At 41.7% G+C, this 144,179-nt stretch overlaps 1 protein-coding gene across 1 annotated transcript; it reads right to left on the bottom strand.

Annotated features, from left to right (window-relative positions):
- Positions 1 to 47,889: 47,889 nt before the first annotated feature.
- FER1L6 (fer-1 like family member 6) lies at positions 47,890 to 106,910 on the bottom strand. The gene is made up of 40 exons (XM_042036405.1): positions 106,832 to 106,910; positions 106,009 to 106,135; positions 105,339 to 105,393; positions 105,112 to 105,243; positions 104,364 to 104,426; positions 99,672 to 99,750; positions 98,012 to 98,168; positions 96,745 to 96,931; positions 94,947 to 95,139; positions 93,566 to 93,915; positions 90,804 to 90,912; positions 88,881 to 89,061; positions 85,791 to 85,911; positions 84,394 to 84,494; positions 83,639 to 83,729; positions 82,752 to 82,871; positions 81,536 to 81,688; positions 79,994 to 80,180; positions 79,314 to 79,438; positions 77,239 to 77,373; positions 76,548 to 76,697; positions 73,289 to 73,399; positions 72,461 to 72,622; positions 71,565 to 71,748; positions 71,192 to 71,388; positions 70,507 to 70,629; positions 70,336 to 70,375; positions 68,447 to 68,562; positions 67,189 to 67,320; positions 66,061 to 66,186; positions 64,890 to 65,017; positions 63,443 to 63,613; positions 62,122 to 62,282; positions 59,110 to 59,252; positions 58,453 to 58,541; positions 56,439 to 56,537; positions 54,437 to 54,678; positions 53,964 to 54,127; positions 52,672 to 52,772; positions 47,890 to 48,547 (listed from the first exon to the last, which is right to left on the bottom strand). Exons 1-40 carry the CDS (start codon positions 106,893 to 106,895, stop codon positions 48,361 to 48,363), a joined length of 5,556 nt encoding a protein of 1,851 aa, XP_041892339.1. The 5' UTR covers positions 106,896 to 106,910; the 3' UTR covers positions 47,890 to 48,360.
- Between the last annotated feature and the right edge of the window lie 37,269 nt (positions 106,911 to 144,179).

The raw sequence follows: 144,179 nt of genomic DNA, 5'->3' as shown, positions 1-144,179 counted from the left end.
GAGAGATCACTTTCAAAGCAACGTGGGGGTGTAAAGTGGACTTTGCCACTGCAACAAGTGAAGTGTTCCCTGAGCCAAAGTTATCCCAGCAGTTGCTGACTTTGCAAAATATTTTGGAACCAAAAAGGTGAAGCATACTAAATAAGTGCAGAATTTTCTTATTTAATTGAAAATTAAGTAGTTCTTGGATGATCTGGCAGTGCTAAATCCTAACGGTAATTCTTCTGGCCTGAAATGTTTCTTCCCCAGTTTAATCTAGGTCACAGAGAAAGCTAATTCAATATTGCAGCCATGAGTATTCTGCCTGGGTGGATTAATGGACTATACTGAGCTTCTACCTCTTCCCCCATGATACTGGGTCAAAGACCTTAGTCAGTAATTATTAATACTATTGGCCTACATTCCTGTCTACTTGTGTATATATATATATTCTGTAAAATTATTTTCTTCAGTTTTAGCCTGGTGAAAGGGGTTCTTTGATGTTTTCATTTACAAGCACACAGCTGGATCACAGGCCATCACATAGAACTGTGGCTCCTGGGCTGAACACAGCACTGCCTGTCTCCTCTGAATTTTAGCCTGATAGACAGCAAAGCATTCCCTCCATCCCAAGCTTTTAAAAGGCAGGCAGAGAGATCTGGGCCTTAAAATCTGGATGGCGGCTTTAACATCATTTAGATTTGCAGTCTTTGGGGCTGGCATAACATTAAGCCTGTTGGCCTAGGGAGAGCTGGGGAACTGGAAATGATTCAGGGCTGAGCACAAGCATAATCAATCAGTGAGGACTTCTCTCTCCTTTCCTTCCAGTATTGTTTTCCAGCACTATTCTTGCCTTTTTCCTGCAGAAGAAGGGACTGATCTGCTTTGTTTGCTGAAGCAGTTGTCAGAGTGTTCCAGGACATGAGCATTTCAAACAGCTACACTGGGTGGAATAGAGGATTCCTTGGGTTGGAACCAGGTCTTCAAAACAGCCACATAGCTAATACTAAATTTTCATTTTCATTAGTGCTATCACATCAAGTGGTCTGTAGGGAAAAAATGGCTAAACTTTACAGATACCATTTAGTAAAAATGAAGAAGGAGGTCAATTTATTAAGTAATGATCTTCATGACAATTCACCTTTTCACATACTGCAGTTTCAAAATGGAGAAGGCATGGGACAAATTTCCATGTTTCCTTGACTCTGACAATTATTTTCATTCTGAAAAGCCTACATGTACCATGAAGTTTTCAACAGGGGCTGGGGAGAAGCTAAACGTAGGAATTTGAATAATACTGGAGGTTTTAGCAGGATGCCAAATTGCTTGCTTTTTGGGTCGTTCACTTTGGAAGGTATTTACACTAGTTGTTCATGTATTTTGATGGACTGAACAACTAAATGGAGTCCTTGTGAAACAGAAATATAATCATGTTTAATTTGATGAGGAAACAGGTGCTTTCCAGCAGTCTTACTCCTTTCACCAAAGACATTGTTTAGATACATTGAAAGTATGTTGAAGTATATCATTCATGACTGTTCTCGCTCACAATTAGCTCCATAAGTAAATGCTCAAATATCTGTAAATGGGAAGATAATTTATCGTGAGCACAAAAGATCTATGAGGAGCTTTGATATCGTTCTTGTATGAAGGAATTACCATTATCAAAATACACATTTGGCTGCTACTGTTTAGGGCAGCTAAATTTTGACAATCTGGATGGAGAATTGATGCATTTTGCAATGTTACTCATAGTTTTCATCACCAGACAGAATCATGCTTTGTCTGCTCTCAGGGTTGCAGCCTAAACATCCTAACAAATACATTTTCTTGTAAACGGGACAGATTTTGGTCACTTGAAATACAGAGGGAAACACCTAACATAGCTTCTTCAGACTTTTTTGCTTTATCTTTATTTTTTATCTTGTTTTGTAGTGACCTTGGTAATAACAAGTAAGTTAGGAGACAGGATTTTTTAAGTCTTATTTCCAGTATGGCAAAGTTTGTAGAACTGCATTTCTGTCTGTCAGTGAGTTATTGCCACCCAATACTTCTCAAATCTGCCTGTTTCATCAGCTTTGACAAAGATAAGGAGCCTGAAATTTGGTTAAGTGCCAGTAAGTTTCAGAGACACAGAGAAGAGAAAAATCGGTCAGTTTCACCTTGGCAATAAAGTTCTCTGTGAGAGCTCCTTGGTTACATGCTTGGTTTGACTCACCAGCTTTCTGCAAGAGTGAGGACACAGGGCAGCATGAGTCTGCTGCCTAGGGCTTCTCTTCTGGTTGTTCTGGTTTTCTTTGCCCCTGGAGCAAACCAAAAAAATGATGTTTCTGTGGAGGGCTGTGAGCCCTCGGCACAGGAGCCCTCTGCACTCCAATGGAAAGAGGCCTGAGGGCCAAAAGAATCTCCCCAGAGATAAGCAATCTTCCTTGGGTCCCCCATGCCTTACTTCTTTATGGTAATAGCCTGTACCCAGCTGGGTAATTGGTTTCTACCCCACCCCCTGCCCTTCCCATAAAAAGCCCCTGTTCCTGCCCCGGGGGGTGTTTGTTTCTGGCCTCACCTTCACAGGGGCTGCTGGACAATTAAAGCTGCCTCTGTGGAATTGCCAAATGAGGCTCCTGTCTCTCTGTCCCCGAGTTCTCCTTGGGTGATTTCACAAAGAGCTGAATCACAAGAGCTGGAATCACTTGTAGCTGTGAAATTGCTACTCTTGCTAGAATCACTTGCTGAAATCACCTGCTGCTCAGGGAGGCCTGCCATTGCCCCTGGAAGAGCTGTTCTTTGCAGGATGTTCTCTCTAGGAAGGTCATGGCATACTGGTGCTGACCAGCATTGGACCTCCTGCAGTATGTTTCTATCTTGTATTCTGGATAGGCATGGCCAGGTTCAGAGAAGCAGTTCCTTTGTGCATGAAAGGTTCTGTTAAAGTAGGATACATCAAGCTTTTACAGCACCCAGTTAACAGGTAAGTTGCCCAAAAAGCAGGAAGTGATGTGCCAGAATAATTCCCTGTTAACAGAGGTTGATTTTGTTGACTATCCCAAGCTTTTATTGGTATCATTCTGCTTACAGACTGACAATTTAGTGTGACTGGAACAGCAACACGAGTGAGCTGGACTCATGGACATATCTGTGACAGCCCTGCCTCCCTGATAACAGATGTGGTCATCCTTAGTCTGTGAGATACTGTAGTACACTGAACACCCTCTTTTCTCCCCGTTCACCTTTCTAGGCCTTTCTTCCCTGAGCACAAGGGCCTCCCTTTACCCGAGGATGCTGTAAGCCCCAAAAAGGTCACAAACAACATGAAAGCAATCGAAAGGACCAAGAAATAGTGTTTACCTATTTCCAAAGTCGTACTTAATATCTCTTTTGTCCCTAAAGTTTGAGGCTGTCAGGTCTCTAAAATATGTCCATGCAAAGGAGTTTGGGTCCCACAGCTGCAGTTGTCATGATGGAATTCAGATGGATTAGGGTACCAGAGGTACCAGATTGGGTACTGGATTAGGGTACCAGAGGTCATGGCCCAACATGACTTGTAGCAAAGGAGCTCTGTGTTCCCTTGCTCCTTTGAAGTTTTTCTCCAAGAACTAAGGGAAATCAGAAAAAAGTCCTCTCTATTTCCCAGATCTGCATTGAAAAAGGGCAGCCTTTTTCTCCCTGGTTATTCTCAGCCTTATGTGCTCAGAGACAGAGCCCATAAATTTACAGAAAAAGCTCATGCTTTTTCCCTAGGAGAATAGGAAAGAAGGATCAAACAGATCTCCTCCTGGCACTGAATTCCCTCTCTTCTTTTCTGTAGTCTAAGTCAGCTGCTCTTCCAAATTTTCTATCGCAGTATCATGGCACAGTTGCTAAAGCAAAGCTCTGTTAAAGTGGTTGTGTTAGGTCTTGCCAGGGCACACAGCCCAGGTGGGGGGATCTGCAGGCATGTTACAAAGCTGAAGCATTTTGATTTCACTTACAATGCCATTCCAAGGGTGAGGTTAGCAAGATTATATTCCTTCCCTGCCCTCATCTTTCCTAAGGGGATGCGCAGCCCGCAATTAAGAGCCACCATAATTGCAACCCGTGCTCATCAGGTCTATGGATGTGCTGCAAATAATAGCACCAGCATGGGGAAGCTGCAAGTCAGCAAAGATGTTTCCAGGAAAATAAATTTCCCCTTGCTCTTCTGCCCTCTCAAACTATGCTCCCCAGAGCTTCTTTGAGTGGGATGGCAGAGCACTGGGGCAGCCAGCCGGGAGTGCTGTGAGCTCTGCAGCTCTCCTCTCTGCCAAAAACAAATCAGAAAACCTGCAGTGAGTTCAGGAGCTCAGAGCCAGCATGGAGAGCTGAAAGGACTTTGCAAAGCAGAGATTAATTTCTGGCAAAGGATGTTTGACATTCATGAGCTATTAAAGGTTTTGGATATAAAAAGCACTGGCCTGTTTTATTACGGGTGAGCCCAGCTAGCTGGGTTTCTTTGCCGTGGGAACTGAAATGCTGCTGCTTTCTGAATCCACAAGTCAGTTTTATAACTCTGCTCAACTGCCATTTCTTTGCTTCCACTCTTCACTGCATGTGCTTGGGTCAGAGCTGAATGACGTGACTGGCATTTGTTCCACATCTGGATCCTGTCACTAGAAATGAAGATATTTTTAGCCTGAGTTGAATCATTGCTATTCTTAGATTTTTGGCTGGAGCTTCTGCTGTATTCTCCCTTCTTCTCCATCTTCTATCTCCTGAAGGTTTTTGGTTTGTTTCTCCCAAAGCTCACTAATGAGGGTGTTGGGAATATATTGCTGCTAGTAGAGGAGGGAGTGTTAGGATTGCTCTGAATTTTAAAAGACTATAAGAATAATGTGCAAGTCTTTCTGTAAGAAAGCATAATCACTGCATTATTGGAGGGGGGGATGTTACTTTTAAAATCTGTCTCCAGATTTTGTCTTACAGGTAGGATCTTGTCTTGACTTGCTTGGACTAGGAAAAGCATAAAGGTAAGATACATATAGCTCCTGACCTCTTAAATGGCAAAAAATAAAACAAAGGAGAGATGAAATGACCAGAGATCCCTGAATGCATCAGCATCACCATGAAACCCAGCTCTTCTCAGCTGGGAGTGAGGTTGTCTTTGCCCTGTGTCTACAATTGTTCTTGCTCCCATTTTGCCCACCATTGTGCAACCTTCTGAGAGAGCTGGTGGTTTGAGATTGTGCTATAGGGGAAAACAAATGAACTGATAAAATCTTTTATTTCCCTTCTTTTATTAGAAGCAGATATCTTAAATTAATGCCAAAGCTGTCATTTAAAGTCAAGTGTCCTCTAAATTGTCCAATTTAGTTGGGGGGAGCTCATTTCATTGTAACTGGTTATAAAAATATGTAATAATGAAGTTGATAATAATAATGATATACACTGCTCAGGCATTAACAGGGCATGATTTCTCTTGAGTTATTGCCATGCCATGAAGCTACCAGCTGGGGTCCATCCCCAGGGCTTTAAGGCAGCCAAACACTAACAAGGAAGTAGGTGGGTGCTGTACTGAGATAGTTTTTAGTACAGAGGCACAACAGCTCCTTCCTTTTAGCAGCTCGGCTCAGTGGCTGTCTCTGAGCTGGTGGTTACTCAGGCAGGAAGGTGAGGAGGGAGTTCAGTCAACCCAGGCTTGCCACTTCCTCCTCCACAGGGCATTTGGGGACTGGTGGATGATTATACAGATCCCCATAACAAAGGGGTTGAGCAACATGGTGACCCTCAGAGCTGCCTCTTTCCTGCACTCTGTCCACCCATCAGGAGATATATCTGCCCTTACCAGGAGCTCTGAGCAGCTTGTATTAGCAGCTACAGCTGCAGGAATATCAACATACCCAGAAAAACATCTTCTTCCTCTAGCTTCCCCAAACAGTTTCTATTCAGCTGGGACGCAGTGGAGTTCAGTCCTTCCCTGTGCCTAGGATATGGTTTTCCACAAAACCCTCAGGACAGAAATGGGGAAAATATCCTTGCGGAAAACTTAATTCTTCTTCAAAAATTAGGAACCAAAGAGTTTGCTGAAGACAGAGAGATGTGCAAGTATGTTGGTCTATGTAGAACAAGAGTTTTCAGAGCATTATAAAGAAGACAGAACATTGACTATGAGAGATAGTCTCTCTTGGCCTCACAGGAGGCTATCTGGGAGCCCCTTATGCATCTGCAGGCTGTCTGTCAAGGCTGATTGTACAATCCAGCAGAAGTGCTTTGCTGTGCACTGGCTGTAACAGTCTATAGGGCTTTATTCTGCTTCTCACGAGCAGCTCTGTGGCTGCTGCCTCCAACTCAGTGTACCTCCATGCAAGGACTCCAGGTTGTGCTGGATGTGGGTCACTCAAACTTCAGCAGCACCCCAATACATCACCCAGCATCCACTCCTCTGAGCACAGGGTTATGGTCTCCCCTTGACTTGTAAACTGCTCAGATTGAAACTGTTGCTCATAGGGAAGCGATGAAAAATGGCACCCCAAAAGCAGTCTAAGATACCAGCCTTGCTTTTCAAAAGGCTGTTACAAGCAGAAAAAATGGTAGCACAAGAACAGATGTGTTACTGACAGTCACATGCTTTTGAATGTCTATGTTTGCAAAATTCAAGGGTGAGATTAACAAATTAACAAGGACATAGTTTTAAGCAGTGTGCCTGCATGTGTAGCTGTGTGTACATGCTTTGTTCGGGTTTCTAAAATGCAAAAGTAGCAGAAAAACCTTACAGGTTTTTGGGTTTATAACATGGCACATGCAAATACTTTTCTTCAATTCACATTTCTGCTTCTTTTGTTATCCTAAATGGACTTTTATTCCATTAAACTGTAATAGAAATCTATAATCCTACCAGCTACCTGGAGGAGAGAAGAAAGCATATTTGCTGCCATTCCTTATCAAATCCCAGTGGCAGAATATGGAAGTAGATTGTGTTTGTCAGCACAAACAGCAGTCCTTTCAAACAAACTCAGAAGGAGGACACAACAGTGAAACATGAAATTGCTTTCAAGGTAGGAAGAACAAGATGACAAACCAAAGTGTGCAGCTAGACATAATAATAGATTTGATGCTGTTGGGCCACCTGACATCAACCATTGCAATAACATAACAGTGCGTCGCTGCTTCTCTTACTGGCCACCCTGAAAGATAGATGTAGCTGTATCCTCCATAAGACAGTTATAGAAAAATAGATCACTTAATTGCATTTTAATGCATCTAAAATTATAAAGACCTGAGCTGCAGAAGGAAGGCTTCAGTTCCGTTTTTCTGTATTGGAGGTAATCAGATTTCTGTCTCTGAAGGTTTGCTGCCCATTTATGACCCTTACCAACTTGTCATGTCCTACCCCAATCAGCTGTAGTATTTTCATTTTTGAAGGTTTATGAAAGTTTGGAATTTTCAGCTGTTGTTTGTTTATTCAGCCACTTACACAAGAAAGCAGCTGGAGAGTTGAGAGAAGCCTGAGCGCATTTGGGACTGGGCTGTGACATGACAGATTTTAGTTGCTTACACACAAATGCATCATCTTAATGTGGGTCTTGGTTTGATAGAGCAGGGAAAGCAGGCTTCTCCCACAGCTGCAGCATGGAAATAAAAGGAGAGGCAGTTTCCATGTGGAGTTACTGCTAAGCTAACCCTGCACACAGCTGGAGAAAGCAGATTTAATACGTTCTCTCAAAAACTCAGTTTCCAAATAGAAGAACAACAGAAAAATTTCAGCTAGACTTGAACAGAATATACATCTTAATAGTGCAACTGCCTACTCCCTCTGTCCTCTCAGAGGACCCACTGAGAAAACAACAGACTTTTCTAAGTATTACATGTCTCAGTAAGAGAAGCCTTGGTTGGCCTTGGGTGGCCCCATTTCGGATCTCTGAACTCTCCTGTGATCTGATGACGATATTAAACATGAGCAGGGACACACCAGCTCCTGGTCCTTCTCTAGTCACACAGCAAGCCCTGGCTGGTGAACACAAGGGACCTTGAAAGGTCATCTGAGCCTCGATGCGATTATGTACCACCCGGCCTCATCATAGCTTGAAACCCCTCAGTGACGGGGCTCCACCACACGCCTGCAGAGGTTGTTACAGTGTGTCATCATTCTCACTGTAAAAAATGTCTTTGTTAGATCGAGAAGAAACTTCTTATTGTGCAAGTTGTACCTGCTGACCTCCTCTCTGTGTGCCTTTGTGAAGAGACTCCCATCCTCTTTGTAGCTTCCCTTTAAGTATTGAAATAGTCTGATGAGTCTCCCACTGAGCCTTCTCCAGGATGAAAAGAACTATTTCCCTCCACCTTCCCTCACAGGGCAGGTTCTCCAGCCCTCTGAATATCTCCGTGGCCCTCCTTTGGACCCTATCCAGTCTGTTCATGTCTTTTTTGAATTGTAGGAACCGGAACTGTAGAAATTATCTCCAAGCACAGGTTCATCTTTAACTGTTGTCCTTGTTTTTGTTGTTATCCCTGCATGACATTATCATCCATATGCAGCTTTTCGTACACAGACCACACAACAACTGCAAGTGAAGATGAGAATTTGAAAAAATGTCCACTTGAAGGAGTGTCTTGGTTTGAAAGACAGGTGTCTGCTAAGGAAGGCAGGAGCCTCCCTTGGAATGGAAAAATGTAACCCCCTGCCCTCTGAATTATCATAATTTTGAAATTACAGGGCTTTCAGGCAAAGATATGAGAAACAGGAATAACAGTTCTTTACTAGTATATATAACAAGGCAATAATACAGAAACACTGGCCTAAACTGCCAGAGTCAGGATATGACCTGACACCCTGCTGGGCAGGGTGGTGGCAGCAGTCCAGTTAAATGGTGGCTGCAGTCCTCTTGAGGTGATAGATGTGATTCTGTTGAAGCAGTGATCCTGTAGAAGGATCTGGTCTTCCTCTGATGGTCCAGTGGTGGCTATGTAGCTCTTGTCCTCTGGGAATCCAGTAGTAAGGGCTAACTGTGGTGTTCCAAACCTCAGATTATATCCAGGTAGGAAAGCTTGGTTCCTCCCCCTGGGCGGAGCATCTCACAATGGGATGATGTAATTTTATGAGTCAGGTAGTGAAGCTGGATGGCCCATTAACAAAAGATATCTCTCTGAAGGGAGTTATCAGGGATATGTCATGGAAGAGACAAAGAACACTGCCCCACCTGGTTTCAACAGATGGTGATAGAATACATACTTTTGGTTACATCTTACATTGTAACCTAAGACAAGGAGTTTTCAAAGTTTGCAGAATATGGGAAATATTCAGTACATAATCCCTCAGAAAGTTTAGGTGAAAGGTTATTATTCTTAGCTGTGAAATGACACTTCAGAATTAGGGCTGTAATGGCTGCAATTTTAATCTTAATGTGTAGCACTGAAAGATGCACATAAACATTTGCTTATAGTGAGTGTCAAGTAGTAACTTCTGAAGCAGCTTCAGGGCGGTCTTGATAATGCTTAAAAATACACTTGTCTCCACTGCAAAATAAGAAGTGTGAGTTACTTGTGACAAAGCAGGAGAGAGCGCAGAAATGCAGTTTGAACTTCTCATATAGCTTAATTATAAGCATCTTTTCCATAAGAAATTAGGATTTGACAGTGTTCCTGAGAAGATATTTTTAACTGATGAGTCTTGAATGTAGTGACAAAGATCCTGTTTACTATAAAAGGGCAGAATCATGCACTTAATGAAAATACATGAGTTTGCAAAAGGTAATTTCTTTCCTCCAGTCAGTTCCATAATATTTTTACTACTGCAGCATCTTGTTGTAAAGCATTTCAGTAAGGTTGAATGTCAGGTTCAGTGCATGTCTCTTTCTCTAACACTTAATTTGGTGTTTTAGTGCTGAGACTTTCCCTAATTAAAAGTTATTTACATGGCATAGAAAGATTGTTCACCAGATTTTTTTTTAATAGATAAATTAATTCAATCACTTGCAAATTTGGCAATCAGTTGTCATGCAAACTGAGATGATCCTTAGACTACAAATTCACCACTTTGCATTCTAACTCTTCTCTGGCTTTCCCTAGCTCTTTTAATCATGAGGTTATGCAGACAACCCTCTTGTGCTTGTGCCTCTGCCTCTTTCTTATTTTAGACTTTGCATTCTTTTTTCCCAGTATTCTCTTGAAATCTGGTTTCAAAGTGCCATGGTGCTGCCGGAGTTACCGATGCAGCAAATAAACACCAAGTGAGGTTTACTTCAGCAATACAGGCTGATTAAACATGTATACCTCTGATAAATCAATATGTGGAATAGTGTGTGTGGGTCAGGTTACCCTGTCTCCCAAAGAATAGAGTACAACTTGAAACAGAACTGACAAAGGCAACAAGGACGATCACGCTGCCTTAGGATGAAGAAAGGCTTTAAAAGGGACTTCAGTCTGGAATGAAAACAAGAGAGTGGATGTAACAAAAGAGAAAAGGAAAGTATTCATTTCTTCTCACAATCCATGCCACAGGTAGAGCTTAGTTAAATGCCTAGGTCATAGGTTTATATGAGAGAAGAGAACACACTGTTTGATAGGAAGTGCAACTTCACAGCTGGGCTTCTTAAAGGAGCTCAAAAGTAGAAACAGGCTCTGAAAGGGAATAGATAAACTCACACCGTAATGAACTATCAGCAGGTATTAGACACAGTTACCTGTGTGAAGCTTCTGTCTAAGACATCATCAAAGCACTGTTTAAAAACATTAAAATTATTTCCAGATGGTTAATTTGGATTTGCTCCACTCTGGCCCTGAAGACTGAACACCCATCAGCAGTGGGAGTGCTTGGGGTGTTCCAGGAGCACAACTCAGATTCATTTCAACTGAAAGAAGCTCAGATCCTGTCCAGCAACACTTGGGGACACAGACTGAAGCAGAATAAGACAATCAAGAAATTGTTTTCTGAAGTGCTTAGATGTGAACTGCAACACACATGACGGCTCACCATTATACAGTTATGGATAAAGCACTTCAGTGATTCACTTTCTTTGGAAGGGGAGGATGGAAGAAAAATTATCTCCCCACATTAGTATTCAGATGACATAAATACATGAAGTGCATTAAGTGCACCTAATTATAGGAAATGGCCTAAGCATATAGTAACACTCTGGAGCACCCACAGAGGTGTTCACGATGACCATGTGGAAAATGGCCTTTGAGTGAAAAATGACTTTCCCTCTCATGGGTGGAAAATGGGTTTGGCTTTTAAGGCTGTCACCAAATTTTCAAATTTTGTACCTGCAGGGACCTGTTTTCATGGTATATGTCTTTCTTTCTTCCTCATCCAACAGCAGAGATTTTAAGGGTGACATACAAGTAGTCACTGATTAACAATTGACTGAGGATTAGGTCCAGGCTTTTAAATTCCCTTCTTTTAAAACAACACAGCACATGAAACCTTCCTTGCTTTGATATACCAGAAAAGGAGAAAGAAAACAAAGGAATGTTGAAATTCTGAAATTTGATCCTCTTTAATGTGAAGATATTGCTGCTGTTCACAGTTAGTTTACCCTACAAGTTCTTGGAGCATATAAAAAAAGTGTTTGAATTTTAAAATTCAGAATATATGTAGGAAAACGTGTTTTCCTCAGTTGACTGGCTCCTAATGGCACAGTGACAATGTAGGAAAAAAGCTAGACATTTCTCCAGCCTTGTGAGTTCTGTTTTTCTGGGTTTTTGTCTGGGCTGCAGTGACATCTATTAGTTGATGAACAGTTATTTCTCTCTGAGCATCACTCTTTTTCTAGAGAGGGTAAATCTCATGGTTTGAGATGTCAAGAATCTGTTGATTCTTATGGTGTTGAACCTTATGACGTTGCTCCTGGTTTCCAGTTGGTGTTATTGAGGAAATTTTATTTCTTGTGTATTTATAATAATTTCACCCTTCTTTCTGTTTTTAAAAGTCTCTCCTCCATGACAGTGTGGCAAATTGAAAATACAGCCAGAATAAAATGTACAGGCTCAAGCAGCAGAAAGCAAGCAAAAAGATGTTAAAATATTTATTTGAAGTCTTGAAAGGATTATATCAGTGGCTGATTTTTTTGGCCGGAACAAAGATTTTTTAAATGCAGCCATTCACTTCCACCTCACCTGGGAATGTTCTTGGCAACATGCATTTCTAAGAAACATGAATTCTTACAGGAGTCTCACTGGATTTGCTCTTAATTTGCTGATCAGTTAACATGAAAATGATAAGTAGGTAGCAAGCTAATATTCTTCAGTTGATTACTTCACATAATTTTACATTATATTGATAGTGTTTCTATAGAAATGTTAGGAGGTGGGCACAACATATGAACAGCTAGACTAAAAATAATCAGAGAAAACAATCTTACGGTTCAGAATTATAATTTGAGCACCTGGCTTGGTGTAATAAAATGGTAAATAAAACCAAACAAGAACAGATCACAAGGCAGACTTGCAAGACTCCAGTCTGCTTCTTAGTAAGCAATCAGTCAAAAAAGCATATTAAAGATTGCTGATGAGAAGCAGTATTCAAAAGAAAAACTGGTTTGCCCAAATTATTTCTGTTTTGTATTTTCAACAAAACTAATCACAAATGTTATTGTAGCCAGGAAGGAGGGAGAGCATCAGGATTAATTTCATGGGGACAGAGCTGTTTAGATCCACAGGTCATGTCAGTTCACTTCAGTCTCTGGGAGTCAGTAAATCTGTTTAGTTTTTCCAGCTTTTTCACAGAGGCAGATCAAGTCTAAGCTTGGCACATATCCCAGCTGAACTCTGAAATAGCTCCTTCAAAGGACCAGGTACTTCTAGAGGTTCTTATTAATTTGTTTTATGAGCACTGCTAGGGAAACTATTCTCACTGCTATTTTGCAGGTGGGTGGCAGTCCCATAGGCAGGGAAGGACTCAGACACACAATCCAGTCACTGTTTCAGCAGATCCATGGTCCTTTTTCTTACTTTGGAGACTGTGGCAAATGTGATTCAGTTTGATTTTCTTTGATCCTGACTCAAATACTAACCTGTTTGGAACTGTTTCACCAGAATAGCTATCTTGCAAAGATGTTTCATTATACATAATGAAACTAAGGCAAAATTGTTCAGCAGCCTATTAATGCTGGAAAGAATTCTTCAGGTAAATTCAGCAACTGGTCAGAAACTGGAGATAGACAGTGGTACTTCCAGTGCACGAAGCTACCAGCAACTAAGAGCCAGCACCAGTCCATGCGAGGTGTCAGGGCTCACTAACCACAACAGTAATGCTCTTTTCAGTCTGCCTGGTAGGTCACCAGTGGAACAACAACAAATATTTTTGCAAGCCCTGTTCTGCACCTTTTGGTAGTACTGCTAGATGGAAAAGCCCAGAGGTAAAAGCCCAGCCTTGCAGGAGTTTCAGTGTTCTTGGGGGTCTTGCAGACATCAGTGAAAGCTGTGTGCCTTAGATCCTTGAAAATGTGGGTCCTGGCTTTTTGCACCAAGAATCTATAGTTTCAGTTGAATTAAATTAAAAAGACACATCTGATTATATCCCATCGTTTCTGTGTCTGTTTCCCCATCTGTACAAGGCATACACACCTTTTAATGACTTTTTTGGTTGTGAAGTCCCCTGTCTAAGTCAGGTAGATTGATTCCACCACTGGAGAGATGGAGGGATGAATCCAGTGCTGCCCCTTGGATCATCCATCCTCCATTCTCATCCCACAGGCATGTTCAGAAGTCCAGATGAGAAATAAGGCTAGGAAAAACAGGACATGTTTCAAAGGCTCATTGGGTGATTGACGGAACTGCTTTGCCTAAACAATCCATTCAGAAGAGTTGGTTGTTTTCTGAGTCGTGATGGCTGCTGAGATGTATAAAGAACTTCAGACTATTAATTACTGAAGAATCATTCAACCTGAGAATTGAAGTTCCCATACGAGAGACAGCAAAGAGAAAATAATAAAGGAGCAGCATGTCCCCAGTTGGTACACGTGTTTGAAAGGAAGATGTGAATGGGTTTTATATTAAGAGTAATCCAAAATTTCCATCACTTCATGTTTGATCAGAGGGACTGCTCCAGCTCTTGACAATTTGATTCTTTTGTCATCTGAGTACATTCAGCCCTACAAATACACAAAATTGGCCCTAACAGAGGCAACATACAGAGTGACCCTGTCTTTCTACCATTTTGGCTTTATGTAGGAGAAAGAGCCTTTTTCTAAACTGTCAGCATGGTATTGTAATTCTTTGTCTGAATAAATCCTCTGCTGGATATTCAACATTTCTAAGAAGGAGCTGAGGGAAATAATTTTCCATGATTAAAGGTTTCTGAGATGTTTTTGAGCATCCACTCCCACAGTTACTGCAGTGTAACTCATCAGGCAGACTGTAAACAAAGACTTAATTGTTGTTGACTAACTCAAAGTTTTTTGAACATCCACATGGGATGAACTTTTCCCATGCTGAAAAAGTGACTGTAAAAACCATCAAAAAGGAGGCAATCCCATCATTCAAAATCTGCTGTATATAATTCATCCATGTAAAACCATGCTTAGTGCCTCTGCCAATGAATCCAACAGCCTCCTCCCACCCTGCACCTCTGACCTGAAGCACAGGCATACTTTTGAGCTCTGATAAACATTTCTATGTATCTGTGTCTAAAATACTACAAGGATTGACTATGAAGGTTCATGGGACAGTTTTATCTGTCTCAGTAAGAGTTTTTTGGGAACCTTAATGTCTATAAGTCTTTTGTTCTTGCTAGTATAGGATAGCTGGGAATGTAGTGTACCCACCACAGACCATTAATTTAAAAAGTTTCTCCTGGACAGAACCCAATACAATTTTTTAAAATAAAGCAATAACATTGTTAAAATCGTCATTCCATGTGCCATTTCATAGCAGCTATAAAACATAGTGCTAAAGTTTAAAACTGTTTAGTGTTTCACATTTCTTGAGAAATGTATATCATCACCTCCTAGGTCGATAAAACTCTAATCCTTGTTGTTCGATGGGTTGTGGGTTGCTATAAACCTTTCATTTCCTGATAGTCTACAACTGGATGTTGCCATGATTTATGTAATGTGGATAAAATGCAAGAAGAAGGGATGTAATATTAGTATATTTAAATTCATTTACCTTTTTTTTCCACTCATATTTTTATCCCTGGTAAATTGTATCTAATAGTCCAAAACAATGCTCTCACTGTGTTGGTTTGAGTCCTGAACAGACAAATGATAACAAAGTGGCTGAAGACATTAGAAAAAGCCAAAGAGGAACTATGTATCAAAAGTAAGTGCAAAATCTTCAGTTTGTTTTCAGTTATTATTCAGAAAGATGTCCGAATTGATTGACTAGTTCTACCTCCCATCTTCTGGTGGCTGCTTTCACATATCCCTAGTTCCTGACTTGGATGGTCATATTTGACACAGACTGAGCTCCTTATTCCTTGTGCTTGAAGTAAAACTTAAAAAATAAATGTTATGATTCAAATATCAGACAGAATGCAAATTAAAAGGATAGTTTTTTCTAGATGTGATAGCTTTAAAGACACTGTTTGTGCATCTGGTTCTTGGGGTTTTTTGGGGTTTTTTTTGATAGCTATTGGGATTAGCATTCAAGAAAGATGGTCCCAAAGAGCTAATATGGAAACCGTTCAGATGAGAGCTCTTTATCCAGAGACCGGTTTGTCCAGTGCTTAAAAGTTCTGACCAATTTTTCATGCTATGGAGAATTCATCTTGCTACCTAGAGAAAAGACCAGAACTGCAGAGACCACTGCTGGTAGTGCCAAATCCTCTCCTCCCAGTCTTGGGGCAGCTCTGGGCTGCTGCTGCAGACAGCCCATGGGGTGAGACTGTCACTGAAGCTGCTCTGCAGTCCTGTCTGTGATCCCAGGTCCTGCTGCATCCCAGCTGAGGAGGACTCATAAACAGGCAGAGAGCAGGAATGCATCAGGGCCTGGGAAGACGCTTGCTCCATTTTTTTGTAACTGAAATTTTGGCAGAGGAAGAGTTTTGTGTCAGTTTACAGCCTGGTTTGTTTCCAAAGTGAAATCTAACCCCCTTCACAATGATGAAACCACCTATTTGTCCAAAGGCTCTATGGGATATTTTTGTATAAATGCCAGCCTCTCAGTGAAATAAGGCAGGGCACCAGCAATAAGAGGGACTGCAAAGCCCCCACAAATTATGACAATAAGGAGGGGATTTGCTCCTAACACTAGCACGGCACACATGAGATCAGTGCAGCCCTTTTTAAAGCCTGTGGAAGGACAAAGGTTTGTGGAAGAATGGTTTCTTGGGCAGCCTGGGGCAACACAACCAATAGAGACTGGGGGTCCAAGGGACCAGGTGGAAACTCATCAAAATTGCACCCCTTCTGCTCCCACCACACAGCACAGAGGGAAAAACCTCAGCACCAAAAAATCTGATCTATCAAATTGCTTGCTGCTGGAGGCATTGCTAATATGGGCCATGAAATGGCCTTAAATGTCTTTATTTTTAAAAGCACATCAATTCCCAGCTGTATGTAAGACTGAATGACCATAATGATTTTAGTACCTTCTTAGTACCTTCTTTCGCCATCTGTAAACCAAAAATAGTAATGCTAAGCCTAACAACAGATGTGGTGAGGCTAAATTAACTTCTCTCTCTCATCAAAGGATACAGTTTAGGACCACTGCCTTTGATAATGCTATCCTCATACTCCTCACTAGATTTATCCCACTGGCTGTTTTATCTGATATCTTTGAATTGTAGGTGTTAGATAGAAAATAAATGGAAAAATATTTTCGGGCTGAAGAGTAAAGCCATTATAAATTTTGCCAACCATTTCATAAACAAGAAAGTGATAAACCCCCTAAAGATTATTTTAAAAAACAATAACAAAAGCCAATGGGATTATTTTCACTTGCCATCTGGTTTTTATTCTTTAAATGCACAAATATTAAATCCAGGAAAGACTGTTAAATAATTCATTATGATAGTCTGAATGGAAGGAGCTTGGACTTCCTCCTTTGGACTCCTGGTTGAAACCTAACAGCATGTGTTTGAGTAAAACAAGCCTTCCAGAAACACATCTTGTTCGGCTGAGCTTTCCAGAGAGGCAGAAGAGTCTGAGATCCACACAAAGGTTTAGAATGGGAACAGCTTACAAGTAAATATGAGATTTTTTCATTGCCAAATATGACCCACCTCAGCATTAGGGACCTTCAGAAAAATACATTGTGAAGCCACAAGAGTTGGCAGCTAGAGGAATTTTAAATGATGGATGCTCACTTCTTGTGTTGCTTTTGAACCATTAAGCTGATGTTTGCACCTTTAGTTTCATGAAGACTTTCTGCTTTTGCTCCTGACCATTCACACAAATGCTCTCTCTGACAGAGAGTGTACAACCCAGACATCATGCTTGGAGAAACACTCAGAATTCATTCCCCACCAATTTCTAGCCCTGTATCAAAGCAGGTTGATTTTATTTTTTCCCTATTTTATGAAAATAACTGTCTTCAACATGGGATGTATATGACAGATGAATAAAACAGGTTAGAGACCATATATGAGAGATACATCCTAACAGAAATTAAAAATGCACCCATAAATTTTCTAACTTGCCCTGTGACATGCTGCTACAGATGAGAAGATAATAGGCCATGACTCTTCTGCCTCATTCCCATCTCTGGTACAGCTGCAGTGTAAGGGCAGTGGGACCATCTAGCTTGCAAAAAGTGCTTTCCCACAGAAAGACTCCCCTCAAATCAGAGGTCCCCTGATTTGGAGGTAAGGTCTCCTGATTTAGAGGCAAGGTCATTCTTCTGTTTCTAATTGTCAACTCTGGTCTAATTTTCAGAGTGTTAACAGGGCATCACTTTACGGTTTGCTGATTGAAGATAGCTATGCGAGCAGGACATCTTCTTGAGCTATTGCATGGCAGGCCCTGCTCCAGCACTTAAAAGTGGAGAAGGCAGGAAGTACCTACACATTTTCTCCCTCTGGATTGGATGACTGCATGACTTTGGTGTCAGATTTTGGGCATGGACCACTATGGCACATGACAGATATTAGGCCCCATGCAAACAGAATGAAAAGACAGCACTGGATGGAGAGGGCATTGTTAATACTGTCTTATTTTACTCTTTGTGGTCAGTGCTGCAGGCTGCAAACATATCTGTGTGAGAAACTCACTTCAGCTGCTGGTTAAACCACATTTTCTTGTTATTTTCATATTTAGTGGTCTGGCTTAGACCACACACATATTACAAAGTGTGTTACGACATGCGGCTGTTGCTGCTGATTGATCTTTGGTTTACCAATGCCACAAAATTTCTCCACATATCTCCACTACTCCACACCCCAAATCCTCCATATTGTTGCACATATATATATTACTATATATGGGACTATTAGTCCCATAAACCTAAATTTCCTAAACCCATGTTTCCAACACCCAACTTCCTTCAGCTGATATCAACTTCCTTCAGCTATAGTGTGGGAGAACAAGCTGAAGGCCTATTCTCACTGGGAAATGAAATCTCATTTTTCAAGTTCACAGTCCCGTGCTTCCTCCACATCCTGCAAGGACAGGAATGGCTCTTTTTTTTCAAATGTATAGATTTGTCTCTGGCCATGCCATCCATTGAGGCTCCACATGGCCCTGCAGTCAATCATAACCTGTGCTAGAAGTGGATTTTTAAATGGGTCTTCTATGTTAAGCTGTATAATTGATAATATGATGATGAGACAGAAAAAAAAAGGAAAATAAATGTAAGTCTGTTTAGAAATCTATGTTCCTTTTGAACATAGATTAGAAATTAGACTTTGCCTAATTTTCTGAATGCAGAGTAAATTATTTCTGTGTGTAGATACAGAAAAGAATTGCCACACAAATGATTGTCGTAAGTGAAGCTTAGATTTTTCAGACTGACTGACTGGCTTAGATAGTAACTGAACAGTGGAGATGGAACAAGTTACCTCTGGTATGTCGAACTGTCCAAGTTACTGCACTATGAAGTAAAGCCCCAAAGGGGAGGTAGTAGGTCAAAATACAGTGGAAGACAATACAGACCAACTTTAATCACCAGATAAAAAAAGCTTGTCCCATTACTTTCTGAGTGGTAAGACACAGTTATTAATAGCCAAATTTACTAAGATTTGTCAAAATCACTTTGGATGCTCATAGAACATTCTTGCATCTCAATCTCTTTCTTAGTCAATGAAGACAGACTGTGGGGAATAATTCTGCTTATTTAAACACCATTGTAAACAGAAACAAACTGAATGTTAAATCTTTCTAGTCTACTTTGCAGACTTCTGTGGGTGTCTAGATGATGCAGTCCAGGAGGAGACATGGAAGACATTCTTCTACAGAGAAGCCAGTACTTAGTCAGAAGAATCCTGCCTGTTAATCCTCCCTGTTAAAGCTCCTTAACACACTTTTTATCTGGACCTTGAGTTGCTTAGGATCATTTCAGATCATCCAATCCACAGAAATAAGAAAAGTTTGAGTGATTTTTCAAATACCTGTCCAAAGACTGGAGACATGAACACAGGTGTGCACCAGAAATCCCACACCCTCAAAATTCCAGAGTTAAGTCTGTAAAACTATTACCACAAATTCATGCTGATTTTCATCAGTACCATTTATTATGTTGGAAAGTACTTAGAGGATAAAAGTAATTTACTAGTAATCATGCTCTGAAATGGAATTAAATTACTTGAGAACTTTAAAACTTTTCTTTAAATTGAACTCTTCTTCCAGATTATGCACATTACTTTTCCTTTTGAAAACATGCACAACAACATAGCCCTGACTTAAATGCACAGACAATACAGTCCCACACATGGGCTGTGCATTTTCTTGTGCAAATGCAGTCTGGTCTTGCAACAACTGAATGTGAATGAAAAGATCTATTAACTGGTGTGCAGGACCATGATCATGGGTACCTGTGAATGTGATTTTTGATTTTTCCCTACCACTATCACTCAGCTTCTAAGACTTGCAGGACATAACTACACCAATTTTTCCACGGTAGAAGTTCCAGTCAATTGGTGTGAATTAGTGTCTCCTTGTCTTTCTGGCAAGGAAAGACATCCCTTTCATTAAAGGAATAATGTGGCAAGAAAGCAGACTACACATTGGGGTTTAGGTTTTTGAATTATGTCAGGAGCATTCACACAGTCTGAACACACCGTGGTAAATCATCCTTGCTTTCCCCTCACAACCTGTGTATGGAAGAGACAGGTATTTAAAAGATTTGAGGAAACTGTTATAATCAAATGATTGAATAGAGAGGATTTCCCCATCCTCTTTTCCCCCATGCTGCTCCTTCTGTCTCTGGGACTGTGAGAGCTGGCAAACACTAGCCCCTTCCTTGCCCAGGCAGCATGTTTCAGAGAGGCTCCTGATATTTGCATGTTTCAGGAGGTTCCATCTGACATGGGAAAAAAGGACTTAAGCAACTGACATCAATGGAGGATGGAGTACCACAGAACTTGCCTGTTTGTGCCCCTCCTGCTGCTCCCATTGGATTCAGCCTGTGCATTCCTCTCAGTGCTGGGCAAGCAGAAAGCAGTGTATGTCCAAATGTCCTTGAACATTTCCCAACACATTGCACAATCCTTGTGTCAGTGTGAGCTGGGAGGTACGTGACCTCCACATGTCTTGCGAGAACATTTGATACTGCCCACACTCCCTCACTGGCATAGTAAGTGCTGGCAATTTGTGATCAAAGAGTACTTTGAGCTTCCTGGGAGCAGTGGGGCGAGGTGGAATGCCAAGGGGGATGTTCTTCTCCACCCACCCTGGTGCAGACCCAAGGGAACCACACAGCTGTTGTGTGACAGCCTCCAGAAAATCCTTTGAGGACAGGGAAGTCCAGTCACAGATGCTGGGCCATTGTTCATTGGCCTCTAAGAAAACCCAAATCAAACAATTATACAGTAAATATATGTCATCTTCGAGATGGAGATGTGCAGGCTCTGGGACTGGGTTTAGCTTGCCATGAAGACAAGGATGTCCTCTGCCTTTGTGAAGCCAAGACCCTTGTACGCAAATTGGAGGCATTAGAGTTTTTTCCAAAATACATTAGGTTTTAATATGCAAAACATAAACCATGTCTCAGATGATGAAATGGGTTGAGCAGCTGGTAAGAAAGTCCTCTCTTGAGGACTATTAAAGCAGGATTTAGATATTTAGATACATAAAGGCCATTGAGTAAAGGCCAACAAAAACTCATCCCCTGACAAGCTGCTGTTTAATTCTGCTACAATTTTTGTCTCTCTGGGCCATGCTCCTGGACTCTGAGCAGTGCCCATGCACTGAACACTGGGGACATGGTGTCTCATTTTACTGCTGCAAAGTCAGAGTGATTTGGTGCTAAAATTACTCGTGTTGCGGGGTGATTGTGGACCTACACCAGCAACTGGACCCTGCAGGAGCATGGGACCAGGCCATGTGCATTCTGGGGACACTGTTTGACAGTGGCTGAATACGAGCCAGCGTGTGCCCAGGTGGCCAAGAAGGCCAATGGCATCCTGACTTGTATCAGAAACAGTGTGGCCAGCAGGACCAAGGCAGTGATTGTCCCCTGTCCTTGGCACTGGTGAGGTGACACCTCAAATTCTGTGTTTAATTCTGGGCCCCTCACTATAAGGAGGACATTGAGGTGCTGGAGCATGTCCAAAAAGGGCAACAAAGCTGGACAATAGTCTGGAGAAGTCTGATGAGGAGCAGCTGAGGGATCTGTGGTTATTTAGCCTGAAGAAAAGGAGGCTCAAGGTTAGGTTAATGTTAGGTTAATGTTTGTATTCAATGATCTTAAAGGTCTTTTCCAACCTAAATGATTCTATCGTCTCAGAGTTGAATCGGGACAGAAAGTATTATTATCAATCAAATTCCTGTCTTTAGGTGTATTCTTGCTTTTTCACAGGGGGACAGGCTTCTATATCTAATGGTATGGAATTGTGCAGGACAAATTTCATGATAAAGGATCTCTTTTGCCCTCATAATTGCCTAAAAGACTAAACTATCAGTAGGGTAGAGGAATTTTCCTTTAAGCAGAGACTGAGCAGTAATGAGAGACTGAAAAGGATTTGAATGCCGTAGTGAACATTAAGTTCCTTCTTCTGTTCTTTATTTAGATTATAGGCAAGCATGTAGCCAGATAGACAGTTAAAGATACCAAAATCATAGAGTTTGGGGAAATTAAGTATTAGGGCTTGGCTTGACCTGAACTCATATGAAAAACTTCCTTTCAACATTTATTATTGTCTTGACCACTGGGATTAGGCTGTACTAAGCACTGAGGAAAAAAAACCCCAAGCCCAACAACACAAAACTAAACAAAATCCCTGCTGGTATGAATTTACCATCTGGATACAAGTGACATTGAGCACAGACCACATACAGGGTCTTTCATGCCTGTGTTCAGAGCTGAGGTTTTGGTCCTAACCGATCTACCCTCAGATTTTCACCTGGATTCCCAAAGCTATTGTTTCTCACCACATTTGTAGAATCATAGGAAAATTCAGTGGCAGGGTTCTTGATTCTCAAAAGTGGCCCACAGATATATGGTTGCATGGGATACATTAGAAAGGAATTACATTAAAACCAGATTTAAAATGTCTTGAACAAAATAGGAGGTAGTGTTTCGTAAGAGATATGTACACTGCAATCGTGCACAGCACTTGAAATCTCATTACGCTCCACGTTTTGTGTGCTGTGTGAGGAGATCTGCAGCAGAGCATGGTGTCCTGTCCTGGCTGAGTGCTCAGCCTGATCCTGACTGACTGAACCCTCACTCGTTCAGAGGAAACATGCATAATGACTGAGAAAAAGCAAATTACTAAAAAATTTCAGAAGAGAAACAACTCAGTTGTTGACTTGTGCTAAAAATACTTGCATGGTTAACACATAGGACTGTGAGATCCTGGGTCATGCATGTGCCTCACAGGGCCTAGAGTCATGCGAGTGAATGAGCAGTAATTCTCAAATGACCTTTTTCCAGTGTGTTAGGGGAGTATGGCTGGAGGTATAAATCACTGTGAAAGCTACCATCATTTGCAAGCTAACACACTGAACAGCTGTGGTTTTTTCCACTATTAAGTCAAGTGCAATTACAACCTACAGTAATCAAATGTGAAGATAATGTTTAAAATAAGAACAGCATTAGGAAGTGGAAAAAAAATAGGAAGCAGAAAAACCCAGTGTGCTCTGTAGCCTGGAGGAAGGCAGAAAGAACTGGGACATATTTCTGCATTTTGTTCCCTTATGTCAGTCAGTTCCACACAGCACATACTGTGGAGGAACCGGACGAACAGACATAAAATAGCAACAAGACCACAACGTACGAGGAAACGTAATCCAGAGCCCAGAGCAGGGCAGAACTGGGAGGTGTGACTGGGAGGGGTGTCAGCGGCTGTGGCAATTCCTTACAGAGAGGAATTCAGCCAGTTTAAAAATAGAAGTTGTCAGGCAAAACAGAAAGTCCTGGATACAAGCAGGTGGCTGCAGCAGATTTTTGTGTGAAATGATAAGGTGGAGGAAAATTACCATCTTCATCCAACCTTTCTGTTTCTTGAAATTGAGAAGAAGCCAGGAAAGCTCATGGAAATCTCTTGCCTTCCCACTGAGCACCCTTTTTCATAGAAAAATTAAGATAATGTGCAATATGAACTATTGCTGCTTCTCCAGTTAGTGTACTGATGTTCTCTTTGCTCCCACAGTTTGCAAGGTCACATAGAGGCCGGATACTCTTCCAAATGTAAGATGTAATTTACTGCCTGTGTCAAAGGTTTTTTTAGTTTCTCCAGGGCTCTGAAACACTCATCCTCATTCCTGCTAGCACTTGGAGACAGTTGCCTCTGGCAAGGAAGGAAGGGATCTATTCCTAAAGTAACCAGATTATGTCAGAAATGGGAACAGGCAGAAGCAGACAAACAACAGCCAGTGCAATCTATCAGTTATTCCCGTGGCTCTTAGCAAACAGCCTTGACACGCTGGGTGCAGGAATTTACCATCAGTGTAACCAAATAAAGCTCCATGCACTGCAAGAAGAACAAAGAATTTTCTTTGATTAGATGCTACATGTAAACCAATAAACATATCATCAAAGTACATGCTTTTGCAGATAATTTGTTTTAAAAAGAGTGGACATAGGTTTTTGTGACAAAAATACCTCTGCTGTACAGGGAAAGATACATTATTCCTAATTTTGGATGACTACAGTGCTTGTTTATCTATCTGAGCTCCTGACTGCCAATGGAAACAAAAATTAGGCAGTTTAAAATATGATTTATATAGTGTATTTTAGATATTCACTTTAGAGTGACATAATGGACAGTTGTAACCACTGTTAAGAAAAGCCAGATGAATGTCTCTGACATACTGTTCTCCACATCTGGTCACATGGGAAGGAGTAGTTTAATCTAACAGACCTTGGCCTGTGTAGACCAGCACTGCCCAGTAGCTATAACCTCCTGCCCAATGTGGATGGGCTGGTTTATTTAACCTACAATGTTTTACAGTCATCTGGGACAACCTCACTGGTCTGCTCAAGCTAGCAATGTGAGGATTATGTAACAGACCCATGCCTTTGGGGAGGCAATGTCTGAACCAGGTCTCTTTTCTGGACTGGTATTGTATCTTTGTATTTTCAGGGATGCCTGAACTCTCCACTTTTCATTCCCCAAACAGCAATACGGACTGCAAGAGCTGTACTTCAAAGTGTATCACCAGGAAGACAAGCAGTCTAGTCTTTTCCTGTTCCTTTTCCTGTTCCACTGGAAAAGGTATTGACAGCAGTATATCAGCCTACAAAGTTCTGAGGCATAGATAAGGTCCCCCCAAATCCTTTGGTTTTCAGCTGCACACCCTGATATACTCTGGTGTGTAGGTGACTAATTTCCACTTGGTTTCTTCTGTAGATCTATCCTGCTCTCTTTGTCTTTCTCCTGAAGCTTCTTGCCATTTCTTTTAGTTATTTTTTTCCACAAAATGTGTTCATTTTGCAAATTTATAACTGTTCAAGGGCAGTATGAAAGGCATGAAGTAGGCCTGAAATCAGAGTCTGGGTAGGACATTTCCAATTAATTTCCATCCTTTGAGTTCCTCAGAAATGGCAGGTTCCACCACTGGGAAACTCTAGCATTTCTGACCTTATATTCCAAATTGAAAAACCCCAAATCAACCAGGAAATCTGAAATCTTATACCAGTACAGGCATTTTCACCTGTGGCTGTGTGCTAAGGGATTAAGAGGGAAGTTTGAATTCTGCAAAACAAATATTTTTCAAAGGAAAAATGTTAGTTATGATATTATCAGCCACAGATAAATGAAGTCTATCTCTTTATTCAGATCTGACTTTCTTCACTAAATTCACTTGGCAGGATACTGGCTTAAGAGAGATTATTTTGCCAGCATGCTGTTGTGCAGCATTTTCCAATTTTGTTCAAATAGCTTTTCCCCAGATAGCCCATGGGTAGGTGGTATAAACAGTAGCATATATATTGTAATTACCTTTCCAATTTCAAAGAAAGTTCAAGTTTACTTGCTATTGCAATGTCTATCTGGCAAATGACTTCTAGTCATAATCTATGATGCTACCTTCTGTGTTTGTGCAATTAAAAAGACATGATCAATCTTAAAAATATCACGTTGTAATGCCACTAATGACCTTGTCTGCACATTCAGGGGATGAACACTTTGCCTGTATTCCTCTTATAGTAATGAAGTGTCTTTGTTCTTGTTACTGCCTTTTCTGTGGAAAAGGTAGGAAATGTTAAATACATCTCTGGCGTAAACCAATGCATCTTATAAAGACACAGATTTGATTAAGTGGTTTTGAAGCGGTTTTCTCCAACTGATAGAAAATATGGATACGAAGCCTCAAAAGTGCAGCACAGGATACAAAGGGAATTTGCTCAGTTCATCTGTTAGAGAGAGCAATATGTGTGCATATATTTCCATACTCAGAATGCAGAAGGGAGGGGGTGTTAGGATCCAGTTATTAAAATTGTTAGAGATATGCCTCTGCCCTGACTAAGATGCAAACGAGACCATGTGCCAAAGTCAATAGTATGGATTGTATTTAGCAGTAAATATGAGGTAGAGAGAGAGAAAGAAAGAGAAAAGGGGAGTGGGGGAAAGAGAGTGACAGAGAGATAGATTAAGTAGAAAATGTCACCACTCCATGGATCCCAACAGCATCCTGTTGATCCTCTTCTTCTGGTCTTCTTGGTGGTGGGTGTCCCACTAAACACAGAGTTTAGTGGATTAATGTATGTTCAGACTGGGTGGGAATACCCAGGTACCTCACCTTGTTGGGGGGAAGTTTGGAGCTGTCTCTTGCAAGACTCTGGATCTGTTGCATCATTTGGCATCACATGCAGCCTCTCTGGTGCCAGGCCTCAGGAATGAGTCTGGGGTGCTTTGGGTGTCTTTGATGGTTTATGACAACTCTTCAGCTGCCTATCACATAAATGTCCTCTGTGTATGTGGCCTTCCCATGGTGGGGGCTTTTACAACTGAGACAGTTTGTGTAAGGCAGGATGGGTGTTCACTCCCTCTGACCAGAGGTTACACCACACACCCAAAAACCCTCCTTCTCCTGCCTTGGTTGGGGGGGAGTGTGTGCAAACCTGGCCTCAGCAAATGAGTCTATGGGCTATGGCCTCTCCCAGTCCGAACCCGGCCAGGGCTGAGTATCAGGGCAGCTGCTGGCTTTGGCTTTCCTTGTGGATACATTCGTCTCCTTAGACCTGGGACAGCTTGACTCACAGTCCAGTTCCTATCAGGAGGCGTATCTGGGTGGGGAGTGGGCTTTGGTGGTTGCAGCTTCTTTAACGATGTTTAAGCCATTAACCATAACTTTTCAGTCTCTCACAGGGGGTTTTATATTGTGGGCAGTAGAACATGAGCTTCTTCAGTATCTTCTGGGTCCTATGTAGAACTAGCAGAGCACTGCCAAGCAAGCCAGTCCCATGGGGACTTCAGCCATCACCTCACTTCACCTCTGTCCTGGCCTTCTAATATTTCCTCTGTGAGCAACAGCTGTGTGTCAGGGTAAGCTCTGCTCAGGACGAAGATTGACTGGCATCCTCCTCCCACACCATTCTGGCAAAAGATCTTTGACCTCTGCTCCTCTTCCCTTCCTTTCTTTCCCAGTCTGCTTCCTGTAAATTCAGTTCTCAGGGGAAAAAATGTTGTTGTGACACCTGTAAGTGAAATGAATAATGGTAACTCCTTTTATCTGAGATTTTTGTGCTTCTGAAAACACTTCAGTGAAGTCTGTAAGTTGGCATCTCATTTTTTCTTTGGCTGAGGTCTCTGAGGCATAAGGGCAAAACAAGGACTGTAGGGCAGTATCTGTGCCGGCCTGTAGACACTGAAGACTAGGATAGGAATAGAATAGCATAGAATAGAACAGAATGGAAGAGAATATTTTGGTTGGAAGGGACCTACAAGGATCATCTAGTCCAACTGCCTAACCAATCCCAGGGCTGACCAAGTTAAAGCATTTTGTTAAGGGCATTATCCAAATGCCTCTTAAACACTGACAGGCTTGGGGCATTTACCACCTCTCCAGGAAGCCTGTTCCAATGTTTGGCCACCCTCTTGGTACAGAAATGCTTCCCAGTATCCAGTCTAAACCTCTCCTGGTGCAGCTTTGAACTATTCTCACATATCCTATCACTGGATCTCAGGGAGAAGAGTTCAGCCCTCTTCCCTTGCCCTCATCAGGAAGCTGCAGCAATGAGGTTGACACTCAGCTGCCACTTCTCCGAACCAGACAAGCCCAGAGTCTGTTGCCACTCCTCACAGGACATGTCACAGGATGTGCCTTCCAGCCTTTTCACCAGCTTTGTTGTCCTTCTCTGAACACACTCAAGCACCTTCACTTCCTTCTTAATTGTTGGGGCCAAGAACTGCACACAGTGCTCAGGGTGAGGCTGCACTAAGAGCCTCAGCAGTGGGATAATCACCTCTTTAGATATCTCCATTTGAACTCGACACCTTAGCTTCCCTTTCCAGTTAGCAGACAGAAGTAGTCTGAGTCATCATGCCTATGGTAGATAAGATGAACTGCAGCCATTCCTCTCCACTGATCAGAGGTAATGCAGTGATGACAAGCTTGGCAGCAGGTATCTGTGTTTTAGAAGCTGATGTAGAATGAGTGGCATTTTCTCCATTTTGATAAATGTCAGCATTCTCTGGCATTAGTTTTGATACACCATCAAGACTACCTGCTGCCCTGTGATGAATGTCATGTTCAGGCTCAGCTCCAAGGTAAGGATGAGACTGATGTTGCTTGGTCTGGGGTGTAACTTCTAGGTCTTGTCTTCAGCAAACTTTGTGACTGAAAAGTTCCACAAGGTAGTTGACTACAAAGGACATTTGCCAGCCATAACTTGTGTAAAAGAGTGAGAAAACAAGATGAAAGAACTGTTTTTGTGGTCTTGATATTACTCAGCATTAGAGAGCTTTAGAACCAGTTAGCCTTGATTAAGGAGGGTAAAAACCAGGAAAACAGAACAAGTGAACAAGAAATTTACTTTTTAGACTGTGGTAACTTTTGAAAACCCTGTCCTTCCTACTCATCACATTCCAGCGTACATCTCTTGAGAAACACAGTTTTTTCCAAGTGTGGGCCATTGCCTATCCCAGGTTAAAAAATGCCCTGTTCTGAATTACCACAGATTATATAATTTACTCATTGTTAGCTTCTTCACCAGAATGTTTTGGAAAACAGCATTTGTAGGACTGGCATTATGCAGAGCCAAGATCTCTAGGTAGTATGAAAATGTCATATTCCTTTTCACTTTATTTTCAGTTTTACGATCTTGCATGATAAACATAAAACAAATCACTTCTCACTCATTATATCTTCCAGTAAAGAAGACCCAAGCCATATCTCCAGGGTAAACAGTGTAAAAAGAGTCTCATAACATTGTGAGACACCTTGTCTTGGCACGGCCAGCTTTGGCTGAGAGAAATTACAGTCATCTCATCTTTGCCTGTACTGCCACTAGGATACGTATCTTCTTGAAGCAGTTACTCTCAAATCCCATTCGAGTCCCTTGTGATAGTCATAGTACCACAGAAACCATTTATCAATGCCCTAAAGGTCCATTTTGATTTATCTAGAGGAAACAGGGAGATAAAATATTATCATTTCTTCCTGATTAAAGAAATCCCACATCTCAGATTTAATTTTAATGGAGTGGGAGGAGGGGTATGTTTAAAGAATTATATCCATTTGGCTGAATTAATTATTGAGATTAAAAGCTCTGACATAATCAAGCAGGAAAGATGAAATCATACTGGGAAGCAAATACTGTATTTGGGAATCAAGACACTTATTTGCATATATGCCACAAGAGGAAAGTTAAGGACAGATGGCTTCTTGATCATCAATTCAGTTTTCATCTTGTCAAGTCTTACAGAGATGCCAGCTTTGCAGGCCAGGTCAAAAAACCCTAAACCAGTAAATTGAAGTGTAAAGAAGGATTATGTTTGGTTTTTATATCAATCTTGTGATTCTCTATGCAGGATAGAATCAGCTCCCCCTGAGCCATGTTGGGCCTGAACTCAGTTAATTGTGTAGGCACAATTTCTGTATATTCAATGTCATCTTCTTCATATGGGATCATATTTAAATTCCTATCTGAATGCCAAAACAAACAAACATACAAGCAAAAACCCAACAAAAAATGTTGAGAGGAAGTATAAAGCCAAGAGGAAAAGGATTTTTATGTCTTCCGTTCAGCCAAGTCTGAAAGCCATGGGCTGAGTGTTCCAGTGGACCAACATTATCTTATGTTGGGGTTTTAGGAGCTCTCCTGGGTTTTTTTTTCTGTTAAAGGAATTTCCCCCATATGTATTGCTAGGGGGACAAATTGCTGGGTAGTTAAGAAAAACAAAAGAGCTGGCTATGGGGTGGGGTGCATCTGGCTACTCTTTTGTTTCACCTGGGTGTGCGGACAGTTTCACCCTGATGTTTGGACGGAGAGGGAGGCTGTTCCGTTGGCTGCTTTTCCTTCTGCCAGAGAAACCCCAGGATCCCAAGCCCACCTTCCCTGCCCCACTGGGAGCTGGGCCGTGGCCACGCTGCCCCCACCGTTGCTTCGAGCCCTCACTACGTTGTAGCCGTGCTTGCCCTGCCTGCCCAGACCTCCGGGGGGTTCCCCGTTTGGATACATCTCATCTGCCACCCGGGATTTGTGCTCGTCCCTGCCATTCCAGCCTGCTGTTCCAGCCTGCTGTTCCTGAGGGTCCGGCCGGACACCAGGATCGGCTGCCCAGGGGTTTGTGAAGCCTTTGTCCCATCCCTTCCCGGGATCCCAGGGCACCGGTGCCGCGTGCTCCCCGAGCTCGCTCCGGAGCGCCCCCTGCAGCCGCGGGGGAACCATCGCACCTTCCCGGCTCACCGGGAGCCGCCAGCGCCCCTGCCGGCTGCGAGCGGAACTGCACCCGAGGGGAAAGGGCCCGACAGCCGAGAAGGCTGGGACTGGGTTTGTGATTGTTCGCTGTTACTGCCATAGTTATTGTTGTTTGTTTGACTGGTTATACACATATAGATATATAATAGTAAAGAACTGTTATTCCTATTTCCCACATCTTTGCCTAAAAGCCCCTTGATTTCAAACTTATAGTAACTCGGAGGGAAGGGGGGTCGCATCTGCCATTCCAAGGGAGGCGCCTGCCTTCCTTAGCAGACACCTGCCTTTCAAACCAAGACATCTTACAAGGCACATAAGCGTCTCTTAGCAGGAGTAGCTCAGATCTGATTGAACTGCTCTCTCATCTCACAGTGCTCATGAACTGTTTCAGCTGTATTACAGGATCATGCTTGCTCTTCGTAAAAACACAAGCAGAGCAAGCAGTTTAAGAGTTCAGGCTTTGCTTGTTGCCTAAAGGTGAGCTAGCTGATTGATTGAATGGATTTCTTTGTTATCTAGAGAGATGATTGCTCTAGACCTTACCTGCTGGCCACATGTGGAAGGAAAGACAGAGCATGATCCTGGAAGTAACTGAAATACCTGTACTGGCTATTTTCAGAAACAGGTTTCTGAAAAGATGGACATGCCTTAAAGTTCTGGGTACTGAGTTTAATCCTACTGAGGAGTCTTTGGGGAGACACGTGCTGACTTCAGTAGCAGCTGAATTGTGCCTAATTTCCCCAGTGAATTACAATGGAGTACCCAAATTAACTGCTGTCACATTTTATATATATATAGGGCTGTAATCATTTAAAAATGGACATGATAAGAATATGACGGAAAACAGAGATGTCCTGTGCTGTTATATTCACTTCCTGTGTGCCTGTACAGAGGGGAGATTGCCTAGACAAAGCAGTGTGTGTGGGCACAGTGGTCGGTCAGCACAGGAGTACGTGCCCACAAAGACAGAAAATCTCTGTCCTTGGAGATTTCCAAAACTCAGCTATGCAAGGTGCTGAGAATCCTGATCTAACTTTGAAGATATACATGCTTTGAGCAGGAAGCTGGACCAGATGATTTCCAGAGGACCCTTCCAAGATAAATGTACCCAAATCATGAGACTGTATAAAGCTGCTGAGAAGTTTGAAAATGCAGCAAGAATAGAACAAGCCTACTTGATGTTCTGAAAAAAAACAAAGAGTGGAAAGCTAAAAACCCCAAACTACAAGCCTACCATCATTCTTTCAAATTGTTTAATTGCCCATAATAATAACTTAAATCAGTCATCTTTTCCTCTCATTCTGTGTGCTAATGCTAGAGCAAAGTTTTCCCTTTTTGCAGCTCTACAGTTTCCTTTTTTCCTGTTGTGTCCCACCCTTACACATCTCTGTCGTATCTGTTCACTACCACAAGAAAACACACTGCAAGAAGTTGCATCTATTGCCATACTCTGCCATCTCTGAGTTTCATGAATTTGAATCCATGAAGTTTCACAGAGTGACACTTTCCTTTATACTCCAACCCAAATTCGTGAGGATATTTGGTGCCCTCCTACTCCTTTAGGCAAGGCAGACTGCCATGTAGGTGTTGTTAGATCTTCCACAGCTCAGCCCATCACCCCAGCCTCTCAGATGTTACATTTCTCTGCCACTGAGATTTTACAAATCCACTGACAGGGTCCTACAGTGCCTACCTAGGGTTAGAGACTCAAAAAATTGCAGGTAAGAGCCTCACACTGTGTTTGCCTTGAACAGAGAGCTTTATGAAATCCTGTTGGTACCTTCTGCTTGTTAATGGACCACCAGACAAAAGTCATAAAAGTTCTCTCTCCAGAAAGTATCATATATGGTTATATAAATGTATTGGGATGGAGGAACATCAGCAGAAAGGGGGAGTGGGAGTGGGACACTGAGAGTGTTGCACAGGAGACAGGACACCTAAGTAGGTGACCTGGAGGGAAACAGAGGATAAAGTCCTGTCTGGGACCTGTCTGTGGCTCATGACCCACCCATGTTCATAAATCCCCATCCCGTTTAGGAAAGATGTAGGTTCAAGGCTGAAACTTTCTAGGAGATGATTGGAAGGGCAAAGCTGACCACATTTAAATCTTTGAAGATTTGGTGATGTGTACACCCTCCACCTGGACTGCCTCTGTTCTGGCACAGGAGTGACCGGGCTGCTCATGGGCTGCAGCATGTCCATAGGGACAGCAGGGTGCTCAGAGCTGAGGAGCAGTGCCTGATCTCTATGCACCAGATCTCCACGATGGAGGTGCCAGCAGAAGGCACTCAGATATGCACAGAGTGGTCCCAGGGTGGCTGAGAAGTCTGTGCCCTGCAAATGTCTCCTTCTGTGCAGCACTTCTCATGAGCTGTTCTCCAAACACAGCCAGAGAACAGGAAAGCAGGTTTCATTTCACACTGATTTTTTAAAATGGCGATATATAAATATATTTAATTACATGACTGTGAAATAAATACATTATTTCAGCCAGGATAGTGGGGAAAAAAAAAACCCAACCAAATTCAGGTGGGAGCATGAATCAGATTATTTCCATCAAATTCCAAAACTTCTGTGCAGAGGAGATAGATGGAAACTCTACAAAGTACACATTTTCTACTCTAGTCCAGTGTGTAAAAGGGTTCAAATCTGCCTAGAGAGGACAGAAAAAAATAGGAATCATGTTGGATTTTCAAGTGAAAAAAATATTATAAGGTTTTATTTTCCACAGAGTAAAATTAAAAGCAAGGAGGAACAAGTCACAAACCTCCAAGTGGAACCAACTTTTGCTGGCATAGAGGGAGGCAGCTGACCCAAATCACCAGAAGGGCAGTGACACAGCTGGAACTGGACAGCGGACCTCCCACATGCACCTATTCTGCCTCCCATGTGGCTGTCCTTCATCAGTTCTTCTCCCTGGATCAAAAACATTTTATCTGGTTAATGACTTCTAGAGCACTTTTCGCCTGCCATATCACTTGTTCTGAATTATGTGTGAGGTATAGATGAGAAAATATGTGTATTGTGCCTCTGCACCAGCAAGGAAAGCTGCTTGTGCAGTCTTGCTTTCCACAATCCACATTTTCCAGACATACAACTTTCCCTTTTTCTCTCTGTTCCCTTCTTGAGAATTTCATTGCCTTTCAGCTAAACTTTTTGCTCATTTCCTTCCTCGTATCTTCAAAAGCAAGGAAAAGAAAAAAAAAAAAAGAGGTAGACATATTTAATAGCTGAATTTTCTGGCCGAAGAACACTGCAGCAAACTCAGAGTAAAAAGTAAATTTCACAAATTTCAGCTTTTTAATGAATGCCAGATAGAGCTCACTGAAAGAAATTAAGATGTAAGAATTTGGTGCTGTGAAGGAGGTTTTATTGGTATTCTGTCCTCCTGAATCATCAGCACTGTAAAATTATGAGCTCTTTTGTCCATAGTGACACATGAGGGATTAATTTGGTCTTTCTTGCTACTTTATAATGCTCTGGACAGCAGGTGTTACATGACTCAGACTGAAGCACAGTTTTGCTGAGCTATGGGCTCATTGCCTGTCTCAGAGGGGTGGCCCCTCAATGCACACCAGCAGGGAAGCACCACAACCTCCTCTTTTCCCACAGGCTCACAGGACACGGGCACAAAGATATCAGCATTGAAACTCCATCAAATGGGCTGTCAGAGGAGCAGGGAGGAAGATGAAGGAGGGAAAAGGCTAGCTCTAGAGTTGAGCATTTCTCCAAGCAGTGCCTGAGAAAACACAAGGACACTATTCTTATTTACGCCTATGGCATTTGTGGAATATGATTCATGCATTACACTGAGAATTGAGGTGTTGGGCTGGAGAGATGGGGCCAGTGCTCGAGTCCTGGTTCTGAGATAGTGTGTGCCACCAGGTCCCTTCATGGACCTCACTCAGTCATCTCCTAAGACTCTTCCATGGTGGGTCACTCCCAGGGCTTGCTTAATGCAATATCACTTTTTTTTAAAAAATCCCTTGTATCTAACCCTTTAAATCTGAATTAATATGTAGCTATATCCTTTTAATATCCACTTACAATTTCCCTCTAGAAAACATAACATCCATTTTACAACCAGTATATTAATTTCTTCCACTAGTAGAAACCAGTTTCTCTTACACATTTCCTCTGTTCCAGCCTTGGAATATTTTCATGCTGCATTGACACAGATAAAAAACCTGTAGCACTCTGTAGAAAATGTGGGAAAAAATTAATCTTATTAAATCAAAGAATACATTAAAACAGAAACAGACTTCCAAAAAGCTTCACTGGCTATGGTTAGTCAAGGTGCAACCTCTCACAGTGGAATGCTGGTATCATTCTATGGACTTTAATAGAAATAAAAGGAACTGAGTGAAATTTTAAATGGATTCAAAAATCTTTCACCAACGAATTTCTGATCCAGAATTGCTCTTAATTAAGTCCTTCATTTCTTTTCATTCACCACTCTCTGGATACCTGAATCACTTTTATTGCACCAGAAGAGGGATCATGAAATAATTTATAAAAATAATCAATCTTCTGCCCAGCCTGTCACAAGTAATCCGCTACTAACAGAAGTGGGAGGCTGAGTTTGCACTGGAGAGAGTCGTTGGGGGATACTGTAATGTGGTACATTTTTCATCTGATCTACAAAGTTCACTTAATAATTGCCATCTGACCTGAGGTCAAGATAAGACACAGAATTTAGGTGACATGCAAATAAGTCACGTCTGCCCCTTTCTTGGTCTTTGAGGTTCTGTCTGAGCAGAGGTTTTTTTTGTTACTGTCTCCTCTGCTCAGATTCTGCATGTAATAGTCCATAATGTTACTCTGCATATAATGATATGTTGGAGTAAAAAAGAAGTGTCCTGATACAATAACATATCTTCCACAATTCAGTGTATTGTGCACTCCCAAAGTATCTTTCAACTGGAAAGCTTTAAGAACAACTTTATAGATCCACTGGGATTAACAATGGAGAAAATAAACGGATTTCTTTCACCATTTTTTTCTTTCTCCATGGCTGGCTGCAGTACATGCCTAAGAAACAGGGACAACAGAGCAAGTGACTGGATCTGCCTGACTCCCCCACCTTTCTCCAAGCGATACAGCTTGGCAGGTTACACCAGACTAATTGTGACGGTGACTTTTGCAGTTAGACTACATGGCCCCTGAGGGTACCCTGCTGCCCTGTTCAGCAGGAATGAGGTCTCAGCTGATGCATTTGGGTACATTCAGAGTCAAAGACCCAGAAAAAATAGAAAGGTCTTGAAATATATGTTAGGTTTCTATTAGGGAGAAAGAAGTAATACCCCCTTCCACCCCAGGATGGGTAGAATAAGAAGCAATCAAGGAAATGTGAAAGATTTTACATATTGGAAAGCAGAAAACACTTTCTGTGAGAACAATAGATGTTCTACTACCTTCTCACCTGCTCTGAAGCAAGGATCCTTCTAATCCTACAATTTCCTCTATAATAAACACTTGTAAGTTTCCTCAATTGTAATTGCTTGAGATAAAATTTTCCAGCTTGGGAAATCTCCCTGGACCTGAGCTTTAGTCAAACTTTCAGCCCAAGCAACAACAAAATTTTATGTTCTACCACTTGTCTTGACTCCATTGCTAAGTTGGACTGGAAGGATTTGGTTTGGAAAAACTGCAGTCTTTGCTGTTCCCAGTCATCCAATCCAAACTGGAAAAATTACTTTAGAAAACCCCAAACCTCAATACATACCTGTGGTGGATGGTTAGGCTGTGGTACAAAGAACAGAGACAGTGTGCGGTAAGACAGTCCCTAGACCAGAGACTTCTGTTCAGATCACGGTGAGAAAAGAAGCCTGTCTCAGAATGCATTGTTCTCTTATGTTAATCTACCCCAGTTGGCTGTTGGCTGCTCTGCCTCCTTGCTACCTTATATGTTCCATGCCATAGAAAGTTTTCCACTCCAGGTTCCCCCCATTGGCCTTTGCCCCTCACCACTCCCCCAGAGCTTCCCCATGGGTCCCCATTCCCTAGTCCCGCCTTTGTACCGCCCCCGTACTTAAACCTAGACCCTCCATTGGTCTCAGTCTTTGCCTCTGGGATCCTTCACAGTGTGGAAGCAATAAACCACTCCTGTGGAAATCTATGCAAAGATCCTTCCAGCCTCTTTGCTGTCAACTTATATTACTGAAGCTATCCATGCGTTTGTGCGTGCACGTGTGTGTGAGTGGATATAGCTGATCCTGCTGAGTGCCTTCGCTTTGGAGACGCTTTTTAGAGATCGCTACACCTTGCACTCAGGCACAGAAGCTGCGGAGCTCGAGATAGCGATACATACCCAACAGAATTTGTATTTTGTGGTTATCAAATAGAAAAACTCTGCATTCAGAGAATTGAGCTCAAATAAGTGATGTTTGAGCAGGTGTTGAAGAAGTTCCTTTTACTGGTACTTTTGACAGTAGGTGTAACACTCACAAGGTCTTTAATGCCTCACATGTGGCTTTTTTTCCATTGTAAATGAAATGAAAAAGTGATGCAAGTGTGGCTACATCTCCAATAATTTGTATAGGACCTATCTCAGGCCCTTATCTCTGCTTAAACACTCTTCTTGACTTTGGAAACTGAGATGAAGCACAAGCCTTTCCCATCTATTTGATGTCAGCCTGCCAGGATCGCTAAATCAGCTGCTCCTGTTGCCAGAGTGCTGTACAAAGCTTCTGCACCTTCACCTGCCTGAGGGGAGATAGCCATTCAGATCCTGTCGGCCTTTCTGAACAGGATGTGCTCCCTGCTGCCATTCATGGAACCAGCATCCAGCTTCTGATCTGGTTTCATGATGAAATGGGCTTTTTTTCAATCAAACACCTACTTGCAACACAGTTTAATTCTTCAGCTATTATTAACTTTAATAATAGCAATTAGCAGATTGGAAGAGCCTACTTGACTTCTGAAGTCTCTGCAATGATTTTCCTGCTATCAAAGAACAGCAAAGTTCTGAACCCTGATAGAAATACAAGAAACATCTGTATCAGAACAGCTGTGGAAATATGACAATGATATCACCATTTGAACAGAAATAAACAGCTATCTCATATTGTGCAAAAGTGACTGATGGGAAAATGCTGTGATGATAGCAGAATCATGGTATTTTCCCTTGGTCAAATAGAGAGGTGAGATAATTCCCCCTTTCTTCATGTTATCTCAGATAGGTCACGCCCAAGCATTGGCTGAGATGAGGCAATGCAGTCTGTGTGAGGACAGAGAGATACTTGCTGGGGCAGTTGTGCTGGGCCTGGCAGTGATCTCACAGGATCAAAAGAGAAAAATACTCTGCAGGAGGAAAGACATGAGTGTTTTGGGGACTTCCTTGCATAAAACTTTTCATTCCCCTGTACAAGGGAGGCATGTGTCAAGAGCAGACAATGAGAGAAGGGTGCCTGGAGCTAGAAGCTGTCGCTCAGGTGCTGGAGAGGGACTTCTGTCTGGGAGCTGGCACTGGGGAAAACTGTCTAATGAGCTGCATTTGAAACTCTGCAAGAGGCACAGTGTCACTCATCCTGGGTGGCAGGTCCCAGTGGTACTGCCTGTGCACATCTCTAACTCCCCTGGTGCACAGGCTTCTCACTTTCCCAAGACTTCTCACAAGGCAAGGCAGGGGTGGCAACATGACGGATTTAGTTCAGCCAAGCCAAATTAAGGTAGCTGCACTTCAAGTAGGGGAAAAGATTACAGAAGAGAAAGGCAGAATAAATGAACCCAATCTCAGTTAAATGAACCCAACCTCAGATCCTACCTGTGTAGAAACATTCCTCCCTGGTAGTTGCTGAGATGCCCTGAGGCTTTTCTCATCTGAAGAGCAGAAAGAAGTTCAGGCATTGACACTCCTCTTCCTGCATGCTGCTTTCAGTGTTGAACCCTAAAAGGATTTGACCTCTGAGGTCTTAGCCCTGACCAAATACCTTCCACATCCCTCCTGTGGTGGCTGTGGCTGAGCTCTCTCTTGCTCTTTTTATCTGTGATGGGCCTCCTTCCCAGCTGCATTTGAATTCTGCTTGCTAGTTCTTCCCTGTGGTAGGAAGGCAGCCTTGGCTCAGATTATTGTTATATTGGACCATCTGGTCTAACAAAAGACAGGCTCCAAAAGACAGGCTTGGAGGGATAATGTGCAAATGTAACAGGACTTCTCTTGTCCTCCTAGGCAGCCCTTCAGTTCTAGAGTCTTCTTAGGCTGAAGCTTTCCTTCTGAATTCCTATGACTCACACTTTGTAAGACACATTTATTGTACAGACACCATGGGAAACCCACGGCCCTGCTGGACTTTATCTCTCTACAGGGACCTAGAGCTACATCACTAATGCAGAGGCTGGAGTTGTCCAAACTGCTCATTCCCACACCTGCCCACACACTGCTCACAGAGGACCTGCTGGGAAGTCAATATCTATTTATTTATTGTGCTGTGGGGTACAGAGGAAGCAGCTGAAAAGTTTTTCATTACCTTGGTCACTACCAGAAAGCAAACTTTTTCCTTGATTTAAATAACTATGAAGGCACACTTTCTGAGTGCCTAAAACTCTTTGAAGGGTTTTACCACCTCCCTGACTGTGACAGTGTGCTTTCCCCTCTCCCTTTTCCTGCTTATGCAATAGCCACCAGTGGTGGTCATGAAGGCCATGTCCAGCTTAGAAAGAACAACACAATAATTAAGGGCCATAAATCTTGTTCAACAGCTGAGGACTAGTTGAGCATGTGCCAACCCAGAATACAACTGGTGAGTAAATATGACTATGTCAATCATCCCACTCCATAAATAGCAGGCAGCCCAGGGTCCATTGGATTCTCCTGTAGGGCAGCAGGCTGCATGACACAATCTCCCCTTGTGTAGGGATGCCTCCCTAGGTTACTCTCGAGGCTGACAGATGCTTACATGCTAAACTTTGAAATCTTACCTAAGGGATATAAGGAATTGATTGTGCCTATATAACCCTCTAGACATAAGTGGTTGACTGAGTCTGGGACTAAACTTGGATCTGGCTGCACCTACATCTCCATCTCCTAACCACAAAGGTTTGATTGGTGGGTTTATTAAAATAGCTTGTTCTTGGTCAGTGCTGCTGTGCAATCTGAACTCAGGAGCTCTCTCTCCACTGTCACTCTGAATTCTCTTCTACGTACTGTTTGTTCCTTCTTCCAGCATTGAAATGCTCATGACTAGGAGGGTTCAATTCTGCAGCCACTGACTGCTATAAATGCTTCATGGCATCTCCTGCCCCATCTCAGTATGTCCCATAAGGTGTTATTTGCAGCCAGAGCTCATATCCAGGCTTGGATAAGCATCTTCAGATCTCCTGGAGAGGATGGGCTGGTGAGGTCCTCGCATCAGGTGCTGCAGGGGGGGATGGTGGTGTGAGCACAAGCAACTGACTGTGCTGCTTCTGCTCTGCCTCCCAGTGCCTGCACCACTTTACCCATGCAAACGGGGCATCTCATGGTGGCCCTGCCCTCATGTCTCCAAGGTGATGTCTCTCCATGCCAGCCACTGCTTCAGAACTGCACCCTGACAGCCTGGATGGGAGAAATTGATCCCCAGGGTTGCAGTCACGCTGCAGGAGTTTAGAGGAGCTTTTTTTTTTTTCCCCAGAGAGGTTTATTGTGGGCTTTTTTCCCGCCCCCCCCCCCCCCCCCCCCCCCCCCAGCCCTCATGTTGAGTTCTGCACTACAAAAGTCTGAAAATGTGAAATACTGAAGCTACTTACAGCTTTTTTATAATGGAGCATTCGATCACAGTGGCTCTCTCTTTGCTGTGTGCTCTGTTTCCTCCAACATACAAAACTGTGAGAAGCACATATATTTGATGAGAACCAACAGAGGTTTTTTCAAAGCTTTCAGCTGCAAAGTTGCTCTCAGTCTGCTGACTGTTTGAAATCTAGCAATCTCAAGCCCCACACACCAGAAACAACTCCCACTGTGTTCAGCAAGAGCAGTACTACTTTCGTATGTGATGCTTTGGCAGAGAGTCATTTCAGTTTAATATTTAAGCTGTGCTGGGGATGATTGACCACACAAAACATATTGTCTGCTAATTAGTTAATTGAGCATGAATGCTGTGGCATACCAATGTTTCAGGGGCTCTTTGATGATGGGTCTCATCATCAGAGCTTTGCAAGGTGTGAGCAGGATGCATTCCAGCTGCCCACAGTTCAGCAGATACCTTGCAAATGCCCACATGCCCCACTTTGTTTGCTTCCTTTTCAGTGAAGTATGTGGTAGCAAGTAAAACCAGCTCACAAGGGCTCTTGTATAAAAGACCTTAGTGCCCTGAGATGACAGGTGTTTTGATGGATTAAAAAATGGAGATCACAGTCAGGCACATTCAAAAATCAAGAGCCTGGTAAAAGCTCTGAGTTAATGTAATTATAAGCAGTGCAATCAAAGAGCTCTCACATATGAAGGACTTGCCAGTTGCCCCAGGTTAAAAGAACATTTTTTGTTGACAAATTCACCCTGCTCTCTCAAAAGCATGGAAAAAACCCCCATACTGCCTGTTTTTCTGATACAGGTATCATCATTTATTTAATTCAGTTACAAGAGAAACTACCAGTGGTTTTGAATCAACCATAGCCTTTGAAAAACTTGTAAAATACACTGAACTGCCTACAGACCCACAGAGCTGAGATGAGACCAGATCATGTAGGATTGAGCTATTGCTGTCAGACACTGACCCTGATCAGTGCTGAGGAGCCTCAGCATCGTCAGAGGCTGTCCTCAACCACACATCCCACAGGGCAGCCTGCTCCAGTTGATAAGCCTGCTCCTGTCGGTATCAAGCTGCTCTGAAACCTGGAGGTAGCAGGATCAGCTGTGAAATTTGGAGCTGGTTCCTCCTCTGTGCTTCTGTTGTGGGTTGGAATGTGCAGGAGCAGGGTTCCAGGTCTGGGTCTGATTTGTGCTGCCAACCCTGCTCGTAAAATGCATTTTCTTAAACTAAATTTCACTTTCTTTCCAAGCAGGCAAGTTTCCCAGTCCCAAGGACTGCAGAGATACGAACCACCTGATTTTATAGTTTAATTTACAGCCAATAACAGAAGAAAGTCAATAATACAGGCTCAGTAATCAACATGCTGTTGGCCTCACACGGAGCAATGATGAGCAGAGATAAACCAGGTATGTTCTGCTTTTCATTGCTGGAGGAGGAAGAGCTTGTTCCATCAGTATTTAAAATTAAAGAAGAACCCAAAATGTTGCTTACTTCCAAAGAGGGAATGACTTATGTGCTCTTGCAGTAGTGGGAACAGGTGGTACAGGGGAGAAGAAACAGGAGTTTTAGAAGGCCACTTGGCAATGGTGAGTGTTTAATTTTAGTAGTGAGTGAGAGCTGATTTGGAAACCTTGTCTTGTGATCAGGGACTGCAGGAAAAACCTTGTGCCCTTGAAGGATGCAGAGGAGAGGTCTGAAGGCAGGGAGTCACCCAAAGGTAATTAACAGGTAGAATTCATGCTCTGCTTGTCCTTCAGCCTCACTGTATGGGTTCAATTAACAAAGCAAGGCGTGATCAGCAGGGCTCGTTAAGTATTGCAGCCGTTACAAGTCCAGACTCAAACAGAGAGCTGATATTTCTCTCACAAGGTGTCAGTCCCCCAACCTGTCTGGGAGTCCTCAGGATGCTCATGGGGACTCATGAGGAACATCCTTTCAGGGTAGCAAAATGAATGGGAGTAAATTCAGAGTCAAACCTGTCACTTTTTTGTGAAGCTAATGAAATGTAAATGATTGCAGCAACCGGGGTTTAGTTTTGTGTGCAGCAAGATCATTTTCTTCCATGAATAAATCAGCATATCTGAATACTAACCAAGTGGAACAACCTTTCAGGCATCTATCAGACCTCTTTTATTCTGTGCCTAAAAAAAGTTTTGTGCGTGGCATAAGCAATGGACTATCTGGGGTCTGACACAGACTGAGATGCCACAGGGAATTTAATCAGCACCCCAGTGACCACAGGGGCAGGAGATCTACAGGTGCAATTTCCTTCTTTGGCTCTAATGGGAAGCCACCTTGGACAACCTAACATCTGCTAGGAAATAATTTGCCCAACGTAGTAATAAAAGGCTTTGGCAAGGAGGAGTTCAGCTACACAAGATCTCACACTCTGGAGTGTGTTTATGATACAGACCCCCAAAGATTGATGGAAGAACTCAGCTGCTGCTGGGTGGGCAGATGACTTTGATGGCTCACAGTCCAGCCAGAGACAGTAAAACCAAGTTCTCATTAGTCTCTGCTTCCCTATCCATAAATCCAGCTGACTTCTCAAACCACTGAATGGAAATGGAACCACTAAAGCTAATCTATAAAATTTCAGCCCCCAAACTAGAGATATTGTGTGGGAAAGTGAGGTTTTCAGAAATAAAGATGCTTTAGCTCTTGATCTGAGGGCCTGTGGGGGCTCTACAGTCACTGGAACATTAGAGGGTTGTAATAGGATTTGAACTACAAATATAGTTCTTCCCTAACTTTTCCTTTTTATCTCCCTGTACAATCTTTGGTTTTACAAACTAAAAATGTCTTGACCAAAAACCTGTGGAGACAGTCAAAAGCATTAAGCCTTTCTATCTTTCCTCTCCCCATCATAGATGCTACAGAAAAAGAAACAGATATGCTGACAAAGCATCCCAGCTCCGCTTTCCAGGCTGAAAAGTTTTTCCTGTCCAAAACTCCAACAACTGTTCCTGTTTTTACAGCACATGCGTTGACCCCACACTGCAGAGGTCTGTGGTGGGCGTGTCCTTCAAGGGCACATCTATCACCAGTGATAGATGTTGATCCAGGATCACATGGACAGCACTGGTTAAGGCAGATATTCAACTCTCTTAAGGTTCTATCATGGCCCTGGGAGGGAAAATCAGAATGCTTGGCTTTGAAACCTATCCTCCATATTGTCACATTTTAAATACCCAGTCCAATAGTGCTCCTCACAAATAGCTACTGCAGCTCCTTGTGCCAAGAACAGGAAGACCTGGCCGTGGTACTTCAAAATCCAGTGTCCAGAGCCATGAGCAAATCCACTTTGTGGTCATAGCTGCTGATGGAATATCTGTGTGAGCTGCATACCATCAGCATTCAGTCAAAGCAGAGCTTGGGACATGCGAACCATTTCCAAATAAAGATGATGAAGGGGAAGAAATGTGCTAACGGAGCAGAACAAATCCTCCTAAAGTGTTGCTCTTATTATCACTCTTTTCTTAATATATTGACTTTTCTGCACTGTATTCACCGCAGTTGTGTTCCAAGGCACTAAAATAGCCTTTGAAGCTGCTATAGTGTAGCACTTTTGCACAAGCTGTGTGCATCCATCTGCACTGTGGGTACCAGCTCCAGAGAGCTGTTGGTTGAAGGCAAAGCTGCTCTCTTGGGTGAAACTATTCACACACCAAAAGCAAGAGCATAATGATTGTGTCAAGAGGCTTTTGAAAAGTGTTTTGTTAAGTGCTTTGGTGAGGTTTTATTGCTATGGCTAATTAAAAGTTCATCACAAGCACTAAACACAGCCAATGTTTATTTGCTGTACAGTCATATTGACAGGCCAGTGCTTTGTCAGTATATTAGAACTGTGTGCTGGTTTCTGGAGAGGATTAACTATTGCTTATCTGTCAGGAAAAAGAAACATCACTAACAAATAAGTAAACAAACAAACAAATCCTTGTCTCTCATGTTGTATCAGCCTTTGCATTTGGCTCTTTTTCTAACATTTTTCTAAAATCTGGCATGTAAGTTGCAGTGCAAAGCTAATCAGTGTGTGCCAGCATGCTTTGGGCATGACAAACCTATCTGGATTTTCTGGTGCCTGAAATATGTCCCTTGGCCCAATGGGGGCTTGCAGCTGTAACCACTGCTCGTGGGTGCAAGGTGCCTTGATCCAGGATGAAGGGCTGAGAAGCAGAGCTTCCAAATATGGCTGCAGGACCATCTGCAGCCACTTAGGCTGCAAGTAGCAAAAGTGGGCGAGGGATTCCTCTGAGATGTGGTGTCCCAGAGTGGCTGACTGCCCTGGTTCAGGAACTGAGGGCACACAGAGACCCTTAATGGATGAGAACTTCAGAGAATGACAAAGAACTAAAGGAAAAGGAATCCACTGGAAGAAGGTTATGACAGTACAACTATACTGTTTGACTATCCCACCTAGCAGTGTAGACACCCGACAACTTTCTGGTCTGTATTCATTATATATTTTTATATATATTTCAGTATTTCCCAATCTCCAGTGATTCTCAGTTTTGCCCACTAGTGGATACCAAATTTCTGTACATCCCTGTCTTAAAAGACATTTGGGAAAGAAGTCTTACAGCACTTGTTGATATCACCTACAGGTCTGGCATGTTTTCAGTATTTGAATGCTGAGGGAAAATCAGGCTGCACATTTAAATTGAAGGTGGTTTCCCTCCTCTCTGTCAGTCTCCCCTTCACTCCAACTTCTGAGGCAGCAGTTGCCTGCAGTGCACTTGCAGCTTTTCAGTTGCTCCCTGGCAGGAGTCAGCTGCTTGGTAAAGAGCTACAGCCACCCCTGCAGCAAAAAGAGGCATTGCTGGGAGCAGTATTCTCTTGTGTTGGTGGGTCAAGCACAGCCCTTTTGAGGAGCTGCAATATGAAAAAGTTCTGAGCTGTGATGGGCAGGTAACTCCGAAAGAACAGCATGTTGGAATTAGCCAGTTAATGAACTATCAGTGTCATCACAGAGAGTTCAGCCAGGGCCACTCTTCGGTCAGAGGGAAGGAACATCCAGAGATCTTTCTGGCTTGTTCCTAATGAAGGCGGCCTCTGTTCCTGATGTGGAGTCCTGGAGCCACAGCAGAGGCATCCAGGAAGCAGACACAGAGTTTCTGCTAATCATTGTAGCTCTGATTAGTCTTCATAGCTGCTTACAGAAGTTCTTAAAAGAGAGGCTGTCTGGAACAGTTCTATAAATTAGCCTTTCTCCAACAGAAATACATGAAAATTTATTTGTTTGCTATTGAGACAGAGATTAATTAGAAAATGGAAGGAAGTGGCTGTCATATACCAAATGTCTGGGAGGCTGGAACCAGATCTTGGGTTGAGCTTTTCCCCAGTCACAAATAGCTGATAAAAAACATAACAACTAGTCTGGAAGGAGACTGCACTTTGGAGCTGATGGCAAGCAGGCTATTCAGCCAAGACAATAAAAATCCCTTTGGAGGGGGCAGCTGGCACACAGAGCAATGAGGAGCTCTGCCTGGCAACCAAACCCCCTTTCTGTGACTAATATGTGAAGAAAGCAAATTCTTATATCACCTTGTCAAGGGATTTCTTTCTTCCAAATATAAAAATCATTTTAACATAATGATTAGTCACTATGAGACCAATCTGCTGGGTCCAGTGCAGTTTGCAGGCTGGGAGCAAGGCACAGAATATTCTGCAGAAATCAGAACAGAGCAGACCACAGTCCAGTGCTTCACACAGTCCAAGGCAGCAAGAACAAGCAAGCAGAGTAAGGACAGATTAACACAACAGCTGCCATGCAGGATCAGGACCTCTGACCTGACACACTAGAAAAAATTCAGATGCATTGCCTTTTTGGCTGTCACAACATACTCCAGTTATCAATATTTATCTCTCATCTTTTGCACCAAAATAGTTTTATTTGCTCTCACTGGAGCTTTTAAATTTCATTTCCAAAACTCATGGTATGATGAGACATATTAGGAGAAACAGTATTATTTTTCTGTTTCATACAGGTTTAGTTGCAATATAGCACAAAATTTAAAATGTGGTTTCAGATGAATATGTCACACATGGTGTGTGAGCAGAGACTGCACCAGACAATGGCCTGGTGCAGAGGGATATGAGAGGAGGAGGGACTCCAGGGTGATCAGCACCTTTCCATATCACTTGCTTTAAGGCAGATTCAACCCTGTAATTGTGTTCTAATTTCTCGGTCATATTAAATACACTTTCTAAAGGAAAATAAACAGAAAAATTCATTCACTGTGGTCCTTTGCCACATGTCTAGTTGTAATCTACTCACATATCTGGATAATTTAGTTATATTTATTATATACTTAGAACATGAAATTTAGAAGAAAAACTGAGTAACAATTTGCCGGAAGGAGTGGGGATGGAATGCTTTCACCTGGCCTTATCCATCTGCCACTATCATCTGTGGAATGGGAAAGAGGCACTTTTAGAGCAAGTTGTCCCATCCAAAATAAGCCTCCAAAGTGCTCTTCAAAGTAAGGTATTGATACCTTGAGAGACCACCTAAAAACAGAGACTAGACAAGAATAAGGGAATAAAGGTAGGTATTTATTTGAAAGGCCTCCAGAGGTACCCCCTGGGGAGCCGGAGGCTACTGCCAAGATGGACCCCAAGATGGATGACAGGTCACGAGTTCTTCACATTTTTATAAGTTTGGTTCATTTGCATGCCAGCATAAATTCTCCAATAAAGCTCCAGTTAATGATGTAATTCCCCTCAGCTTGCCCTCCTTTCAGAAACTTTTGGTTTACATTTTGGGCCTAGGACAGTCTGAGTGTCCTTGGAGAGCAGGCCCAGAGAGGCTTTGTTATGTCTACCTAGCATTAGAGAGCAGAAATTAACAGGCTACAAGAAACTTCAGAGTTACACACTAGGCAGCACAGGATTTAAAAAATATGAAAGTTAAAACCTCCCTGTGGAAGTTTCACTGACATCTATTTTCCAGACTGATTCCAGACTAATTACTTTGTTGTAGGCCAGAGGGGAACACAGAGGCTCATTGCACAGTCATAACAGGCCAGGTACAAGCAGTACCAAACAAGCTTCCTTTGGAAATGGCCTCTGAGAATTATCAAGGTGCTGCTTTTCTATTCCTGCACCCTGAGCTTGGCAGAATTATCAGCATTTATAGAATCTCTTTGTCTTGCCTTTTGATACTTTAAAATGTGCAAAGGGTGCTCACACTTTGTATGAGTGGTGCATGGTGGAAAGCAGTTTCACAAAGGTTGTCTTTACAACAGGTCTGACTGTGGTCGACACTGGGGGAGGTTTGGATGGCTAAATTCAAATTCATAACCACTCATCTGAAGGCCAAGTGGGGTCATTGAGTTATCAAGCCTTGCCTTATGCCTGACACGGGTAGCAACATTTTATGTATTCTTAAGCAGGATGAGGATTTTCACAGTGACAACTGTGCAAGGTTTTTTCCCTTGTTTTCTTTAATACTCCATGGTTTGTTCCACTCTGCAGCCCTTCTCTTTTCCATTGCTCTTTGCCTTTGCTTTTCAAGCAGCAGGATTTTTCCTGTTCCCTGTTGTCTACAAGGATCATTTGTTACCACAATGCCCATGGATGAGTCTTCATCTTCCTGATCCCTCTCCTCCAGAGACCACCAGCACTGTCAAATTGCAGCTGGAAAAAGGTTCTTTCAGTCTCTGCTACTACATCCCTGTCACGGGCACTTAGCTCATTTATGAGTGTGTGAGATGTTTTTGTAGAACAGCATTTTTACCGAGAGGTGCAGGATAAATTCTACACAACACCAAATGAGACCATTTAACTTTAGACGTCTTTTAATAATACCTTTTATCTAAAAATATGGCATTATAAGGTTATTGAAAAACAGTTAAAATAATTAATTACAAAACTATGCAACGACTGTATTATACATTTATCTTTGTGTAAAGATTTGACCTTAATATTTAATCGCTCATCTGTAATAATAAATACTTGACTGAGAAATCAGTTTCTGCATTGCATTTAGGAATTTACTCTTAAATTCAGTTTTAGGTACACAGTGACACTTTCAATAATAATGTCAATAAAGCTGCAGCAGTAATGACGTACATTATTAATATACATCATTAATGTACATTAATGATAATGTACATTAGGGATGGGTCTTAATGAGTATTCAAAGAAGATGTTCAAATATTCTGAGAGCTCCCGTTTCTGGTGTGAATAGTTATTTTTCTTTTTCAAAAGAATGAGATGTTTCAGATTAATTAATTCTTTTTGCCTGACTTATTTTTAGTGGAAGTTTTCATATTTGATTGACTACAATGAGAGCCATGATCTACCCTCTTCCTATAACTATCCTTTCACTAATTGCACCTGGCAGTGTGTAGATGAAGAGAACCAGGAAGACAACGAGAATAAGCAGAATTATGCCAATGATGATGTACTTCTTGTAATTCCTCCAGATCAGGTGATACAAACACTTGAAAGGATTTACAAACCAAGAGAAGGACGTGTCTGGTCGGCTAAAGGGGAAGAAAGAAAAAGAAAATCTTTTGTTAAGGCAGATCCATCTCTTTCCAAAATGATCCCACTGCAAAATATATATTTGAGTCTAAAAAGGACCTTTAACTCCTGGGAACCCACTACAGAGATTAGAGGGAATGTCCACAAGTTTCACAAGCTGTTGGGTCACTTCCACCCATTCACGAACCCAAGCTCCACACACCCCTTGTAATGAAATTCCAGCTCACACATCATAAATACTTCCATTTATGTCATGATATAGGGTTTAAATTTGAAAACAAGATCATGATAAACCCTAAAGAAGAAATGCAGGCATCATGAACTTGAGTACAAAAGCTTTCTAATAATTTTAAGAAATTTAGCATCACAAAAGTGGTAATGAACTGCTACAAAAAAATCTGATTGCACAGTGATAGTCATGGTTCCAGAATAATCAGAGCCAGCTCAGATCTGGCATGTGGCCCAAAATGGTGTAGTTTTAGAAGGAAATTTAAAACAGGCCTCCTGAAAACAGGAAATGATGAAATGAAACCCAGATGGTTTGCTTGTGTACATAAAAAAGAGCCTCCTTCTGCCGGTGGAGAATATCTGTATCCCACAATCCAAGTTTTTCCAAATGTTGCCCCATGTGTTCTCCTCCACACCCAGAAGTTTTTTCACACTGTACAACAAAGCTGACTGCATACAGAGAGGAAAACAATGTTCTACTTAGGAAAAATGTTGGCCTGGTCTCTCCTCTGATTGGGTGGGCACTGTGCCTCTCACTCCAACAGCTCTACCCAAGGCAGCATCTGTCAGCTTTTTCGATGGGATGACCCAACGAACGCAGTGGTGTGGGGCAACATTAACACCTGAAAAACTGGGGCAGGTTGTCTTTCTTATCCAATGTCACCATAGTTGTGCAGATAGTGCAGCAATAAGGAAAATGAAATTAACTGAGGGTCACAAAAAGCTGTGGCCGTGTCTCACTCCGGAACGGTGTTTCAGGAATTTAAGCAATCTTAGTTATCTGATGAACTCAGCATTCAGGCAGTGGGAGTGAATGCCAATGTGACAGAAAGTCTGTAAATCCAAAAGGCCAACTGAAAATCTTTTAATGAAAGATTGAGCTTCATACTGAGGTAGAAATGACTGAGAAATAAATCATCAGATTAGCCCTCCAGGTTAAAAGGAATTATTAAAAAACTGGACACTCTGAAGAATAAAACTACTTGAGTAACAAGACCCTTAATCTGCATGTACCAACTGCTTGAGGACTTTTCATAACCCTTAAAGGCTGGGGAAAAAAAAAACCCCAGACTGTTGCTTATTTAATTTGTTTCCTTTGCAATGTAGGCAATAGAATTCATTATCAGTTATAGTAGTGCATTTATTGTAATAGACTGCATCCGGAAAGGCATCCTGTCTTGATCAGCAGAAATGAAGAGATGAATAACCTCACAGTGCTCTGGCCAGGAGGAAATTACACTCATTGAACCTTATTCTTCGTTTACATGTTTCTCTCTCTAGTTCACAGACATTTAATCTTTGTCCACCTTTGCTTTGGTACATTAGAGTCTGCTACTGTCTATAGCTCCTAGAAAATAATTTTTGTTTTGAAATTATTTTTTTTCTTAATTAGAAAGAAGAATTTTGCAAAACAATCAGAAAATTTGTCTGCTTCTCTGGGTGTTCCTATGTGATGAGGAAAAAACCAGAGTGAACCTGCAGTAGTGGCATAGAGACGTGGAAGTCTTGACAAAAAGATCCTTGAGATCCACGCCTTCCTGAAGAGGACTCATTTGAAGGGTAGAATCAATTACCTTTTATCTCCCAGCTGATTGTGACTACTCTGCATGTATGAACCACATATTGCATCACTTGGGGGTACTGAGCTTGATGCTCCGAGGCATCAAGCTGGTAAACTTTAATACCTTTAAACTTAAATGAAACTGGGGCTTGCAATGTCTTCAACTATTTATTTTCCTTCCAGTGAGTGAGTGTCTAGCTAAAATATTTTTTACTATTCACATGCTATATTGCTTTAGTAACCTTAGGATTTATTTTGTCTAACTTTAAAACCTAGGTGCTCAGTCTGGTCATTCATGGGCTGTCTGCATGGGGAGAGGAAGGACCTTCTGGAGGCCAAGTCATCTCTTTCCCCATCTCACATCTTAAGATATGTGTGGTAGGTAGATGGGATGACTCCCCCACCTGTACCACGAGCAGCTGCAAAAGGAGCCTGAATATTTTGCTTCTGAGATGGGTAGTGTCAAATGACACTAGCCCCACCCTACTTTTGCTTTAATTGAGGCATACATCTCAATTAAGAATAGAGTAGAACTAGAGCCATGTGTTGGCTGTGTATTCACACCACAAAAACCACTGATTACTCAGTGCAAGATTTGGAGGAAGACTCTGGTTTTGTGGCTTCTGGGTCAAAGCACCTCCAGGCTGTGCAGCAGAGAAGGGGCCACCAGGCTGGTGACAACCTTTTGGCCCAGCAGCACATTTGCAGATAAAATGCCCCTGAGCTGAAAACACTGGGAGCCCTAGTCAGCCATGGGTGCATGGGCTGGGTCTCAAAAAATGAGAATAAAATGAGACAGTGCCTTGTGCATCCTGTCAACAATCTTCTGGACATGTAGTCTTTCTACTACACTTGACACTCCCTCTTAAAACTCCCTAGGCTGATTGCTTTCCACTACATGTATTTCAGAGCTATCCCCACTCCTCTCTCCTCTGAAAAAAGTGCTTTAGTTTCCATTACTGGGTGTCTTTCAGGCAGACACCTGTCAGGCAAAGCTTATCCTGCCTTTGGGTAAAGGTGTTGAGTGAAGTGATTGACTAAAGTCTTTCCAAGGCTTGTTTTAAAAAATGCTCTGATACCTCTGACCTGACAATTCCTTTATGCTGCTTCCTCTTTTCTCATATTTATCCTGAGATATATCTCAGACCAACAAAATTAAACAGAATTACCATTATGACTAGCAATTGAATTTTAGAAATTTTGGTAGCAGGAAATATAGCATCAATTCCTCTCAATTTTTTTATCTAGCTCATTAAAAAAGTCCTCAAATGTTTTAGTAGAACAAAGCATTTGAGCCAAAACAGATTAAAAGTACTTTTTTTCTGAATGCAAAAAACTCAGCTGATATTTTTTTAATGTGACAAATACTGAAAGATAAACTGCTGTTTCTAGATCATTTGCCTTAGTTAAAACACTTAAAATGTCCTCATTAAAAAGTCTTATGATGAAAAATAAGTGTCTTCATTCTTTAAGTATGAAGAAAAATAAAATTAGAGACAGAATTTTGAAGTCATAGCCTTTGTGTGTCTAAAGAAGGGCAATGATGCCGGTGAAAGCTCTGGAGCACGAGTCTTGGGAGAAGCAGCTGAGGGAACTGGAGTTGTTTATCCTGGAGAAACAAAGGCTTATTGCTCTTTACAACCACCTGAAAGGAGGCTATAGCCAGGTGGGAATTGGTCTCTTCTCCCAAGTACAAATGACAGGATGAGAGGAAATGACCTTGAGTTGTTCCAAGGAGGGTTTAGACTGGATATTGGGAAAAATTTACTGACCAAAAGGACATTGAAACAGGCTTCCCAGGCAAGTGGTGGAGTCACCATTCCTGGAGGTATTTAAAAGACGTGTAGATGTCATGCTTGGAAACATGAGTCAGTGATGGACTTGGAAGTGCTGGATTAATGGTTGGACTCAATGATCTTAAAGATAATTTCCAACCTAAATTATTGTATTATTAATATAATAAATATAATCCATCTGATCTTTATAGGTGACCAAACTGAGATGTTAGCTGTATGTGTAAACTGTGATGATTTAAGATATTATCACATGCCACATCAGCTATGGAATGAGGTCATGTGTGAATTCTAGCTGAGGACAAATGTGCAGCTATGCAATTTATTTGGGCTTCCAGAGGAAGACATTTAAGCAAACCTGGAAGGTGCTGCCAGCAGGAGTGCCAGCCACCAGGCCATGCACAAGCTGGACAAATTACTTGCTGAAGGTTGCAGCATGAAAGAGAAGAATATCCAGGAGACCAGAGAGGACACCTGCCCTTCCCCATCTCCTGCTGAATGCCCCTGCCCTGGCATCTTTAATGAGTATGCTTCTACTCACTTGGGTTTTTCCAAGGGCTCGGGCTCCTTTCGAGCTTTGCCTACTGGATTCTTCTCGGCTTCTTCTGCTGTGACCAAGTGAAACTCAGCTTCTACCTTGCCCTGGATCAGAGAGAGAATAGTAAGCATCCAATCCTGGGTTATTATCATCACTAATTCACAGCAAATTCCTCTTGTTGAGAAATGATGGAACCAATTCAGGGCAAAGGAAATTGAGTAAGGAAAATAAGATAGTCTTTGCTGTTGAAGAGAAAGAACAAAGGAAAACCTATGCACAAATTCCTGACTTATGCTCAAGGACCATGAGGAAAGAGAGGTAAGATATTTTCTTCCATTAATATATTTTCTCCTTCCTAAATTATAACATAATTAATCTGAGAAGATGTCTTCTACCTATCACACATTCTGGCAGAGCTGAATGTCTGAGGTAGAAACTGTGTTGCTGACGTGGACCAGATGTAATCCATCTGCAGGGGGAAATTCAGCCAGTCACAAGTGCTGGGGCCATTGAGCTGTGGGTCTCAGCTCACAAAAGAAACATGGGATTCCAGTAACAATTAAGAGCAGATGAATCAAATCAGCTTTATAGAATCTGTGATGGATAAAAAACAGACAAATGGCTTTACATATATTTGTGATTTTCCTACCCTATACCTTTGTGGACGGTATTAATCTAAAGTGTTGATCTATGGCCACTAGGTGGGATTCAGCAGGAACAGGGATGAAAGAAGGTTGCCAATAAAAGGAGTAAAGGTGGAAGCAGGGAAGAGAGTGGACCGAGAGAAAGGGAATCAATTGTACTGGAGCTGAGAATATAAGTAAATCCAGCATTTAGAAGTGGAGTTCATTCACTAAATCCATGGAAAGTACACAGTCAGCTTCAAGCTGAAGAAGGCAATGAACTTGAAGATGGAACTTTTTATTAAAACATTCTTTTTGCTGGAATAGACACAAAAGTGAAAGAATTGTGAGGTTTAGGGAAACCCTTGGAGAATCAATAAATATCTAGAGACAGAGGGAGAAACCCCTGAAAAAGGACCAAAGCAGGTGAATTTCTAGAGGGCTATACTACTGGAAATGAGTTTGTAGCTCTTGGTTTGTGTCCCCCCATGGAACTGAATGCACCTAAAAAGACTCTTTAGTGCTCAGTTGCCTGGGTTTTTCTGAACCAAATACATGGAGAACTACTAACATTTGGAGGAGTCCTATGGATTGCCAGTGGTGGTTGTTCAAAATCCAAAATTAGCATATCGGTCCCAGAGAAAACCTGTTAATCTGTAGTGAGGTGCTTACTGTGAGCTCCCCAGCCTTGATGAAAGGCCACCAGCCTTTGATGCGCTTCTGCTGAAATATGGAGATCTTGTTTTCTTCACTTGCTGCCACAACTGTGCCTAGGTCACAGCTCTTGGCTGTCTTTGCTGCTCGAGGGAACCCATTCAGGTCCAATTCAAGAGTGCCTGGAGAAAGAAGTAATGTGACAACACTCAGGGACCAGAGAGACATAAAAACATTCAAGTAGCAGCTTCCAGATGAGATACACGGAGGAATGCAGCAGCCGGGCATTTCTCTGTACTGTCGGTCATTCATTTGTATTGCCCTGGCATTCTCATCTGATTCCTAATTATTGAATTGACAAGAAATGTGTAAGTTAGCACTGTGGTGCTTCAGAAAGAGAAAAGCAAAAGCTGGGGCTCAGACAGCACTTTTTGCATACCTCTGCAAAGCACTGGTGAGACGAAGTTCAGGCAGATCCATTGCATACTTACCCAAGAAATCATCTGAAGAGAGTCTTTCGAAATCCCACACCTGAAGCACCAGCTCAGCAGGTATTTTGCGTTCTGTCTTTTCTAAGGAAAATATGTTTTCTCTTTTAGTAACCACCATTTGTTTCTCTGCTGGGAGATAGTGGAACGGGAACACAAAGCGCCAGTTGAAGTTGCCCTCTCCTGTCAAGGAATTGTAATGTACATCTGTCTCCTGTTTGTCCTCTTCCAGGCCCTTTATCCACCTACAGCAGGCACACAGTGGAAAGCATCGGTGTCACCAGGGGATCTTGAATTGTAATCGTTGTTATTTGGTTACAGGCCTGACCATTTACTAATTCCTCCCTAACCAGTAAAGGCAACACACTGTTCAGGACTGTGACAGGCAGCAACAGCCCTGGGTCAGGCATCTTGGGACACAGGCTGCTGTAATGATCAGTGGTGATCAAAAGCTGAGAGTGAGGACATGGTTTTTATTTCAGTCAGACCCCAAAGTACCAGGTGGCCCTTTGCTATTGGCCAGGACACCTCTCTTCTTTGGGACAGGCAGTGGTGACAGCATCAGTCATTTATCCAGCACTAAATATCCTGTATTGATGTTTTGCCACACTAACAAATTCTGTGTAGGTGTCTCAAGACTGTTATCAGTGCTCAGTATTAGAGGCTAATTTTTTTTTTAGTTGCTGTTTGCAGGTATAAACATAGCGTTAGTATGGCTGGAGGAGTCTCTCGGGGTTTTTTGTGATTTCCTCTTGGTTTCTGCTACAGTATGCACAATATCAGATGTGCAGTGGTACAAAGGACAATGCTTTCTTAAACATAATTTTCTCATCTGAAGAGCTCCACTGAGGTAATGATCCAGCTAGGTATGTTTTAGTTCTGTAGATGATTTATCACAGCTTGAGTAAAGATTAGCATTTTTGAGCTGTATCCAAAGAGAGCTTTTCCCCTGCAAGCCCAGTGTTTCAAAAAGGAATTGTGAAAAATGGTAACAATCTGAAACATGGCACTGCCCCAAGTGCAAATCCATGGCTGCTGACAGATACAGTGCCACATGCACTGTTTGAACATAATGAGATTTGTGTCTTTATCATTAAGGCACAAAAGCAAAAAGTTTCCCACTCCTGGCTTCTCTGTCAGACTGCTCTGGCACTGATGGTGATGTTCTCATCACACAGCTCAGCACAAAGACTGGCTCCCTATTTAATTTCTCGAATTCGTGTTCTCAAAGCTACTCTGCTACTGCTCTGAACACACAATTCATATTGGCATATTAAACTTACTCTCTAGTAGTGGAAAAATGGCAAGAAATCTAAGACCAGTCTGGCACCTTAGATTTTCAGTACTTTGTACTACCACTTATACCGTAATTTCCTCCCAGCCTTCCCTAGTACCTGCATTCAAATCCTGCTCAGAAGCAGAAACTGCAAAGCGGTGTTCTAAAACAGGCAAGGAATTAAGAAATAACTGGCTACAATCTCAGGAAAGGAAGGAGATGGAGAGCAAAAAGTGCCCATGTGATGTTCTCCTCAGCAAGACCATGGTCATTCACCCACACACACTCCCCACATGAGGTTAGAAAATATTTCTAACAGAAAAAGCTTGGCAAACACCTGCTTTCTTATTTCTAATGAGGTTATGATGCTCCTTTCTCTGATTATGTCAAAACTCTCTGCATCTGTGTAAGCTCTTACAGTTCAAGTCCTGTACGTGTTTGATCTCTCTGTGCTAAACCGTGAGCTTGGTGCTTGTTTTGTGCCATCTCTGCCTGAGAAGGAACTAACAACTAGTGTCATTTTACAGTTACTCGATTTTCAGAGGAAATAAAACAGGAAAAAAGGGAGCAGTATCCAATATGGGTGAGTAATTTGGGCAGGCATTCAGAGCAAAGTGCCAAGGTCACTGAATAGTTTATCAAATATTCTCACAACCCTTTTTTTTTTTCTCTCTGATTTTTGAATGAAATATTCCATGTTATTTTGATGATGAGTGCTGAAGAACTTACCCTTTTACATAGATATCACTTGATTTTTGCCCTGTAAAGATATTTTCGTCTTCTAGAATTACATCCTCTGTATTCCAGATTATTACCCTCAGTTCATACCTGAAAAAGAAAGTAGGCCTGTGTGTAAAGCTCTGGTCAGGCACTAATGCAAACCTCTATCAAATCACGCTTTTATAAAGTGAGAAATACTGTATTTGTGCATCAGACTCAGGCCTCTTCTGTTTACAAGAGTCTAGTGATAGAGTGGGGATGTTGGTTCCTCTCAGCTTATGGAATATGATTGACAACAACAGGGTCACTGCCAGCTTTGGAGGGATGGAAAATTCCTTTCTTTTTATATGCCTGTTCATTTTCAACTCTTTTCACAAAAATAGTGCAGTGGAACAAGACAAAGTTGATCTGAAAAACTTTGTCAGAGCAGTCTCCAAAACAGTGATCAGCTTGCTAATAAAGAACAGAGCTGCCTGAGAAGTGCTTTTTAGAAGAAATGCCCAAAAACATTGCATTTTGTGCAATCTAGTGCATTAAAAGGGAAGAGAAGGACTGCTTGGAGATATTTGCATTTAAGCAGGTACAATCATCTTTAGAAACAACAGTAAAAGGAATTAAAGTTTCTCCATCCTTTCCACTCCCTATATGCAGACATTTATGGTGGCCATCCAAAGCTCTCAAAACTTGATGTGAAATACAGATATTGCGGGTGACATAAAAAATTAATGCTGAAAGATTTAGGTATTCCTTGAGTCATTGTATGAACTGCAAAATACATTAAAAAGACAAACAAACTATGTTTGATAACGCCAACATATGATTTCCCTGATATGACATATTTTGTCTTGGAAATAGCCTCAATCTCAGGGTGTGGAACAATTTGCTTCAGAACTTACCAGATACTCTACGTCACAGAGCTCTTAGGGAGCTCCATGAAAACCAAGCCTTTGCAATTGCCAAAGAAACTTGAATCTGCAATGCTTCCCCTTAGCCTTGTTCAATCAAAGATCATCAATAAGAAATATTTTCACGAAAATGCTTGAAGTTTTATAGACGCTGGAGCCTGTTTTGCTGCAGAAGATATGCATTTGTCAGCAAGATGTGTAACTTGTGTCTACATGTACTGGGTTTTTTCTCATAATTAATGTTTGACACTATTTTCCCCTGCTGTAGTAGACTATAAAAATGGCAGCAACAATTTTTTTTTATGGGCATGATTAATTTTAAATATTTTTGGATTGTAAAATGCTTGTTGTTAAGTAGTTTTATAGAAAGTTCTGGTCTGAAGGAAGTAATTGCTACATGGATTCTTGTTTGTTTGTCAAATAAAATAATGTAGGAATAGTACCTGATGATGTTTCAGAAGTTAAATTCTCAGGAAAGGTCTTGCTAAAATACAGGATGGGCTGAGAACTCTGTTTCTCATTTTTGTGTTTTCTTTACAATATTCAATTAGCTTGAAGAACTATGTGCAGTATTGCATGTAAAGCAGTATAAGTAAATGAGAGAAGGCTATTCCCAACAGAGATTTTCTATCTGTTGCTGCTTTATGTGTTTCTTGATCTTATCCTTGAACAAATTTCTGGAAATCCAATATGCATAATGCTATTGCAGCAGATGAAAGAGCTCAACTAGGGTCAAGTAAGTTATCTCAATGAAAGAGGTAGTGATGCTAGAATTACTTCTTGCAGCTCAAAAAGTAGATGATAACGTCAGAATTATTTGCCTCTAGCCACCTGCAATCTATTTACTGGGATAAAGGATAAAAAAGGATATCTTGGTAAGAGGTGTGTGATAGCTCTTGCTGAAAAAATCACCAACAGTTTTTTGAGTTGTTCAATGGAGGAAACCAAATTAGATGCTCCTGTTTGACTTGAAGCCATATGAACCTAAGAAAACTTTCCTCAGGACTGAAGAGGTTTGTTTTAGTAGTTTGTTTTCTTTTTATTTCCAGACACTTAAGAAAGACTTGATCTTTGAAGAGTTATTGCAACAGTGGTAGGAGGAAAGCACAGAGTATTACCCTTTGGGTTTTCTTGGTGAAATGTCCACAGGGGGTCCTGGCAGAGGCATATCATTAGGAAACATGTCAACCCACATCTGTACACGACCCTTGAAAACAAAGAGATAAACATCCCTGTAACAATTATTTTACAGAGGCTGTAAAAGGCCTAAATGTAGTTCTGACAGCCAAAATCACCACTTCCTCTACAACCACCAACCAGCTCAATATCCTGTAACTATGATTTAATCTAGGAACTTTCTATACAATATCTTTTTCATGCACATATTCTTTCAATCTTTCAGGTATTTGTTGAAGTTGAAATAGAGCTCAAACATTGTCAGCTTCAAGGTAAAATCCATGCAAAAATATTATGTGAGGAACAGAAAAAAAGAGAACCAAGGTCTAGATACAAGCAGAGGTTTTGTTAACTTAATAAAGCATTTAAAAGAATGAAAATTTGCAGTTACACCTTGTATGATTACTGTGTATTTGGGTAATTGGCTGTATACACACATGGGTAACAATTTCCAGGTTGATACTGTACAAAGTGTCGTGTTTGGTGCAACGCTGGGGTGCTGACTCTAAGTTTGCAGTTACAAATAGAAACCACAATAACTGGAGGAAATGAAAACTGCTCCTGGGTCTACCACCACCACCACCTCTGAGCTGCTCTACCTGTTCCATTCCTGGCTTATCCTTATGATAGAGAGGCCGAGTCTCAATGTGCTCTGGGACCAGTTTGTAGCCAGCTCCAGGGATTTCTTCCCAAGCATGTAAAACCTTTAAGGAGAGATGTTCATATGATTCGACTGGCTTCTCTATAGGAAAGAGTAAAACAAAAAGAACAATGAGAGCTGAATTTTAATATTATCAGTAATATTGAAACCCTTGGTAGTATGTTTCATTAGTTATTACAAGTACTCATTAAAAATTTGCTTGAGTTAAGAGGAAGGCTTTATGTATTCCAGCTAAATAAAGAAGGGCTTTGAAATGCTTCTAATTCACATAAATAAGGGGACCCATGGGATTAACTAGAAGATTAGCACTCAGGCAGCAGTCCTGTAAAACACAGCAAATCATTCCACTACTACAGCAGCAGTTTTTAACAGGAAGATGGAAGAAAAATGCCAACTATTCTTTTGACAGAAAATTGCAAATTTTTAAAGCTTGTGAAAAACAAGGAGACTTGGATTTGACAAAGCCAACAGTAAATAGGCCCTAGGAGTTAACTACGCTTCTCTTTTCTTTGTGATAGCAACAGCAAAGACTGCCTTGGAGAATTTAATCACACCTCAGAGGAAGAGAGTTGAAGTCCATGGGCAGGAACATTTCACCTCCTGACCATCTCACCTTGGCCACTGGAAGGGAGACCCAGAGAACCCCAGAGAATGGCACCTCAAGGAAGGACCAGTGCTATTATTGAAAGTAGGGTGGATGTTAGAAAGCAGAGAAAGCTCTTTGAACTCTTGGCTCCACACAAAAGGAGTCCAAAATTTTGACAAGTGATATGTTCTAGATTAAAAGTCCCTAAGTGAGAAGAAGGTTAAGATTTATTTGTGTCAACAAATTGTTATCACTTTTCCTACGCATGTTGCTATGTCGGAATTACTAATAGCTGGCAAAAGACTCGCTTGGAATTTAAACAGTAGGTGTTAAAACCTCCCTAATGGCTCAGGAATTGAGGAAGGATGATCCTGTGGTTATGAATCTTGGTTCCCTCTTGTGCACCAACATCTTATTTTAGCCAACAAAAAACAAGGTCTCTAGCTGCTATTCAGTCAGGCAGCCTCAGTAACAATGACACAGGTTATCCTACAATATCCTATATCCTCTCAAAGACACCTTTATAAAGATTTTTTTTTACCTCTGAAGATGCATATTTCTTCCCATTGGCTACAGGTAGTCCTAGACTACCTGGGAGTAGTGGACAGGCAGTTGGACTAGATGATTGTTGTAGGTCTGTTCCAACTGGACTATCCTCTCCTCTCCCCTCCCCCCTCACCTCCCTCCCCTCTCTTCTGTCCTGTCCTAATTTCTTTGTTCCTAGAGCAAAGTTAAATTATTCCTTCCCTTGCAAGTTAAAGCTGGGTGGATAAGTGCAATTTTCTCCACCCATACAGTGGAAATGGTACTGCTTTCCCTTTTCAGTACGCCTCTAGAGCTCAAATCTGGGGTCTTTGTTAGTTTTACAGATCCAAATGAGACCCACCACGGAAATCCATCAGGAAATGAGGACCCAGATGTACTTGTCAGAACAGCAATCTGGATAGAAATTATGTAAAGACTGTATGCAATAAACTATTTCTGTACAATACTGAAAAACTTGTGTACATAAATACTTTGGTCTTTGCCATCTGGTTCTATATTTCCTTGCTTCTGATTTCCATCATCTTATTTGACATTGGTTTGTCTGAAGCTCATTTTAGTGAACCAAAATTTTGATTTAGACATCCTATTGCTGGTAGTCACACTCAGTCATCTGATAGTGAGGAAAACAAACAGCAATACTGGAGTAAAAAATCTCTTTCAGGCCAAGAAAACCAAAATAGATCAACTCTTCTCCCTTCAACAGTGCTTCCTTGGCAGCCTTCCACTCAAGGTGTTACCTGTATTTTGTAATTGCCAAGAAGAATGTGGTCAAAGACAAATCAACACAGATAAGGGAGTGGAGGTTTTCTTACACTGCCACAGTGTCTACTACTGTCTCCAAGATCAGCTCCTTTCATTCTCCTTGAAAGGCTCCATCCTCACATCTCTTTTCCTTATTCTAAGCATAAAACTGAGTCATAGAATGGTTTGAGTTGGAAGGAATGTTCAAAGACAATCTTGTCCATCCCCTCTGCCATGGGCAGGGGCACCTTTCATTGATTACTCTGTCCCACTCCACCCCAACGTGATATGGACACTCAAGGTCCCGATTGACCTCTTTTTAACCTGGGAGTTCCAACATTAAGTTCTGTGCTGCCATCTGGATTCATGGACCCCACAGATACCTGGATTTACAAAATGCTATGTCAGTGCTTCAGAAGAGCAGTCAGTGTGGCAGTAACCAGGAGGAGGAAAAAGCCAACAGAGAGGAAAGACAAGTAGTTAAGGTGGGACTGACAGGTAAGTGGCCTGGAATCTAACTATGGTCAGATTTGTCTGACCTTGAGTAACTCCCTTCAAAATAGTATTTCCCTTCCCTCTTTTTCTCACTTCTTGGTCTGTCTATTCTAGTGTTTTAATTTAGACAGAGAATACATTTTTTGAAAGACTCTCCCTGACTTTCCATGCTTTGATATGCTGTGGGGAAGGATTTCAGAGCATGCAAGCTGGACTCCTTTCAGACCAACAGTAAGCCCAAAGACACGATCCAAGAGGGTCCCCCACACTCCAGCCAATCCTGGACATCCCATCCTTGGGATCAGGTAGCAGCTAGTCCAAGGTATTCCCCAACAGCCACCATGGGGATGTCAAGTCATCAGCAACAAACTGTTTCATTCGACAGATTCTTTGCAATTAAGCGACAGCAAAAGCTAATACAGACACAGCCTTCATTGCCAGATTTATATGAGTGTTTAAGAGCAGAGACAGGCTCCAGTAACCTGATTTCAGAGTTCACAGCACAACAGGGCTCCAGCTACAGCTGGGCAGGCTCCTGGTACTGCTACAATGCAAAGGAAGGATGCTGAACTACTTTGTTACCGTTCTCATCTTCTGTGAAGACTGTCTGTCCCTTGAAGATTTTTGTTCCTACTTGTATCTCCCCTGGCCGCATGAAGGGTCCACTTATTCTGTAGTCCTTACACAGCTTAGTGAGGATCTCACTTGGCTTGGTTGCATCTCGCCATGCATTGTACCCTTCTCTGCAAGGAGAGAACAGAGTGAAGCAAAATGGGTGAGGTTTTCCTTCTGAAGAGTGCACTGACAGATCAGGAATTTCTATGCAGAGATTCGCTTTATGGTCAGTGGCCCTGATATCTGCTCAGTAAAATTTTCCTTTGTCCAGCACTGCTTCTTACTTGAGACACTGCCTCTGTCTGCTCAGGTCCTGGAGATCAACCACTCGTTTCTCTTAAAACACAGGAGAAGCTGAGGCAGCCTTGTCCACAGCTTAGATAAAATAATAGCATGGGCATGCTTCCCATGAGGAAAAGGATCAGAGCTTGTTCCCTGTTGTACCTAAAAGATTCGAGTTTACATGTGCTGCCTCCATTCAAGGAGAATTATTCTGCAGCTTTCAGATGCAAAGGATGAGCTCAGGTTATCTCGGACCTGGAATAAGCGCGTAAAGAAATATCTCACACTGGAGACTGAGCTGGCAAGGGAAGCTTTGGGGCTTGTTCTGTGTTCCTGGATTACTTTTTGACATTGTCCACCCTTGGTTTGTAGATAAAATGAGAAACAATCATAGATGAACCCCAAACACACATCTCCCAGGTTAGCGCCCCACCCCAGGGCAGCAGAGTTATTTTAGATTGACTTTCTCTGCATTAATTAATTTTTATGCACAATGTCCTTGAGAGTGCAGCTGTCTGGCCCGGACCAGGAGCTCAGTCTCACTGCCCCATGACTCACCCTGTTACAGAGGTCATGTCAGCAGCCTCTGTCCTGCTCCCCCCCAGTGCCACACCAGTCCCACCAGCCTTGCTGCAACCACTCCAGCTGCAGCTGAACAAGAGAGAGCGAAGTAGAGCCCTGGCATAATTTCTATGAGAGATTTTCCCCATTAGCCCTTTATGCCTGTCCAAAGGCAGTTTATCAAGCAGGTATGTAGTAAACATCAGCTGTTTACTATCTAAAATACTTCTTGAACAAACAGTGCTGTTAATTTAAAAATATCCACTTCCCACTGAGGCTGGCAGTTACCCAAAGCCACCACTAAGCTCTTTGGTGAATTTTAATTAAAATACCCCTGTGACACTTTTGTGCTGAAGAAAGCATAATATCTGGAACACATTTGTAATTTCTCCTTCAAGTCAAGTCACTCACTGTGAGCTCTGTTGCTGCCTGAAGAAGTACTTACATTTCATATTGACTCTGTAACCCACAGGTAGCTCGATGTCTGCTGTAGAAACGATTTTCCAAATCAATTTTAGTCTCTCCAATAAGATCATCTGTCCCAATGAAGTCATGGTCATAGATCAAGACTGTGAGCAACGAATCCTTGGGGAATGTAGCTTGGATTTCAAATGATCTACAGGAAAAATTTAAACCTACATGAAGTCAGATCAATTTTGAAGCCGAGAAGACTAGGCTAATTCATGCCATGCAAACAGTGTGTGAGTGGTGTCTCTTCTAATAAGCAGTAGCTTTTCCGGTAGTGCTTTTTGCTTCAATTAAATATTTGAACATGCTGGAAACACACAGTGCAAAAGTATATTCTTTCTCCTGCTTCCCTAGCACCCTGCGTAGAGTCCTAAGATTGTTCCTACAATCCTGACTCCATGAAGGCTAGTACAGCTGTATGTAAGAGTTCTCACACATTTTTCAGAACCCCCAAAAGGGACATACAAGTCTTTTCTGGTTTCTTGCAAAAGCTGCAGGTTAAATATTGAATATAGGAATCTGGGGGCACCAAACAAAATGATCAGGCAAAAGGTTTAAACAAATCTCAAAAAAGCAAAGATAAGAACTCCCTTTTCACTGGGTGCATTTTTCAGGAATCATTATTGTTGAAAATATAAAACTGATTGTAAAAGGGATTTGACAAACTAGTGAAAGACAGGACACCCTGATCACCACAACACTGGCTCTAGATTTCTCCAAAGCACAGACAAAACTGAGCTTTGTCTCCTGAAGGATGAGTTTTGTACTTTCCCCCCCCTGTTCTAGGGGTCTTTCAGTCCAAAGTAGTATAGTGTCTCTGTCTTAATGTTCTTCCACCCAATTCAAAGTATTTTCAACCTTTTTAAAACAGGGAAATCTTCTGAAAAAAAAAAAATCACAGCCATTAGCATTAAAAATATAAATAAGTATAAAGCATTGATAATACAAACTGGCTATTTACCGACAGCTTGCCCCTGGCTCCTCCATTAAGAAGGCTATATGAGTTCAAAAAACTCACATGTCCTAGAATTACGAGATTTATTTAGCACTCTATTTAACCTGAAACAGCAGCAAAGATTGTGAAATCACACTTTACTGTTCTGATATTTATTTTGCTTTAAACTTAATGATTGTATTAATTTTCACAGACAATTATCATTTGTTGCCTCATTTCCTCTTACACATAAATTTGCAAAACATCTCTCAGATTGCATTACTTGGTATGTTTTGACGGGTATGAAAATGAAATATTTTATCATCAAACAGTGTGACACCAATTACCAACATTTTAAGCATCAGAATTACAGAACATCCAAACTGGCAGAAATCAGCATATAGCAAACACTTCGTAACAGTAACAGCAACTGTGGTAGCAAGTGATAAAGCACAAATTACACTGAATACAGAAATAAGCCATCACTGACCTTCCAAATATAGGGTTTAGCTGCTTGGGGATGTAGTTTTCCCTGTCTTTAATTTCTGTGTTGCCCAGCCTCAGCACAATGTAGGGATCTGACTTGCCATCTGGATCAGCTGGGCTGAGGTTAAATGCCTGTTAAGAAGAAAAATTGTGTCCTCAAGAAGTTTGCGTAAATACAGCATGGTCCCTGCACAGGACTATGGTTTTCCTGCCCAGTCACGGGTGATCTGGAAGTCCACGGGCTTTGCTTGCCTCATGTAATGTAAAATTTGGCCTACAAAAAAAGTTTTGTAGGCTTCTAGGAAAAGATGATCTGGAGGAGAAGAGAGTTTGCAAAGCTGGAAGTGCTGTCCCATCACTAAGATAGAAAAAGCTGAGCGGGAGAGGCAATACTGAGGAAGAAGCTGGTGCACAAGTGCAGGTAGGATTCAGGAAAGAATTACCTACAAATATTGTTCCAGATCCTTGAACAGTGCAAACCAATTCTTTATAGAATCTCAGAATTGTTAAAGTCTGAAAAGACCTCTAAGTCTTTATATTTGTTCAGGAAGTAAACCAATCTCTTCATATTTTGTTGCCACAGCCTCTCTGCATGCCATCTTTCTGTCTTAGATTACCTGCAACTCTCTTGTTTCTCTGAAATACCAGTTCATTCTACCCATTTTACCTCTCACACCATTCTCTCTCATCTTGTCCTCTGTATTTCTACCTTTATTGACCCCAAAATTTATTCACAACATGTAGAACTTTGATAGTATGCTATTCATAGCCCCCCAAAAATATGCTATCATTTCCTCCTTACTGAGGTTTTGTTTAAATGTGTGTTATTTTGAAACAACTCTACTGATTAAAACTGGCTGCATTTGCATATTGTGGCTGGAAAAGGTTGTCTATACTATGTTAGTTATTTATCCAGCTGTTTTAGTTTGAACAAGTAAAGGGATTCTCCAGTCTTGCAGAAATCTCCAGAGTTCTTGTGAGGAATATATATAACATTTTCTACTCTGAACACCCATTTCTACAGTATGAAACATTGGCTGAAATATGACCAGAAAAAAACCAAACCTCATGGATGAGGCTTTTCAGAAGCTTCACTGCGAAGACAATAGACGCAAACAGAGTTGAAAAGAAACACCCAAGTTATTTCAAGGTTAAAAGACCATCTGTCTACTTACTGCCACAATATAAACCCTGATGAGCACTTTGACAGAGTGGTTTGGGGGTATCCCTTGCAGGATGCGGGGCTGCCCTCCATCCAGCAAGCTGCCATCCTCAGGACTTGGGTATATGCAGAAGGAGCCCTGGAAATGCATTGACTTTTATCTCCCTTGAAAACAGATCAAGTGCAATACAAAATACAAAAACAATCCTTTGAATGAAAAAATCATCATTCATGCAACTGATTTTGTGGTAACCCTCACAGGGAACCCAACCTGCAGTGCACTAAACATCAGCTTTTAAAACATCTTTACGACATGGTACTATCACATCTAGAGGTTTACAAGAACTACCTGCCTATTGACTATTTTTAACTAATACCTGTAGGTGTTCTAAATCCAGTTTTCATATAATTCATATTTTTAAAATAATATATTGACCTTAACTGTATATTGGCAAATTAATAATTCCATTGGGTAAGTTTCATAACAGTGTGACAGGAATCCAGCTGTATTTTTGCAGCCACCATACAACTCGTATAAATCAATATTGACTCATGTTGCTGAGTAGCTCATACTGCCTGAAAGCAACTAACAACTCATTTAAGCAGAAATTTGCATTGCAAACTAATTGAGATATCAATGAGTTTAATCAGTTCCTCTAAACTACAAAGTGCTTGAAATCCTGATAGCATTACTCAGGCTTTGAACTTTTCAGATTGCCTGATGGAGCCCTGGATCAGGCTGTAGCTGTGAGGCCCTACACTTAAATTACACAAAATTACGTACAAGGTTCTGTAACTGATACTGTAGAAACAAAGTTGCATTAGTGAAATCTGGACTACATAATATATCTCTTCTTCCTCTTCTGTAATTTCAAACTCCTTGTAATTCCTTATTTCAAAACAGAAGTGAACACCTGGTGCTGGATGCTGTTTTTTTCTATCAGGTAATGGGAAAGGAAAAAAAATTAACACTAAACAAAATAAAACTAATTCTATTTACAACAGACTATCAATGTCTATTTCTTTCATCCCTGGCATACCTGAAATATCTGAAGTCTCTAAATTATTACCCATTTAATCAACATCAACTAAATTGGTGTTTCCGCCCGGGTTACAAACCCAACCCGCGACAAAAGCTTACCTTAAATTTTCCTATTATTCTGTCTTCAGTGTCAGCATGAACTTCATCATTAGATTTTCCTCTTAAGAGCTGGAAAGTTTTCACCCAGTCTTCAAAGTTATTAAATTCACTCTCCAAGTCTCCTTCATAAATCTTTGAAAACAAAAGAAGGCTTATATTTTGTGGTGCAGTGAATACATTTATAGCAACTTTTTTATTAGAGAGTGAATAGAAATTCATTTTGACCCAAAATGCAGACTTTAATAAAAACCAAGGTTTTGCAAAAGTCCTTGAGGAAAAGAGTTAATTCCCTATTTAAAACAGGACTAGTTTTGTCCTCAACCAAAGTCTTTCCCAACTATTGAAATAGCACATTAATGCAACAGGTGGAACCAACTCTGGAGGGGCCAAAATGAACATTTGTAAGCACTGGTGTGAGTGAAAAAGTGCAGATGTGTTGCTCTTTGCTTCTGTTTCCTTGCTGCATCGTGCCTTTGTTGCATTGACCCATTCTGCTACGTTAATGTGTCAGAACTTGAGAGCAAAGCAGACAATAATAAAGTGCTGTGGGGACAGAGCTTTAGGATAGCTCAAAAGACCAAACCACTTTTCAAAGAACATGTTTTTTCAATACTCTCTCCCAGTAATTTTTCAAGTGTTATTCAGTGTGAAACAGAAGGGCCTATATAACTGCCATCTCTAAAAAAATGGAAACAGCAGTTTCAAATTCCCATTTACTCAGCTACAATCTAATCCAAACAGTCCTAATCTTTTCAAACCTCTCATCTCTCCAGACAGTTTGCACAACCCATATAGTTTTCTTTGAATTCCTTCTATCATTACCCAACCAAATCTAATGTGAGCCGAATATTACTTCCCATCAGGGAGGATGCACTAGCCATCACAGCAATGCTTTCCATCTCTTTTTTTAAGACATTCTTAATAGGCCCAAATATTTCTAACATGAAATTTTGGATTTCTAACTACAGTGTTTTACATGCAAACAACAAAACTGGATTTCACAGAAGTCTCTCTGAGTTTGTCTACACCAATGAATTCTATGTCTAAGACCAAGTTTGCCTCATGCACCCTATGAGACCCTGTTTTCCTCTGTGTCCCTTGTGCTGGAGGGCATTATGACTATAATTTAGTGTGTTTTATTCATTTTAAGGTGTCTGAAATATATGTAAGGAGGGTTTGTCAAACTTAGCTGCTGATGTCAAACTTTGGAGAGACAGTGAATAACAACAGCCTTACCTCAGCCTTGTTTTTCTCTTACCTGCAGTGTTGCTAGGTTTGGAGTTTCTTTCTGTATCCTTTTCAATGTCTTATCCTTCTTCTTCCTGTCTGGCTCATCCTCTATGATCAACGCTATGTGGTCAGATGTCTGCTTATCTGCAGAAATTTAATGACATCATGTACGTTTTAGTAAGCAAAGCGTATAAAATGCTTCAGAGAAGGATGCAAATATACATTTTTGAAGAGTCTCCTTGCTCTTTTCTCTATTTATTCCTCTACTGCCAGACACAGGAATCTTCTCTATTACCACTGGTCCTCTCAGGAAGAGAGGTGGCAATTTATGCTCTCTGTGGCTACCAGTCTTCATAATGAGCTTGTTTGACCAAGAGTGATGGTGTCCTGTATGACTCCCTCCTGATGCCACCTCCCAGACCACCCTTTTCCTCCTTCTCTGACTCCTCCCCAATGCAAATAAACAGATCTTAACAGCTTTCACATAAAATTTAAGGTTTATTTAAAACTGAAAGCTGTTACTTAGGCTGTCAGATATTTAGCTGTTATTTAGATTTCAGGGTGACCCATGTTCTTCTCTGCTTAAAGGTATCACAAAATAGGGTGTATCTCACCTGGTCAAAGCCTAGAAGTGTGAGAAATGGGAGGAGGTAGATCAGACTAAAGTCAGATTCCAAACACTGAGAGGGGATTTCCCAACAAAAAGAGGGTGAGCCATCAAAAGTTACACTGAGATGGTTCAGTTCTTCAGCTGAAATCTGGATTTTAAGTTCACTTTACTTTCATTTTTTGAGTAGATCATGTGTGTTTGACAGCAATAAATATTTAGAGATACATATTTCATGTCAGAGATGTCCTGTATGTATAATGCTTATCATCACAGGTGAAAATTTGTAACAAAAATGATCAGGAGAGAATTTAAAAGGTCTGAAGTAATCAGTCAGAAACAATACACCACAACTGCCTGAATAGTCTGTGGGTGGAGGTCACAACTGTAAATGAACATCATATCCTTGTAGAACATTTTCTGTGTAAATATTACCTCTATTTGGACAAAGGAGCTTCACTCAGAAACTGATCTCCTCCTCATCTCTCAGCAGCCCTGATGATCACTGAAGTACCATTATCTGCTATTTCCAGAATGATATCATGTGATATTTAGGTCATGTCTTCCATTCAGAGCAATCTCAACACCCCCTTTAAACCTTTAAATCACCTCAGTCACTGGTGGAGTGCGGTCAGCTCTGGCATTAAAAGGTGATTAATTTCATTCTGAATAGCAGCTCTGTGTAAACATCAAATATTTGTTTACTTTCCCAGCCTTCTCAAGCAGTCATATTTGTCCAAAAATAAAATTTTCTAGAGTTCAGTTTTATTGTGGGAGGACCTGTTGAGCCACGGAATATGTATGTATGGAGACATATATATATATGCACACAGAGCCTATTTCTGGCCAATTTTTTTAGGTTCTTGTGAAAAAAAAATTTTCATCGGACCTGAGCTAGATAAAGCTTTCCAGCTATGGAAATAACACACGTGACTACAAGTCTCCTAGCAGAAGCTGTTCCTGCATCACTGATCCTGAACTGGATTAAAAATTGAGAGGAGCTTCTTTTTCTGAACCTGCTACAAATGCAGCCTAAGATCAGGATAATCTCCATCTTGTATCCTTTAGGACTTTAACTTTGCTAATCTTTGTGCACAATATTTGAGTGACGGGAAATTCATGTTAACTCAACACTGGCTCTGAAGTTTTAACCTACCCATCGTCTGATCAGCTGTAGAGGAAAGAGCCCAGTACACCAACAGTACTCTGGTACCAAACATTAATTGTTGCCAGTAAAATAGTAGAGAAGTGATACTAGAGAAAGTATTAGTAGTGCAAAATAATAGAAAAAATGCAAATAATTTACTTACTGTCTTCAGGTTTTTCTTCACTGGAAAAAATTCCTTTTGCCTTTCAAAAGAAAAACACGATGGACAAGCTCCTCATTATGAGTGTAATACCAAAAAGGAATCATTCAGCAGTAAATCTACTTTTACAACATTGCTCATTCATAAGAGTTTTGAAAATGCTGGGTGACTCACCTTTTGCATTTTGAACACAGAAGCATAGTATTTTGACCACCAGTCAATAACATTTTCAGCTGATTCATCTGCAATTGTTCTTTTTCTTCTCTTTGTTGACCGTCGGATGGATTTTTTCCTATCCTACCAAATGATGGCAAAAGTACTAGAACTGATTAAAACTAATCACCTGACTCATGACATTAAGCATGAACAGATGTATACACAGAAAATTTCAGCCTCCAAGAGTTAAATAAAATGCAATATGAATTTCTGTCTCTGTCTTTTATTCCAAGATACTTCATCGTGATCATCACATTATTAAAGCTATCTCTGTATTTCCTGCTGACTACGCCAAGATTTTAATATTGGAGACACTGCCACAGGAGCACCCCATACAACAGGCAAATCTACACAGATAATAAATAATGATGTTTTAAGGGATGCAAACGTTCAGATACAAATTGGCTTCTCCCACTTGAGTCTGCAAGTATTTTAAGAATCTATTAGTGTAAGTAATAAAATTCGGTGTGGTCAAAGCCGCATTGTTAATTAGTTCTCTTGAGGGCGAGCAAGATAGTGTGGGTGTCAACATTAATACCTAAAATATCTAAACCTGGGGTCAGCAGATTACCACTTTATAAGGAAGGGCTAAAGTCTGCACGACTGCAGGAGGAAGTTAGCTGGTAGCTTCAGCTGTACCCACCTTCTGTTTCCTCTCTTGCCCTGGCTCAGAGGCGGAGTGCTCCGGTTCAGCGGCAGGAAGTGCTGTGAGGGACGAGTCTGGCTCTGTCACTGTCCATTTACCCTGCTTCACCTCAGCGTAGATGTGATCGGCTAAAACTGGTTCTTCTTGGGATAGCTCAGCAGGCTGGGATGACTCAGGTGAAGCTGAGACTGAAACTTTGCAAGTTAGGTAAGATTTTGCCAGAAATACTGCCATAGCATTTGATGATCATCACATAATCATGTGATTAAGGGTTTGACCCCTATGCTCAACACAATAAAGCACACTTCTAAGTGTAAGCCTCTAAGCAGATCCTTTGTCTTTTTATTTGAAGTCAGAATTGAACACTTACCTTTCTCAATTTCTGCAATGTCTACTCTGTTAGCTGCAGCTTGAGGACCCAATGGGGTTTTACATAGGAATTGCTTAAGGCAATTGATGGTATGTGTTCCAACAAGAGTACTCCTCCCAAATGCTCTCCAGTCGACCACACAGATGCTTAGTGGTGGATGCAAAAGTTCATTTTCAGGCAGCTCCTAGTGCAGAGGACAGACAGCAGAATGAGAGAATTGCTGGAGAATATAGAACATGTGTAGAGTATTTCTCATGCATAGCAATAAGGCTTGTACTCTTCCCTCCCTCCCTCCCTTCTCCTTCTCAGCTATTAACATAATCATAATGGAAAATGCATTCAGCATAGGCAATATGATTTTTGTTTCCTGCAAAATCTGGAGAAAGCCTTGTTCTTAAGAATGCAGAGTGGACTGTACAGGCTGCGCTGCTGAGTAGAATCCCATGCTGTCATATTCAAGTATCTCTTGTTAGAATAAACAGGGAGAATCAGGAGTGTTCAGAAGGATAGAATGCAGTGTGGGAAGTTGTGAGTCTTAATGCCACTGCTGCTGTGTTGAAGGCTATTAACCCTATCTGCCTCAGTTTGCCCAACAACAAGATGTGGACCATGGGTGGTTACATGCCTTATGGGATGAACTATCAAGAGGAAAACAGCTCTTAGGACATACACCATAAAAGCTAAAAATACTGTAGAAACTGTACTTCCTTATCCAGTTTATTGTTTTGATATATTTTTCTCTTATAAATAAAATTCCCTCTTGATCGTAGCAACAAGAGCAAATTGAACAAATCAAGACACAGAGGAAATTATTTGACAAGAAAGGAAGAATAATGGTAATTAACACCTTGCCTAACCAGAGAACAGACAGGCAAGGGGCAGCATGCTATACGTACCACTTCAAACCAGTCTGCAAGGCCAGTGAAATTGGGATTTTTCTTGTAGCTCTGTATGACAGAGGATTTAACTCCTTTGCCTGCACACTCGATGAGAACCTGGGGGCGATCTACTGAGAGGAGCTGGACTTTCTTCAGCTCTCGAACACCCCAGAACAGGACCTGTGGTGTGCAGAGAGAAACACTGTTAGCTTGCAGAAACCCTGACTTGGCATGGGGAAATGGGCTAATAAGCAGGTGGTGTGAAGGCTGCAGAATGAGTGGCAGTGAACGGTGAGGCTGGGCAGCATCAGGCATCACAGTGATAGGAAAAGCTGCCACTTTTCCCAGCTTTCTAATATAAGGCTACTTTGGACACAAATCGTACAGGAGAGAAGGGCAGGGGAGGTGTAGACATTTGTAGACACAGGCAGAAGGCATTGTTTGGCTGAAGTCTGGGACCCAGAAAAAGCCTGTGAGATAGCTGATACCAAACTTCAGCTCCAGTGATGTCATTTGCAAGGGGAAGCTCTCCATCTCCTGTGGACACTTCCTTGGGCTGCACAGAATGTGGGTCCACCAGCCATGCTCTGCCACGAGAGAAGTCCCTTCCCAGCAGGTCAGGATTGAGACACAGCCCCACTGTTCCCTCAGTGGAAGCACAGCCTGGCATGCTCAGCCTCAGAGAAACAATTTGGTCTGAACTTACCACGTCCATTTTGGGATTTATATGCTATTTTCATGTGAATCCTATTGATCAAGATTGTAAAATCATCAGTTACTGTTACAGTTCAATAAGAGAATAAAAGGAGATGAGATCAGGAAAAGGAAATATACCAAGTATCTCACCTCCACTCTGTATTTGCTTAAAACAGGCCGTATGTTAGCTGGGACTGAGTAAATCTGGCCAGTATCTGGTGGATCCAGTGGAGGAAGTCTGTCTGGATCTGACTCAGGAATCTGAAAAATGAAGGAAATGTAACTCAGGCTGGTTTTTGGAAGAATAAAACCAGTATCAGATGTATCTGTTGATAATGGCACATAGAACACTCCAACTGAACCAGTTTTATAAGACAAGTTGCAGAGCAGAACAGCTGTGCTGTGAAAGGAATGTGACTCAAAATGCTCTCTCTCATGAAGTGATGCTAAAACACACAGCAGAAAGAGTATCCAATAGATTGGGTTTATGTGCCTTTCTGAAAAAAGGGCTCCTTTGTCCTAGTAGGACATAATTTGGCCTAAAGACATGCCTGTACTGAAGCGTGGTAATTCTATTTTAAAAAACCTAAGCAAAACTGCTTAGAAGACTTCCACAGGAAGATTCTAGATCTGATTCTAGTTAAAAAGAGCTGGTGAACAGACAGCACACATCAGCAAAACCACACATTTGCTGGAGAGACATAATATTCTCCAGCTGCTATGGAATAATGTTCCTGCATTATTGCATGCTCTTGTCATTTGAGACCTTGCAAACCACCTCTCCAGCATTAGGGCTGAGTCTTCTCTGTGCAGCTACTTAAATCTTGTGGCAGGCAGCACTTTTGTTCCTCGTGTGTGATTACACATGAACCTGCCCCATGTTCAGGAGCATATTTGGGTGTACATGACTGCCCTGTCCCAGCTGGGTGGGAGGAGAGCAGTCTCCACAGAGCTCTGAGGCGTGACCATCTCTGCCTCTTGTTGTGCTCCAGGCTTTGCTGCCTACTTGGTGCACCTTCTGTGACAAAGCTCATTGGCTTCACTTCCCAACACCTTCCTAATTTTTAACTGTGTATTTATGACATTCTCATTCCATACAGGGCAGATCTGAAGCCTGGCCTGATTTAGCAAATTCCTACATAAAACAGCAGAAGCCAGGACATGATGATGAGTTCTGTCAGAAGCTCAGGCTGTGGCAGCAGGGAACAACCTACAGACAGAGCTCTTCTCAGCTTTCACTTGAAGCATGGTACCTAAGGAGTACTGTATATGCAGCTTCTGGGAAAAGAAGCACGACATCTGGAGTGCATCAGTATTCCTAAGCTAACTTGTCACTGCTGAGAAGTGAAGCAGGTGAGATACAGCTCTCAAAGGGTCCTGTGAAGTTGAAATCTTCTGCTTTATTTAACCGGGCTATGTACAGTTGTGGGGGAGTCTAATTACCCTAAGGGAGAAAGGATGTGTTCCTTGGTTCCTTGTAGGTGAAGGAAGAGATAGGAGAAAAACTTAATATCTAAAACAGCACCTGCAGCAGAGGTGAGTATTCACATATTACCAACAATAATGCACGTGCACATGTGATCTACATTTTATCAGTAAAAATCCAAAGCAGTTAATATAATACCTGCACAGAACAAGAGGTGAAAAATTATCTAGTACTCAAATGAAAATAGAGTGAAATACCTGCATGAAGCTTTACAAAGGGATTTTGCTTTTTTGATTAAAAATATCAATAAACCCTGAGCTCATTCTGAGCAAAATCAAGACTCTCAGTATTCATTTTTGGTGTACTCCTTCTCTAAATGCCAGGATGCTTCATTGTAAGATTAATTTTATCCCTTCAGCAAGACACAACATTCATTTTGAAAGAACAAAGGAGCATTCACTTCATACACAACACTCTTCAGCTGAACCAAACAGTACCTGCAGATCAGAGTCATCAAGAATAGTAGTATGTTATAGGAAAGGTTATGGGTTCAGAACAAGAATAAATCAATGATGAGAGAGTTTTGTTTCCTTTCTCACACAGAACACCATCAGAAATCCCCTGAGGTTGGAAAAAGCCAACAGCACATCAGCTCTTGGAATGCTTTGGGATTGAGATGAAATGAGGTGCAGTGGAAAGGATAGAACTTCCCGAAATGATCCTCATTGAAATTCTGAAATCAGGGAATGATGTGAAATGAAGCGATTGGAGAAGAAATTGATGAATTGAAATGCTTGGGGGAAAAAAAAAGGAAATTCTGAAACCATGTGAAAAAAATAAAATTGATTGGGATGACATGAAGTGCAGGGAAATGGACCAAAGCTTCCCAAATTGATACTCATGGAAATAGTAAGATCTCATTTCCTTTCATGAAATGATGTTGTCAACTTTCTAGGGAATTCCTAGTAGTATATTTGAATATATCCCCTAAATAGTGTTGCTTCTTTGTCCCATAAGATAGCAAAACAAAATACAATATATAACTCTTTTTTCACCAAAAAGTGAAATCACAGAAAGTTTCACTCATACCTCTATAATTCCTTAGACTTGAACCATTGAGAATCTGAGACTATGATTGAACCCAGCCACACTCAGGCTCCTCTGAGAAGAAGTTTAGAAAGCAGAGGGGTCCTTTCTGCACCTTGTGACTCAACAGGAGGGCTTCTCTAATGAACTTTGAAGCTCTCACTCTCTCCTGTGACACCACCACAATGAGGAAATATTTCACACGGTGTTGTATTCCAGGCTTCCACCAAAAACATAATTAGCTATCATGATTAAAAGCCTGTTTTATCTGTGAAACATGTTATGACATTCCACATTTTTCCCATTTCAGATTTCAGAATAAACTACTGTAGGTTTTCAGCAGATGAAAATTACCTTTAACTGGTGGCTCTGCAAATTTCAGTGAAATTACCTGAAATCCCAGCATGATACACTCCAGTCCTGCATCTACCAGGACCGAATTTTCCTTTTGTTTTGCAGATGGAAATCATGTAATGTTTCTTTTAATATAGTAGGGGTATCTGAAAATTCAACCTCCCTAATCCAATCCTTATTATTCACCATTTCATTTTCCTAAGAGTGAAAGCACTATTGGGAGCTTCAAGGCTGGTAGTCAGGGCCATGTGCTACTCCAAACAGCAGGTCATTGCAATGGCAGTGGGATTTTCACAGTGTCTCAGGCTGGAGCACAGTTTAGGGCGGGGCAAATGACAGGCAAAGGAGGCTTACAGTGTGTGAAGGGCTGGCAGTGGTGTGTGTGTGGGCAGTGGACCCTGATGGGGTGGAGCAGGTGACATGAATCCCAATGGCTCCCGTTGCAATTCCTATTAATTCAAGATGGTCACGGACCCTGATGCCATGGCAGCTTTTGTGAACCCCAGGATGTAAAAGTGTAATTGTCAAGAAAGTCAAGTTTACCTCCAGAAGCTCAAATGTGGCAAGAAGGTCTCCTCCTGAAAGACTTCCACAGTGCACTGGGTGGTAACAAAGTTTTGGTGGTTCATAGTTTTGATGAGCAAGTCTCACCACAGGGGCAGCCACTGTAGACCCAATATATTCTGCCTTACCCTAAATAAAGGAGAATACAGGGGTCAAATGCATTTGCATTTCACAACAGTCATAGGAGCCAAGATGATGCAGAGCTTAGTATTTATGAAAAAACCTTCTCCTGAAGGAAAGGCCCAGGTAAGATGCAAGGCAGCTGTGAAAAGGAAGAGCTGAGTACTTATTAGCTCTTGAGAGTATCCAAAATTTCTAGCTCTATATTCAGTCAGTGAGACTGCGTCAGAATCTGCATGGTCTTGACCCAGACTTAGATACAATATTTACAGTTGTGTTCAAGGGACCTGGGGGAAAGATGCTTCTGATTTCTGCAAGCTGGTCTTTGGCAGCAAGATTCACTTGGGGAAAATGCAAGGCCACATCTTTGCAAGGACATGCAGTGAATCTCAGGGCTGCTCTCAGATGTTAAACTGCAAACCACAGTAGCACTGAGCTCTATTCAGCCAGGTGATCCATTTAAAGCCTACTCAGTGATTCAGCTTTGCTTCCATGCTTGCAGTAGCATGTAGGAGCCCAGGTTTTTTAGTGAGAAGAATTTTGAGCTTACCACTGCGTCATCATCGTACAGCTCGATGACTATCTCTGGTGGGAACTGGGCAATCTCCTCTTTGTCACCATGAAGGACGATGCTGTTGAAGAGCAGTGTCTGGTTCCAGGTGGGAGATAATGTCTGAGAAATGATCTAATGGAAGAGAGGAAATGTTTAATGAGCTGTCTGGTTGGCTGTCCTTCAGCAGGACATGCTCATCTGCTGATGACATCCTTTCCCACAGCCTGAACAATGCCACGACTGAGACATCCCATTTTTTCAGCACCTCCTCCTAGTCGGAGGAATATGACTCTTTCACTTTGAGGCTGGTATCTCCAATTTCTCCATTTCCCTGTTTGCCTCACAGATCCCTGGCAAGCATATCAATACATGACAACCAGTCTGTGTAGACAAACTTCATTATTAAAGTTAGAGGAAAGCTGTTGGTTTAGGAAAGCAGGCACATGCCAAGTCCTATTAAAATAAACCCTTTGCCATAACTGAGGACAGTTTTCACTTCTCCAGGGCACATTTTTAAAATCTTATTTTTAGTTCTGTGTAATGACACTTAACACTTTATGAAAAAAATATATATTTTCATGAATCACTCAAAATAAATTGGAAATTTTTAATTTGTTGTAATTTGAATTAGGTGGATGCTTATAGCATTTCATCATAGACAATGTTTTAACTGTCTAGGCAGAAAATATATTTAACAAAGATAACATTTAAAGTGGAAAAATGTGCCAACTTCAAAATGACTCATAACTTGTTATCATTCTTTTGAATGGAAATAAGGCTCTACTACCATTTATTGGCACTTGGCTGACACACTTATGAAAACATGCAAGGTATCAGCTGCAATATTTTATTCAGGGGGTGAATAAACTTAACACTTCTGTGCCTATAAACCACTATTTTTCCTGGGCCAAATTCTATTTTCCAGAATCTGGTGCATCTAGATGCAAATTTAATTGGATTCATTCACCATCTTCTATTAGAAGTTAAAATCACATTATGGGAAAAAATCAATTAATAACCCTGAGGCAAAAGTAGAACAAGCAGGCATTTACAATTTAGAGAAAGGTTTTTATTTCTTGCTCCCTTTGGCACATGTAACAGAACTTGCTTTGTAACAGAATAAGTTGTCAGAGGAATTTTAGAATTAATTAAATTAAAACAGTCATCTGTGAAGTTTTGGAGGGAGGGGCTGGATGGGAGGGTTAAATACTTTTTGTGAAGCAAGACCATATTTGGCTCAGCAAATTCTGTTTGTGGCATCATTGTCAGAATTCCTGCCCAGTTTTAACTCCAGGGTAGTTGTAAAGAGCTCAGGATCTTTGAAAGCCAGTCTTCATGTTCTGTGAGAGACCGTCCTTGTGCTCACTTTCCTGGGCTGTACTTCAACTGTTCTTGCTGAAACTCTGTAGAAGTTTCCACTTCTCTCTAGAGGCCCCACAGGAGACCATTTGATCCCTGGAGTTTCCTGAGGGAGATTGGAGACCATTCCCTATGGGCATATTTTAGCACCCTTTAAGTCTCCCACCTCTCTGTTTTCAGCTCATTTCCATCTTAGCGCTCTAAAACCACCAGTGTGCTTTGCCACATTCCATCACAAAGCCATGCTGGCTCACATGGCTACAGAAGCCATAGAAAGGTCTTCATTCTGCTCAATGACTGAATGCATAGGCTAGTGGAAAAGAGAACCATGAGGGTTCATCCTTATATCCACCTTTATACCTAGCAATGATGACAGTCCAAATTTAAAACACGTAAAAAAAGATGTGAAGAAAGGTACACTTGCTCCAAAGTCCCAATAGTCCCAGAGAATTTGATATCTGAGCTAAAATAAACTAGTACTGCTGCACCTCTCTTATTAGAGTAGTGAGTAACACGTAAACTTTTGCCTTGTTTGCAGTGGACTCTCAGGATCTGGTCTTTAACAGCAGGCATCTAACTTTTCTTGCTAGGTGCCTCCTTACAAAACCAAGGTTTTCCCTTTTCATAGCTTAATTGTAAAAAAAAAAAAAAAAACCAAACCAAAACCAAAACCAAAAAAGCTTTTAGTCACCAAAAGAGACTTTGGAACTTACTTTTGTGGTCTGGCAGCGTGATGTGAAGGTAACCTTTGCAAAAGGATCAGAAAGTCCAGTGCTGTCAGCGGCAATGAGCCCCCTTGCCTGATACATGTGGGCTCTCAGCTGGAAGAGGTGCGGGGCTACATCATGACAGAGAAAACAGTAGCATCAGCTCCGTGGAAATAGTGCAGCACATGGGTAGGAGGGCAAGATGCATCAGCTGCTGTCCAACCAGGATCTGACAAGGGGTACTGTTGCTAGTGCTGTCTCACTGAAGAAACACCTGAGACACTCAGAAGTTGTGCAAGACATCTGAATTCACTTAAAATCAGTTATGTAGGTCTCTACTGCAAGGCTATTAAGTGCCAATTTTTATCTCCCATCACTCTTTTATCTACTAGGTGTTCTATGCATCATCAGGAGAACTGAGGGATGCTTCCTCTGCAAGGAGACAGATCCATGGGACAGGGAACAGAAAATGCAAGCAAACAAGTTCTTTCTTTCCCTGACATCTACAAAGTGTCCATGGCAAAACTGATGACTTGGCAATGACGCCAGCCTTTTCTGATGGGAAGAAACAAAGCCATTATCATCTTAGAACAGTTGCTTTATATAGGGGTTGTGCCACACTGTGAACTAGTGCTTTTGAGGCCATTTCTCTTAATTGTTAATATGGAGAAGGAAGAATGTCTTACTTTTATACAGCAGGCAAGCAGGTGAGGGCACCACACTGTGCCCTGAGCTGGTGTTAGATGGTAATTCAATCTCATATCCTACAGGCAAATTCTCCATGGCACTGTGGGCATAGCTGGTAGGTCCAAGCCACAGGTAGATGTCCACCTTTGCCTGCACAGGCCAGCCCTGTGGGCGCTTGCCTGGAAGCTTAAGAAAAAATCCAACATCACCAACAAGCTCAAGAGAGACGGCTGGATGCTGAGTCTCATCAAGCCAGAGTGAAACAAAGCACCATTCTCTGAGCTGATATACTGATAAATGGCATTTCTCCACAGTGAGTGGCCCCTGAGACGCATTTAGCACAAGAAACTTCTGTGATTCTTAGGGCAGGAATTAGTAGTTTGCTCAACTAACAGTCTATGTAAACTGCATACTGCCTAATATGCAGAGGTTGTGCAGGCTACCTTATAGCTGCACACATATAAGTGCTATCTTATGCCCTACTTTGCCCAGACTTCAGCCCACTTTCCATTTTATGCAGTTTTGCTAGTCTCCAGTACTTAGTCCCATGTACTAAAAATATTACTCCATTGGGCAGGTCAGAAAACATTTCCACTGTAAAATGTTACTAGGCTTGACCTATTATTTCCTTTTTCTTCCTTCCCACTTCATCTAGATCTGCTAAGTTCAGAGTTTAGTATTGTCTGTTCCTAAGGTAGTTCTTAATACTGAAGGGGCTGGATAGTTAGTTGCAGAATATTTTATTTCATGCAGGCAAGTAGCACTTTGCTTAGCAAGTAGTACTTTGCTTAGCAAGTAGTACTTTGCTTAGCAAGTACCTACGGCAACTATCTCAGGATCTTAGATGTTTTTATCTGCTCTTTAGCTGTGCTTTATGGGAGTATTCCCAGAAGTCCAAGGTGAAAAACCACTAAAATGTCATTATATGAAGTTACTGTTGTCTGGAGCATTTGGGTTTTTCCTGATTGTCACAGTGGCAATTACACTGCACAGTATTCCACTCTAGGTACTACCAGTCCCCCTGCCTTTGTAGGAGTATATCCACTAGGGCTTTCCTTCAACATGAATAATCCCATAACAGTATTTTGGACATATATTGCACAAACTTATGCATGTTTTAAATAGAAAGTATAAATAATTCCTGTATTACCCCTGAATACCTAGGTTTCCTTGCTGAGTGCTGATCTCCCACCAGTCTGCTCGCAGACTTTCATGTGCTGCATTCTGACGTTTTTGCCAGCAAAGAGGCTGAACCTTTTCTATTTGTTTATGTATACAGACATTGATAAACAATGTTCTATACTTGCCATAAGAAGTAGTAAGGGAATTAATTGCTCATACATCTAAAGCCTGGCAATGATACAGTGCTTAAAGAATGACAAGCATAAATGTAAGAAGCAAATACTAATAAATGGCAGATACAAATCTGTACATATTTTTACACTGCAAAGATGAATCTGTAAAATATCATCCCTGGAAGAAATTTGAATATCCAATGCCCCCCAGGCATTACCTGTGTTTGCAGAGTGCCAAAGACTTACTTTCAGGAAATGAGTTTTAATCTTCCCACAGTCCTTGCCTCTCTGCTCTTTCGCTGGGGAGTAGAGTATGCTTTTTGCTGGGACTCTTGCATATGCAACTCTTTTGTTGTTGCTGATCATCCAGATAAACACATCAGGCACTGTATTCTGTGGCTGTTAAACAAAGAATATTGAACTAAAACTGAATTTTTTCTGTGAGCCACCACCATTGTATTTTTGTTGAAACACTCTGATGCCCTCATGGCTCCTGTGGAGTGGCAGATGTGCACCTGAACTAAAAGAGGCTGTCACTTCATGCTTTGCAGTCCACACCTCCATGTCTAATTACAGCTGAAGGTAAAGAGCTTTGTAGAGTGATTAAGGAGCACCCACCTCATAAATCATTTTAGGAGAAACTAAAATTAAGGATCTGGGTATAACTCTGTCCCAGGAAATAACTTAACCACAGACCACAAAAGTAACTACCATGGAAATACCATCAACTTCATTACACCAGCAAACCAAAAAGGACCAGGACCAAACTCAAACACTGGCATATGATCATCTTTTCTGCTTGTGACGATGCTCAGTGAGATTACCTTGCCCTGTCCCAAATAATGTTTCCCCAAGCAAAGCTTCAGTGAGGTTTGAAACAAAGACCAGCCAAGGGGCTGTTCCCCGGAGGAACTGTAAGCAGGATTACTCTGTTATTGGAAGGAAGAGAATTTGTGTGTAGGATGCAACCATGCCGCTGTGCCACTTGGTCTCTGAGCCAGGGAACAGCCATGGCCCTGTTTGGTTTGTGAGCACAGGCAGCTCTCAGAGGCACAGCTCTCCAGTGGCTGGCTTTTGGCCCAACCAAATAAATAAATTCTTCTGTTATTCTCAAGCTAAATAATATAGACACCCCTGAGCTCATCTAAGTCCAAATCCAAACAGGTGTCCATACAGGTGGAGACATGAGTTCAGATCAGAAAGTTGGCTTCTCCAAGCCACAAGGTATCGGATGACCTTATTATAAAAAATATATCTGTGATGCATCCTCTCCATACCACACAGCCCAGCCTTTCCTACCTCGGTTTGATAACAGGTCCACTCAATGCAAAACAGGATTGGGTCCAGATATCTGAAGGAGAACTCTTTGGATAACCAAGCCAGGATTTATTAATCACATGGGATTATGAAAATTAAAGCCAAGTCTTGGATTTTAATTTTTTCTGAATTCTGTGTGGATTACCTCATCAACCAAGAAACGAATTTTATCTATAAAGCTCTGAGTCTCACGAATCATTTCATCTAGTGGCATCTTCTTTTTCTGCTGCTGAACAATTCCCTTGGCATCACTGGACATTGCTTCCTGCAGTCAGGAAAGACAATATATACTTTTCATCTGTTATCAAGTAGTTTGAACTGGAAGAGAAACAGTCTTTGATTCAAGTCAAAAAGAGAAGATGGAGACACTTTGTTCAATGTTTCTTTGTCACAACAGAAACAGATAAACTCTTTGGAGCTGGATAACACAAAAAGTGAATGTCCTCCGTTTGGTCTTTGTGCGTATACTGCATGTATGGAAGTCCCCAAAAACATGTGATTGCCACCTGGAATTACTGGGCCTTAATCCTGCCAGAAGGCACAACCTTTTGTGCTACAAGCAGTAAAAAAAGCTAATAAATACTCAGATGACCTCCATCCAGTTTTGTTTCTTCTCACTGGTTCCCTGGAGGAGATTACTAGGTCCAGGAATATCAAATGCCAGACTTTACTAGTCTTGAGGTTCAGCAGCACCACAGTAGTTAAATGTCTAACAGCAGTGTAAATTTGGTGCTTTTCCACTAAACTCAGCATCATGCCATTTTAAGATGCATGGACAAGAACAATAATCTCATTATTATAATGTCTTATTTGTATTTAAAAGCAACATCTTTGGATTCATTTTAGTGTATCTGACAACTCTTCATTAAGCACAGTGGGATTTATTAAAAAATATGCTCATGGATACTATATTCATATGAATTACAAAGCATTCCCATATGGTGGAATCAAACAAAAAATAAAATGTCTACAACCAGTGTGCTTTCAGTAATCATCATTACATCAATGCTTATAGGAAAAGAACACACATACCAACTCTTGCTTGAACAGCATGAGCCTCTTTTTGTCCAAAGCAGTGTAGTTCAACCCTTTGGGCTTCTTTTCAGCAATGACCATGAACGCCCTAGGACACATGAATAGCAGGTTTTCTAAATCTGTTATTTTTTTAAAGTGAGAATCCTAATGTGCTAAAATACATTGGAATGTTCTATGTCTGCTGCAGTACATGAAGCAGAAGACAAAGATGCTGAAAATCTCTAAAATATTATGCAACTATAAGATTCAAAGAAAAGAATCCAAAACCTCTGCACCACACTTCAGAGAAATGGGTTAATAATATCTAGAAATAAGGGGTTATACCTATTTTGAGCCCAATCATGTCATTTGATACAGAGCCCACTGGATCCATACCAATATGTGGCATCCTTTGTCTTTATATTAACCTTGTCTTTTTATTTTTTACAGTGTATCTATCACACACTTTATTAAATCCTACTTATCACATATACAACGTATTCTTAGAGTCCTGAAAGCCAAAATAATATGACAATGATTGGCAATTGTCTATTGTCAGTTCTGAATATGGAAAATAGCAATAAATATTTTCTCAGTCTAAATAAAAACTGTAATTTGGGAAGGCCTTTACTTTTACAGAAGAATAAATAAAATATATATCTCAGTAAGTTTACTGTACTTTCTAAAAATTATCATCAGTTTCCTTGCCTAGCCTTGAATTTGTAGCCAGCATTAAATTTGATTTTCTGTATGCATCTAGTAAATGTTATTACCTGCTTTGATTGATAAAACCATTTAGGGTCTTCTTCATTTTCTCCTCAGCTGCAGTCTCTGAAACCTTGATCAAGTCCTTTACTTGCTCTAATGATTCTTCCTATGAAAAACACATGAGAAAGCCACTATGCACAGGAGGGCACTCTGTCATTCTGTCGGTGTTACAGCACCATTTATGACTAGCAGGAATGAGGGAGGCTCATTCAAAGGGAAACTTTGTGGCCTGACAGAAAGAACCTTTGATATATCACTATACTTGAAGTGCACAGAGAAAAGACATAATATATTTTGACCTTTTCCCAGTCTTTCCAATTACTAGTCCAAGCTATTACTGCTTGGAGCAACTTTGTGTTCTTACTTCTTTGAGGAAGATCAATCAGTGAGAAACATTATCTGTTAGGTAGGAGAAAAAAAGCTAGTTCTTCTTGGTTCTGTTTCTAACCCTGCTGCTTAACTTTAGCAAGCTGCTGGAGTTAACATCTTAAACTTCAGTGGTCACCTAAATCCATATGTAAGGTCCATCACAAAACCTGCTGTTGTCCATGAGGAATGGAGTCTGTTCTCACAAGCTAAAATAAATAGCTGGATTTCCAGCAGGGCCTGTGGGGGTTCAGGTGCACTGACAAACATATCTCTCCACATTTGTATATTCAGTTGTTTAATTTTCAAATACCTGGATTCAAAACGTTGGCTTATAAGTCATTGTATTCTCCTGATACAACCTTGCATAAGTATGACTTCAGTGTCACTGCTCACGAGATATATATGGATAAATGAGGGATGAATCAGACTCTTAATCTCAGTGCCCCACATTAAAATATTCAGCATTAGGAGTCACTTTTAAAAAAAACCAAACAGCAAAACCTACATTCTTGAGACTGTTGATAGTCAACTTTAAACAAGGGCAGGAAAAAACCATCATTATGGGAGAGCACTATGACTAGGACATCAGAGTGACTGCCCTTAAGATAATATGCCATTCTGTCTCTGTCAATGTTTTAGGAAAACTAAGAGCAAATACTGTCCTTTAAGGAGTGCCCAGCATAAATACATGGCAAGAAGACATTAGAGGAAGAGCCAAAGGAGACAGAATTGCTCTGTATCTCATATTTTAATTGTTTGAATGTTTTTACAAAGAATAAAACATTGCTGAGGAAAGAATGCAGACCTACAGCCGAAAAAATAGAGTTGTGGTCAGGAATACTTGGGCAGCTTTAATAGTTCAAAGCAATTTAGGGGGAGAAAAAAGGAAAGGGTTAATATCAGCTACTTTCTCACAAAATTAACAACAAGGAATGCAGCTGGGCAAAATTTTGAAGGCCAGATTTGGGAAATGTGGCCTCTCACTGCTATACTTTACTGAGTACAGGAGCCTGGGAGGATGGTTGCCACTTACCAGGTGATCTGCCATTTTCTCAAGAGTGTTGGAGGAGTACAGCCGGAAGGTCTGGTTGCCCCAGTAGCTCTTTACACAGGTACAGGGCTTCCTCTCATCATATGGCAGGTACTGGTAGTTCCTGTGAAAACAAAGGTAGGGAACAGATCATGAAGATGACAGAGCAGTTCAAGGGGAGGCAGAGCAAAGAAAAATTGTTTGGTGCTCTCACAGCACAGAAACTGTAGACGCAACAGGATGTGTTCTCACGAACTGACAAGTAAATCCTGGAAAGAGCAAACACAAACATCACTTATGCTATCTGTGAGATCCCTGAAGAGAAAATGTTTGAGATCAATGGATCTACTTTCAGTGCTTTCCAGGGTGGGAGAAAAGCCAGACAAAAAGGCATGCAGAGAGGTTCTGAAATACTATTAATGGTGGGAAGCCACGAGGGAAAAAGGAACAAAGACTAATATCTGATCACCTCTCCAAAAGCAATGGTTCCACACACTGCACAGTGGGAGAGGCATGGCAGAGTCTCAACACCACATTACTTCCACAAGATGCTCTTTTTCAGAGTTTGTGGAGACTGACATTCCCTATCAGAAACTGATCTGCAAGGCCCTGCTTAGTAAAAGTAGTACCAAACTCATAATAACTCAGTGATAAAATGGATCCACTGCTCTCTCTTTTCGCACTGTTGATCTTAGGTCCAAGTTGTCATATTGACTCTTCTTGTAACTCTGCTTTGTGTGCTCAGCTGCATGAGTGACTTGCACTGAAAAAAAATGAGCAGGATGCCAGCATAACCAGAGTCTCTGCAGACCTGCCACAAAGCTTGATGTTTTGATTAGAGCTGCAATAGGTACTATGTCAAGTCCATATATCTGATAAGCACATTGTCCTCCTTTATATAAATACTACAGCCTCATGAAACTTAATTGCTTGGCCACACTGGATTTAACAATAGAGGAATAGAGGCCTCCTCATTTTCCATACCAATGGTGGGACAGAGGAGACCTTTTTAATGTGTATGAACATCTGCAAACCACTTCACGTTCTTCTGGCCATGGCTCTAATGGCCTCAGATAGTCTCAGTGATTTCAGGTAGAACTGGCCACATGTGTTTCATCATCAAACCAAGACCATGGAAATCAAATCACTTGTTGTTCTTGAGTGTCATATCAATGACTCCAAACTTCCACACACCCCTAAGAGGTTTATGTGTGAATTTTTTCCACTTAAAAAGATTAATATCTTCTCTGTAACTTCATTTTAGTGCCCCATATGATATCAAAAGAGAGAGAATTTTCCATTTACTTTCTCCTCAATAACCTACTACAAAGTGAGAATTACCCATTGAATTTGGTGCACAGCAGAGCTACACAGGCCTTGGGCATCATTAATTTTGGTGCTTCCATAAAAGAGAAAATCAATTCAACTATCTCCCAGGGCCTGAACATATTAACCTGAAATTCATAGAGCTTATGAGCTTTTTCATTGGATTTACTAAGACGAGTATATAGCCATAAAAAAATTCAAATGGAAAACTGAAATTTCATGTCTATTATTCCCACTATCACAATTTTGAGGAATTTGAATTTTTTCAGTGTTATCTTATCCTTAGTATATAAGTTTTGACATAAATGTGGAAAACTCCTGGCAGTATCACGGGGTCTGCTTTAGAAGCCTTATTGCTTTGCCTGATCCTTTAATTAGTTAGTGGTTTTAATCTCCAAAATATACTCTTCTTTTTGTTTTCCATTATTCATTTATGACTCTAAAATGCAGTTTATCTAAACTACTGAATATCCCATTAAATACTGATTAATACTAAAAATATCCAGTGGTGAGACCAGTAAGATGCCATTATAAGAAGACAATGAAAAACTCATTAATTGGTATCTGTGGCTGGCCAAGCTGTTTTAAATAGCACAGGAGGGAAAAAAATATGCAGCATTCTACATAAATTTGAGGAAAAGGGATCTTTAATGAGAGAAAACTTTATTAATACGGGAGCAAGCCAAGAAGCAAATAGCTGATTTGAAGAGTGATTCATTCTTTTATAACAGTTCTTTAAATCTAAATTCTTGTTAAGGGAAAACTAAAAAATCCCAGCTTCTCTCAGGGAGGATAATAATGCTCTGCATGCACCCAAATCTGCAGTTCTGTTAACAAGGAAAGGCAACTATCCTTCTATCAAGCACTGAGGTTTTTTCCCTCTTTTTTTTACTTGCTGCAAAACCAAAATTTTTTACCATGATATTGTCATTCTTGTTTTCTTTCACAAGTTCTTATTTAATCTAAGTGAGCCATTGACTGCAGAAAAGAATGAAAGTGCTTTTTAAATTTAGAGATATCCAGAAACCAAACAGATCCAGGTTGATATTTTCCTCCTGGTCCTTGTATCTGTAGACTGCTTGGCCTTCTAAAGAAAGAGGTACCATCTAGTCTTGGCAGTCACCTATATCGGGGATTGTTCTACCTACCAAAGCGATAAAGAAAATATTTCTTTTTATTAGCATCTTTCGAATGAATTAAACCTTTGTGATTCTGTTTATAAACAAGGCTATTTAGAAGAACTGTTCTGCATGTTTTCTTCCATAGCTCCATTTCTTTTCTCAAGGACTATTTCCTCCTACTTCTGTTACTACTTGCTGTTTAAGTCTGTATCTGTAATTATTAGCTCTGGAAAGTGTTCTGGGAAGTTGAATTTGCCTTGACCAGATGTCAATATTTCACATGTGGTATTGTGCTTCTGGAGCTGGACACTGGCTGGATGTTACTTGTGATCACAGTGTGGGACCCTAAACCAGGGATGGCACTGAAGTTGTGTTTTCCTGTAGCTTTTCAATGTACAGTTGGTGTAACACAGCCCTTTTAGAAAGGGTTCAAGAGCCCAAGATTAGATGAGTATAAAATGGCTCAGAGCCTGTTCACTTCAGTGAAGACTAAAAAATTTACTGTTGTGAGAGATGTAATTGAGGACCTAAAACCCTCCATTTCACACAAACTCTTTAATGCTGCCAAGGTTCCTCAATGAGTCCCACAGGATTATAAAATAAGAACCAGAGTCCTACATGACGTTTTTGAAACACAGATCCTCACCTGTTCCCACCTGTGATCAGTGGCTTCTCGGGGGGTGTGGTAGATATCAGGGGTACTCCAAGGTCATGAGAAATGTCATCTTCCCCCTCATGCAGAAGGCTTTCTTCTGCTTCTCCATTATGTGTCTTCTTTTTCCCTCCAGCTCCTGCTGACACCCCATCAGTAGTACTTCCAAAGTTACCTAGAGACCCAGGGTTACAGGAGATGTCTAACTTGGAGGTGGTAAACATGAATGGGTTTAAAAAAAGAAAACAACCAGTCATACCAGTGGGAAATCTTTGTCCCCTCCTGTTCATTTAGCTGTTTTAACCACACCACAGTTTATAAAGGTTGTGACAGGTTATGTTTGTCTGTGGAATGTCAGGTGCCAGGACAGTGTTTCCTTACCTGTCCCATGTGATATATACCTAGTATATCACATCACTAAGTGATGTGATCCTCTGGTTGCTGGCCCCCAGGACCTCCAGCTTTTGCTAAAGAAATTCAGAAACCAAAACAATACTGCTGTTGATATTTCTATACTCCAGAGCCCTGATATGGCATTGATTTACACAGAAAATGTATGTTTTCTTCAAACATATGGATGATCATTTCAAAGTTTAGTCTCAGAAGTGATAAACTCTTTTTCAGACAAGTAAATTTTGTATAGTAGGGTTGCAGAGTTAGTAATTACAATGCTTTGAGGCCTCAGCTTCAAGCCTAATGCCAGACAACTCTGCCAATGATACAATCATCTTCCCGAAAAGGATTTTGCTTTAAAGGGCAATTAGCACTGGGAAAGAGGTACATCCATCAAACTGATAATTACAGATTTTAAAAGAGACAGGCAGAAAACAATCCCTGCAAGAGAAGAGTGTACTGAATCACCCCATATGACCTCCTGATCTGAATTGTTGGTTCAGCCTTTTGTGTAAATAATGACAACTTGCCAAGTTTGGATCCAAATTTCCACTACACAGGTAGCTAATAGATGTTCAGGTCCAGAATTCAGAGCCAGATTCATCTTTAGTATTAATTCTGACAAGAATCAATATCGTTTCTTGCCCAACTATTTAAATGAGTTTCTTGTCATTCTCAGCTCAGCTTCCTGCTAAGTTTCGGCAGGAATCAGTATCACTCCTTGATTCCCGTTTGTCACAGCATCTCTCCCTGCACACATAGCCTTACAGCTGAGCACAGTCATGGACGCGAGCAAAGACTGAAAGTGTCAGGGTGCTACCGTGCACCTGGGCTCTTGCTGGGTCTCGTACAGAGATAATCAAACCCCTGCAAGGGAAACGAGACCAATTTCTCTCTTAAGAGAAAGTTCTTCTGCTTTGAAAATATGCACTCAATGTTCATGAAAATGTCTTCATTTTCTCTTCAGTCTGCTTCCATGGACAACCTAGCTCCATGATGAGGAGCACATGGAGTACGGTCCTGCTTTCCACTGGAAGAGGAAAGGACTTACCAGGAGAATGTTAGGACAAGCTGGTGCATTCAATTTGAGTCTTGGCTGTACATCACCCCCCTGCCCCACTCCACCCACAGGTAATTAATGGGATTGGCCAATACAATGGACAGGGATCCTTTCCAAAAAGGGCTCCCTCACAGCCAGGGACTAATTGCAATGGACATCACAGAATGAACTCTGCCTGAAGTAAATTATGCGAGTTTGATCTCACATAAGAGGCTAAATACTGGCTAAGTTGCTGTATATAGTGGGTGAGAGGATTTGTATTAATACAGGGCATTTGGGGCATAAGACAGCATCAGTATGCTCAGCTTGACAGTTATCCAGAGAAATAATCAGGGTTTAACTCAAATGTAAGCTCTACTCTGAAGCTGACTCCTGAACCCTGAGACACACCAGTCAGTAACACCTATCATCCCATTGCTCCTGAGGCTCCCTCTCTGCTTTGGGTAAGACCATAACACACTTACCGACAGAAACCTCAAAGGTTATTGGCTTGTCCCCAAACTTCCTATCAATCATTGTGGCTTCAAAAAATGTCCCAAAGAGAAGGAATTCCTCAAATTTCTCTTCATAGATCTATTGGAGAAGAAGGAGGAAAATGTTGGCATTTATTTTACCGTTTACTATTTCTTAAAGGACAAAGGAAAAGCGTAATGGTCTTTTGTGGAGTTTTAAGGCTCTGCTGGGCTCTGTTTACACCTATTGGAGACCCAGCATCTGCTTGTCCCTGGGATGGACTCTCAATCAAGGAGGACCAGCTAACACTTCTGATGCTCTTGGGTCATTAACAAAAAAGCTATTAGGCCCAAGCCAAGACTAAGCTCAAAGGTGACATACTTTATGGTTTGAGTTCTCCCCAGATTTACACCCCAGGTGCTGCCATCTTCCCATCCAAACCCTTCTCATTTCACAAGTGCAAACTGAGGCCCATTAGGCAAGATCAGCAGTAGCTTCTTCTGCAATGTGTGTGAGGCAATGAATGAAACATCATCTCTACATGAATATTTGTTTCCCTGTCTTCTGCAAAGCAGAAAAACTTTTTGACACAGTCCATGATCTCTGCATTTTGAAAAACCTCTGCTATACACAGCAAAAGAGCATAGGTCTTCAGTGAAAGGATTAACAGCATCGTATAAAGTCAACAGCACAAACAGAGTGCAGCTCCAGAGTAACTTTAGCTTTTTATACTTTTCCAGTATGAAATCCAGAACATAGGGTGTCTAATAAAGCCGAGGCTCAGAGACTACGACACACGCATCTATCTCCCATTATAAAAAAACCCAAATTTTAATATCTTCTTGCTGTTGGACTAGGTCAATAAAGTTGTGCTGTGGGGATGGATAATTTGCTTCTGTTGTCTTGGAGGGTCTATGAGACATTTTTCACATTATTGGTAATGTCTCCAGTTCCTGCTTTTCCTTTCAGAGTTGTAATACAATTACTGTCTACTGTAGCATGAAATATTGCTGAATGTCAAAACCAAAAGAATATCAAGCATCACTGTATCATGTTGTTGCCTTTTATTCCTTCTCTCTTTGAAACTGAGACACAGCAGCTGGAAATAAATCCTTATTATTACTATTAATGTTTTTTGGTGTTACAGCAGGGTTTGTTTCCCTACCTGGGGTATTTAGCCAGGACCTAAGACCATAGTGTCTGAGCTACTCATAATGGATTTATTGCATATAAAGGAAAATTTATATGGAAATAAAGGTCTTTGAATGTCACCTCTATTACAGTCTTCAGAGAAGAACTGAGGGACAGAGGTAATTTACAACTATATGAGTAAATAAGTAAGAGCGGGGCACAGGTTCACACAACTGGCTTGCAATTGCCCATGCCAGTTCTCTGCTAACACACTCCTTGACCCACTCCAGCCAGCCCTCATGCCAGAAGTGCCAGGGCACATGCCAAGAAAAAGCACTTCTCAAGGCTAGGCCTCAAGACCAAAGAATAATTGCTCCTCTCCTATTTACTTGTAGAGATGGAGTTGAAAGACCAAGAATCAGAAGTAATGAAGGACACATATCTTAAGAAGTGAGCTAGAACTCGCACTACAAAAGCCAAAGTTTTGATCAATGATATAGATTCACAGAATCATCAAGGTTGGAAAAGACTTCTGAGATCATCAAGTCCAAATTTGACTGAACCTGCTCATTGAACTATGTCACAAAACACCACATCTACTCATTTTTTGAACACTTCCAGCAATGGTGACTCCACCACTTCCCTGGGGAACCTGTTCCAATGCTTAACCACTCTTTCAGCGAAGACATTTTTCCTAATATCCAACCTGAACCTCCCCTGGCACAACTCATGGCCATTTCCCCTTGTCCTATTGCTAGCTGACTGGGAGAAGAGGCCAACCTCCACCTCACCACAACCTCCTTTCAGGCAGTTGTCATAGATACACGAAAATGAGAGGAAAATTGGTTATGAGAATACTTTTTTCCTATTTATTGGGTTAAAAAAAAGAGCTTGCTTATGCAGTAATTGCTGTTGCTCCCAGACAGTGACGTGGTGGAGCAGAGAATCAAAGCTCAAACACTGGCCCTGCTCCCAAGCCCACACGCCCTGCCACAACTGTCCAACCTACTCAAAGCACCATAGTGCAGATCTTCCCATGATGTAATCCTATACAACAGATGGAATTAGGCAAACATCAATTAACACTGTTTGAAACTGAGAACATAATTTTCAGCTCTTCTTCTAAAGAGATTATCAACCTAACACTAACACCACATTGGCAATGTAATATTAAAGGAAGAGCCTAAATCAGGCTAGACTGCATCTATCTCTCTGCATTTGCACAAAATCTATGTCAGTGATTCCCTATTGACTTCAATTGACAACCATGGGTTTTCTTGGATGAATGCAGGAAGTCAGGCTTTATAATTCCCAGCTGCCCACACTGGCTCTCTAGCAGATATTAAGTTAGATAAGTGTCTGTAGGAACATGTGGATGCAGCTAGTGCAAAAAGAATAATAGGACAGGAGACTAAGTTTTATGAACACCAAATCTTACTTGATAGTTTTTTGACTTACAGGTACACACTAAACGCTGCATTTGTGCTGTATTATTATGAGGAGGTCCCAAGAATGTGGAAGCATGGAGAAACCAGGGAGCACAAAAGGCAGTATTACATGGCCTGACCCCAAACACACACACCAGTGCTGTTCTTGGAGGTTTACCGACACGTGACAACCATTCTCTTAATATCATACTGACCTCTAAAGGTACATCAAAAGGCTCAACTTCCACTTCAGTTGAGTTCATCTTGTCTGAAGGAGAAGCTGACTTTCGGTCCTCTCCTGCTTTCTCAGTTTTGTCTTTTCCTTTGAGTGCTTTGAAGTCTTTATCTTTAGATGACAATTTGATATCCTTGATAATGCTTGAAAACTTCGACTCACGGGCTCCTCCTGAAAGTATCTCCACAGCAATCTCAAGGAAGAGACGTCCCCTGAAGCAGACCCCTTCTCCAAAACCTTCATTCAGCTCTTGGTGGTCATCAATGAGGCTGTGGTTCCTGGGTGAGCCATAGAGATTGATCCAGGCAGGCCCAAAGGTAGGCAAAAATCCTGGAGATAAAGTACCTTTTGTGGCTTTTCTGTTAGGTGTTAGCATGCTCTCCTCACTGTCTGCTCCAAGAAATCTTGCCTCTAATGCCCCAAAAGCCAAACCTGGACCCATTTCTGTGCAGTTGGGGATCACTTCACACAGAGCACTGCTTTGCAGGGCAATTCTTAGACACCAAAGAACCTCTGCCAATACCCAAGCGACTCTGCTGGTTTGGAGCTCTTTCTCAGAAGGTCATGGTACCACACGTGCTGGGCAGGAGGTCTATTGCATCTCTTGAAAAAAGAGCTTGCCGCTGCAGGCTAAGGGCTGGGACATGATGGGAGAGGATAGAAGCTTTCTCCTTTAGTTCAAATTGTTTCCAAGTCTGTGTCACTCAGTTTATATGAATTTTTCTTTTATTTTCTGATTAAGGACTCAGATACACATTTGAATTGGCAGGTTTAAGGAGTCACTGTGCCTTCGCTGAGCTATGATAATTGACCATGTTCTACACATAGGTCACACAACATCAACAAGGCTATACATGCAGACTCAAACATCGGTGAAAAGACTCCAGATAGTGAGCCTCTCCTCACACAGAGGATAACACACTAGTTCACAGTGCCTCCCTGGGCTGTGATAGCGCCCAGCTGAGCCTTACCTAAACACTTTGCTTCCAGTGGGTAGATCAAAAACACAAGCCCACTCTGCCATTGATTTTTAGTGATTTTCATTTTGTGGCTTCATTGCTCAACAGAAACTCACATGAACTATAAACTTACATCAGTCATCCCCTGTGGATTAGAGTAGACTATTGCCACAGCCACAAAGATGGTACCAAAGTAGGCAGCAGCCCTTTAACAAGAACAACGTCAGACCCTCCATGCACTGAGCACAGTGTAATATAATGTGAAATTAAGCAACAGAAGGTGTATCAGAACCAACACTTTCACTCTGGATATTCCTAAAATAGGATTAGCCAGTGCCAAGATCCCATGCAAGTAGATTTTATCTTAGGGGCATATCCTGGAACAGACATTTTCCCCTTTACCTTTGTCACCATCTTGTTCATTTGATATTTTCTTCAGATCAATGAAATGGGTGGCTAAGGCCACATCATTCATGCTGCCTTCATCCCAGACCTGGATTTTGACTCTTCGACAGAGTGGAGGGAACATTTCTTTGAAGATAATCTGTTCATGCCACATGGGATCTGCACAGTTCTTTTGCACTGTTGTCCGGCCCTGAAATGAAAGTCCAGCAAACTTAACTCCAGAGGGGTTGAACTCTGGAGAAGGCAAGGAGTACAGCAGAAATTGTGCTTAGCAACATCTCTCTGGCCATTTCTAAAGTACAACTAACCTATCTTGAAAGTACTTTGGCTTTTCTATTAGCTTGTTCATTTTGCCCTCCATATCTAATAAAAGACCACATTATGGCTAAAGATTTCTCACTGGAAAACAGCAGAGCCTGGAATAAAATCTAACTCTTCAGGATCGTTATCCACTAAAAGTATCTGTAAAACCAGACTTTGGCATTTCTGCTACAAACTGCACATCTTCAAATGTCTTTTAAAATATCTGGGCAGTGGTGATGCAGCACAGTTTTTCTCATAAAAGACTAAATTCATTACAGGTGCCAGGCTGCATGTGCCAATGGGATTACTTTAAATGAGGCAATTTATCTAGCATAAAATATGATTATTGTGGTTCATGTTCTGGACATATGCCTATGTGCAGGAGGTGTAGGTCCTGGAGCTATTCCTCCAAACCTGAGGAGATGGCAGGACTGTATCACAGTCTGTGCAGTCACTGGCCATGGCATGACTTCTGCTTTCACATTAGCTGGGGAGAACTGAGTCAGAAAACTCACCAACGCTGCCTATAAAACCATATTTTGCACACCAGTGTCCAAACTCACATCAGTGACCCATTACTATGTCTTTGTTAGCCCTCTATTGAACCTGAAGGTGCTGCATGTGTTTGCCTGTTTTAACCCACAGTAGTATAAGATGTAGTACTTTGCAATTTGGATCCATGACAAAACACGCAATCAGCATCAAGAGCCTTGTTCTCATGCCTGAAATATTTGGAAAGGACTGACTGGAGCTGTCCCTAAATTTTCCTTGCACACAGAAAGCATTGCTGGCTTAAAATAGTTTCCATTTTGATCCTTTGTTTATTTACACCAATAATCAAGACAGGCTCCCTGATACAGTGTCTCATGGGTGTATCCCAGGGGAACCAGGCCCGTGGACCTCCTCTACACTCCTCTTCCACCAGAGTCAGAAGCCCCTCTAAGCAGTAATCTGTCACACCATGTTTGATGCTGAAGTTGCTCTAGGAGCAATGAAGCCAGGCAACACTGTGCCACACTGCTAGAATGCTTACTCCACCCACAGGAAAGCTGAGAAGGTCCTGAATTTCAGAGTAATTCAGAAATCAATGCACAGCTCTGAAACTCTGATTGAACCATCCTCACTGATTTCAGCCCTGCTTCCTTATCTCACTCTAGGGAGACCAGAACATAGCAATTACCTAATACCGTGCTGGGTAAATCACTGTCTTGTAACTCAATGTTTTAGTAACAGTGCTACAGAATTCTCTTTCCCCTCCTTCTGCCTGCCTCTAACCTACTGCTGTGAGGCTGATGCTAGATCTGCTGGCATTAAGTGCCTCCATGACTTTATTTCTGCATAATTTAAGAACTGAACAATTTCTGATGACCAAGATACATGTTTTACCTAATTTATGTAACTACAAGTTAAAGGACATCAGCATAATCACCTGCCTGTAGCACAGCTAATAGGAAAGAAAGCCTACTTTTGTGATCAAGAGGATCCCAATTACCATTTGACCTGCAAACATGACCACCACATAGGGATCCACAAGGTCCTTACTGTCGCCTATGAATGCTTTGGTGACATTGGCCATGATGCTAGAGTTCATCTTCGGAAGTCCTTCTGCTTTGTAAATTCTCACATAAAATCTGGCCCATGGTCTTTCAGATGGAAAGCCTTTGGGGATCAAGAGATTCCTGAAAGGAAAAGAGAAGCCATTTTCTTAAAATTGAAAACTTGGACAATGAAATGATATTTTTTCCAACAGCATTGTGACCTTGAGTTAGCATGCACCTGAGAAGACACAAAAAGGTGTATGAATTTGCTTTTTCATTTGAACCAAAAAATATATATTTTTACCACTAGAAAATGATATGGCATTACTCAGCAAACTTGTCTATGTGATATAGAATCAGGTCCAGTCAGATGAAGTTCTCAGGACCTTGTTCAGTAAATTCTGAATATCTTAAAGGACAGAGATTTCCCACTCTCTTCGGGCCCCTGTTACATTTGACCATCTCCATGGTAAAAAAAAATCTTTTCTGAAATTCCTTTGTTCTTGCCTGCCTCCAAAGCCCTCATCCTTCTACTGAAAAGAGCCACTCATCTGAAAAGAGCCTGTCTCTGCTCTCTTCATGTATTATACCCCTTTGAGTGCTCTCCTTTAGGCTCAAAAAACCAACTCCCACCGCCCTTCCCCATAGACCCTGTGCTCCAGTCCTCCATCAGCTTGGTGACTTTCCACAGACTAGGTCCAGGATGTCAGCACTGACCAGAAACATTGCTTCAGTAAAATTTAAATTATGCGGGTAGCATATTTACCACCTTGAACTTCTGTATTTTACAAGGAGAATGATAATAGACTTGAGTTTATTTAAGGATATGGAGATATCCATACACACGCATCCGAGAGTGGAGAAGGAATAGGCTTTCCTCATATTTTTTCTTCTTGCTTCACTGCTTTAAGAAATCATTAGTTGGTTTCAGATCAATGAACCTTCTGTCAGGGGTAATTTGTAACTTAGCCAACAGGACTTGGTCTATTCTATCAGCTGCAGAGAAGTGACCCTAACATGCCCTTCAATTTAGATGAGAGGACTGTAAAAACTCTCTTTGAGCATGTGAGAACAGCCAAGTGTACAGTGTTATCCTGCTATTAACCCCACATTAAAAAGGAAAGGACTGAAATGAGGACAGAGGACTATTGAGGCACCTAGTAAGGAAGAAAGCAGTTAAAAAAAAAAACAAGAAAACCCCCCAAAAAATTATTGCAGTACTTTTCAATCTGTTCCTCAGTATCAGCTGTTTTCTGTGTAGCTTGTATTGCATCACCTTTCCCAGTCACACTGATGTCACACTTCAGGTACCCCTTGGCTCCTGTCCTAATGTCAGCAGGGTCTGTGAGAAGTGCCCACTTGTCACAAAACTGATGACCTGTAAGAAGGACAAGCTTAAACACTCAAATAGAGGACATAAAAAAATGCAAATATTTTCCTCTTCACTCCCAGAAAAGGTACATCCAACAACGTTTGTTCCGTTGGGGGGATTGTGCTGAAGTGTACTGATATACCAGACACTTCTAGAGAGTCCAACATGTTGTGTGATCAAAAAGGCAAGCAAAGGATTGATCCAGAGCTTGTGAGAAACAAGCTCATTTTCATCAATGTTTACTGAGATCAATGACTAAAGACCAGTGGAAGGCTGGGTGAGATTTCAGCAGTTGAACTAAAGCTTTATGAGGAAAGGCCACCTCTTTGACGAGAACTGTCTGAAGATCTCAGAACTCTGTGGCAGCAAAACCCTTGCTCGGTGCTGTGGCCACCGTAACACTGGAAGTCAGCTGAGAAAGGAAGGAAGGAGAGTGGACAGCCGTCAGAGGAAGAATTAGCCAGAAGCAGGTTAAGCTCCACCTTTCAAGGGGGAAAACGTACAAGGCAATTCACCCACAACAGCCCTTTCTGTAACCCTACTTCAAGAACCCTGAGAAAGACCCTAAGATTATATGTTAAGTCCTTGGATGTCACCTTGGGTGGGTAAAGGAGTGGGAAGGAGAGACCACAGTGTATCTGGGATATGAGCTCAAGATCAACCCTCAAACATCACCCTCCTGTTAGAGTGTGAGCAGGAGGTATGGGGCAGAATTCAGAGACTAACACAGCCTGAGCACGTATGTAGACTGCTCACTTCAGATAGGCCATTTCTCTCCACTGACTCTTACAGAAACTCTGCAGAGAAGGTAGCCTGAATGACTCTACACTCTTCCTGTAACTCTGACATCTACGGCAAGTGGCCTAAATATGTTCTTTCCCAAAGACAAAGAAGAGACTGTGTCCTTGAGTAATTATGGAAGAGAAAAAGGTACATGTTTAGTGGATGGTTGTGAAAAAAAAACACCAAAAGAGAGGTAGGTGATCTTTTCTTAGCTTCTAATTTCAGAAAGCACTGAACACCTCTGAAGATGAAAGGTCAAGTGGACCCATGGTCACCTCTTTGTCATCTTCTCTCTCCTGTTATGATCTGTTCCTCCTCTTGTCTTGTGCTCTCCTCACCATTACTTGAACTCTCCATCCTGCTCTCCCTCCCTCTGCTCCTTCCACCCCAACACAGGTGGCAGAGCTTTGGATGCTCCGTAACAAATGAGTGCAGTTCAGTTCTGTAGAACACTCAGCTGCCCACTCTGATCACTTAAAGCAATGCCATCCTTGAAAAGTGCTACCCACCAAGGGGCAGGTTGCCAAGGTGTTTTCAGTATTGAACTTCTTTCCAACAGTTTTGCTGGTACTCTGCTCTCCAAATAGGAAAACAACCCTCCCAAAAGCTTTAAGTTGGTGTAAACCACAACCACCTCAGTGGAAAAGCAGCATATCTCCCTCTCCTCTCCTTCCCTGCCTCACAAACCACTTAAAAGACAAAAAGGGCAGAAAATGCACCACTCACCTGGTTGAAGGTACACTGTACCCAGATCCACTTTAAAGGAGCCTATCAGCACACTCCCAATCAGTTTATTGTGCATAACCTGTTTGAAAAAGGCTTATTAAAGAATGTCACTATCTCTCTTCCCAGTCAGCATAAGAAAGAGCATCCAAACAAAGATCACATTTGGTTCAGAGGCAATAAGCAGCAACATCCAGCACCACCCAAAACTGGGGGCACATAGCCACAGCAAATACAGCAAGTATTTGAAATATGTTCTTTACCCAACATTGTGCCAATTTAGAAAACAATATAATTGCATCTGAGTGGAATCACACATGATCATCCCAGGTCCCTGGGTATAGAGAACAGGAATTAGATGGATGTTCCTTCAGAGCAGATGCAGTTATATTACTTACCCTGCCAGTTTTAAATAAATCATAATGAATATAAACACATGGGACATAATTGGTTTCACACTAGGCTGCAGAAAACTTATCACTTTCTGTGCAATAGCTGAATTGCCGTAAAAACTGAGTACACTCAGAGGAGAAAGAATTTAAGTGTTTCTTGGCAACATTTTGATGTGCACATAAACCAAGAGACTCAATTCTAGTCTACCCCCCACAACATTAATGAAATCGGAGAAGTGATATAGATGTAAATTAGATGGCAAGCAGGCCCCAGCGAGTCTGTGTCTGTATTCTTCCTGCCAAGTAATTAATTTAATTTAATTCAAATTTAATTAATAATTTTCAATTGCCATGATTCCCAGACCTATGTATTTCCGTGTCTGGTTTTCAAATACTTGCATGTGGTTCACTTTACAGACAAGGCAGAGGCTAGCAACATCTTCTAAGGGAAGATTTCCTCTAGAACTGTATTTCTCACAAAATGCGTCTCAGCTGGTTTCAGAATAGCTTAAAAGGTTGAAACCTATTCCTTGGTTGTGGAAAAGCCTCTGAAAGAGGCTGAATTTTCTGGAACACCTTGGTCAAATTGCAAAGAGAAACTAAGCTCATTCAACTCCACAGAAGCTAAATCCAAATATTGAAAGTAAACAATCAAGCCTCCGACAGCATTTCAGGAATCTGGAATACATCACATCTTCTCTTTGGACCTACACATCATAAATAAGGATACTTCTAGATAGGAAGACTTCTGCAATTTTGCACTGGATTTGTTATGTGAATTTATTTTCTACACTTTTCAAGAGCAGGAAACATACATTTCAAAGTAAAGATCACTGACACCTTCCTCAAGATTCACCAGAAAATTCAGGAAGTTTCTAGTTGCAATATAATGTCACTCCCTGTTAAGGGCCTATGGCCACTGTGTCACTGTGACCTAAGAAACACACTCAGTTGCTCTTGGTAATTCCTCACTTCAATATGGAAGCAGTTTCCAGAGCTGAAAAATCAAGAGTGGACAAAGGAGCAGTTTTCTTTACTCTGCTATTAAAGCTTAAAATTGAAACAACCTTGATGTGGAAGAGGAGCCAGTGTGAAGTCAATGCTTCGTGCACAAGTACTGCCTTTCCTCAATCCCTGATGCTGTCAGGTCCCATCATAGCACTGGACCCTTCCTCCTATGAGGTTGGACTAGGGCACACGAAGAGTTGGGAAGAAGCCTTGAAAACTGTTGGGTCTCTCCCTGAAGCCAGGCAATATTACAGCTTTGGAAGAAGTACATGGGAATGCTCAAATCAACAGATGCAACCAGGATAGATTAAACAGGGAAGAAGGCTGTAGCCTTTCTGTAGGAAAAAAACCTAGGAGCTTCTTTAAGACTCAAAACCAAGATGAAGGTATGTGGTGAGTCCAAAGTGGTGCTGTCTCATTGCTCTTTGCTTATTTCCTCTCCATAACAGCATTTCCAGAGAGTGTCAAACGTTAAATGTGTAAAACTCACTTCTCTGTCCTTGAGGATTGCTTTGTGAAATGTAAATGCTCCTGTTCCACTGAAATGATGCGGGTTTCCATTCCCTGCAGTACACGTTGCTTTTAATGCTGAGGAAATAACTCATTGCTTCTATTAAACACTCTGCATCTTTCCTGTTCCTTTTTATTCCAAGCATGTTTTCTTCTAATGCAACAAAGCAAGTGAGTGTGAAGTTTATAGCAAACATCTCTTGTCTTCTCTGAGGGAGAACATCATGTCCACACCATATCTAATTAAAGATTAGTGTCTTTTCACTTGGCTGTAGATGACCAAAGGATTTTCTTCAGATTTTCTGAATGAGCACAAACACAGTGTTACACTGAGGAATATTTCAGCAAGGGAGATACAGGTTTAGCACAAAAGGGGCACCTTAGTTTTACTGTGGTATTACTACAAGTTTGCTGAAATGTATGGGAAGAGAATAATGAGGAAAACAATCTAGTAATTAGCAAGTGCTGGGACATTGAAAGTCTCATCTCTCTCTCAAATGCAGGGTTTGAATACATCTAGACTAACTGCTAAACTGATGGACAAGGGCACTAATCTATTTTGTTTTCCTTGAGCTTCCATATGTAGATAAGTTCATTTTTACAGATTAAGCAAATTTGGTGCATTAATTATTGCTGATAATGGAGGCTGCCAATCTTTGTTTCTTCTTAAACGAGATTTGTGCTAAGCAAGTGCTGTGAAACTTTCCATCCCTCGGGGTTTCCTTCACTCCAAGCACACATATTTCCTCTCTTTGTTTCTGCTCCCCTGATAGATTGCATTCTCCAAAACTATGTTGCAAGGTAATGAATCTCTGTTTTCAGTAACATACATGAGCATTTCCCAAGGTTAGTTCATTGTTGTTACTGAGTTTTTTCCTAAAGTCATTTTTACCTAGAAGACCTTTAATTTCTTAGTGTTGCACCTTCATCAGCTATAAATAAAGTAAGTTTGCTGAGCCTGATGAAACTGTGCAGATAAACAGCAGGTAACTGTGACACATTTTCCCACACTCCCAATGCAGTCAGAAAGCTGGTGCTTTCCCCTCCACCACTGGATATATGGAATCTTTATCGAAAGAATGTGAAATTGGAAAGACTGGCTATACCTCCGAGAAAAATAATTTTACATCCCCCAAAGCAGCAGCAGCACCACACAGGAGTTGGTGCCTTGGCATTGTGCTGATGCACAAACCATGCCTGAAACACCTATGGGGCCACATGTTGTGATATGTCATAGCAGTGAGGTGATTATCTACTCCCATGCCATTGTCAGCCTGTAGTAAATTCTGTGCTCACAGGAAAGATGAGATCAGATCTGCAGATACCTTATGTAGTTATGCACTTCATATATTTGAGCTCTGTGTGTGATACAGTGGATTTGAATGGAACTTTAGGATTCCGACTGTCAGTTTACTCCTAGCATTGAAAACCTAGTTGTCCAGCTGCCCATGTGTAAATGAATACATTTTATTCTGTAGCTGAGAAAGGTCACTCTATTAGCAGCTCAGAAAAGGAAGTAGAGAGCAATGTGTCCTATAGCTCCTGAGCACTGCTTGTTTCTTTCAAGCTCAACCAGCACAGATCTTTTCCTGGTGTACATTACTGAAATAGACAAAGCTCTTCAGAGAAAAAGAACTTTTCCTGGAGCAACAACACACTGTTTATTTGCCAGAGAAGTCTCTGACAAAATGGATGGACTTTTAGCAAAAAAAAAGAGTTCACGAAGAACACAGCTTGTGATATTTCTAAATAACACAAATACAGCACTGCCCAGAGTCTCGTGAGATCTTTAATTCCCTAGCAGCTTTGCTAAGTGTGGTGATGAGTTTCAGACAAGATAATTAACACAGCTCCATAGACCTCCAAACTGCACATCATTATCTAATGCTCCAAGTCCAAGAGCATGCATGTCTTCCATCAGGACTGTTCTGAGATGTCACAGAATCATGGAGTCACTTAGGTTGGAAAAGAACTTTAAGATGGAGCCCAACCATTAAGGCAGCAATGCAAAATCCATCACTAAACCAACTGCAACATCCACATGCCTTTTAAATCCCTGGAGGGGTGGTGATTCCACCACTTCGCTGGGCAGTCTGTTCCCAATGCTTGTCTACCTGTTCAGTGAAGAAATTTTTCCTAATATCCAAGCTAAATTTCTCCTGGTGCAACTTGAGGCCATTTCCTCTTGTCCTGTCTCATTGCTTAGGAGAAGAGACCAACCCACACCTGCCTCTAACCTTGTTTCAGGTATTTGGAGACAGCAATAAGGTCCCCTGATAGTTTTGCTGGAACTTTAGTTGCAGTGAGCAGTGGAAGCAGCACTGAACTCTTGGAGACAGCTCCCAGAGCCCCTGCTGAGGATAAGGCATCTGCATTAATTCAGTTTAGTTAGAAACAGTTATATCTGCGGAACTGATACAAACCAGAAGTTTCAACTCAGTCATTTGGATGAAGTGGCAGCTTGAAAATTAGATGGATGAAGACAGTGAGAGAAGAGGGACCTAAGCTGAATTTTGTCATTCTACCTTGCAGTTTGCCACGCCAGCAACGAGTGTCGCTGAAAATGCAGACTAAATCTTCCTTTTGGGTTATGCTCCTTCAAATCTCTGCTGTCTCTCCTCCTTATCCTCTCTTCTATCCTTTCTCTGTCCCATACTTCATGCTTTCTAGCACTCTTAGTACCTAAAATTATTTCTTTTTAACTACATTAAGAATCATTTTGAGTTGAAGTCAGACAAACAACAACGACCTTTACTTACTGTGCTAAGCTTTCCTAGATACTTACAGAGATGTTGATTATTTTGTCAAACAGCAACACCTGTGGTCCAACAAAATCAAACACAAAGTACTGTGGGAAAAGAGGACAGCAGATCAGAATCATCCTTGTGCAGGTAGCCAGGGCTGTCAGCTGCATGATTCAGCATTCTGTGTTACGGCACAGAGCCTCAGTGAGATGCTTGGGGTGCTGGGGGGCAGTGGTGGACAATGAAAAACTCTTTCCTTTCCCCTGACATGTTTCTGCCATGGCCCAGACTTGTTTTCTACTCTACTCCTTGCATGGCTGCACAATACTTGCTTCACAAATGCCCATGAGCCTCAGTGTGAATCAGAAGGCATTGTCAAAAGGGACAGGATGCACAAGGAAATGTAAAGGACATAGTGGCTTTGGGGGTTGTTTTGGCCTTGTTTGTCACCAATTGGAACAAACATATGTCAAGAAAAGGCTAAAACCATGAAATAGTAGAAAAGGGAGTGGAGGTGGTGGGGGTGCAGTGCAGACAGAGCTCCCAAAAGGATGATTTGAAAAACTGCAGCAGCAGTGGTGGAGAGGGTGGGGAACAGGTGGGACAAAAGAAAAAGAGCAAATGGATCTAAACCCAAGGGAGCTATTGCTGGTGCTTTGTCCCTGGAGAGACCTCCCTGCTCAGATGTGGAAGTGCTGCAAATTTAATTCATCCCCTTATGAGCTACCAAATGGCAGAGTTGACCCAGAGTCACTGAAGAAAGTGTCTTCTTTAAGAGAAAGCACCTACCTCATTGTAGAAAGGGGCATTTGTGCCTTCCTTTACTGTAGTTTGCTTCTTCTCATCACCTATCTCGATGATCACCACAGGATCGATGTTCTCACCCACCAGCTGCCTGGCCTCGATGATGGTGATGGCAATCTGTGGGGCACAAGGACACCAAGAACACTCCTGGGCTCAGGTACAGCCTGCCTGGGGAATTCACAGGCACATAAAGGCTGTCACCCCCTGCTCACCTGGTAGTTCTGGGATTTCATCTCCTCTTCATGAATTCTGGTCACCAGCTTTGCCCTGTTTAAATGACAAAAGAAGTCATTAGACATCTCTAGGCAAGGGCTGGTACTTGGACACACACTGGAAAGACTTCTCAACAGTAAACCAGTATTATTTATGGCAGACAGCTTTGTTGTGAACTGTTAGGCTTGATTTCATCAGCAAAGACCATCTCTGTCTTTCTCATATACTTCTTGATAGGGAAATGTTTTGCATCCACACAAACCAGTGCAGCTACCTATCATGTAAGACAATGATTTCACTACTTGATCCCATCAAATATTCCCATTCCCCTGGACTGCATTCGCCCCTGTATGAAAAACACAACTACGCAAGCTCTTCGCTATAGAGATTGCTGTTCCCTTTGGCTCATTATCTTTAGCAGAGTTCCTTAGCACAGTTGAGGCACTCTCAGGATCCATTTCAATCTCTTCCTGCACTGGATAGCATCTAGTGATACCACTGAGCTGACAAGTGCATTCCACTCTGTCATGTGGGAGAGCAGGAGTGGAGAGATCACTGCTGTCAGCAAATGGATTTTCTGACAGACATTTTGTTCTAGGATAATGCCCTTCCTGGGCAGGGTGGAAAAGACGTTTAGGGGGATGTTAGGTAAGATACATGAAGGAACACCTTTTCCTGTTTGGGCTTAAGGATCCAAAAGCACTGGACAAGGCATCGTTGTTCATTAGGTCTTCCTCTACTTCTTCTTGTTTTCCAAGAGTGTTGTGGAGAAAATTTGCACCTCTATCATGATCACCTGATAAAGAAAACAAAGAAGTAAACCCCACATCTGATTTCTAGCAACAAAAATCTCACTTGGAGCAGAGCAGTGAATTTATCATCATGAACTGAGCATTTTATTTATCTGGGTGTCCCAGTTAGAGATACTCTCATGGTCTGTATCGAGCAGCATTGATTATGGCAGCAGCTCCCCTCCTGTGCAAAATCATTTTCCATATCTATGTGGCTGTAGCCACTCTCCACACCCCATGTGCACCCATGACAGGCACATGCACGCTCCTGAGTAAAGCTGCCAGCTTTATTGAGCCAGCCCATCCAGCCATCAGAGCCTATGAAGGTTGTGTACTTAAGGTTTCTGAAAGAAGCAGAAAGTCTGGAGGAATTGCACACTTGTAATAGATTATCTACCTGTAAAGTAGAAAAAAAAGCCCTCAAAAATGTGCCATCTTTCTATGGTAAGAGGCAGGATGACATTTTTTGTTTACCAAATAGAGCAGTATGAACTCACAGAATCTGAACGTGGACTTAATGAAACAGCTAATGCAAACAGAATTAGCTCTCTGTTTATTTGGGAATGATAAGGAGTTTACTGCCTGTTTTATCAATGCTAAGCCTTAAGACACAATTCAAATGAGTTCACATGAAATCAGACCTAATATAACCCCCCACCACCTGCTCTTCCCTGTTGCAATATTGATTTATGAGGCCTTACCCAACGCATCTTTGTTTGCAATAGTCAGCCCTTTCTCGCCTTTTTTCTTCTTCTTCAGCTTCATGCCAGCAAACAGCCCCTTTCTGAAAAATTAAAGAAAATTGATCAGTGCCATATCTCCAAACCTTTTTCTGTACTGGACTCTAATTTAACTCAAGGAGTTGTTAAGAGGGAGTTTTGATTCCCAAGCAAGATCGTTATATTCTGAATTTCCTTTTACCGACAGCAAACGAGAGAAAGCTCTGACTTTTTGCTTCATCTGATTTAGTTTCTTTTTAAAGTTTGGCCATGTACAGGCAAACATAATGTGACAAGGTTCAAACCAAGACAGCAAGATGCAAAGAAAGGAAATCAAAGATAAATTTCCAATCTACCAACTTCCCACACATGTAGTTCATTCCTTATGCCTGTGACAAAACCAGAGATAAAAGGCAGATTACAGGATCCAGATCAAAAGCAGTTTTCCACTGAATTAAGACAAAGCCATTTGTGTAAATTCCTTGGTGATGACACCCAAGGTATCAGTGGCACATACACCACATAATTTAGGTAGTTCTCACTCCCCTTCAGCAGCAAAGCAATGAACAAGTCTGGACAAGGGTTTCTCCTCAAGCTATATTAGAGAGATGCTTCTGCCTAACATCAGTTCTTCCAAGAAAATAAATATGCCATGTTTCAGAGGGAGAAACAATCTGTGCTGCTTGCAAATTTTGTGCTATTAACTCTACCGACAAACAAACCAGGTAGTGAGAGTCAAGCACAGAGAATTTAGTATAATAGCAGCATTTTTCAGGTTCTTTGTTGGTCACAAGCATGCAGTGACAAACATTCAGCACATTTCTTTTCCCCCCTGTCATTAGAGGATTTGTTTGCCTAAATTACTGTAGGTATAAAAATTTACCTGGAGAAGCACACAGCCCAACTAGCCAAAACAAGCAGGCACCTAAAAGCTGAGTAAACCTGATAGCAACCAGTGCTCAAACATCTGAAATCATTGGCAAACTCGAGCTGTGGAGGAAAAGATACTGCAAACTGGAAAGGGAAGTTGGTAATGTTTAAAGGTCGTATTCAGAGCAAGCAAATTAAGTTTATTGGCCAGCCCAAGTGGAATGTCAGCAATGTAGGGTACAATAGCAGAAAATAGACAACTTCTGTCTGTCAAAGAACGCTAAAATCTGATCAGTATGAGTGCAAATGTAGTACCCAGACATAAACATGCTTCAAGCAAAGCAAGAGTTAGACTGTGACTGGAGGAAATAATCATTAATAAAGCCTGATGTGTTAACTGGGCTGTCTTCCATTATTCTTATGTTTACATAACCCTTGAAACTGCTTAAAGACAGAACCGCAGAAGGTGCCACAGGGTGACAGCAAGAGAACTAGCCAAGCTTTGGATAACTACGTGGTGTCAAGTGCAAAATCCATCTTTGAAGTAAACCAGATTTCAGTTTCAGGTTTTTAGTCTGCCAGGGGTTTGGGCACAAAAAGGCATCAGGCTGCACCTGAGCTCTCCTGCACCCCTGACCCCAGAGGTTACCTTAACCAAGGCAAACATGCAGAGAAGTACTCCTTGACAGTGCCAGAGAGGCAGCAAGCACAGGTCACTTGCAAGGCTCAGCTACAGGAAAGAAGAGTGTGGGTTTGTTTACCAAGAGAGCAGGGCTGCGTTCTCTGTATATGGGATTTGCCAGAGACAATCTTCTCTGTAACTAAGTAAATGAAGTCTTCAGGGAACTGAATGAATCAATCCTTCACAACAGGCTCCATCACTTCGATATGTAAGCTGCTTGTCAGCCAGTGTCAGTGTGCACACTCTAATAGTGTGCACATGGGTAACATCCACAACGCTTAATAAAACCAGTTAGGCTTCTTTAAAATGTTCTGTGGCGACTCTTCTTGTGGTAGACAGTTTGTTCACATGGAAGGAATAAAAAAAAGTAACCTTTCTCCAAATTTCCACAAAATGTTTTTCACTGAAGCTTTAACATAAATTCAATCAACTGCTGAAAACCTGAAAATTATTCCATCCCCTCTTCCCCAAGATGGCACAAATTTTAACAAGAGAAAGTTTCAGCCTTCTATGCAGTTATACCAGATTCGATAATGACCCCAGAGTTATCCATACCCATCTATATCCCCAAGCCAGGCATAAAACTGTGTTCCACCTCTAGGTAAACCCCAAAGATATCATAAGGAAATGTCTCCTGTGTTCTCCCAGGACCTCCTGGCTCTCAGCAAGGCACAAACACGGGAAATCAGGAGACACTTGTGGTGTAGAAAAACTCATTCACCTGTCATGGACCTGTGGGGAGGTTGGAGGTTGTCAGTGTTGTGGTATTACTTACAAACATCAGTGAAGATTTAACCCCCATATGCTACATGATGCACAAATAGAGGTTTTGCTCCTTCTTGGATCCTACAAGTTAATTTGAGATACAATAAAGCAATTTTGTGTCCAAAGAGAAGGCAGATAAAAGAATTCTTACGGGCTACCAAGAGGTTTCCTGTTTTAAGTGCTTTGATTAGAAGCAATTAAAAATCAGCCATCTCAGCTAATCAAGAACATTTCTTAGTTCAAAGAGGACTGAGAGTCCCAGTTGCTTTCACATGGGGATTGTTAAAAAATCTGAAGTTAGGAGAACTTTTTCTTTTCTGCATACGCACAGTACAATGCAGACCTTAGTTTATGACTGTGATTCATTGAGGTTTCTCTGATATAAATAGTAAATAAGAGTGGAACATCAATCATACCCCAGCATTTGACTATACTCAGACCATGGTGAATTTGCACCAGAACTCTGTAAATACAAGGGTTCATTTCCTGTTATCAGTGCCACAGGGCCTCTGAATTAATTTTCATACTTCAAAAGAAAGACTCTGAAATTTCGTTCTCCTCTTGTCAAGGTTCCTCCCTGGCAGCTTCCAGCTTTCAAAAAATCGCTTTCACGCCTTTCTTTTCATTTAAGCTGTTCCATCATCACAGAGGCTTCGTGATCACTTCCTGCACAGCATAATGTTCTCTCAGATATCCAATAATTGCAATTTGCAGTCTAATTTAGAGGAAAGTTGGCAAAAAACATTGAGTTCAGAGCTGTCAGCATGAGAGTTCAAGTGACCTTATTAATACTGAACCTCAGAGTTCCTCCACATTGTTTATTACTATTATATATATAGTATTTTCTGCCAGCAAAATCTTTTCAGAAGTCTGTGTGCTTGGAGAGTTGATGTAAGAGGAGATTGGCTTCTTGCTGTGGGAATGGTTACACACCATCCAGAGACAAACAGGAACTCCTAGGCTGCAGGCTACCTACCCCACTCTAGGCACTCACTGTAGGATGGCAGAGAACACTTCTCCCTTGCTTACAAAGTCAGAAGAATAAACTGAGCCATCTAAACACAGGCATGTGCAGCTCGAGGAGGAACCTTCTGTCCTCTTCTACAGAGTTCCCTCTCCCTGCAGTTTTCCAGCACTTGTTCAAGCAAAACCCAGACTTGGGCTTAGCATGCATTAGACCAAGATACTTGTCAAGGTCCATTTTTATAGTCTTGAGATGCCCTTCCCTTGCGCTGGTGTGTGAGCTGCACCCCTGGTGGGCACAGAGGAATGAAACCAGGGAGTGAGATTTCGAAACACAGAGGACAGAAGCAGATACAAAGCCTGTTTTATCCAGTATGTCTCCTGAGACCATCCAGTTCTGACATGGACAAGGCTGAGTGAGCTGCCAACGTGCTCCTGGCAGCAGAAAATCCTTATTGGAGCAGCTGCCCTGCTTTTTCCCCCAAGTCCCTTACTCCCTGGAAACAGCAATCTCAGTAAACCTTTTGGAACCAAAAATGATTTAGTTCAGGGATGATCAAAGGTTTGTGCAGCTCAGCTCTGAGCCAGCTCCAGTGCTTCAGGATTGTAAGCCATGGGTATGGTGACTGCCTTGGCTAAGGAAGTATTAGAAATTGAAGAAAGAGGAAAAACAGCCTTCCTACACATGAATGTAAATTTTGTTAGGTGGGTTTGTATCTTTGGATTTTGTTATTTGCATTTTGTAAGATGTCTTGGTGGGGTTTTTATTCAGCTCCTTAAAATTCCACTTCTTTCAACATAAGTTCATTTACAAAAGAGTTTTTCAGTAGATTAAACAGTACTGCACTAGGTGAATAATTATCTAGACATGATTAGTTCTAATTTCCATGAAATAAACACAAGCAACAAGAACCTAATTCTCTAGGTTATAAAGATGTTTCTTCTTTTCAAATGGAAAAAAAAAATTGACACGTAAGAATGAGTCTTGGCTCATTTTATCACTTCCACAATATGTACTAGTCAAAGAAATTGAAAGGAAAAGTAAATTATCTCATAACTTAAACCCCTTTTTCCAAAGAATAAAATATAATTAAAATACAAAGATGGGGCTTCAAAATGAAAAGTCTTACCAATCTAAAAGAGTCACATAAGCACAGGTGGTTAATTCAGAGCCATTTTTTATAAAGATAGTATGTCATTTGTGATAATAAATGAAGTCCCAGAGAAGGAATTTATTGCACTACATTTAATTATCAAAGAGGGCTGAATAAAATAAATTCTATGATCTTGGGCACATGGAAAGCAAGAAAATCTTAATAAGTGGTTACTGAGGTACTCATTTCACGCCTTCCTTTCTCAGGATTATAGAAGTTCAGGGAAAGACTTCGCCTGTTTATTCATTTAATTTACTCTGTTTCCCAGTGAAGGGTTGCTTCATTCAGTATACTGCCAGATCCTTCATCCTGTTTCTGTAAAGAACCTCCCTTTATCCCCATATGCATTATTTCTGCTGTGGTTCTTTCAAAGCTTGGAGCTCTTACGAGCTGCCTTAACCTGTTTACATTTTTCCTGATTTCTCCCGCTTCTGCTGTTTTGACAGGTCCAAGGATTTGCAATAGGGAAGCTTCAGCTCTTCAAGAAGGTGAATACAGAATCCTGTATGACAAGCTGCAATTTAAAAAATAGCTGTGGCACACACACAGGTTATGAATCTTGGGGTTTTTCATATCTATGTGACATTGGGACTTTACCTGTCTTGTCTCCACTATTAATATCTCATCAATTAGAAAACAAAATTGCAAGCTGACAATACAGTGGTCAGGATTAGTTACACACTGGCTCTGTGCATTCAAGAACAGGCTCTAAAACAGCTACTCAGGAGAAATTCTGCTGTCTTCGAGGATAATTCTGTGTAAAACTTCAGTTTCTTACACTGCAGCAGTCAAAACCTGAAATCAGCCATTAGAAAGCATAAGAAATGAGATAAAAATATGTCAGGGAACATCTTGTGCCACTAAATTACTGCATTTTGGCTACAACTTGCTGCTTTGTCTTCCCCTCTCAAAAGGAGCCCAAAACTCAGCAAAGCAAAGAAAACACTGTGAAGTGTGATCAAAAGAAGGTCCTGGCAGAGTCTATTCAGCCTGGGAAAGAGATGATAGCCTGTTTTTCAGGAGGTGCGGTGAGGTAAAAACAATGAAGCATGTCTGAGAAGTGTTGAACTGGCCACCAAACACTAGAAGATGGTCCTGGAGTCATCCCTGCTGGTCTCTGAAGTCAGCAGCTCAGTGTGCAGCATCATTTAAGAACACCACACCTTACTGGATGTTGTCAGGATGGATGTTAGAAAGAAAGGAGCGAGTGTCATTTTGCCTCTAAAGCACTGGTGAACCTACACAAGGTCATTACACAGGATCACAGAATAAATCAGGTTAACATCTCACATTCTGTGTGCAGCTTTAGTCTCCACATCTCAAATAAGGCAACAGGGTTAGAGAAGGCACAGAAAAAGGGTGGGAAAAGTTAGTTTAAGACAGACTGAAACAGTTGTAACTGTTCCTTTGGAGAGGAGATGACTGAGTGGGAATAGGATGAAATTTTATAAATTCAAATTGACAAATAGCATGAAAGCAGAACTGCTTGTTACTCAGCATAATTCACAGCACTAGAATAAGGATGCACTTGATGAAACAAGACTGAAAATACTAAAAGGACCTGACAGGGATGTATCCATTAACGCTTGTGATAAAAATGTTCTGGATGCTAAGTAGAATGGACCACAGAAAGTGCCCAGGCTCATGTGCTCTCCCTGAATATCCCATCCTTTTGCCACTGCTGGAGAAAAGCACAGTGCCAGATGAATACAGGATCTGACCTCACAGGATATTTCTCCTGTTCTGGTCATTGCCTGATCATAAATACCAAATCTGTGCATGGCTGGGTCACCTGGCAGTCATGCTGGATTTGAATCAGGTATGGGTTCATGATCATGTTTCTGTCTGAATGATCAAAGCACACAGCACAAGTTTTTGCCAAAATTATACTTAAACCAGCATAAAGCCTGATAGTGAAAAACACTAAAAGTGGAACACACTTGAACAGAAAGCTGAATTCATCCCCAGCTAGCACGGCCTCATGTGACCACTATGTTTTTGAGAGGTACCTGGATTTACTGTATTGTTTAACCACACCTGAAGTGGTCTTTGGAAGTGAGCTATAAAATAATGAGTGACATGGAAAGATGGAGAGAAAGGGAGTGTCTCAGTTTCACTCCCCAGACCACAAAACCACAGCGCTCAATGACATTATCAGGCAACAAGTTTAAAACAAATGAGGATGTGAACAAATGAGGTGTTCTTCAGTGAGACACATAAATCATAAGATGCATTGCAAGGAAGGTCGTTGAGTTAGAGAATTCAAAGATATTTTGGACATATTAATGGAGTTTGTGGACAGACAGTCTGATATCCATTCGGCTCATAAATTTAAGTGCATGGAATTGCTGAGGGCCTTGCTCATACCTATTTCACAAAGGGCATTTCCAATTATCCACCTTTGGCCCCTCTTGGGAAGCACAAACTGCTTTGACACAGTTGCTTCCGTGTTTTTCAGCATTTTAATTTAAAAAAATTGTTTCTCTAGATGCAGAAGAAGAAATATCAGGCATACTGATACAAACTCTGAACAAGCTGTAATTTGAACTTTTGCATTGTGCACAGCTCTGCCTCAAACGATCCAAAACTCCAAACTCCGAGAAGGTTTCAGAAACAGCAGCACCAGAGCACAGAATCTCTGCAAACACTGGCCATTTACCCTGGTACACACAGCCTGTCCCTTCTGAAGAAAACCAATGACTTTTTATTGACAAATTTAGCATCCTTATGCATCATGAGTCGTGACAGCAAGGAAGCCACATCCTGAACAGATGCAAATTAGTGGTCATATTCAACAACTTTTCTCATGTCAAGAGCTGGATAACAGATCTACTAAACACTAACATATGCCTACAAAACAAAGAATGCAGTTGTTACATGCAGGGAGGTAATTTCTTTTGTTCCTGTGCCTCTTAGAGCTCTTTCCTCCCTGTACAGGGATCCTGAGCTATCATCTGCTGAACTCTGAAGGACTTTCCACGGCTTTGTGCAGTTAGAAATTATTAGACAGCACAAGGCATTATAGACTAGATCTCTATCAGAAATAATAATCACACCTCTAGGAACAGTTAAAACAAGCATTAAAGGACTTGTTGATTTTCTTTTCCTTCAAGAAAAAAATCTTTATATATAGTTAGCTGAATTTATTCAAACCTTGGAGGAATTTCCTGAGGGTATGAGACATACCTGTGGGCCTGAGGTGCTGCTGTTGAGGGCTCCATCCTGCTGTTTATCTTTCAGTCTCTACCTTTTACATTGTGAACAGAGTCTACAAACTTACAGAACCATTTACATTGGAAAAGACCTCTAAGATCATCAAGTCCAACCATTAACCTGAGACTGCCAAGTTCACCACTAAACCATGTCCCTGAGTGCCACCTCTACACGTCTTTTAAATACCTCCAGAGACGGTGACTCAGCCACTTTCCTGGGCAAGCCTGTTTCATTGGTTGATAACCCTTTCAGTGAAGAAAGTTTTTGCAATATCCAATCTAAAACCTCCGCTGGCCACATTTGAGGCTGTCCCCTCTTGTTCTATTTGTATTTAAGTTTGTTTCTTGCTGGTAGCAAATGTGGTGCCTGGTTAATCAATCTGGTAAACGCTGAACAAGAACAAAGATTTATTTTAGCGCAAACATTAACTCCTCTTGCTCTGCAGAGATCTGCAGGAGCCAGTCAGTTGTGGAAGGCCTGCACTGCTCTTGAACAACAGCTCCAAGCTAAAAGGCCACCAGGACTTTCACACCCACCAAGACACCTTGAAGAAGTTTAGATTTCAGACAGCCTTAGCAACCCCCCTCTGGAAAAATAGGCCTATCTGAAGTATTCTTGTATTTGCACTTGCTTCTTTTTTAATAAGAACATTTCTTTTTCTCTATTTTCTTTTTCCACCCATAGCTTGCCCAACTTCTCTCTATTGCGGCCCAGTGTACAAGGCTCTGGATTGTGGCTCCCCCTTCTACTCCTCCCACCTCCCCAGTTCAAAGGCTTAATATCTGTTATTTTTAGTTAATAAACCAATATATCAGTCACAACTCTTGCCTCCAGTCTCGTAAGTACAGCTACTTCCTTGACATTTCCTCTTGGACATACTCCAGTCCTCGCTGAGAACAAATTACAGAGGGACAAGACCACTTTTGTTCTGCACTTCCCAAAGGCCATTTTTACATTGTTCTTAACCTTGTCTGATGGGAGATGGCCTTTAAAGAGGACAGTATATTACCGTGAGTTGGAACATCTCATTAAGGAATCTCATCTCATTTGGAATTAAATATTTGAACCCCAGCAGAAGGATTAATTATTCCCAAAATACATAATTAAGTTCCCTGCCGTGATGAAGTACCCATAGCATGTAAGGTATCAGCAATTTTGCTGGAGTGAAAAATGCAGAGAAATTAGATTACAACAGGCAGCTAAACCCAAGTGATCAACCATGGTCAAAATTCTCCATCCTTTTGTTTCTTTCAGCAGAATTTAGGGAGATGGCTGCCTCTGCACATTTATTTGCTCTTCCTCTGTTCAAGAAGATTCCAGCCTAGCTGTCCAGAAGCTGCCCTGCCTTTCACCAGCATCCACCACATTCTTGTTTGACTTGAGTGATTGAGCACAGTTCTGCTCAGAGGAGAAATGGTAATTAAATCAGATATCTCATATGCTCCTGTATCTTTAAAAAGCATATGCAAAATTCCTTTTTCTCCACTGGAGTAGAAAATTAATGATTTTTTTTTTCATTAATCCTTCTGAATTTGCAATTAGCCCCAAGTTCTTGTGCTGGCTTTAACTGGGGATACTCATTTTAAATTTCTTTTCTTTTTCTCATCTTCCTTGTCTTTCCCAGTTTTGGATAATGATGTGCCTATGCCACAGGCAGTTACTGTTGCTTTACCTATCTAATTCCCTTAAAAGACTTAATAACTTTCTCATTAAACAGCATGAGCTACACTAAGGAAGGGAATTGGAACACGGATAATAGCACATAATAGCACACCTAGTCCAGGCAGACTGGGCTGACAGCAGAACAGTGTGGTCCCCTGGGACACTCCACACATCATGGCCATTCCAAAACACTTTGACCAAAGTGAGGTTTTAAAGCACCCTGTTCCTAGATGAAATCCTAAACACACAGAGCAGTCAGTGAGCCCTCTCAGTGGAGGGGCTGCTTGCAGTCTGCTAAAATTTTTTAAAAATTCTCTCTTGCAAGGCTGAATTGAGAAATGATTCATGACCTGTACAGAATAGTTTCACTACCCTGACCTAGAGTTGCAACCAAGTAAGCAGAACTGGCAGCTCTGCAGGAAAAAAGCTGACAGGGAGAGAGAGAGTCCTGGGCACCCAAGTACATACCAGTAGATGATCAGTTTTGCTTACCAACATCCTGTCAGGCAACCAAACTCTGCTTACCTCTCCAGAGAGCTTCTCTGCCAGGCTGCAAGCACCCTACACCACCCAGGTCTCAAACAGCATATTTTCTAACTGGACAAATCTTCCCATGAGACCTGAAACAATCCAATGACATCCCCTTTGCTCAGCTGGAAATGGTGGCTCTTCGTTGAGGACTCAATTAGCGCTTGAATAGCAAAAGCTGAGGTGACCATTCAGCAGCTGCCCTGAACTAATTGCTAATTGGGACTCTTTCTTGCTTTCTTTCTTAGAAGGCAACAAACTCAAATCTTGATTAAAAGGGGAGACACTTTGTTAGGAAGAAGGAGAAAGTAGAGAGTATGTTTGTCTTGACTGGTTCATTTTCCATAGGAAATGTTTTCAGACTTAGGAAATTTAACAGTTCAGATTCAATGTGTAAAGAGGTGTAAATCAGCCTTCAGGCCATATGGGGTGCCTGCCTTAAGCTGCCAACAGGGCTTTTTTTAAGTGCACGTAAACATGGACACTGCTCTTCAGTCCATGTGCCTCCAGACTGGCAAGGCTGGCAAGAAATCCCACAGGCTGTTTTATAACTAAGTGCTGTAACAGCAAGGAAAGGCTGTGAGGGTGGTGTCTCCTGTTCTTGTTGCTGTGAAGGACCACGTCCCAGGTGCAACTTCAGCCCATGTTTTCTGAAGTTTATGTTTCCAGAACTGCTGTGCAACAAGTAGGGCAGAAGCAGACTCCATGTGTGTGTCTATACATGCTCTGAAATCAAGCCATGTTTGCCGAGTACATAGTACAATGGAGACTCTTCTTCCAGGAACTACCCTTTCCATTTATTACTGCTCATTAGAAAAGCCAAGGGTGCCCTATAGAAGCTAGAGATTGAATTAGTGAAATCAGACCGTGTAATACTTCCTATCTGTATGACCACAGTACTGACAATTCCATTCCTCTCACCCTTTGCTAGTGAAACTAAAAACTCTTCAAGGCAGAGACTTTCTGTGAATATACCCAGACCTAAATGCAGCGGGGTCCTGGCCTTTACCTGCCATAGTATCAAAGACAGTGAAAAATGTTACCATAGTAATCCTGGCAATTGCTGTGGCACACAGTAAGTGCTGCGTGAGGGGCACAGTCCCCACGGTTGGGAGAACAGGCTTCAGGGTGGTGGTAGCCAAAAGTGAAACTTTCGTCAGCAGGTGATTAACAGCATCTTATTAAAACGGGTGTAAAACAAAGGGGGCTGGTTCCAGCTGTGGTGTTAATACAGGAAAGCAGCAGCAAGCAGCCCCACAGTTACCCTGCCTTCACCAGATGTCCATCACAGATCATAAAACACATCATGAATCACTGCCTAGGGGGAACACTTTCCCAAGCCTTGCCCCCCTTTCTCCCCTCTCTTAGTAAATCCAACCTCAGCAACATTTGTTAAATTCATTTTTTTCCCACCGTGCTCAAAGTTCAGCTTTGCGTCTCCCACTCGCACCCAGCAGGAAGACCCCTGCACCAGCTGTGAGCCTCAACCCACTGGCCAAGCACCACAGGACAGTAGTCCCTCTGCCCGACGGATTGCTCTGTGCCACAGGAACAGAAGGACAGAAAGTGCTGGCATGTTCATTTTATGAATCTGAGGCTGAATAGAAACTCCCTTGTATTTACAGAGTGGGTGTTTCTCTGAGCTGCCTGATAAATCAAGGTGGTGGCTGTACCCAGCACCAAGTTATAGGATACTTAGGAGTGTCAAGAAATAGAAAGCTTACATAAGGGGAGTTTCTCAATAGTCAATAAGCTAAAAAGGTGACTCAGCCCCTCTCCTGTCATAAAAAAGTAGACCAGACCCAGGCTAAGCCCAGCTTCCAGTGGAAGGCGAGGGATAAGAAGAAAATCAAGACACAGTCTATTTCCAGCCTCATTCCTGCCATATCAATAACGTTGTGTAGCTTTGAGTGGTCTCTTCAGTTAATGGATTTAGAACATTTACCTGTCCTGTGGGAAGAGCATCAGACTTCAGTGGTTTGAAATGTGCTTGGATCAAAAGCATAGCATTTATAGAGATGGGCTGGTGCACCTGAGGACAAAATGGTTCCTCACAACTACCCTGGGCGCTTAGTGATCCACATGTCTTGTGTTCAGTTTCTTTAATGGGTGCAGAATATTGTTCTCAGTCGCCTCTGAGACTGAGGGACCTGATGCCATTTGTTGCACTGAGACAGGTAGTAGATGCCCCATCTCTACATTCCAGGACAGGCTGGACAGGTCCCTGAGCAACCAGATCTAGTTGAAGATGTCCCTACCTATGGCAGGGGATTGGGAGCAGATGACCATTAAAGATCTCTTTCAACCCAAACCATTCTATGATTCCAAATCAAACTCAGCATGTTGCTGCCAAATGCAAGCAGTTATAAACAGTCATGACTTCATTTTGTGGCAAGTCAGAGAACATGAAGCATAAATCATTTGCTGACAGAGAGTCCTCAAAGCATTGGAATGACCTCTTTTGGAGAGTGATACTTGGTTAGAAAAACTGAGATGTTAACTAGGCTGTCTGCTCAGCAGGTATAAATTGGTGTGTTCTCTCAGCGACTGGGTGGCCCTATAAATGGGATTCCTCTAGTTTTTCAGGGAAGAATACACGTGTCAAAAACCATGCAGAAGCATCTAGCTAATGATCCAGCTGAAAATAAGTAAAGAGGTTTGATAGAGCCAAGTGTAAAGAGCAGAATTTGGCTTTTGTAAGTGGTGCTGCAAAGCTTACCAAGGTCCAAGTGAAGTGCAGATATGGAAGTGGCTGTACAGGGTCATAACAGGAGCATTTTTCCAATGCTTCCTATAGCTTTGAGGAGCAGGTTGCAAGACGGTCACACAGGGATAGAGAGTCAGAACCTGCTGGCCTCCGCAAGACCTGGCTGGTGTGGGGCAATGCTGTTGGATTACCCTCAGTAAGTGTATTTCTTCCTGAGTATTGAAAAGGTGGATGCTTTGATGTAAAGGAAAATATTTCATATTTGAGAAATACAGTAAGTGCTTGTGGAAGTGAAGTATTACATTCAGTGTCCTGCCCACGGAGACGTCAGTGTTCTGATACCATCCCTAACTCAATCTTTTAGCTCTTGCTTTACTAAAAATTTTTATTTCAGGGAGATAAAGATATACAAAAGGTCAGAGGGAGTGGTGCTTGAGAGCCCTGAGTTGTAATCCCACCTTTGCACAAGGCAGGTGAGCAGCTGCTGGCAGGTCTCTGTGCCCGTGCTTCCCCTTCCACCTCCCTGCTTGTACAGCAGGTGTTGCTATGTGGCTCAGGTAGCACAAAGTGACTCAGACCCCTGCTAATGCCTTTGGTTCTATTGCAGTCATAAAAGCTACTGTATCTGCAGAAGTAATGAAGCATCGGTGACAGACTAGGGGTTGTGCTGGTTGGCAAAAGAAACCTTCTCAGCTGCCAAGTCACAGAGCAGTCTCACTGCCAGGTCAGCCAGGAAGGGTCTGTAAGGCAGTGATGATACTGAGTGCCCTGTGAGTGTTAAAACAAGCCTGGGGCTTGTTCCTGACCAAGCCTTGTTCTGTGAAGCTAGGCAGACAAGCATTCCTTGCTGAGCCATTTCTCACAGGCAGTGGTTCAACTCTTCACAGGCCATGCCATGTCTCAGTATTCAGCCCGTGCTTTGCAGCTCAGCTGTGCAATCGACCTCTCCCCAAGGGGCTTGTTATTTTACAGTACTCACAATATACTTACTCTTTGACTTTCCAAAGTCCGTTAGCAAGATTTGTCAGCAAATTATTGTGGAGCTAGAAAAGGAGAGGAATCATCAATCCCATCTGGGTGGACTTGGCCCACAATATTATGTATGCTTTGGACATGGCTGTCAATCCCAAGTCAGAGGTAGTCTCTTGTCAAGGTATGAGTTAAGTCATGGTGGTTTAATTCCTCTCCCTGCCTTGCATTCCTGGTTATGGAAGGCTGCCTGGGTCATGGATATGAAACACACTTACGGCTGCCCTACTTTGTACCAAACCCTGTCAGTGCCAACAAGCAGTGCCGCGAGCTCTCACATGCTCTGATGGGGAAACAAGGCTCTGCCTTCTGCCCAGTACGGCTGTCAGGACTCATGACCCAAAAATACAGCCCACCAATATAACCCTGAAACTGCTGGCTAGGTCATCACCCTCCCATGATGACATAAAATATACTATAAATGTCAATTAAGCAGTGACATTTGCAAAGATGCTTCTGTTTTATCAGTAGATTGTTTGCACTGGAACGTAACCATTGGCTTGTGGGCAGGGAAGTATTAATCCCAAATAAATCCTTTCTGACACAGCAACAAAACCACACTGTTTGCTGAGGGAAGTGCTCAGCATCTCAGCTTATCACACACACAAACTGAGATTCTCTACCAGGTAGACATGAAGTACAAACACGGCTCAGGAGGACAAGCAGGATGGTTTCCATAAACAAAAAAATGTGAGCACAAAGCAGCTCAGAAATTACTACACCTGGCACAGAGCTGCTTTTTTATTCCAGCCTCAGTAATGTTGTAGCTCACCTTACCAAGACAAGTACAGACATCCAGAAGAAAGGGTCCTGGTGAGCAAATGTGGAGGATAAGGGATGTATATTACCCTCCCAGAGTTCTACCAAAAGCTACTGATAATTCTTGAGCACATAATATAGTTCTCTATTTACAAATGCTTACATATGAGATTGAAGTTATGAGTTTTGCATTGCCCACGGACTGACAACACTTTTTCACTTCCTGTGTCCCTGTGATCCCACACCTCCAACATTAGATCTCTTTCCTTTTTAGATCTATCCTTACAGTATAAATCTGTTTATTGTCCCTACTTCAGTCCCAGTCCAAATAAGTGAAAAGACCATAACTGACCAATGTAAAAGATGCTCCTAGATGAAGAGGCAAGCAGCTTGTGATTCTGACATTTCCTGAAACAGGATGAACATCCCACTTATCTTAAAGTGCAGGGGACTCATTTATTCTGGCTCAGTGGGGCTGTGAAATGCTAGAGCTCACCCGTAACACATTCCAGAATAACCTCCTGTTCTGAAAAACTTTCAAATTAATCTTCAATACGATTTTAGAGGATTATCTTCATAATAGACATATCTTTTGAAAACCAGAAGAACAGATGCTGCCTTCAGCATTTCTATAGATATCAAGTTTAAAGTGAGTATTTTATGGAACAGCTGCTGCAGTAATTCTGTTCTGGTCCAGACAGCAATCATTGCAAGGTGACTTGATTTTCACTATGGATAGCCTGTACCCTGCCAGGCCAAATCAACGCCTTTATTCTCCAGACCTGAACCACTCACAAGAGAGAGAGAAAAATAATAACACCTTGAACAATTACTTGTGTTGCAATGGTAGAGTGTGAGGATAATTTCCCGAGCCAAATCCCAGGGAGGCTCCAAAGGCTACGAGCAGGACACGGGGCTCCTGCCACTCAGCACTAGTTGACCCTTTGGAAGTGCTCATCAGTGCCACACTACATGTGTGTCCTGGTTTACCCTGGCAGGGAGCTAAACACCACACCACCATCCACTTACTCCCCCTCAGTGGAGAGGGGGAGAGAATAGGACAAAAAGGGGAAAACTCTTTTGTTGAGATAAAGAAGTTCAATAGGACAGAAATTAAAGGGGATATAATATTAATACTAATACTTATACTAATACTACTATTAATAATAAATAATGGTAATAATAATAAATAAAAATAATAATAGTAATAGTAATGATGATGAGAGCAAATACAAAACAAATTATGCACAACACAGTTTGCTCACCACCTGCTGATGCCCAGCCATTCCCCGAGCAGCAGGCCACCACCCACAGTGAATTCCCCCAGTTTACTGTTCAGCATGATGCCATATGGTGTGGAATATGCCCTGGATCATTTGGGTCAGCTGTCCCAGCTGTGTCCACTCACAACTTTTTGTGCACCTCCCGAATCCTCACTGGCAGACCAGTGTGAGAAGCTGAAAAGTCCTTGACAGAGTGTAAGCACTGCTCAGTGACAATGAAAACATCAATCCTAAATCCTAATCCTACAGCACTGTACCAGCTACTAGGAAAAAAACTAACTGTATCCTGGCTGAAACCAGGACTATGTGCTTCATTCTGACTGTGCAAAATGCCTTTAAACTGGACTGGAAGTCAGTCTCCTCTGGTGCTGCAGCAACTCAGTTTCCATTTGCTACCAGAAAATCCAAACCTGTAAAAGAAAGTGTGTGACCAGTCCAGACTTTCCACAAAATCACACCTTAATTCAAAGACAGTTTTATCTTTCAAAGGAGAGGGCCTGAAAGTTCTGGACAAATATCTTCTCTGACACTTTGTATCACAGCCATCCATATAACATTGTTTATTAATATTGCTCCTTCATTTTACTGCTGCTACAGGGAAGCAGCTCAAATAAAGGCTGCATAAAATGTCTAGAGCACTACTAATGTCTACAGTAAACATCTTTATGTCTCAATATTTGTGTCTCATCAATGTGCTTGAACGCATCCTCCCTTCACAGGGTGGAATCCAAAGGAGTGTGCTCTTTGGGGGTATGATTCACACTTTGTCAACAATAAGCACATTTGGTTGAACCAAGTTCTTTTGGTTATTGCAGTATTTCTCAAGATGTTTGGAAGCAAGTTACTGCAATTGCCACAAGCCCTGTTAGTGTCAGAGATAGAAATGGCTGGTCAAAAATACCTGTCTATGCAGTCTGGCAAGGAGCCTGTCTCCACATAAAAATTGGTCCTCTTGTGAGGAATCAGGTCTGCATCATTATTATTATATGAAGAAAAATTGCTGGATGAATTACTAATAATGCCCCTTTGTATATAAACATACAGAGAGATAATTAATCTTCTATTCATAGAATCATGGAAGAATAGATTGGTTCGGGTTGAAAGGAACCTTTGAAAATTATTCAGCCCAAGCCCTCCACCACAGACAGGGACATCTTTCACCAGACCGGGTTGCTCCAAGCCCTATCCAAACTGGTCTTGAGCACTTCCCAGGTTGGGATATCTACAACTCCTCTGGACAACCTGCTCCAGTGTCTCACTGCCCTCATCAAAAGAATTCTTCCTTATGTCCAATTTAAACCTACTGACTTTCAGTTAAAAACCATTGCCCCTTGTCCTGCCACTGCCTGTTCTGGTAAAAAGTCTTTCTCCATTATTCTGTAAGTGCCCTCTATATATTGAGAGGCTGCAATAAGGTCTCCCTTGACCCTTCTCCAGGCTGAACAATCTCAACTCTCTTGGCTTTTCTTCAAAGGAGAGGTGATCCAGCCCCTGGTCATTGTTGTGGCCTCCTCTGGTCCCACTCCAAGAGTCTTTCTTATGTTGAAGACCCCAGAGCTGAACACAGTGTGGGGGCAGGGGACTCCAGGTGGGTTCTCACAGAGCACATTAGAGGGGAGGAATCACCTGCTGGCCATGTTTCTTTCGATGCAGCCCAGGACATGGTTGGCTTTCTGGACTGCAAGTGCATATTGCCAGCTCGTGTCCACTGTTCCATCCACCAGGATCCCCAAGTCTTTCTCCTCAGGGCTGTTCTCAACCCATTCATTCTGCAATACTGATACTGGGGATTGCAACCCACGTACAGGACCTTGTACTTGGCCTTGTTGAACTTCATAAAGTTCACACAGACCCACTACTCAAGCCTGCCCCTCCGGTTGACATCCCTTCCCTCAAGTGAATCTGCTGCAGCACTCAGCTTTATGTCTTCTGCAAACTTGCTGAGGGTATTCATATGACTCAAAGAGGAAAGTAGTATGTCCCTGAAGTAATTTTCCATATCCACTGTTTCAAAAACGTTTCATCCCTAGCACAATTGATTTGCTTTTTCCTGTGCTGCAGTCCCTGACAGAGCTGCTGAGTTGTAGTGAACAGGAATATAGCTCCAAACTTGAAATAAAGGTCCTCACTATGTCCACTATCTCAACCACTGTTGAGATAGAGGGAGGGAGCCAGAGTTTGGTCCCACTGCACATTAGCAGGCAGGATCCTCCTGGAAGACCAGTGGAGACAGACAGGCTCTTCCAGAGAACATTTAGCCACAAGGACTTATCTGGTGTTATGTGAATTGTTTTCAGGAAGAATACTTCCCTCAGGGACATCAAGCATCCTGGATACAACATAATACCTAAAATTAATCCGAATAATCCCACCCAGCCTGCTATTGACTTTCTTCTGTGATAAACCCTTTTCAGAAAACACTTGCTTTTGTTAACTTTAAAGGTATTCCTCAGTAATGCAGAATAAACATCTGTGTGATAATAACTAGAAAATCTTTCTTCTTTGATAAAGATATCCCTTGTCTGCAGGATCAGTCCCACAGAACAATAAATGACTTGGACTCCAAAATCACATATATATATATATCAGCAGAACAAGTCTATTTCAGCAGAAGAAATTGAAAAAGTTGATATAAATCTTACCAGAGCTAATGCTAGTTTAGCTTTAGGTAGATATTCTTAGATTGTTTCAATGAAGGAAGCAAACCATTAAAACAAAACATGACTTTCTATTCGCACACAAAAAAACCTTGTGCAGTTGTCCTAGGATTTAGGGTGAGGCACAAATTAAAATTTGTCGCTACACTGAATTTATTTAATCACTACCATTTATTTACTATTTATATAAATTATATAAAATTCTAAGGCAAATTTTCTAAGAACTTTGGCCAAGCTTTGGTCTCAGTTCCACATCTCTGAGTCTGTAGAGATGCGACAAAATCCATGAAAAAGTTCTGGGTTTGTTCTCCTACAGCCAAGGCAAAATTTGTTTTCTAGATCCACATTCTACAGCAAAAGAAGGTAGAAACAAGAATATATGCTACAAGCAGGACATCCTATTTAAATAATCTTACTGTTAACAGAAACACAGAAACATTTGACCAAATATGGATATATGCATATATATATATATATATATGCATATGCTTGAAGACACAAACACCCACATATTCCTCTGTTCTCTTTCAGCAAAAAGCCAGTGACCTTTCCTTATGAAAAACAAGCACTTCATAAATTAGAGCTAATCCCCAGCTCATGAATTAGATCAATTTCAGGAAAGTAAGATTATTTCCAGCTGTTGCACCTGAGCATTAAAAGATTTAAGTGTCAAATTTTGCCTTTATATGCATCCTATTGAAATCAAAGCACATTCTCAATGGATAAACTGATGCATACATGTATCTACCTATTTATCTACCTATGAAACACAGCAATGCTGTTTCTAAGTACTTCTTCAGGGCAGAATCACAAAATTACAGGGAGAGATACCAGTTATGTTGGGCCAACTGGTGCAGACACAGAAAACACTCTTGTACGTTCACGCCCCACAGCCCTGCACCAGGGTGTTCCAAGGGATTTCTGTTCTCTCAACTTGTACTGCTGGGTCAACGCACACCAAGTGTGAGCCAGAGTGATCCTGAAGACACTAAACTTCGAGAAAATGGTGGACAGGAAAAGAAAAACCTAAAGATATGAGAAAAATGCTTGCCAGAGACATTAATCTCCTCCCATTTGCAGTTCAGTAGAATACATGATCTTCCCTTGAAGACTTTCGGAGCAAAAAATTAATAATACAAAACCTGCTGACTTAAATGCAACCCTCATGCAAGCACCTTAGTATTAAAGTTCTAAGTCTCTAAGTAGTCCCAAATCTCACTTTTTCTAACTGCAGATGTCTTACATTTTCACTGCCAAAAAAAAAAGTAAAGGAGACATTACCTGGGCTTTTTTTCCTCCATCTCCTACACTTTCCTGTTGTCTGGTGTCAAGCTGGCCTTCAGCAACTCATCCCAAACATGCCAGACACACCAGTCTTCTTCCTTTGGCTGACACAGAGAATCTGCTTGTGTTTATGATTAACGCACCGAGAGATCCGCCACAGTAAGGTGAGGCTGTTTAAACACTTAATTATATTCATGACGGGTATTGTAGATAAGATTTCCCAAAGCACTGAAGTGTACAAGTGCAGTTAGCTGCTTACTGAAGCCTAGCAAAAGTCTGTGGTTTTGGCTCATAGTGCTCCTTTACAGAGACATTTTTCCTCCTCCTACCATGCTGCTGTAGTTGGGTGGGATCAGCTTACAGCTCAGCCCATGTTTTGGCTCATAAAACAGCCCCAGAGGCAAAATAGCCTCATGTTCTGGGGTGCAATGATGTCAAAATGCAGTATGCTGGGGTTTTTTGGGTTATGGGGTATATGTCCTCTCACAGGCCTTCATGTCGTTGCACTAACACAGTTCCTGCTCCTTCTTCACATGCATAGACCCTCCCTCCAGACTTACCAGTCCAGACTTTTTTCCCCAATGTACAATTATCCCAACAAAATCTATGGGAGTTTGGCCAAGATATCAGAGTGGATAGGCACAAGAAAAATCTTGCTTAGTTTAGTTCCTCCTACAGTTCAGAGTTATTGCTCCCTATATGTCCCAGACATACAAAAAAACTGTTCTCAATTATGAGGACGGTAACAACCTGCTCAGAGAGTCTGTGCGAACTCTGTCCTGGCAGATTTTCAAAACCTGGTTGGACAAAGCCTTGGGCAACCTGGTCTGTACTCATGAATCTCTCTCCTCTGAGCAGGAGGTTGAACTAGAGCCCACCCAAGGGCCCTTGCTCAATTCTCCTGTGATCCTGTCCTGTGATCCTATATTCTGACACTGGGATGGTTGTGCAGGCATATCCAGATTTACAGCATGGGTTGAGGATGAAATCTACTCCCCATAGAGATGTTGGTCATACATCTTCTCTGAATTACAGCTTATGCAGCTGCTATATGGGAATCATTCTAGTTTCTTATTTCCCTGGGGCATTTGCAGGCATAGTATAACATTTTAAAATTATTCATATGGAAAATGATGTTCTACAGTGTCACAGCAGTAGACCAATGCAACGTTTCCATTAGTGCTTGAAGTGATGTAAGTGTAGACTTTGGGACAAAGCACAGGCATAGTTTAGGCAATATCTTGCTTCACCTAATTAAACTAACTGAACATCAACCTACTGACCAAATACAGAGGGTGTTAACTAGCTCATCATTTCATGTGTCATATAAAAAAACATACATATGCTATGCTGTGCTCCATGGTTCTGCCTCTTCCATGTATTAAAAAATGCATTAAATTAATAAAGAATAAAGAAACTGCTGTAATTAATAAGCACAAAAAGAGGGGACCTGTCTCACTGAGCAGTCCATTGCATATGCAGTCATTTTTCTACTCAGTGCAGTATCTCGGCAATTAATTTCTAAGTGTTGCCAAAGAGTAGTGTTGAAGAGTAAATGAGGAAGAAGAGAAAAGCCTGACTACTTGGCAAGAGGAATGTCTTAAACCATGAAGGTTAATTCAGGTCTTTCCAAACAGGAACTGCTCTCTATCTTAGTTAAGAACAGATTATGATAGATGGAAACAGTAAAGGGCATCAACATTTATTACTATTTTCTAAATTGATTTTTTAGGGCTTATGGCTGTTTTAGCACTTGGCTACTCACACAGATGCTCTCAGTGCTAAGGAAAACTCACAGGGACACATTCATATCCCATAGTGTAGACATTTATCATTGATAGCTTTTCACATGGCAATCTGAGTCAATTTAACAGCTCTGTGCTGTTGAGAAGGGATGGGGGCATCACTCCAATTTACCAGTCCCCTCTTTGCTCTCAGCCATCTTTCTGATGCATATGTTATGCCAACTATAGCAACACTCCTCTGAGACAGTTTATCAACCAGAAAGCAGTGGACAGTTTGGAACTGTCTTCCAGGAGGAACCAGAGAGTCTGGAGCCCAGGAGGAAAGGAGGGAGAGCCATCATGCGGTTGGGAACAGGAGAAAGGACAGCAGGGAAGATAGAGCCATCAGGGTGGCTCAGATCCTGGTGAAACCACCATCTTAAGCGCTTTTTCTCCACTCACATGTTCCCTTGTGTGGCCTATGAAGGTGTCAGGTGAGCAGTTTCTTCATTCCTTCACCCAATTATATGTTTATGCTGACAAAGTAGTTCTAGCAGCTTTCTGAGGAAGGCTCTAGGTATGTTTAGGTGAATGCTCATCAGGACAGCAATAGGAAAAAGGAGAGGACCCAATCTTCAAAATAAGGATGCAAACGAAGCACTGCGGCTCAACAGAGGCAACCGGTGCCATCTGCAGTGCTTCAGGACATCCTGCTTGGTCTCCAGTCACTACTCCAGAAATAGGTGGGTGTCCTATAGATCCTGTGTTATACTTACCAACCCTTCTGTGTGGCTGGCCTCCATGACATCTCTAATGGCACAAGATGCCTGTTTTTATACAGTTCCAATTTGTCTTGTGACACAGCACTTTAGGAGCACTGAGTGTGATGCACTAGTTTTTGGCAGGTAATGCTGCAGGCCTCAGTTTTGAAAACTGAATAAAATAAAATAAAATAAAAGATGGAAACTCAATTATTTTAAAGGTAATTCCAAGCTATACTGGGTGATCTCAATCAGTCCAGCTCCCACACTCAAGAAAGTTTGTCTTTCATGGTGCAGAGCTCTTTCACTTCATAATTACTTCAGGCATTTTTCTGAGGCACAGTTAGTTCAGTGGATATTATAGCTGCCATTGATCATTACTTTACAGAATTGATGTCGTTTCCTTCACATTTAGGATACCGACCTTAAGGTGACAGAATCATCTCTCGTGTTGACAGACATCCATCAGGTATCAGCTGTCCTCAGTTCAGCAGTCCAGGGTGCTTTCTAATGTGCCTGTCCAGAGGAGGCCAGCAAAGCTGTGCCTCACTGCTCTGCATGAACTGGAAAGGGCCTATATGACATTAAGTGACATTAATCTCACCCTCAGTATTTTTATTTCTCTAATTCCCTCAAAGATGCCAGTCTCCTGGCTCTGTGGGAGACCACTGATGGCTCTATTGCACAGGGGGCACAGGGGAGTTACTATGAATTAGTATTTAAAGTGGACAAATTCAACTGCATTCATCTCTGTGTAGAGATGTGCTCTGAACTGCTATGACAGTAATTCAATTTAGTTTCCTTAAGTTTGGAAATGAAATAAATGAAAGTGAAATGAGGGACACTTCAGTGCCCTGGAGGAGGTCATCCAGAATTGCTGTGAGGTCTGTCTGATCTGCTTGAACACCATGGGGGCAGGGGAGGGTGCAAAATGTAACCGTGAGCTGAAAAGCAGTGACTGTAGTGAAGGTTTGCTGTCTGCAGGAAGGAAAGGAAGAGGAAAAATGTGTCAATACCAGGCTTTTAGTCTGCTGATATCTTAGGGTTAATACGTCCTCACAGAAATAGCAGGGTACCTTGTAGCACAGTCTTTGCAATGAGAGATAATGATTGATCCCATTGGAAACCCAAAGTGGGGCTCCTCTTGTCCTCAGACTGTGGGATTTGGGTTGGTATTAATTGACACTAAAACCTCAAGAAGAACACGTGAACTTTTTTTTTCTCAACAGCTATCCAATGATTGAACGTAGAAAAATTTGCCATGTTTCAGTAGTGGGAGAAAAGTGAAATCAGGTCTGTCTGGACCCATCTCCAGCAATGCACTGCTCTTTGGAGAGACCTCCCTGGCCAAGGGATTACATAAACCTGGGCACTTTCCTGCTTCCCAGGAAGCTGTCTTCTAGAAACACCATGACTCATAAATGTTTACCCACCAATATCCCCACCTCTAACAAGGCAATTTGGTTGGGAGTTTAGCTGAGAGCAGCCACAAGGTGTGGCTGGTTGTCATTATACGGTTATCCTAATTAGTTTGAACAGTGTCATTATACCTGCAAGGGAGGGTTTGGGTAATGCAACGTAGTGCATTGAAGTGCTGAGCAGGATCCCCGTCTGGGTAAAGCACATTGCTGGACAGAAATGGGAAAACAGGCAATGAGGAAAAGGGCTCCACCCAGGCAGATGCAAAGCTGCCAGAGGTCTTATACACGTCAGAAAGAAAGCACAAATAAAGACAAATTAAGAGGTTCATTTTGAATATTCATTCAGGCATTTAATTACAAGGACATTTTATTTATGCAGTGGCCATGTCCAGGAGTCCCTTTTGTGGATGAAGCATCTATCATTTCTTCATTTTGTGACAAAAAGGATTATGCCACTCTACACACCTAGTTTTACACTCTGTGCAGTCTAACATGGTGTGCAGTTCTCCCAAAAGAAGACAATAGAACGTCTCAGGGGACAGAGGAGAGTGACTGAGGTCACCAAGGGCATGGGGTGCCTTCCAGACAAATTACAGCTTGGACACTGATGCTTGGAAAAGGCAAATTGTGAGAAATGAGACAACTCTTAAAAAGATTAATTTATTGAAAACAGAAAAATTGAAAAATTACAGAAATTAGAAAAATATAAAAATTTGGGATCCTATGGCTCAGTAGATGGTATGCCCCAGGAGCGCAGGGATTTGAGATCTTCTGGCTGAGACAGCACTAGACCTCAGGTAGAGAAAAAGAACTTGCAGTGCTGGGTTGACTTTAAAAAAATTACTAAAAGCCCCTTAAAAGGGGTAAGGCTTTGAATGCCCAGCACCGACATCTCCCACAGCTGGTCTGGAGAGAGCAAGAGGGGAAAAAGAGACCCCCCCTCTCCGCTTCATCCTTTTCGTAGTTTTTGCTCCGCCCCCAGTCCGCCCCCAGTCTGCCCACAGCCCGCCCACAGCCCGCCCACAGCCCACCCCTTCGGTCCAAAGCAATTGGTGCTTTCCCTTTGATGGATCATCTCCGTCCACCAATGGCTCATTGTTGTCGGGGGGGGGGGGGAGGGGAGGAGGGGTGGTATCAGTTGAGATAAGGGAATACAATGCCTTCATTAAAATTCAGGTATTCAGGTTGCCATGGAGCTTGCCTGCAGAGTAATGGCCGTGGCTAAAAATAGCTGCTTGCTATTAGACTGGGTGGGGTTTTTTTTGGCCTTGGAATCAGAAAGCAAGTGAAAACACCTACAAAAAAAGTATTAAAATACATCCAACACATCTCAAAACACTTGTAAAAGTATACAGTAAACACAGGAAAGGTAGCTCTTATGGTGTACCAGTGGTTTGAAGTTTGAAAAGGGCAAGTTTGTGATTTTTTAACTGGGAAGGGTGCAACTCTCTTAATAAATTACTTTAAACAAATGAAAACACTGATAATGGAACTGGATTTTTGTACCCAGGCTGATGGGTTAATTTTAAGATTCAATTTAAAAATAATTAACTCAAAATTAATTAATTAAAGCACTTAATATGCAAAGACCAAGCACAAATGGGGATTTCATGTATGACACAAATGGGTGGGATACTTTAGGGCCTCTAAAATCATCAGTGGAATGGCAAAGATGAGCCCAAAACACTTACAGTTTATCACTGAAGAAGCGTTTTGCATGACACATTGCTACAATGTGGAACAGATGAAGCCATTCAGCTGCTGCTACTTAGCACATGACCATGTAACATTGAGATATCAGAAGAAATTAAGGGTAAAGCTACTCCATTTAGAGCACAGAGTACAAGGTTCTCAAATACAGTTGGTTTTCAAATAAAAGGTTTTTTAAAAATTCACAATTAATAGATCATCTATTTGGCTTCTCTAGCAGTTCATGCGTCTTGGAAAAATTTGCTGAGTTTTCGTGAAAAAATCCAGTCCTGAAAAGGTGGTTATTGATGTAGAAGAATTGGAATAGACATGCACAGCTACTATAAAAAAAATTTCCATGCTCTGAAATGGAAGAAGAGTTCTCATGTAAATGAACTACAAGCTGCCATAAAAGTTTGATGGCCCCTTTCTCTCTGCTTTCAGAACAGGAACCCCCTGAGGCACTCAGATAAAATTTTATGCTGCCAACCAAAGCTGGTGTGAAGTCTGGAGCATATCAGGGAGGCTTTGGCCCATCCCTGGCCAGCCCCAGCCTGGGCAAAGAGTAAGCCTGTGACATCCTCTCCTGGAATGGCTTGTGCTGGAAGTTGCTCAGGCATGAGGCCTCCTGGAGGTCCAAGCCTTCCCTGCTTTTCTCTGAATTAGTTAATAGAGACAGCAGCAAGAGAAATATCTGCTGGGAAATGGAGGCAGGACACACTCCTAAGAAACCCTGATAAGGGAGACAAACCCCCCCCCAGAGATGGATTTTCTGGGTCTGCAGCACCTGAATTGGGAGGAGTCTCTCTTTCATTTTACTTCATTTATCAGCTTACCCCATCTTAAAACAATCTATTTCCCCGTTTAGCCACCAATCTAATAAAAAAGGTGCAAAATGAAGACAGTCAGGCACAAGCCAACTCCAACATAAAAGGAGGATCTTGAACCTGCTGTCAAATTTCTTACTTTTCTATTGCTGTTTCCTCTCTGCTTTCCTCTCAGAAGCGAGTTGTGCTGTAAATCACACAGTTTGCTAGGTCATAACCGAGCTAATGTGGATGACAGAGGTGAGATTCATCTCTCCTAACTCTACATGTCTGCAGACTAAATGTTGATGTGTGAAATAGTCACCTAGAACATCTTGGTCAGTGGAAGTAAAGAAACATTTTGAGACTTATCCAACCTAACACATTCTGGAGAGGTCATGCAGGTGTGGACATCCAGCCAGGGAACCCCCGAGTTCTCCTGTCAGGTTCAGGTTTAACATTTGCAGCCGTGGCCCAGGAAAGAGGGTGGAATAAATGACCCAAAAGTCCTTCCCAGTAATCTGGTACTGAGATTACACTCAATGGCATAACAAGAAGACATAGTTAATAACTAATGTCATGACAGGAGTAGCTTCTGTTCAATACCCTCCTCAAGCTCAAAACATCAGGCCACCCTAGTCTTACAACCAACAAGGTCCCCACACCATATTAGCTGGCATTTCCCAAGAACTCTGCAATGTTTGTTTCCGGTATCAAGTAGAAAGGACATCACACAAATACACACCAGATTGACCTGTCCTGCAGTGTGATCACTGACACCTTGTTTGCCTGCTCCACAGGCAAAGCTTCAGCCATGTCCTTCACTTAGTCTGTCTTAACAAAATCAAAAGCAGCTTACAAAGGCTTGTATCTGGATCCCCCAATGCTTTAAATGAGCACCTTTTATTGGTTTGAAGGTAACATACAAAAAGCCATCTCTGCTCCATATGCATCCCTTTCTCCCTTTTACATATAGTATGAAGAGATTGAGATTTACACAGATTTATCCCATGTGAATCAAATAAAATTCTCTTCATTTATATAATTACAGCTTCCCATGCAGCTCAGTTATAGATGCTTCAGGTTCCCTCTGTGATACAATTCTGTATAAACCATTCAAACAGTTGTATGTTCACAACCGTAATTAAAAACGTGGTAAAGTTGGTTTGCTTCCTTCCTCAGATGTGCTGCATTAGAAAAGGGAAAGAGTGTTTTTTTAATATGTGCACTTCTTAGTATTTCATACAGATATGCTCTGTTGGTTTATTTAATCTACAACAAGCTTATTCATTTAAATTGAATCTGAAATCCTGTGGGTGACATTTTCATGCCCGTATGTCAGCAGATGTCATTTTGGGATTGCTTCTTTCACTTCAACAGAAACAACTTTATACAGAATTTTCTCAGCAGTGTCCATAATTCAAATTCCACCTCTAAGCAAGCTTCCAAGCCTCAGTGGCTTGTCATATGCATCAGAGTGTGTTCTGTACTTTAAAACCTCACACAGTATTACCCACAGCAACCTTCCATTCCCCTTTCCAAAATTTATCATGTTATTGTCCTCTGTTGACCCTGAACCTAATTTTCTACAAGCAAGTTACTTTAAAGCTAACATTGCCCACAGAATTATTTGTATACCTTCTCCCCTTCTGCAAGACCAAGTAGTTACTGCATCCATAACATCACGTTTCTTTATTTTGTTTAGACCTTATTCTATAGCATAGGCTTGATAAGGCAAAGACAGCTATACCTTTGAAATGATTTTCACTTGGGTGTGATTCAGACCAAGCCACTGGTCACATGATTTTTTTTTTATTTCCCAATTTCTGCATTAAACAGATTTCATTTCTTCTATAGGCACCTGTGAAACATTCACTTCTCCTTGTAAAGTTTGATTGCCATAAATTCTGATTTTACCATCTTTATATTTTTTTCTCTTTGTGTATAGCTATGGAGAATAGTTATTGCCAATGCCTTGCACAGCTCCCCCATTACTGTTCCAGCCTCAGCTTTGTGAGCATTGCTTGGAGAACGCATTTTTATCAATTTATGGACACCTGCCCACAAATTTCCATAATAGACGTGGGGTTTCTAAGCACATCTGCTGCTAATGGATTTGGAATTGCTCCATGTATTTTATCTGTATTGCTTTGCCTTCAAAATACTAGTGGTATAATTTGTAAAGCAGTTTTCATATTATCTCCTTATTTAATTTTCTTCTGTGATGTCTCAAACCAGGATGAGACCAGAATGGTGATGTCTTCGTATGGCTCTGCTTCAAAGCTGCATGCAGGTCTTAAAAAAGAGATCACAGCAGCAACAGGCAGCAGTCTCTCTTCCTGAACCCTTGCAGACCAGCTCCAGAAACCAAAATAGAGCAGAGGGCCAGTTGCAGACACGGACTGTCTGAAGAGCAGCCTCCAGTACAGGCACCACAGACCCTAAAAAGCCCAGTCACCCAAACACTGTAACTCAGCCTCAAAAATATTTCCCAATACTGTTGATAAACACTTTTCAGGTGTGGCCTCGTTTACCAATAGGAGGTGCCACTCTCCCCCTCATTTGATTTTATAAGGAGGCAAAGGCCCCTCCATGAAGAACTCTGCCCATGTACTGACTGTCCTGGGCCAGGAAACACCACCTCTGACTCTTGAGCATCTCACCTAACAAGCTTTCCAAATGATTGTGTTAACTTTTGGGCACAGTTAACACCTTCACAAATAGCCACACTCGCACTTCCAAATATCTGATAACCTGGCCCTGATTTAGGCATCCCAGATGGTGTTCAGCTCTCATTAGTTCTTGCAAACCACTCAGTCAGTATTAGCTTAATTCAGTTAAAGAAAATGACAAACAAATGTCACACTTTCTGATATCAAACCAACAAGCTGGAAGTGTTTTTTTTTACTTAGTGGGTAGGGCACAAGGTCATTACATGAACAGGAAAAATGCTACACATTTTTCACAAGTATTTCCATGACTGGGTTTATCTTGATTTTGTAATTATTTTTGTAATTGTCTTGATTTTTGTAATCAGTCAAGATCTAACCAAGTATTGTAGTCTCCTTTTGCATCTTTTATTGTGTGGGGGTTTGGCTTTTTTTTTAAATAGCCTGAGCTGTTGGAATAATATCACCTGAGAATTTCAGCCTTTTCTTAAATACTCCTCTCCACCTCTAGTATGATTTGGCTGCAAAGTAAAACCCATCCACCTGTCCACCAAAACCACCTACAGGCTGAGAAATCAAGGAATAACTCCAAATCTTATCTGTTGGGGCACTCCATTCCAGATGGTCTGCAGTTTTTAATGTTCCCACATATCATGCAAATCAGTCTTAAGAGATCAGAGAATTTGACACAATTATTGTAAATTATTTAGGCATAGTAGATATCAAATGGGCAGCCAGGCACAAGTATAAAATTGGGCTATAACATGGAGTTCTGCCAAGTTGGTTGGTGTGTCAACACCCCTGTACACAGTGTGTTTGGACCAGGTGAGTCAATATTGAACAAGGAGCTAAATTTGAGGAAGTATCTTGTTATTTCAGTGCCACTTTTATGAGAATTTTCCTTGTGCTTTTGTCAAATGTGTATTTACCTAGTCAGGATTTCAGGTGCAACTTCAGAATGGAATATGCAAAGCCAGGATGGTGGTTTCTCTGACTCTGAGAACCCACTTTCCTTATCAGGGCACAGAGGAGATGGCAAGGCTGGCAAACATGACCCAAGAGAGTCACCCTTGTGGATCTCACCAGCCTTGTCCCTGGTGGGTACCTCCTGGCTCCATGTTTGCACTTCATATCTTTTTCCTTGGTCACGCAAACCTCTTTCTCAGAGAGATGCTGCTGTTGGCCAAACACAAGTATTTTATATCTCCCTGAACTGCCTCAGCAACTGCTAAGTAGCTGAGAGTGTCTCAGTTTCAGCAAGAGTGACAACTCCTTAAAGACCCCACTCAAAATCTGGGTGCTACCCTCTTAACACCTATTCAGACCTATGCAGAGGAATAGTTCCTGCCCCCAAAAAATTAAAAACCTGAGCAAACAAGGTCTGCTTCTGTAAGTGCACTGCCCTATAAATAGACCCTGAGGCATAGCCTTCTCTTCATTGACTTTACTTTTCACATCATTTTCATATAACTCAAGTATAAAACTGATTTACAGAATGAGAAAATGGAAACAAAAATTGAGCTCAATAAAACAGGAGGTGGGTAAGGTCACACAGATTGAACCCAGAGCACTCAACTCCCACTTTAGAGAATGAATGAGGCAGCCCAGAGCTCCATACTGAGCTGTAGAAGAAAGCAGAGTCACGTAGAGATGCCAAAAGCATCAGTGTGCCCCCAAGGCAGGAAGTTCAGCAGGGCCCTGCTGAGCCCTTGGAGGTGCCAGCAAGGGACAGTCAGCCCAGGCTGTGATCCATGGACGGTGGGACCAAGGTGAAGGAGAGACTGCCTCTCTGCTTTGCATTACCCAAAACCTGCCCCAAGGGACCCTGAGCCTTTATAGGGGTAATTGTAATAACCAGACTCCTGTTCATTCACACCCTGCATGCTTTTGTTCTCTCAGCTGGTGATGGTGGTCTTTAATCACCTGCACAGGTCTGGCTGAAACGTGGGTCCAAGTTCTTTTTGTGGCAGCACTTTCTCCCTACCAAAACTTCAAAGAATGGACAAGAGCATTTTGGTCCTAGGACTTTAATCAAGAGTTTTAAACCCAAACCAAGGGCTAAAAGGAGCTTGAATATGGATACACTATTCCATCCCTCTCCAAACACCAAGTACACAGTCTGATTGCAGGATAACGTGATTTCACAGTGCAAGTTTGGCATCTTCATTAAGATCACTGCCTCAAACTGTACTAAAAATACAGTAAGCATGAAAGGCAAAGGTAAAAGTAGATGATGCTTTTTATACAAATAACTTCTATGCTCATTTTGTATCACTCTCTGAGACATTCAGGGCAACATTCCACTGGGCTCCATCTGACAGAGGCAGGAAAACATAGCTGCTGCCTCAAATCACGCATGACCCAGCAAAGAAGAAAGGATATGAGAGATGAGGCATCTCCCTAAGCTCCCAGTGATTTGACTCATTGTTTATCAGGAGGGTTTGATTTGTTAATGGGAGGCAATATGTCTCCATTGAATTGTCTTCCTGCACCAAACACATGCTGCAAGAATTATAGCCCTGGTTAAACAAGGAGGCACACATGAAGCTGCATCGCTTCGTGACAGTTATTCTGCCGAAAATTAAGTTAGGGATAATAGTTGATATTCTGAAGTGCCATAAGTCACAGCAGAAATGCCCAGTTACTGAACACACCAACACTGCCAGGATTAACACAAAAACAGCCCAACCTCCTCACAGCACCAGCTCTGGTGAGTAAGGCAGAAAAGCCAAATACTTACCTTTCTGATTTGGAAGCACATTTGTTTGCCTGCAAAGAGACTGCTTTATTTTAAATAGGAAAAATCCACTACACTGGGGACCTGGAAGCTAGATAAAATAAGCATCTAGGAATATAAATAAGAAAAAGCAGACAGAAAGGAGATAAGCTTTTTTGTCATTCATCTCAATAAACGTGAATTAAGATTTTTTTTTTTCCAAGACGTGTAATTCAGTTTTGTGAGAAGTACTGTGTAGGCTGATAAGCCACACTTTTCAATATGAATTTAGATATTGATATAATTGAAAGATAACAGAAATTTCAGATGTAATAAAATTTAATTAGTACAAAACAAATCCAAGCAGCACTGTGAAACCCATAAAATTAGAAATGCAGCTGTCCGTCACCTGTGATATAACTTACTTACATCAGCATTTGAGCACATATAGCCTTTGCTTTTTTGCAAAATCTCTGTAAAACACATACCTGGATTGCTCTCATACAGGGGTTTATATCCAGGGGTAGTATATCAAACCACTCACACCCAGGAAATGGGAATACTTAAGAAATTTATAGCTGCACCCAAAAGTCTGCTTCTTGTTGCATGCCTCCTTTTAAAATAACTAGCTGATCCTTCATGAAAAAAAATTGTGTACCTAAAAACACTATCACATTTACAAAAAAAAAATCCGCATTTTTTTAGAGATGTAGAAAATTTAACAAAATGAACTTCAGATGGAACTGTTTTGGGTGAAAATTACTGCAGATGGAATAGAGGAAAATTCAGGATCTGTGAGATTTCTCTGAAAAGAGCCACTTGCAGGAATTTCTGAGTGCAAAAGTGAGCAACTGCACTTCGGAGTCATAGACTTGCAGACCTCGGTATCTGAAGGAGTCTGCAAGAAAGTCTGCAAGGAAAATGCCAGACTTTGTTTTAACTCCTCTGCCTTCTCCACAGCTACCGTGGTTTATGAAAGATTTAGCAAAGTTCATTTACCTGTCATGTTTTCACCCAAACACAGAACAGAATTGGAGGGAAGAAAGCTTGATGCTTTTTTGCAAAGGATAACCAAGATCCTTTGTCACTTATTTTTTCTCTTTCCAGGTAAAGAACCCTTGGCAAGCAGAGCCCAGAGCCCATCTGCTCTCTCCCTTTCCCCTCAAAAGCTGCAGCAGCACAACCCCCATCCCATTTCTTAGAGATCCATTTCCACCATAGCTACCGAAACTCAGCTGCAGCAGCAGGAACACACAGAGCTCTGACCACATGCTGCAAATAATGTCATATCTTTATCTATTCATTATATATATATATATATATATACATATATATGTAGTTCCAGCTCCCCTGTCATGGATAGTGATATCTTCCACTAGAACAGGTTGCTCAAAGCCCCATCCAGCCTGGCCTTGAACACTTCCAGGGATGGGGCAGCCACAACTTCTCTGGACAGTCTGCTCCAGGGCCTCACCACCCTCACAGTAAACATGAAACGACATGTATTTCCAAAATCCCTGGGCATTTCTCCTGAACTGCTTGTATAGCAATTGAAACTTTCCATGATAAAGTCTTCCACTCAACAGCTACTAAGGTATTTCCTTAAAAAATTCCATTAAAATGTGGGAAAAGCCAGGTTAAGTCATTGTCTGATAGAAATTCAACAAGGAGGTTAGTCTTCTACATCCTACCTGGATGTGTTAACCGTGATACTATGAATTTAGGAAAAATGAAAAGAGACAGGAAACATGAGTCTTCGTCTCTCCTGAACCTGTTCTTCGGCATTATATAAAGCATCTCCCCTATTTGATGTGGAAGCAGGGAGAGGCTCTTTGAGCCAGTGTGCCCACGGTACAACCTGAAACTGCTCCAGCCACGGGTCCCCTGCCCTCGGCCGGGCTGGGTCCGGGCGGGGTCTCAGAGCCAGCAGACAAACATGTTCTCCAAATAGACCAAAACAGAAAATAAACAGACCTCGGGTCTCTGCCAAGCCCATCCCTCGGGTGCTAGGCTGCCGCGGCGCAGGATCGCCCCGCCCTGGGGCAGCCCAGGAGGCACGGTGGCAGCAGAGCACATGAACAGGCACTCGGGGGCTGAGTGCAGAGCAAATGCAAGACTTTGAGGGATCGTGTCAGCGTTCCGTATTTTATTTTCAAGTCAGCTACCCTCAAGAACAGTTTGCCTGTAAGAACGATGAAATCATCTTTAATTTTTTCTGATAGCTGTTGCCAAGTTGCTGGAGCTTTCCCACTGCACAATTCTAGTCCCCCTTCACTAGCACAATTCTGCAGATGTATTTCACTACAGGCTGTTCCTATAAAGCAAACCCTTGGCTTGGAAAACCTTGAGCCATTGCACGCCCAGTTCTCTTTCCAGATTTACTTCAGCTTCTGTTACCTGGTCTCTTGCAGGTTTAAAAAGTGCAGCGGATTTATAAGACAAATTCAGGCTTGAATCCTGGCAGCCAGTGCCTGAATAACTCAGGACTACAAAGGTCCCTATAGATACAGGTCAGAGGAGCTGAAGCCAGACCTTGTATTTCTTTTATCTGTCTGGTTATACTGCAATGATGGCAGCAGCAAATTCAACAATATTTGTGAGAAGTTTTACCCTAATTCAAGTGTACAACAGGAATAAAATTCCTATTTTGGCTGACAGTGGGATAAATCTCTACTGCAACCAGCACTAGGGACAGGTATGTGGATCTTGGTAGTGTCCCTGCCTGTGGCAGGGATCTGGAACTAGATGATCTTTAAGGTCCCTTCCAACCCAAACCACTCTGAAATCCTATGATTTCAAAACATCCCATCATTTTGTCCTCTAACTTGCAATGACAAATCCTTAGTGTCAACAACAGCAGTGCAGGGCACATTCCCAAAAACATCCAATTTAACCAAATATTTGCCAGAAAAGCAGGACATTGTGCATTTTGTGAGTCTGTTTAGAAATACTCTCTGCCAAAGAGCCATTCCAAACTACACAAAACCAGCTGTATTTGAAACTACCCTATGTAGGAATTTGCATGGTATTTTCGGAGCTAATCTGGTGCATTGAAAGCCAAGACCCTTCGGACACTTCACCTCTTTTACTGTCACAGATCAGATAAGGTGGGTTGCTCCTGGGGAACTTGCTATTGTGGTAACCATACTGGCTTTGGAGTGTTTCAGCAATCTTGGATTCAGCGCAATTAGGAAATAAACAAGTTTTTCACTGCACTCCATTGTGATGATACAGATCTCCACTCTTTTCCTCTAAACAAAAGGAACTTTTTGACCACCACAATGCCATCCATAACACTGATGTGATGGTGAAGCTGATGAGTCAGTCCTAAGGGGGTGGTAGGGACCACTGTAATTAGGACATCCCTTCACTTCTGTCCTTCTATTTTCATCCAGCTCTTTACTTCTTATTCTGAAGTACTATTGTTTCAGGTATCAGCCACACAGACACAGCACTGCTGCTCAGCAAGGCCAGAAAACTGAGGCATTACACGGAGTTAAAACCTTTTTGCCCTTTACATCTCTCCAACAGATAAACCTATTGACATAGTTACAACCTCACTGCAGCACTTTGCCATCCACAGGGTACACACAGCAGCCTTGCAGCTGTCTCATGTTGTGTCGCCGACCAAAAGGAGAGGAGCAGTTTGGTTCAGCTGGTGAAGTGAAGAATATAACCTTGGTCAGTTTGGAATCGAATCAAACACCTGTTTTAGTATGATTCTCCCCCTCCCCCCCCCCCCCCCAAATTCAAACATAGGCAAAGTATCTCACAATGGCATACATTTAGATTAAATCTGCAAACAGTTCAGCAAAAAAAAAGCCTATTTCATCTGCATTTCTTTAACAGGCAAATTTTTTGTCAAAAAAAAGTCATTCTAATAGAGTGCCTCAGCTCCAATCTTCAGCTTTAACTGACTTGTTTGCATCAGTAAAGAAATGGGGTGATCCTTCAGCCTGAAGTTTTAAAAAATGCTATGATTCTTTCAGAGATGATCATAAACAACTACATCCCCCTGTAGATACATACTTTGATATTAGTGTGAGCATTTTTTTCCTTGCTTAGATAAAAATGTTTCATCAATTTTCTGTTTACTTTTGGTTTATACCTGATACAGGAAAAATCAACTCCATTTCTCCAGAAAATACCACTTATCTGTATTATTTGAAGCGAGCGATAAAAACAAATTAGAGTTTGGTGCACGCATGAATCTTTTTGCCATCCTGTTCCTTGCACAGGACTGCAGATTGGTTTGCAAATTTTTTAATCAAGTGAGAGTGAAATCTCGAGATAAATTTGAGCAGCAGAACACAGACAATTAATATTTTTCCTACTGCCTGCATTCACCCCAAAGAAGAGCTGCCAAAAGCCAGGCCTGTGGAGGACACTTGTGAGAGGTATGCAGCACAGCAGAAGGATATGTAGGGTATGGGTGCTGCATTTCTCCCTCCATATCTGGCCCGGAAGTTGCAAAAACTATTCTAGTCTTCAGAGTTTGAGATGACAGGCTGCAGAAGTGAAATTCTACCTTTTTCAGAATAAATATAGTATGATCAAAGGAAGACCTTCAAGTGATTTTTGTTTCCTGGAGCTCCCAGCACACTGAAATGAAACTTCTGATACTCCTAAGCACAAACCGTCTACTGTATTTTTCCTTAAAAAAAATTTCAGCCGTAAATACCAAGGCAGGGAACTTTGCAGAGAGGAAGCTGTTCTGGTTTGGTCAAATGTAGAAATATATCCTCTGAGAGAAGGCACAACCACCCCTCCCCCACCAGGTTTGGGAAAAATAAATTTTCCTCGAAGGAAAGTGAAAGAGATAAAAACTATTTATTTAACAAACACACAGAAAAAGGAAAATAATGCTAAATAATAAAATTTCTCTATGGAAAAAAAACCTGGGAAAGTGTTCAAGTCCTCCTTTTGGTCTCCTCAGAGCTGGGGCTTGGCCCAGGGCCAGGCCCTCTGTGCCCAGTGGAAAGTCCTCCCGATGTGTTCTGATATTTAAGCAGTCCAGCAGAAAAGGGAGAAAATCTGAAATTCCAGGAAAGGAAAAAAAATTCAACTCTCAGTCTCTCTCCAGAGAAAAAGAAACTGAACAACTGGCCAAAAGCTGACTGGGAAAAAAACCCTCAAGCCGGGTGCTTCCTCGCTTCCCTGCTGCAGCTGGAAAAAAAAGTCACTATCTCTGTGTGACCTTGAACAAGCTGCAAACTGCTTTGAGAAAGTTTTGCTCAGTTTTTCCTTCCTCCTCTCAGGCTCAGTTTAAAGGCATAGAAAGGCACAAAAAATAATTTCTGGGCATAGGGCAGCTATATGGGATACACATCATAAAGTCACCCCAAGACAGAAGCACAGTTAAAATACAGACCAGATGATGCAAGTACATGATGCTGTCCCATCCACTGCTCTTTCTCACCTGAGGATGCTAAAAAAAACCCCAAAGGGCATCAAATACAACACTAGCAAGAGGCCATGAACATCTTGGCCAATAAAATATTTGTGTGTTTTGCTCCAAAACCCACCAGAGAAGTTGGTTTCCCCTTGGCTTTGCCCAAGGCAGGCAGCAGCCTAGGCTCACTGCAGATTTGCTGCTGTTTGTGGCAGGTGAGGGCTGAACTGAGCTCAAAGCAGGAGCCACAAAACAGCATGTGGCATTCCCCTGAGAGGAATACTCAACACAGGACATTCTTTCTTACAGAGGAGCAGTCTCAGTCCCTGCCTGTACCGGGGAAGAGAAAGAACAGCCCCATCCCAGCAGGAAAGCCTCCTGGCTGCCACCTCTGTTCCCTGCCAGACACCCTGTCATCCCCTACACCTCACTTCTGATGGCACATGAAATCTGGGAAGCTGTGTGCTTTCCTCTCTGGCCACAGCATGAAACACCCTACATCAGCCTGACAGCCCAGCCTGAGGATGTTTTAATTACAGTTTCCAGGGCTGAGCTCTCAGTGACAAAGCATAGCACTGCCATGGCTCAGCTCACAC

Source organism: Corvus kubaryi, unplaced genomic scaffold, assembly GCF_017639235.1.
Source record: "Corvus kubaryi isolate FWS band 111438036 unplaced genomic scaffold, C.kubaryi_AGA036_p1.0 37385, whole genome shotgun sequence".
Lineage (NCBI taxonomy): Eukaryota > Metazoa > Chordata > Aves > Passeriformes > Corvidae > Corvus > Corvus kubaryi.
Note: the sequence above shows the minus strand (reverse complement) of the source record. Positions and strands in the feature narration are given on the sequence as shown.

Bases quoted from the DNA above. Each gene is read 5' to 3' on its own strand.
- FER1L6 (XM_042036405.1), bottom strand. From the start codon at position 106,895: ATGAAGCTGAAGAAGAAGAAAAAAGGCGAGAAAGGGCTGACTATTGCA. The intron at 98,169-99,671 runs GTGAGTGGTGCA...TCCTTCTTACAG, and splicing joins TACAGTGTACCTTCAACCAG to GTCATCAGTTTTGTGACAAG. The intron at 73,400-76,547 runs GTAAACTTGACT...TTCATTTTTCAG, and splicing joins CCACATTTGAGCTTCTGGAG to ATTCCTGAGTCAGATCCAGA.